This window comes from Tenrec ecaudatus, chromosome 1, assembly GCF_050624435.1.
Source record: "Tenrec ecaudatus isolate mTenEca1 chromosome 1, mTenEca1.hap1, whole genome shotgun sequence".
Taxonomy (NCBI): domain Eukaryota; kingdom Metazoa; phylum Chordata; class Mammalia; order Afrosoricida; family Tenrecidae; genus Tenrec; species Tenrec ecaudatus.
The window spans coordinates 285,761,806-285,905,984 of NC_134530.1; positions in this window are offsets into that span (position 1 = coordinate 285,761,806).

A 144,179-nucleotide genomic window follows, 5' to 3' on the forward strand; every position below is an offset into this window, starting at 1 on the left:
TAACCTAGATAGTCCAAGTGTCTGCTAGTTAACCTAGATAGTCCAAGTGCCAGCTAATTAACCTAGATTTTCCAAGTGCCCGTTAGGTAACCTAGATAGTCCAAGTGCCCGCTAGGTAACTTAGATAATCCAATTGCCCGTTAGCTAACCTAGATAGTCCAAGTGCCCGCTAGGCAACCTACATTGTCCAAGTTCCCGTTCGTTAACATAGAAGTCCAAGTGCCCGCTAGGTAACCTAGACTGTCCAAGTGCCCACAAGGTTACCTGCATAGTCCAAGTGACCATAGGTAACCTAGATAGTCCAAGTGCCCACTATCTAACCTACATAGTCCAACTACCCGCTAGGTAACCTAGATACTCCAAGTGCCCGTTAGGTAACCTAGATAGTCCTAGTGCCCGCTAGGTAATCTACATAGTCCAAGTGCCCGCTAGGTAACCTAGACAGTCCAAGTGCCCGCTAGGTTACCTGCATAGTCCAAGTGCCCGTTAGGTAACCTAGATAGTCCAAGTGCCCGCTAGGTAACCTACATAGTCCAAGTGCCCGCTATGTAACCTAGATAGTCCAAGTACCCGTTAGCTAACCTAGATAGTCCAAGTGCCCGCTAGGTAACCTCCATAGTCCAAGTGCCCGCTAGGTAACCTTCATATTTCAAGTGCCCGTTCGTTAACCTAGATAGTCAAAGTTCCTGTTAGCTAACCTACATAGTCCAAGTGCCCGTTCGTTAACCTAGAGAGTTCAAGTGCCCGCTAGGTAACCTAGACAGTCCAAGTGCCTGCTAGGTAACCTACATAGTCCAAGTGCCCGTTTGCTAACCTAGATCGTCAAAGGGCCCGCTAGTTAACCTACATCGTCCAAGTGCCCGCTAGTTAACCTAGATAGTCCAAGTACCATCTGGGTAACGTAGATAGTTCAAGTGCATGCTAGGTACCCTAGAGAGTCCAAGTGCCGGCTAGGGTACCTACATAGTCCAAGTACCCGCTAATTAACCTACATAGTTCAAGTGCCCGTTAGCTAACCTAGATAGTCTAAGGGCCCACTAGTTAACCTACATTGTTCAAGTGCCGGCTAGCTAACCTAGATAATCCAAGTGCCGGCTAGTTAACCTAGATCGTCCAAGTGTGCGCTAGTTATCCTACATAGTCCAAGGGCCCACTAGTTAATCTACATAGTGCAAGGGGCCGCTAGTTAACCTAGATCGTCCAAGTGTCCGCTAGTTAACCTACATAGTCCAAATGCCCACTACTTAACTTAACAAATCCAAGTGCCCGTTAGCTAACCTAGATAGACCAAGTGCCCGCTAGTTAACCTAGATAGTCCTAGTGCACGTTAGTTAACCTAGATAGTCCAAGTGCGCGCTAGGTAACCTGCATAGTCCAAGTGCCCGATAGGGAACCAACATAGTCCAAGTGCCTGCTAGGGAACCTACATAGTCCACGTGCCCTTTAGGGAACCTATATAGTCCAAGTGCCCGCTAGGGAACTTAAATAGTCCAAGTGCCCGCTACGTAACCTACAAGTCCAAGTGCCCGCTAGGTAATCTATATAGTCCAAATGCCCACTAGGGCACCTACATAATCCAAGTGCCCGCTAGGTAACCTACATAGTCCAACTCCCGCTAGGTACCCTAGATACTCCAAGTGCCGTTAGCTAAGCTATATAGTCCAAGTGCCCGCTAGGTAACCTAGATAGTCCAAGTTCCTGATAGCTAACCTAGATAGTCCAAATGCCCGCTAGGTAACCTACATAGTCCAATGGCCCGCTCGTTAACCTAGTTTGTCCAAGTGTCCGCTAGTTATCCTACATAGTCAAAGTGCTCGCTAGGTAACCAAGATAGTCAAATTGCCCGCTAGGTAACCTACATTGTCCAAGTTCCCACTAAGTACCCTAGATAGTCCAAGTGCCCGTTACCTAACCTAGATAGTCCAAGTGCCCGTTGGTAACCTACATAGTCCTAGTACCCTCTAGGGTGTGTATATAGTCCAAGTGCCCGCTAGGTAACCTAGATCGTCCAAGTGCCCGCTAGGTAACCTACATAGTCCAAGGGCCCGCTAGTTAACCTACATAGTCCAAGTGCCCGATAGGGAACCAACTTAGTCCAAGTGTCCGCTAAGGGACGTACATAGTACAAGTGCCCGCTAGGCAACCTACATAGTCCAAGTGTCCATTAGGGAACCTAGATAGTCCAAGTGCCCGCTAGGGAACCTGCATCGTCCAAGTGTTCGCTAGTTAACCTAGATAGTCCAAGTGTCTGCTAGTTAACCTAGATAGTCCAAGTGCCAGCTAATTAACCTAGATTTTCCAAGTGCCCGTTAGGTAACCTAGATAGTCCAAGTGCCCGCTAGGTAACTTAGATAATCCAATTGCCCGTTAGCTAACCTAGATAGTCCAAGTGCCCGCTAGGCAACCTACATTGTCCAAGTTCCCGTTCGTTAACATAGAAGTCCAAGTGCCCGCTAGGTAACCTAGACTGTCCAAGTGCCCACAAGGTTACCTGCATAGTCCAAGTGACCATAGGTAACCTAGATAGTCCAAGTGCCCACTATCTAACCTACATAGTCCAACTACCCGCTAGGTAACCTAGATACTCCAAGTGGCCGTTAGGTAACCTAGATAGTCCTAGTGCCCGCTAGGTAATCTACATAGTCAAAGTGCCCGCTAGGTAACCTAGATAGTCCAAGTACCTGTTAGCTAACCTACATAGCCCAAGGGCCCACTCATTAACCTAGTTCATCCAAGTGTCCGCTAGTTAACCTACATAGTCCAAGTGCTCGCTAGGTAACCAAGATAGTCAAAGTGCCCGCTCGTTAACCTAGTTCGTCCAAGTGTCCGCTAGTTAACCTACATAGTCCAAGTGCCTGATACGGAACCTACATAGTCCAAGTGCCCGCTAGTTAACCTAGATAGTCCAAGTACCCGCTAGGTAACGTAGATAGTTCAAGTGCACGCTAGGTAACCTAGATAATCCAAGTGCCCGCTAGGGCACCTACATATTCCAAGTACCCGCTAATTAACCTTCATAGTCCAAGTGCCCGTTAGCTTACCTAGATAATCTAAGGGCCCACTAGTTAACCTACCTAGTTCAAGTGCCCGCTAGTTAACCTAGATTGTCCAATTGCGCGCTAGTTAACCTACATAGTCCAAGGGCCCGCTAGTTAACTTACATAATCCAAGTGCCCGTTAGCTAACCTAGATATTCCAAGGGACCGCTATTTGACCTACATAGTCCAAGTGCCCGCCAAGTAACCTAGATAGTCCAAGTGCCCGCTAGTTAACCTAGATAGTCCTAGTGCCCGTTAGTTAACCTACATAGTCAAAGTGCCTGATAGGGAGCCTAGATAGTCCAAGTGCCTGCTAGGGAACCTGAATCGTCCACGTGCCCGCTAGGTAACCTAGATAGTCCAAGTGCCTGCTAGTTAATCTAGATAGTCCAAGTACCCGCTAGTTAAACTACATAGTCCAAGGTCCCGCTAGTTAACCTACATAGTCCAAGAACCCGCTAGTTAACCTAGATTGTCTAAGTGCCCGCTAGTTAACCTACATAATCCAAGGGGCCCCTAGTTAACCTAGATTTTCCAAGTGCCCGATAGTTAACCTAGATCGTCCAAGTGTCCGCTAGTTAACCTACGTAGTCCAAGTGCCCGTTAGGTAGCCCAGATACTCCAAGTGACCGCTAGGTAACCTACATAGTCCCAGTGCCCGCTAGGTAACCTAGATAGTCCATGTTCCTATTAGCTAAACAAGATAGCCAAAGTGCCCGCTAGTTAACCTACATAGTCCAAGGCCCCCTAGTTAACCTAGATATTCCAAGTGCACGCAAGTTAACCTAGATCGTCCAAGTGTCCCCTAGTTAACCTACATAGTCCAAGTGCCCGTAAGGTAGCCTAGATAGTCCAAGTGACCGCTAGGAAACCTACATAGTCCTAGTGCCCGCTAGGTAACCTAGATAGTCCAAGTTCCTGTTAGCTTACCTAGATAGTCCAAGTGCCCGCTAGATAACCTAGATAGTCCAAGTGTCCGTTACCTAACATAGATCGTCCAAGTGCCCGCTAGGCAACCTACATAGTACAAGTGCCCGTTCGTTAACCTAGAAGTCCAAGTGCCCGCTAGGTAACCTAGTCAGTCCAAGTGCCCGCCAGGTTACCTGCATAGTCAAAGTGCCCGTTAGGTAACCTAGATAATCCAAGTTCCTGTTAACTAACCTAGATAGTCCAAGAGCCCGCTAGGTAACCTACATAGTCCAAAAGCCCGCTCGTTAACCTAGTTCGTCCAAGTGTCTGCTAGTTAACCTACATAGTAAAAGTGCCGGTAGTTAACCTAGATAGTCCAGGTGCCCCTTAGCTAACCTAGATAGTCCAAGTGCCCGCTAGTTAACCTACATAGGCCAAGTGCCCGTTAGTTAACCTAGATAGTCCAAGTGCCCGCTAGGTAACTTAGACAGACCAAGTTCCCGCTAGGTTACCTACATAATCCAAGTGACCGCTAGTAAACCTACATAGTCCAAGGGCCCGCTATGTAACCTAGATAGTTCAAGTGCCCGCTAGTAAACCTAGATTGTCCAAGTGTCCGCTAGTTAACCTAAATAGTCCAAGAGCCCTCTAGGTAACTTATATAGTCCAAGTGCCCGTTAGGTAATCTAGATAGTCCAAGTGCCCGCTAGGTAACCCACATAGTCTAATTGCCCGATAGGGAACCTACATAGACCATGTGCATGCTAGTTAACATAGATAGTCCAAGTGCCCGCTAGGAAACGTACATAGTCCATGTGCCCGCTAGGTAACCTAGATAGTCCAAGTGCCTGCTAGTTAACCTACATAGTCCAAGTGCCCGCTAGGTAACCTAGATAGTCCAAGTGCCCGCTAGTTAACCTACATAGTCCAAGTGCCCGCTAGGTAACCTACATAGTCCAAGTGCAAGAAGGGAACCTACATAATCCAAGTGCCCGCTAGGGAACCTACATAGTCGAAATGCCCGTTAGGCAACCTACATAGTCCAAATGCCCACTAGGGTACCCACATAGTCCAATTGCCCGCTAGTTAAACTAGATAGTCCAAGTTCCTGTTAGCTAACCTACATAGTACAAGTGCCCGTTCGTTAACCTTGATAGTCCAAGTGCCCGCTAGGTATCCTTCATAGTGTAAGGGCCTGTTCGTTAACCTAGATAGTCCAAGTGCCCGCTAGGTAACCTAGACAGTCCAAGTGCCTGCTAGGTAACCTACATAGTCCAATTGCCCGTTTGCTAACCTAGATCGTCAAAGGGCCCGCTAGTTAACCTACATCGTCCAAGTGCCCGCTAGTTAACCTAGATAGTCCAAGTACCATCTAGGTAACGTAGATAGTTCAAGTGCATGCTAGGTACCCTAGAGAGTCCAAGTGCCGGCTAGGGTACCTACATAGTCCAAGTACCCGCTAATTAACCTACATAGTCCAAGTGCCCGTTAGCTAACCTAGATAGTCTAAGGGCCCACTAGTTAACCTACATTGTTCAAGTGCCGGCTAGCTAACCTAGATAATCCAAGTGCCGGCTAGTTAACCTAGATCGTCCAAGTGTGCGCTAGTTATCCTACATAGTCCAAGGGCCCACTAGTTAATCTACATAGTGCAAGGGGCCGCTAGTTAATCTAGATCGTCCAAGTGTCCGCTAGTTAACCTACATAGTCCAAATGCCCACTACTTAACTTAAATAATCCAAGTGCCCGTTAGCTAACCTAGATAGACCAAGTGCCCGCTAGTTAACCTAGATTGTCCTAGTGCACGTTAGTTAACCTAGATAGTCCAAGTGCGCGCTAGGTAACCTGCATAGTCCAAGTACCCGATAGGGAACCAACATAGTCCAAGTGCCTGCTAGGGAACCTACATAGTCCAAGTGCCCTTTAGGGAACCTATATAGTCCAAGTGCCCGCTAGGGAACTTAAATAGTCCAAGTGCCCGCTACGTAACCTACAAGTCCAAGTGCCCGCTAGGTAATCTATATAGTCCAAATGCCCACTAGGGCACCTACATAATTCAAGTGCCCGCTAGGTAACCTACATAGTCCAACTCCCGCTAGGTACCCTAGATACTCCAAGTGCCGTTAGCTAAGCTATATAGTCCAAGTGCCCGCTAGGTAACCTAGATAGTCCAAGTTCCTGTTAGCTAACCTAGATAGTCCAAATGCCCGCTAGGTAACCTACATAGTCCAATGGCCCATCGTTAACCTAGTTTGTCCAAGTGTCCGCTAGTTATCCTACATAGTCAAAGTGCTCGCTAGGTAACCAAGATAGTCAAATTGCCCGCTAGGTAACCTACATTGTCCAAGTTCCCACTAAGTACCCTAGATAGTCCAAGTGCCCGTTACCTAACCTAGATAGTCCAAGTGCCCGTTGGTAACCTACATAGTCCTAGTACCCTCTAGGGTGTGTATATAGTCCAAGTGCCCGCTAGGTAACCTAGATCGTCCAAGTGCCCGCTAGGTAACCTACATAGTACAAGTGCCCGCTAGGCAACCTACATAGTCCAAGTGCCCATTAGGGAACCTAGATAGTCCAAGTGCCCGCTAGGGAACCTGCATCGTCCAAGTGTTCGCTAGTTAACCTAGATAGTCCAAGTGTCTGCTAGTTAACCTAGATAGTCCAAGTGCCAGCTAATTAACCTAGATTTTCCAAGTGCCCGTTAGGTAACCTAGATAGTCCAAGTGCCCGCTAGGTAACTTAGATAATCCAATTGCCCGTTAGCTAACCTAGATAGTCCAAGTGCCCGCTAGGCAACCTACATTGTCCAAGTTCCCGTTCGTTAACATAGAAGTCCAAGTGCCCGCTAGGTAACCTAGACTGTCCAAGTGCCCACAAGGTTACCTGCATAGTCCAAGTGACCATAGGTAACCTAGATAGTCCAAGTGCCCACTATCTAACCTACATAGTCCAACTACCCGCTAGGTAACCTAGATACTCCAAGTGCCCGTTAGGTAACCTAGATAGTCCTAGTGCCCGCTAGGTAATCTACATAGTCCAAGTGCCCGCTAGGTAACCTAGACAGTCCAAGTGCCCGCTAGGTTACCTGCATAGTCCAAGTGCCCGTTAGGTAACCTAGATAGTCCAAGTGCCCGCTAGGTAACCTACATAGTCCAAGTGCCCGCTATGTAACCTAGATAGTCCAAGTACCCGTTAGCTAACCTAGATAGTCCAAGTGCCCGCTAGGTAACCTCCATAGTCCAAGTGCCCGCTAGGTAACCTTCATATTTCAAGTGCCCGTTCGTTAACCTAGATAGTCAAAGTTCCTGTTAGCTAACCTACATAGTCCAAGTGCCCGTTCGTTAACCTAGAGAGTTCAAGTGCCCGCTAGGTAACCTAGACAGTCCAAGTGCCTGCTAGGTAACCTACATAGTCCAAGTGCCCGTTTGCTAACCTAGATCGTCAAAGGGCCCGCTAGTTAACCTACATCGTCCAAGTGCCCGCTAGTTAACCTAGATAGTCCAAGTACCATCTGGGTAACGTAGATAGTTCAAGTGCATGCTAGGTACCCTAGAGAGTCCAAGTGCCGGCTAGGGTACCTACATAGTCCAAGTACCCGCTAATTAACCTACATAGTCCAAGTGCCCGTTAGCTAACCTAGATAGTCTAAGGGCCCACTAGTTAACCTACATTGTTCAAGTGCCGGCTAGCTAACCTAGATAATCCAAGTGCCGGCTAGTTAACCTAGATCGTCCAAGTGTGCGCTAGTTATCCTACATAGTCCAAGGGCCCACTAGTTAATCTACATAGTGCAAGGGGCCGCTAGTTAACCTAGATCGTCCAAGTGTCCGCTAGTTAACCTACATAGTCCAAATGCCCACTACTTAACTTAACAAATCCAAGTGCCCGTTAGCTAACCTAGATAGACCAAGTGCCCGCTAGTTAACCTAGATAGTCCTAGTGCACGTTAGTTAACCTAGATAGTCCAAGTGCGCGCTAGGTAACCTGCATAGTCCAAGTGCCCGATAGGGAACCAACATAGTCCAAGTGCCTGCTAGGGAACCTACATAGTCCACGTGCCCTTTAGGGAACCTATATAGTCCAAGTGCCCGCTAGGGAACTTAAATAGTCCAAGTGCCCGCTACGTAACCTACAAGTCCAAGTGCCCGCTAGGTAATCTATATAGTCCAAATGCCCACTAGGGCACCTACATAATCCAAGTGCCCGCTAGGTAACCTATATAGTCCAACTCCCGCTAGGTACCCTAGATACTCCAAGTGCCGTTAGCTAAGCTATATAGTCCAAGTGCCCGCTAGGTAACCTAGATAGTCCAAGTTCCTGATAGCTAACCTAGATAGTCCAAATGCCCGCTAGGTAACCTACATAGTCCAATGGCCCGCTCGTTAACCTAGTTTGTCCAAGTGTCCGCTAGTTATCCTACATAGTCAAAGTGCTCGCTAGGTAACCAAGATAGTCAAATTGCCCGCTAGGTAACCTACATTGTCCAAGTTCCCACTAAGTACCCTAGATAGTCCAAGTGCCCGTTACCTAACCTAGATAGTCCAAGTGCCCGTTGGTAACCTACATAGTCCTAGTACCCTCTAGGGTGTGTATATAGTCCAAGTGCCCGCTAGGTAACCTAGATCGTCCAAGTGCCCGCTAGGTAACCTACATAGTCCAAGGGCCCGCTAGTTAACCTACATAGTCCAAGTGCCCGATAGGGAACCAACTTAGTCCAAGTGTCCGCTAAGGGACGTACATAGTACAAGTGCCCGCTAGGCAACCTACATAGTCCAAGTGCCCATTAGGGAACCTAGATAGTCCAAGTGCCCGCTAGGGAACCTGCATCGTCCAAGTGTTCGCTAGTTAACCTAGATAGTCCAAGTGTCTGCTAGTTAACCTAGATAGTCCAAGTGCCAGCTAATTAACCTAGATTTTCCAAGTGCCCGTTAGGTAACCTAGATAGTCCAAGTGCCCGCTAGGTAACTTAGATAATCCAATTGCCCGTTAGCTAACCTAGATAGTCCAAGTGCCCGCTAGGCAACCTACATTGTCCAAGTTCCCGTTCGTTAACATAGAAGTCCAAGTGCCCGCTAGGTAACCTAGACTGTCCAAGTGCCCACAAGGTTACCTGCATAGTCCAAGTGACCATAGGTAACCTAGATAGTCCAAGTGCCCACTATCTAACCTACATAGTCCAACTACCCGCTAGGTAACCTAGATACTCCAAGTGGCCGTTAGGTAACCTAGATAGTCCTAGTGCCCGCTAGGTAATCTACATAGTCAAAGTGCCCGCTAGGTAACCTAGATAGTCCAAGTACCTGTTAGCTAACCTACATAGCCCAAGGGCCCACTCATTAACCTAGTTCATCCAAGTGTCCGCTAGTTAACCTACATAGTCCAAGTGCTCGCTAGGTAACCAAGATAGTCAAAGTGCCCGCTCGTTAACCTAGTTCGTCCAAGTGTCCGCTAGTTAACCTACATAGTCCAAGTGCCTGATACGGAACCTACATAGTCCAAGTGCCCGCTAGTTAACCTAGATAGTCCAAGTACCCGCTAGGTAACGTAGATAGTTCAAGTGCACGCTAGGTAACCTAGATAATCCAAGTGCCCGCTAGGGCACCTACATATTCCAAGTACCCGCTAATTAACCTTCATAGTCCAAGTGCCCGTTAGCTTACCTAGATAATCTAAGGGCCCACTAGTTAACCTACCTAGTTCAAGTGCCCGCTAGTTAACCTAGATTGTCCAATTGCGCGCTAGTTAACCTACATAGTCCAAGGGCCCGCTAGTTAACTTACATAATCCAAGTGCCCGTTAGCTAACCTAGATATTCCAAGGGACCGCTATTTGACCTACATAGTCCAAGTGCCCGCCAAGTAACCTAGATAGTCCAAGTGCCCGCTAGTTAACCTAGATAGTCCTAGTGCCCGTTAGTTAACCTACATAGTCAAAGTGCCTGATAGGGAGCCTAGATAGTCCAAGTGCCTGCTAGGGAACCTGAATCGTCCACGTGCCCGCTAGGTAACCTAGATAGTCCAAGTGCCTGCTAGTTAATCTAGATAGTCCAAGTACCCGCTAGTTAAACTACATAGTCCAAGGTCCCGCTAGTTAACCTACATAGTCCAAGAACCCGCTAGTTAACCTAGATTGTCTAAGTGCCCGCTAGTTAACCTACATAATCCAAGGGGCCCCTAGTTAACCTAGATTTTCCAAGTGCCCGATAGTTAACCTAGATCGTCCAAGTGTCCGCTAGTTAACCTACGTAGTCCAAGTGCCCGTTAGGTAGCCCAGATACTCCAAGTGACCGCTAGGTAACCTACATAGTCCCAGTGCCCGCTAGGTAACCTAGATAGTCCATGTTCCTATTAGCTAAACAAGATAGCCAAAGTGCCCGCTAGTTAACCTACATAGTCCAAGGCCCCCTAGTTAACCTAGATATTCCAAGTGCACGCAAGTTAACCTAGATCGTCCAAGTGTCCCCTAGTTAACCTACATAGTCCAAGTGCCCGTAAGGTAGCCTAGATAGTCCAAGTGACCGCTAGGAAACCTACATAGTCCTAGTGCCCGCTAGGTAACCTAGATAGTCCAAGTTCCTGTTAGCTTACCTAGATAGTCCAAGTGCCCGCTAGATAACCTAGATAGTCCAAGTGTCCGTTACCTAACATAGATCGTCCAAGTGCCCGCTAGGCAACCTACATAGTACAAGTGCCCGTTCGTTAACCTAGAAGTCCAAGTGCCCGCTAGGTAACCTAGTCAGTCCAAGTGCCCGCCAGGTTACCTGCATAGTCAAAGTGCCCGTTAGGTAACCTAGATAATCCAAGTTCCTGTTAACTAACCTAGATAGTCCAAGAGCCCGCTAGGTAACCTACATAGTCCAAAAGCCCGCTCGTTAACCTAGTTCGTCCAAGTGTCTGCTAGTTAACCTACATAGTAAAAGTGCCGGTAGTTAACCTAGATAGTCCAGGTGCCCCTTAGCTAACCTAGATAGTCCAAGTGCCCGCTAGTTAACCTACATAGGCCAAGTGCCCGTTAGTTAACCTAGATAGTCCAAGTGCCCGCTAGGTAACTTAGACAGACCAAGTTCCCGCTAGGTTACCTACATAATCCAAGTGACCGCTAGTAAACCTACATAGTCCAAGGGCCCGCTATGTAACCTAGATAGTTCAAGTGCCCGCTAGTAAACCTAGATTGTCCAAGTGTCCGCTAGTTAACCTAAATAGTCCAAGAGCCCTCTAGGTAACTTATATAGTCCAAGTGCCCGTTAGGTAATCTAGATAGTCCAAGTGCCAGCTAGGTAACCCACATAGTCTAATTGCCCGATAGGGAACCTACATAGACCATGTGCACGCTAGTTAACATAGATAGTTCAAGTGCCCGCTAGGAAACGTACATAGTCCATGTGCCCGCTAGGTAACCTAGATAGTCCAAGTGCCTGTTAGCTAACCTACATAGCCCAAGGGCCCACTCATTAACCTAGTTCATCCAAGTGTCCGCTAGTTAACCTACATAGTCCAAGTGCTCGCTAGGTAACCAAGATAGTCAAAGTGCCCGCTCGTTAACCTAGTTCGTCCAAGTGTCCGCTAGTTAACCTACATAGTCCAAGTGCCTGATACGGAACCTACATAGTCCAAGTGCCCGCTAGTTAACCTAGATAGTCCAAGTACCCGCTAGGTAACGTAGATAGTTCAAGTGCACGCTAGGTAACCTAGATAATCCAAGTGCCCGCTAGGGCACCTACATATTCCAAGTACCCGCTAATTAACCTTCATAGTCCAAGTGCCCGTTAGCTTACCTAGATAATCTAAGGGCCCACTAGTTAACCTACCTAGTTCAAGTGCCCGCTAGTTAACCTAGATTGTCCAATTGCGCGCTAGTTAACCTACATAGTCCAAGGGCCCGCTAGTTAACTTACATAATCCAAGTGCCCGTTAGCTAACCTAGATATTCCAAGGGACCGCTATTTGACCTACATAGTCCAAGTGCCCGCCAAGTAACCTAGATAGTCCAAGTGCCCGCTAGTTAACCTAGATAGTCCTAGTGCCCGTTAGTTAACCTACATAGTCAAAGTGCCTGATAGGGAGCCTAGATAGTCCAAGTGCCTGCTAGGGAACCTGAATCGTCCACGTGCCCGCTAGGTAACCTAGATAGTCCAAGTGCCTGCTAGTTAATCTAGATAGTCCAAGTACCCGCTAGTTAAACTACATAGTCCAAGGTCCCGCTAGTTAACCTACATAGTCCAAGAACCCGCTAGTTAACCTAGATTGTCTAAGTGCCCGCTAGTTAACCTACATAATCCAAGGGGCCCCTAGTTAACCTAGATTTTCCAAGTGCCCGATAGTTAACCTAGATCGTCCAAGTGTCCGCTAGTTAACCTACATAGTCCAAGTGCCCGTTAGGTAGCCCAGATACTCCAAGTGACCGCTAGGTAACCTACATAGTCCCAGTGCCCGCTAGGTAACCTAGATAGTCCATGTTCCTATTAGCTAAACAAGATAGCCAAAGTGCCCGCTAGTTAACCTACATAGTCCAAGGCCCCCTAGTTAACCTAGATATTCCAAGTGCACGCAAGTTAACCTAGATCGTCCAAGTGTCCCCTAGTTAACCTACATAGTCCAAGTGCCCGTAAGGTAGCCTAGATAGTCCAAGTGACCGCTAGGAAACCTACATAGTCCTAGTGCCCGCTAGGTAACCTAGATAGTCCAAGTTCCTGTTAGCTTACCTAGATAGTCCAAGTGCCCGCTAGATAACCTAGATAGTCCAAGTGTCCGTTACCTAACATAGATCGTCCAAGTGCCCGCTAGGCAACCTACATAGTACAAGTGCCCGTTCGTTAACCTAGAAGTCCAAGTGCCCGCTAGGTAACCTAGTCAGTCCAAGTGCCCGCCAGGTTACCTGCATAGTCAAAGTGCCCGTTAGGTAACCTAGATAATCCAAGTTCCTGTTAACTAACCTAGATAGTCCAAGAGCCCGCTAGGTAACCTACATAGTCCAAAAGCCCGCTCGTTACCCTAGTTCGTCCAAGTGTCTGCTAGTTAACCTACATAGTAAAAGTGCCGGTAGTTAACCTAGATAGTCCAGGTGCCCCTTAGCTAACCTAGATAGTCCAAGTGCCCGCTAGTTAACCTACATAGGCCAAGTGCCCGTTAGTTAACCTAGATAGTCCAAGTGCCCGCTAGGTAACTTAGACAGACCAAGTTCCCGCTAGGTTACCTACATAATCCAAGTGACCGCTAGTAAACCTACATAGTCCAAGGGCCCGCTATGTAACCTAGATAGTTCAAGTGCCCGCTAGTAAACCTAGATTGTCCAAGTGTCCGCTAGTTAACCTAAATAGTCCAAGAGCCCTCTAGGTAACTTATATAGTCCAAGTGCCCGTTAGGTAATCTAGATAGTCCAAGTGCCCGCTAGGTAACCCACATAGTCTAATTGCCCGATAGGGAACCTACATAGACCATGTGCACGCTAGTTAACATAGATAGTCCAAGTGCCCGCTAGGAAACGTACATAGTCCATGTGCCCGCTAGGTAACCTAGATAGTCCAAGTGCCTGCTAGTTAACCTACATAGTCCAAGTGCCCGCTAGGTAACCTAGATAGTCCAAGTGCCCGCTAGTTAACCTACATAGTCCAAGTGCCCGCTAGGTAACCTACATAGTCCAAGTGCAAGAAGGGAACCTACATAATCCAAGTGCCCGCTAGGGAACCTACATAGTCGAAATGCCCGTTAGGCAACCTACATAGTCCAAATGCCCACTAGGGTACCCACATAGTCCAATTGCCCGCTAGTTAAACTAGATAGTCCAAGTTCCTGTTAGCTAACCTACATAGTACAAGTGCCCGTTCGTTAACCTTGATAGTCCAAGTGCCCGCTAGGTATCCTTCATAGTGTAAGGGCCTGTTCGTTAACCTAGATAGTCCAAGTGCCCGCTAGGTAACCTAGACAGTCCAAGTGCCTGGTAGGTAACCTACATAGTCCAAGTGCCCGTTTGCTAACCTAGATCGTCAAAGTGCCCGCTAGTTAACCTACATAGTCCAAGGGCCCGCTAGTTAACCTAGATAGTCCAAGTGCCCGCTAGTTAACCTACATTGTCCAAGTCCCTGATAGGGCACTTACAAGTCCAAGTATTTGCTAGGTAACCTACATAGTCCAAATGCCTGCTAGTAACGTACATAGTCCAAGTGCCCGCTAGGTAACCTAGATAGTCCAAGTGCCCGTTAGTTAACCTAGACCGTCCAAGTGCCCGCTAGGGAACCTACATAGTCCAAGTGCCCATTAGGTAACCTAGATAGTCCAAGTGCCCACTAGGTAAACTACATAGTCCACGTGCCCGCTAGGTAACCTAGATAGTCTAAGTGCCCGCTAGGGACCCTACATAATCCAAATGCCCGCTAGGTAACCTAAATAGTCCAAGTGCCCGTTAGCTAACCTAGATAGTCCAAGTGCCTGCTAGATTACTTACATAGTCCAAGTACCCGTTCGTTAACCTAGATAATCCAATTGCCCGCTAGGTAACCTACATAGTCCAAGGGCCCGCTTGTTAACCTACATAGTCCAAGTGCCTGATAGGGAACCTACATAGTCCAAGTGCCCGTTAGGGAACCTAGATAATCCAAGTGCCCCCTAGGGAACCTGCATCGTCCAAGTGCCCGCTAGTTAACCTAGATTGTCCAAGTGCCCGCTAGTTAACCTACATAGTCCAAGGGCCCGCAAGTTGACCTACATAGTCCAAGGGCCCTCTAGTTAACCTAGATCGTCCAAGTGCCCACTAGGGGACGTACACAGTCCAACTGCCCACTAGGTAACCTAGATAGTCCAAGTGTCCGCTAGTTAACCTACATAGTCCAAGTGCCCGCTAGGTAACCTAGATAGTGCAAGGGCCCGCTAGGTAACCTACATAGTCCAAGTGCCCAATAGGGAACCTACAAAGTCCAAGTGCCCGCAGAGGAACCTACATATTCCAAGTGCCCGATAGGGAACCTATATATTCCAAGTGCCCCTTAGGGAACCTAGATAGTCCAAGTTCCCGTAGGGAACCTATATATTCCAAGTGCCCGCTAGGAACCTACATAGTCAATGTGCCCGCTAGGGAACCTGCATTTTCCAAGTGCCCGCTAGTTACCTAGATAGTACAAGTGCCCGCTAGTTATCCTAGATTGTCCAAGTGCCAGCTAGTTAACCTTGATGGTCCAAGTGCCCTCTAGTTAACCTACATAGTCCAAGGGCCCGCAAGTTAACCTAGATATTCCAAGTGCCCGCTAGTTAACCAGGATCGTCCAAGAGTCCGCTAGTTAACCTACATAGTCCAAGTTCCCGTTAGGTATCCTAGATACTCCAAGTGCCCGCTAGGTAACCTACATACTCCAAGTGCCCACTAGGTAATCTAGATATTCCAAGTTCCTGTTAGCTAACCTAGAGAGTCCAAGTGCCCGCGAGGCAACCTACATAGTCCAAGTGACCATTCGTTAACCTAGATTGTCCAAGTGTCCGTTAGGTAACCTAGACTGTCCAAGTGCCCGCTTGGTTACCGACATAGTCCAAGTGCCCGTTCGTTAACCTAGATAGTCCAAGTGCCCGCTAGTTAACCTACATAGTCCAAGTTCCCGTTAGGTAAACTAGATAGTCCAAGTGCCCGCTAGGTAACCTACATAGTCCAAGTAACCATTAGGTAACCAAGATATTCCAAGTTCCTTTTAGCTAACATAGATAGTCCAAGTGCCCGCTAGGTAACCTACATAGTCCAAGTGCCCATTCGTTAACCTAGATAGTCCAAGTGCCCGCTAGTTAACCTAGACTGTCCAAGTGCCCGCTAGGTTACCTTAATAGATCAAGTACCCGTTCGTTAACCTAGATAATCCAATTGCCCGCTAGGTAAACTACATAGTTCCAGCGCCCGCTAGGTAACCTAGATAGTCCAAGTGCCCGTTAGGTAACCTAGATAGTCCAAGTGCCCGCTAGGTAACCTACATAGTCCAAGTGCCTGCTAGGTAACCTAGATATTCCAAGTGCCCGGTAGGTAACCAACAAAGTCCAAGTGCCTGCTAAGTAATCTATATAGTCCAAATGCCCGCTAGGGCACCCATATAGTCCAAGTGCCCGCTAATTTACCTAAAAATTCAAAGTGCCCGTTAGTTAACCTAGATAGTCCAAGGGTCATCTAGTTAACCTACATAGTTCAAGGGCCCGCTAGGTAACCTAGCTAATTCAAGTGCCCGCTAGTTAACCTGTATCGTCCAAGTGACCGCTAGTTAACCTAGATGGTCCAAGTGCCCGATAGTTAACCTACATAGTGCAAGGGCCCACTAGTTAACCTAGATCGTCCAAGTGTCCGCTAGTTAACCTACATAGTCCAAGTCGCCGCTAGGTAACCTAGATAGTCCAAGTGCCCGCTAGGTAACCTACATAGTCCAAGTAACCACTAGGTAACCTAGATATTCCAAGTTCCTTTTAGCTAACCTAGATAGTCCAAGTGCCCGCTAGGTAACCTACATAGTCCAAGTGCCCATTCGTTAACCTAGATAGTCCAAGTGCCCGCTTGTTAACCTAGACTGTCCAAGTGCCCGCTAGGTTACCTTAATAGTCCAAGTATCCGTTCGTTAACCTAGATAATCCAATTGCCCGCTAGGTAACCTACATAGTTCCAGCGCCCGCTAGGTAACCTAGATAGTCCAAGTGCCCGTTAGGTAACCTAGATAGTCCAAGTGCCTGCTAGATTACCTACATAGTCCAAGTACCCGTTCGTTAACCTAGATAATCCAATTGCCCGCTAGGTAACCTACATAGTCCAAGGGCCCGATTGTTAACCTACATTGTCCAAAGTCCGCTACTTAACCTAGATAGTCCAAGTGCCCGCTAGTTAACCTACATAGTCCAAGGGCCCTCTAGTTAACCTAGATAGTCCAAGTGCCCGATAGGGGACGTACATAGTCCAAGTGCCCGCTATATAACCTAGATAGTCCAGTGCCGGCTAGGGTATGTACATAGTCCAGGTGTCCGCTAGGTAACCTAGATAGTCTAAATGCCCGCTACTTAACCTACATAGTCCAAGGTCCCGCTCGTTAACCTACATAGTCCAAGTGCCTGATAGGGAACCTACATAGTCCAAGTGCCCGTTAGGGAACCTAGATAGTCCAAGTGCCCGCTAGGGAACCTGCATCGTCCAAGTGCCCGCTAGTTAACCTAGATTGTCCAAGTGCCCGCTAGTTAACCTACATTGTCCAAGGGCCCGCAAGTTGACCTACATAGTCCAAGGGCCCTCTAGTTAACCTAGATCGTCCAAGTGCCCACTAGGGGACGTACACAGTCCAACTGCCCACTAGGTAACCTAGATAGTCCAAGGGCCCGCTAGGAAACCAACATAGTCCAAGTGCCCAATAGGGAACCTACAAAGTCCAAGTGCCCGCTGAGGAACCTACATATGCCAAGTGCCCGATAGGGAACCTATATATTCCAAGTGCCCGTTAGGGAACCTAGATAGTCCAAGTGCCCGTAGGGAACCTATATATTCCAAGTGCCCGCTAGGAACCTACATACTCAATGTGCCCGCTAGGGAACCTGCATTTTACAAGTGCCCGCTAGTTACCTAGATTGTCCATGTGCCCGCTAGTTAACCTAGATTGTCCAAGTGCCAGCTAGTTAACCTTGATGGTCCAAGTGCCCTCTAGTTAACCTACATAGTCCAAGGGCCCGCAAGTTAACCTAGATATTCCAAGTGCCCGCTAGTGAACCAGGATCGTCCAAGTGTCCGCTAGTTAACCTACATAGTCCAAGTTCCCGTTAGGTATCCTAGATAGTCCAAGTGCCCGCTAGGTAACCTACATACTCCAAGTGCCTGCTAGGTAATCTAGATATTCCAAGTTCCTGTTAGCTAACCTAGAGAGTCCAAGTGCCCGCGAGGCAACCTACATAGTCCAAGTGACCATTCGTTAACCTAGATTGTCCAAGTGCCCGCTAGGTAACCTAGACTGTCCAAGTGCCCCCTTGGTTACCGACATAGTCCAAGTGCCCGTTCGTTAACCTAGATAGTCCAAGTGCCCGCTAGTTAACCTACATAGTCCAAGTTCCCGTTAGGTAAACTAGATAGTCCAAGTGTCCGCTAGGTAACCTACATAGTCCAAGTAACCACTAGGTATCCTAGATATTCCAAGTTCCTTTTAGCTAACCTAGATAGTCCAAGTGCCCGCTAGGTAACCTACATAGTCCAAGTGCCCATTCGTTAACCTAGATAGTCCAAGTGCTCGCTAGTTAACCTAGACTGTCCAAGTGCCCGCTAGGTTACCTTAATAGTCCAAGTACCCGTTCGTTAACCTAGATAATCCAATTGCCCGCTATGTAACCTACATAGTTCCAGCGCCCGCTAGGTAACCTAGATAGTCCAAGTGCCCGTTAGGTAACCTAGATAGTCGAAGTGCCCATTAGGTAACCTACATAGTCCAAGTGCCCGCTAGGTAACCTAGATAGTCCCAGTGCCCGGTAGGTAACCTACAAAGTCCAAGTGCCTGCTAGGTAATCTATATAGTCCAAATGCCCGCTAGGGCACCCATATAGTCCAAATGCCCGCTAATTTACCTAAAAATTCAAAGTGCCCGTTAGTTAACCTAGATAGTCCAAGGGTCATCTAGTTAACCTACATAGTTCAAGGGCCCGCTAGGTAACCTAGCTAATTCAAGTGCCCGCTAGTTAACCTATATCGTCCAAGTGCCCGCTAGTTAACCTAGATGGTCCAAGTGCCCGATAATTAACTTACATAGTGCAAGGGCCCGCTGGTTAACCTAGATCGTCCAAGTGTCCGCTAGTTAACCTACATAGTCCAAGGCGCCGCTAGTTGACCTAGATAGACCAAGTGCCCGCTAGTTAACCTAGATAGTCCTAGTGCCCGTTAGTTATCGTAGATAGTCCAAGTGCCCACTAGGGGACGTACATAGTCCTAGTGCACGCTAGGGTATGTACATAGTCCAAGTGCCCGCTAGGTAACTTAGATAGTCTAAGTGCCCGCTAGTTAACCTACATAGTCCAAGTGCCCGCTAGTTAACCTACATAGTCCAAGTCGCCGCTAGGTAACCTAGATAGTCCAAGTGCCCGCTAGGTAACCTACATAGTCCAAGTAACCACTAGGTAACCTAGATATTCCAAGTTCCTTTTAGCTAACCTAGATAGTCCAAGTGCCCGCTAGGTAACCTACATAGTCCAAGTGCCCATTCGTTAACCTAGATAGTCCAAGTGCTCGCTAGTTAACCTAGACTGTCCAAGTGCCCGCTAGGTTACCTTAATAGTCCAAGTACCCGTTCGTTAACCTAGATAATCCAATTGCCCGCTATGTAACCTACATAGTTCCAGCGCCCGCTAGGTAACCTAGATAGTCCAAGTGCCCGTTAGGTAACCTAGATAGTCCAAGTGCCCATTAGGTAACCTACATAGTCCAAGTGCCCGCTAGGTAACCTAGATAGTCCCAGTGCCCGGTAGGTAACCTACAAAGTCCAAGTGCCTGCTAGGTAATCTATATAGTCCAAATGCCCGCTAGGGCACCCATATAGTCCAAATGCCCGCTAATTTACCTAAAAATTCAAAGTGCCCGTTAGTTAACCTAGATAGTCCAAGGGTCATCTAGTTAACCTACATAGTTCAAGGGCCCGCTAGGTAACCTAGCTAATTCAAGTGCCCGCTAGTTAACCTATATCGTCCAAGTGCCCGCTAGTTAACCTAGATGGTCCAAGTGCCCGATAATTAACTTACATAGTGCAAGGGCCCGCTGGTTAACCTAGATCGTCCAAGTGTCCGCTAGTTAACCTACATAGTCCAAGGCGCCGCTAGTTGACCTAGATAGACCAAGTGCCCGCTAGTTAACCTAGATAGTCCTAGTGCCCGTTAGTTATCGTAGATAGTCCAAGTGCCCACTAGGGGACGTACATAGTCCTAGTGCACGCTAGGGTATGTACATAGTCCAAGTGCCCGCTAGGTAACTTAGATAGTCTAAGTGCCCGCTAGTTAACCTACATAGTCCAAGTGCCCGCTAGTTAACCTACATAGTCCAAGTCGCCGCTAGGTAACCTAGATAGTCCAAGTGCCCGCTAGGTAACCTACATAGTCCAAGTAACCACTAGGTAACCTAGATATTCCAAGTTCCTTTTAGCTAACCTAGATAGTCCAAGTGCCCGCTAGGTAACCTACATAGTCCAAGTGCCCATTCGTTAACCTAGATAGTCCAAGTGCCCGCTTGTTAACCTAGACTGTCCAAGTGCCCGCTAGGTTACCTTAATAGTCCAAGTATCCGTTCGTTAACCTAGATAATCCAATTGCCCGCTAGGTAACCTACATAGTTCCAGCGCCCGCTAGGTAACCTAGATAGTCCAAGTGCCCGTTAGGTAACCTAGATAGTCCAAGTGCCTGCTAGATTACCTACATAGTCCAAGTACCCGTTCGTTAACCTAGATAATCCAATTGCCCGCTAGGTAACCTACATAGTCCAAGGGCCCGATTGTTAACCTACATTGTCCAAAGTCCGCTACTTAACCTAGATAGTCCAAGTGCCCGCTAGTTAACCTACATAGTCCAAGGGCCCTCTAGTTAACCTAGATAGTCCAAGTGCCCGATAGGGGACGTACATAGTCCAAGTGCCCGCTATATAACCTAGATAGTCCAGTGCCGGCTAGGGTATGTACATAGTCCAGGTGTCCGCTAGGTAACCTAGATAGTCTAAATGCCCGCTACTTAACCTACATAGTCCAAGGTCCCGCTCGTTAACCTACATAGTCCAAGTGCCTGATAGGGAACCTACATAGTCCAAGTGCCCGTTAGGGAACCTAGATAGTCCAAGTGCCCGCTAGGGAACCTGCATCGTCCAAGTGCCCGCTAGTTAACCTAGATTGTCCAAGTGCCCGCTAGTTAACCTACATAGTCCAAGGGTCCGCAAGTTGACCTACATAGTCCAAGGGCCCTCTAGTTAACCTAGATCATCCAAGTGCCCACTAGGGGACGTACACAGTCCAACTGCCCACTAGGTAACCTAGATAGTCCAAGTGTACGCTAGTTAACCTACATAGTCCAAGTGCCCGCTAGGTAACCTAGATAGTCCAAGGGCCCGCTAGGAAACCAACATAGTCCAAGTGCCCAATAGGGAACCTACAAAGTCCAAGTGCCCGCTGAGGAACCTACATATGCCAAGTGCCCGATAGGGAACCTATATATTCCAAGTGCCCGTTAGGGAACCTAGATAGTCCAAGTGCCCGTAGGGAACCTATATATTCCAAGTGCCCGCTAGGAACCTACATACTCAATGTGCCCGCTAGGGAACCTGCATTTTACAAGTGCCCGCTAGTTACCTAGATTGTCCATGTGCCCGCTAGTTAACCTAGATTGTCCAAGTGCCAGCTAGTTAACCTTGATGGTCCAAGTGCCCTCTAGTTAACCTACATAGTCCAAGGGCCCGCAAGTTAACCTAGATATTCCAAGTGCCCGCTAGTGAACCAGGATCGTCCAAGTGTCCGCTAGTTAACCTACATAGTCCAAGTTCCCGTTTGGTATCCTAGATAGTCCAAGTGCCCGCTAGGTAACCTACATACTCCAAGTGCCTGCTAGGTAATCTAGATATTCCAAGTTCCTGTTAGCTAACCTAGAGAGTCCAAGTGCCCGCGAGGCAACCTACATAGTCCAAGTGACCATTCGTTAACCTAGATTGTCCAAGTGCCCGCTAGGTAACCTAGACTGTCCAAGTGCCCCCTTGGTTACCGACATAGTCCAAGTGCCCGTTCGTTAACCTAGATAGTCCAAGTGCCCGCTAGTTAACCTACATAGTCCAAGTTCCCGTTAGGTAAACTAGATAGTCCAAGTGTCCGCTAGGTAACCTACATAGTCCAAGTAACCACTAGGTATCCTAGATATTCCAAGTTCCTTTTAGCTAACCTAGATAGTCCAAGTGCCCGCTAGGTAACCTACATAGTCCAAGTGCCCATTCGTTAACCTAGATAGTCCAAGTGCTCGCTAGTTAACCTAGACTGTCCAAGTGCCCGCTAGGTTACCTTAATAGTCCAAGTACCCGTTCGTTAACCTAGATAATCCAATTGCCCGCTATGTAACCTACATAGTTCCAGCGCCCGCTAGGTAACCTAGATAGTCCAAGTGCCCGTTAGGTAACCTAGATAGTCGAAGTGCCCATTAGGTAACCTACATAGTCCAAGTGCCCGCTAGGTAACCTAGATAGTCCCAGTGCCCGGTAGGTAACCTACAAAGTCCAAGTGCCTGCTAGGTAATCTATATAGTCCAAATGCCCGCTAGGGCACACATATAGTCCAAATGCCCGCTAATTTACCTAAAAATTCAAAGTGCCCGTTAGTTAACCTAGATAGTCCAAGGGTCATCTAGTTAACCTACATAGTTCAAGGGCCCGCTAGGTAACCTAGCTAATTCAAGTGCCCGCTAGTTAACCTATATCGTCCAAGTGCCCGCTAGTTAACCTAGATGGTCCAAGTGCCCGATAATTAACCTACATAGTGCAAGGGCCCGCTGGTTAACCTAGATCGTCCAAGTGTCCGCTAGTTAACCTACATAGTCCAAGGCGCCGCTAGTTGACCTAGATAGACCAAGTGCCCGCTAGTTAACCTAGATAGTCCTAGTGCCCGTTAGTTATCGTAGATAGTCCAAGTGCCCACTAGGGAACGTACATAGTCCTAGTGCACGCTAGGGTATGTACATAGTCCAAGTGCCCGCTAGGTAACTTAGATAGTCTAAGTGCCCGCTAGTTAACCTACATAGTCCAAGTGCCCGCTAGTTAACCTACATAGTCCACGTGCGCGATAGGGAACCAACATTGTCCAAGTGCCCGCTAAGGGACGTACATAGTCCAAGTGCCCGCTAGGGAACCTACATAGTCCAAGTGCCCGTTACGGAACCAGGATAGTCCAAGTGCCCCCTAGTTAACCTAGATAGTACAAGTGCCCGCTAGTAACCTAGATCGTCCAAGTGCCCGCTAGTTAACCTACATAGTCCAAGGGCCCGCTAGTTAACCTACATAGTTCAAGGTCCTCTACTTAACCTAGATAGTCCAAGTGCCCGCTAGTTAACCTACATAGTCCAAAGGGTCCTCTAGTTAACCTAGATAGTCCAAGTGCCCGCTAGGGAACGTACATAGTCTAAGTGCCCGCTAGGTAACCTAGATAGACCAAGTGCCCGTTAGCTAACCTAGATTGTCCATGTGCCCGCTAGGTAACCTAGGCAGTCCAAGTTCCCGCTAGGTTACCTACATAGTCCAAGTGACCGCTAGTTAACCTGATAGTTCAAGTGCCTGCTAGTTAACCTACATAGTCCAAGTGCCCGCCAGTTAACCTACATAGCCCAGGGCCCGCTAGTTAAACTAGATAGTCCTTTTGCCCGTTAGTTAACCTAGATAGTCCAAGTGCCCACTAGGGGACATACATAGTCCAAATGGCCGCTAGGTAACCTAGATAGTCCAGTGCCCGCTAAGGTATGTACATAGTCCAAGTGCCCGCTAGGTAACCTAGATAGTCTAAGTGCCCTCTAGTTGACCTACATAGTCCAAGTGCCCGCTAGTTAACCTAGATAGTCCAAGTGCCCACTAGTTAACCTAGATACTCCAAGTACCCGCTAGTTAACCTAGATCGTCCAAGTGCCCACTAGTTAACCTACATAGTCCAAGGGCCCACTAGTTAACCTACATAGTCCAAGGGCCCTCTAGTTAACCTAGATAGTCCACGTGCCTCTTGGGTATGTACATAGTTCAATTGCCCGCTAGGTAACCTAGATAGTCAAAGTGTCTGCTAATTAACCTACATAGTCCAAGTGCCCACTAGGTAACCTAGATAGTCGAAGGTCCCACTAGTTAAGCTACATAGTCCAAGTGCCCGATAGGGAACCTACATCGTCCAAGTGCCCGATAGGGAGCCTACAAAATCCAAGTGCCCCCTGAGGAACCTACATAGTCCAAGTGCCAGATAGGGAACGTACATATTCCAAGTGCCCGTTAGGGAACCTAGATAGTCCAAGTGCCCGCAGTGAACCTATATAATCCAAGTGCCCGCTAGGGACCTGCATTGTCCAAGTGCCCGCTAGTTAACCTAGATAGTCCAAGTGCCCGTTAGTTAACCTAGATAGTCCAAGTGCCCGCTAGTTAACCTAGATAGGCGAAGTGCCCGCTAGTTAACCTTGATCGTCCAAGTGCCTGCTAGTTAACCTACATAGTCCAAGGGCCCGCAAGGTAACCTAGATAATCCAATTTCCTGTTAGCTAACCTAGATAGTCCAAGTGCCCGCTAGGTAACCCACATAGTCTAATTGCCCGATAGGGAACCTACATAGACCATGTGCACGCTAGTTAACATAGATAGTCCAAGTGCCCGCTAGTAACGTACATAGTCCAAGTGCCCGCTAGGTAAACTAGATAGTCCAAGTGCCCGTTAGTTAACCTAGACCGTCCAAGTGCCCGCTAGGGAACCTACATAGTCCACGTGTCCGCTAGGTAACTTAGATAGTCTAAGTGCCCGCTAGGTACCCTACATAATCCAAATGCCCGCTAGGTAACTTAGATAGTCCAAGTGCCTGCTAGATTACCTACATAGTCCAAGTACCCGTTCGTTAACCTAGATAATCCAATTGCCCGCTAGGTAACCTACATAGTCCAAGGGCCCGCTTGTTAACCTACATAGTCCAAAGTCCGCTACTTAACCTAGATAGTCCAAAGGCCCTCTAGTTAACCTAGATAGTTCAAGTGCCCGATAGGGGACGTACATAGTCCAAGTGCTCGCTATATAACCTAGATAGTCCAGTGCCGGCTTGGGTATGTACATAGTCCAGGTGTCCGCTAGGTAACCTAGATAGTCTAAGTGCCCACTACTTAACCTACATAGTCCAAGGTCCCACTCGTTAACCTACATAGTCCAAGTGCCTGATAGGGAACCTACATAGTCCAAGTGCCCGTTAGGGAACCTAGATAATGCCCGCTAGGGAACCTGCATCGTCCAAGTGCCCGCTAGTTAACCTAGATCGTCCAAGTGCCCGCTAATTTACCTATATAGTCCAAGTGCCCGTTAGTTAACCTACATAGTGCAAGGGCCCGCTAGTTAACCTACATAGTTCAAGGGCCCGCTAGGTAACCTAGCTAATCCAAGTGGCCGCTAGTTAACCTATATCGTCCAAGTGCCCGCTAGTTAACCTAGATGGTCCAAGTGCCCGATAGTTAACCTACATAGTCCAAGGGCCCGCTAGTTAACCTAGATCGTCCAAGTGTCCGCTAGTTAACCTACATAGTCCAAGGCGCCGCTAGTTGACCTAGACAGACCAAGTGCCCGCTAGTTAACCTAGATAGTCCTAGTGCCCGTTAGTTATCATAGATAGTCCAAGTACCAACTAGGGGATGTACATAGTCCAAGTGCCCGCTAGGTAACCTAGATAGACCAAGTGCCCGCTAGTTAACCTAGATAGTCCTAGTGCCCGTTAGTTATCCTAGATAGTCCAAGTGCCCACTAGGGGACGTACATAGTCCTAGTGCACGCTAGGGTATGTACATAGTCCAAGTGCCCGCTAGGTAACTTAGATAGTCTAAGTGCCCGCTAGTTAACCTACATAGTCCAAGTGCCCGCTAGTTAACCTACATAGTCCACTTGCGCGATAGGGAACCAACATTGTCCAAGTGCCCGCTAAGGGACGTACATAGTCCAAGTGCCCGCTAGGGAACCTACATAGTCCAAGTGCCCGTTAGGGAACCAGGATAGTCCAAGTGCCCCCTAGTTAACCTAGATAGTACAAGTGCCCGCTAGTAACCTAGATCGTCCAAGTGCCCGCTAGTTAACCTACATAGTCCAAGGGCCCGCTATTTAACCTAGATAGTCCACGTGCCCGCTTGGGTATGTACATAGTTCAATTGCCCGCTAGGTAACCTAGATAGTCCAAGTATCTGCTAATTAACCTACATAGTCCAAGTGCCCACTAGGTAACCTAGATAGTCGAAGGTCCCACTAGTTAAGCTACATAGTCCAAGTGCCCGATAGGGAACCTACATCGTCCAAGTGCCCGATAGGGAACCTACAAAATCCAAGTGCCCCCTGAGGAACCTACATAGTCCAAGTGCCCGATAGGGAATGTACATATTCCAAGTGCCCGTTAGGGAACCTAGATAGTCCAAGTGCCCGCAGTAAACCTATATAATCCAAGTGCCCGCTAGGGACCTGCATTGTCCAAGTGCCCGCTAGTTAACCTAGATAGTCCAAGTGCCCGCTAGTTAACCTAGATAGGCGAAGTGCCCGCTAGTTAACCTTGATCGTCCAAGTGCCTGCTAGTTAACCTACATAGTCCAAGGGCCCGCAAGGTAACCTAGATAATCCAATTTCCTGTTAGCTAACCTAGATAGTCCAAGTGCCCGCTAGGTAACCCACATAGTCTAATTGCCCGATAGGGAACCTACATAGACCATGTGCACGCTAGTTAACATAGATAGTCCAAGTGCCCGCTAGTAACGTACATAGTCCAAGTGCCCGCTAGGTAACCTAGATAGTCCAAGTGCCCGTTAGTTAACCTACACCGTCCAAGTGCCCGCTAAGGAACCTACATAGTCCACGTGCCCGCTAGGTAACTTAGATAGTCCAAGTGCCTGCTAGATTACCTACATAGTCCAAGTACCCGTTCGTTAACCTAGATAATCCAATTGCCCGCTAGGTAACCTACATAGTCCAAGGGCCCGCTTGTTAACCTACATAGTCCAAAGTCCGCTACTTAACCTAGATAGTCCAAAGGCCCTCTAGTTAACCTAGATAGTTCAAGTGCCCGATAGGGGACGTACATAGTCCAAGTGCCCGCTATATAACCTAGATAGTCCAGTTCCGGCTAGGGTATGTACATAGTCCAGGTGTCCGCTAGGTAACCTAGATAGTCTAAGTGCCCACTACTTAACCTACATAGTCCAAGGTCCCGCTCGTTAACCTACATAGTCCAAGTGCCTGATAGGGAACCTACATAGTCCAAGTGCCCGTTAGGGAACCTAGATAATGCCCGCTAGGGAACCTGCATCGTCCAAGTGCCCGCTAGTTAACCTAGATCGTCCAAGTGCCCGCTAATTTACCTATATAGTCCAAGTGCCCGTTAGTTAACCTACATAGTGCAAGGGCCCGCTAGTTAACCTACATAGTTCAAGGCCCCGCTAGGTAACCTAGCTAATCCAAGTGGCCGCTAGTTAACCTATATCGTCCAAGTGCCCGCTAGTTAACCTAGATGGTCCAACTGCCCGATAGTTAACCTACATAGTGCAAGGGCCCGCTAGTTAACCTAGATCGCCCAAGTGTCCGCTAGTTAACCTACATAGTCCAAGGCGCCGCTAGTTGACCCAAATAGACCAAGTGCCCGCTAGTTAACCTAGATAGTCCTAGTGCCCGTTAGTTATCATAGATAGTCCAAGTACCAACTAGGGGATGTACATAGACCAAGTGCCCGCTAGGTAACCTAGATAGACCAAGTGCCCGCTAGTTAACCTAGATAGTCCTAGTGCCCATTAGTTATCCTAGATAGTCCAAGTGCCCACTAGGGGACGTACATAGTCCTAGTGCACGCTAGGGTATGTACATAGTCCAAGTGCCCGCTAGGTAACTTAGATAGTCTAAGTGCCCGCTAGTTAACCTACATAGTCCAAGTGCCCGCTAGTTAACCTACATAGTCCACGTGCGCGATAGGTAACCAACATTGTCCAAGTGCCCGCTAAGGGACGTACATAGTCCAAGTGCCCGCTAGGGAACCTACATAGTCCAAGTGCCCGTTAGGGAACCAGGATAGTCCAAGTGCCCCCTAGTTAACCTAGATAGTACAAGTGCCCGCTAGTAACCTAGATCGTCCAAGTGCCCGCTAGTTAACCTACATAGTCCAAGGGCCCGCTTGTTAACCTACATAGTCCAAGGTCCTCTACTTAACCTAGATAGTCCAAGTGCCCGCTAGTTAACCTACATAGTCCAAGGGCCCGCTAGTTAACCTAGATAGTCCAAGTGCCCGCTAGGGGACGTACATAGTCCCAAGTGCCCGCTAGGTAAGCTAGATAGTCCAAGTGCCCGTTAGCTAACCTAGATAGTCCAAGTGCCCGCTAGGTAACCTAGGCAGTCCAAGTTCCCGCTAGGTTACCTACATAGTTCAAGTGACCGCTAGTTAACCTAATAGTTCAAGTGCCTGCTAGTTAACCTACATAGTCCAAGTGCCCGCCAGTTAACCTACATAGCCCAGGGCCCGCTAGTTAAACTAGATAGTCCTATTGCCCGTTAGTTAACCTAGATAGTCCAAGTGCCCACTAGGGGACATACATAGTCCAAATGGCCGCTAGGTAACCTAGATAGTCCAGTGCCCGCTAAGGTATGTACAGAGTCCAAGTGCCCGCTAGGTAACCTAGATAGTCTAAGTGTCCGCTAGTTAACCTACATAGTCCAAGTGCCCACTAGTTAACCTAGATAGTCCAAGTGCCCGCTAGTTAACCTAGATACTCCAAGTACCCGCTAGTTAACCTAGATCGTCCATGTGCCCACTAGTTACCTACATAATCCAAGGGCCTGCTAGTTAACCTACATAGTCCAAGGGCCCTCTAGTTAACCTAGATAGTCCACGTGCCCGCTAGGGTATGTACATAGTTCAATTGCCCACTAGGTAACCTCGATAGTCCAAGTGTCTGCTAATTAACCTACATATTCCAAGTGCCCGCTAGGTAACCTAGATAGTCCAAGGACCCACTAGTTAACCTACATAGTCCAAGTGCCCGATAGGGAACCTACATAGTCCAAGTGCCTGATAGGGAACATACATAGTCCAAGTGCCCCCTGAGGAACCTACATAGTCCAAGTACCCGATAGGGAACGTACATATTCCAAGTGCCCGTTAGGGAACCTAGATAGTCCAAGTGCCCGTAGTGAACCTATATAATCCAAGTGCCCGCTAGGGAACCTGCATTGTCTAAGTGCCCGGTAGTTAACCTAGATAGTCCAAGTGCCCGCTAGTTAACCTAGATAGGCCAAGTGCCCGCTAGTTAACCTTGATCGTCCAAGTGCCTGCTAGTTAACCTACATAGTCCAAGGGCCCCCAAGGTAACCTAGATAATCCAATTTCCTGTTAGCTAACCTAGATAGTCCAAGTGCCCGCTAGGTAACCCACATAGTCTAATTGCCCGATAGGGAACCTACATAGACCATGTGCACGCTAGTTAACATACATAGTCCAAGTGCCCGCTAGTAACGTACATAGTCCAAGTGCCCGCTAGGTAACCTAGATAGTCCAAGTGCCCGTTAGTTAACCTAGACCGTCCAAGTGCCCGCTAAGGAACCTACATAGTCCACGTGCCCGCTAGGTAACTTAGATAGTCCAAGTGCCTGCTAGATTACCTACATAGTCCAAGTACCCGTTCGTTAACCTAGATAATCCAATTGCCCGCTAGGTAACCTACATAGTCCAAGGGCCCGCTTGTTAACCTACATAGTCCAAAGTCCGCTACTTAACCTAGATAGTCCAAAGGCCCTCTAGTTAACCTAGATAGTTCAAGTGCCCGATAGGGGACGTACATAGTCCAAGTGCCCGCTATATAACCTAGATAGTCCAGTTCCGGCTAGGGTATGTACATAGTCCAGGTGTCCGCTAGGTAACCTAGATAGTCTAAGTGCCCACTACTTAACCTACATAGTCCAAGGTCCCGCTCGTTAACCTACATAGTCCAAGTGCCTGATAGGGAACCTACATAGTCCAAGTGCCCGTTAGGGAACCTAGATAATGCCCGCTAGGGAACCTGCATCGTCCAAGTGCCCGCTAGTTAACCTAGATCGTCCAAGTGCCCGCTAATTTACCTATATAGTCCAAGTGCCCGTTAGTTAACCTACATAGTGCAAGGGCCCGCTAGTTAACCTACATAGTTCAAGGGCCCGCTAGGTAACCTAGCTAATCCAAGTGGCCGCTAGTTAACCTATATCGTCCAAGTGCCCGCTAGTTAACCTAGATGGTCCAACTGCCCGATAGTTAACCTACATAGTGCAAGGGCCCGCTAGTTAACCTAGATCGCCCAAGTGTCCGCTAGTTAACCTACATAGTCCAAGGCGCCGCTAGTTGACCCAAATAGACCAAGTGCCCGCTAGTTAACCTAGATAGTCCTAGTGCCCGTTAGTTATCATAGATAGTCCAAGTACCAACTAGGGGATGTACATAGACCAAGTGCCCGCTAGGTAACCTAGATAGACCAAGTGCCCGCTAGTTAACCTAGATAGTCCTAGTGCCCATTAGTTATCCTAGATAGTCCAAGTGCCCACTAGGGGACGTACATAGTCCTAGTGCACGCTAGGGTATGTACATAGTCCAAGTGCCCGCTAGGTAACTTAGATAGTCTAAGTGCCCGCTAGTTAACCTACATAGTCCAAGTGCCCGCTAGTTAACCTACATAGTCCACGTGCGCGATAGGTAACCAACATTGTCCAAGTGCCCGCTAAGGGACGTACATAGTCCAAGTGCCCGCTAGGGAACCTACATAGTCCAAGTGCCCGTTAGGGAACCAGGATAGTCCAAGTGCCCCCTAGTTAACCTAGATAGTACAAGTGCCCGCTAGTAACCTAGATCGTCCAAGTGCCCGCTAGTTAACCTACATAGTCCAAGGGCCCGCTTGTTAACCTACATAGTCCAAGGTCCTCTACTTAACCTAGATAGTCCAAGTGCCCGCTAGTTAACCTACATAGTCCAAGGGCCCGCTAGTTAACCTAGATAGTCCAAGTGCCCGCTAGGGGACGTACATAGTCCCAAGTGCCCGCTAGGTAAGCTAGATAGTCCAAGTGCCCGTTAGCTAACCTAGATAGTCCAAGTGCCCGCTAGGTAACCTAGGCAGTCCAAGTTCCCGCTAGGTTACCTACATAGTTCAAGTGACCGCTAGTTAACCTAATAGTTCAAGTGCCTGCTAGTTAACCTACATAGTCCAAGTGCCCGCCAGTTAACCTACATAGCCCAGGGCCCGCTAGTTAAACTAGATAGTCCTATTGCCCGTTAGTTAACCTAGATAGTCCAAGTGCCCACTAGGGGACATACATAGTCCAAATGGCCGCTAGGTAACCTAGATAGTCCAGTGCCCGCTAAGGTATGTACAGAGTCCAAGTGCCCGCTAGGTAACCTAGATAGTCTAAGTGTCCGCTAGTTAACCTACATAGTCCAAGTGCCCACTAGTTAACCTAGATAGTCCAAGTGCCCGCTAGTTAACCTAGATACTCCAAGTACCCGCTAGTTAACCTAGATCGTCCATGTGCCCACTAGTTACCTACATAATCCAAGGGCCTGCTAGTTAACCTACATAGTCCAAGGGCCCTCTAGTTAACCTAGATAGTCCACGTGCCCGCTAGGGTATGTACATAGTTCAATTGCCCACTAGGTAACCTCGATAGTCCAAGTGTCTGCTAATTAACCTACATATTCCAAGTGCCCGCTAGGTAACCTAGATAGTCCAAGGACCCACTAGTTAACCTACATAGTCCAAGTGCCCGATAGGGAACCTACATAGTCCAAGTGCCTGATAGGGAACATACATAGTCCAAGTGCCCCCTGAGGAACCTACATAGTCCAAGTACCCGATAGGGAACGTACATATTCCAAGTGCCCGTTAGGGAACCTAGATAGTCCAAGTGCCCGTAGTGAACCTATATAATCCAAGTGCCCGCTAGGGAACCTGCATTGTCTAAGTGCCCGGTAGTTAACCTAGATAGTCCAAGTGCCCGCTAGTTAACCTAGATAGGCCAAGTGCCCGCTAGTTAACCTTGATCGTCCAAGTGCCTGCTAGTTAACCTACATAGTCCAAGGGCCCCCAAGGTAACCTAGATAATCCAATTTCCTGTTAGCTAACCTAGATAGTCCAGTTGCCCGCTAGGTAACCCACATAGTCTAATTGCCCGATAGGGAACCTACATAGACCATGTTCACGCTAGTTAACATAGATAGTCCAAGTGCCTGCTAGTTAACCTACATAGTCCATGTGCCCGCTAGGTAACCTAGATAGTCCAAGTGCCCGTTAGTTAACCTAGACCGTCCAAGTGCCCGCTAGGTAACCTACATTGTCCAAGTGCCCGCTAGGTAACCTACATAGTCCAAATGCCCGCTAGTAACCTACATCCTCCAAGTGCAAGAAGGGAACCTACATAATCCAAGTGCCCGCTAGGGAACCTACATAGTCGAAATGCCCGTTAGGCAACCTAGATAGTCCAAATGCCCGCTAGGGTACCCAAAAAGTCCAATTGCCCGCTAGTTAACCTAGATAGTCCACGTTCCTGTTAGCTAACCTACATAGTACAAGTGCCCGTTCGTTAACCTAGATAGTCAAGTGCCCGCTAGGTATCCTTCATAGTCTAAGAGCCCGTTCGTTAACCTAGATAGTCCAAGTGCCCGCTAGGTAACCTAGACAGTCCAAGTGCCTGCTAGGTAACCTACATAGTCCAAGTGCCCGTTTGCTAACCTAGATCGTCAAAGTGCCCGCTAGTTAACCTACATAGTCCAAGGGCCCGCTAGTTAACCTAGATAGTCCAAGTGCCCGCTAGTTAACCTACATTGTCCAAGTCCCTGATAGGGCACCTACATAATCCAAGTATCTGCTAGGTAACCTACATAGTCCAAATGCCCCTTAGTTAACTTAGACCGTCCAAGTGCCCGCTAGGGAACCTACATAGTCCAAGTGCCCATTAGGTAACCTAGATAGTTCAAGTGCCCGCTAGGTAACCTAGATAGTCCAAGTGCCCGCTAGGTAACCTACATAGTCTAAGTGCCCGCTAGGTACCCTATATAATCCAAGTGCCCGCTAGGTAACCTAGATAGTCCAAGTGCCCGTTAGCTAACCTAGATAGTCCAAGTGCCTGCTAGATTACCTACATAGTCCAAGTACCCGTTCGTTAACCTAGATTATCCAATTGCCCGCTAGGTCACCTACAAAGTCCAAGGGCCCGCTTGTTAACCTACATAGTCCAAAGTCCGCTACTTAACCTAGATATTCCAAGGGCCCTCTAGTTAACCTAGATAGTTCAAGTGCCTGATAGGGGACGTACATAGTCCAAGTGCCCGCTATATAACCTAGATAGTCCAGTGCCGGCTAGGGTATGTACATAGTCCAGGTGTCCGCTAGGTAACCTAGATAGTCTAAGTGCCCGCTACTTAACCTACATAGTCCAAGGTCCCGCTCGTTAACCTACATAGTCCAAGTGCCCGATAGGGAACCTACATAATCCAAGTGCCCGCTAGGCAACCTACATAGTCCAAGTGCCCGTTAGTTAACGTAGAGAGTCAAAGTGCCTGCTAGGTAACCTAGATAGTCCAAGTGCCCGCTAGGTAACCTACATAGGCCAAGTGCCCGCTAGTTAACCTATATACCAAGTGCCCGCTACGTAACCTAGATGAACCAAGGGCACGCTAGTTAACCTACATAGTACAAGTGCCCGCTAGGGAACCTAGATAGTCCAAGTTCCCGCTCTGGAACATACATAGGCCAAGTGCCCGCTAGGTAACCTAAATAGTCCAAATGCATGCTAGGGAAACTACATAGTCCAAGTGCCCGCTAGTTAACCTAGATAGTCCAAGTGCCTGCTAGTAAACCTAAATAATCCATGGGTCCGCTAGTTAACCTACATATTGCAAGGGCCCGCTAGTTAACCTAGATCGTCCAAGTGTCCACTAGTTAACCTACACAGTCCAAGTGCCCGCTAGTTAACCTATATACCAAGTGCCCGCTAAGTAACCTAGATGAACCAAGGGCACGCTAGTTAACCTATATAGTACAAGTGCCAGCAAGGGAACCTAGATAGTCCAAGTTCCCGCTCTGGAACATACATAGTCCAAGTGCCCGATAGGGAATCTACGTAGTCCAAGGGCCCGCTAGGGAATCTACATAGTACAACAGCCCGCTAGTTAACGTAGATAGTCCAAGTACACGCTAGTCAACCTAGATTGTCCAAGTGCCCGCTAGTTAACCTACATAGTAGAAGGGCCTGCTAGTTAACCTACATAGTCCAAGGGCCCGCTAGTTAACCTAGATAGTCCAAGTGCCCGCTAGTTAACCTACATAGTCCAAGTGCCCGCTAGGTAAACTAGACAGTTCAAGTGACCACTAGGTTACCTACACAGTCCAAGCGCCTCTTCGTTAACTTCATAGTCCAAGTGCCCGCTAGGGACCCTAATAGTCCAAGTGCCTGCTAGTTAACCTAGATAGTCCAAGTGCTCACTAGTTATCCTAGATAGTCCAAGTGCCCGCTAGTTAACCTACATAGTCCGAGTGCCCGCTAGGTAACCTAGACAGTTCAAGTGACCACTAGGTTACCTACATAGTCCAAGTGCCTGTTCGTTAACCTCATAGTCCAAGTGCCCGCTAGGTAACCTATATAGTCCAAAGCCCGCTAGGGACCCTATTAATCCAAATGCCCGCTACTTAACCTAGATAGTCCAAGTGCTCGCTAGTTAACCTAGATAGTCCAAGTGCCCACTAGTTAACCTAGATAGACCAAGTGCCCGCTAGGGAACCCACCTAGTCCAAGTGCCCGATAGGGAACCTACATAGTCCAAGTGCCCTCTAGTTAACATAGATAGTCCAAGTACCCGCTAGGATACGTACATAGACCAAGTGCCCGCTAGTTAACGTACATATTCCAAATGCCCGCTAGGTAACGTACATTGTCAAAATGCCCGCTAGGTAACGTACATAGTCCAAGTGCCCACTAGGTAACCTACATAGTCCAAGTGCCCGCTAGGTAACTAGATAGTCCAAGGGCCCGCTAGTTAACCTACATAGTCCAAGGGCTCACTTGTTAACTTTGATAGTCCAAGTGCCCGCTAGTTAACCTAGATCATCCATGTGCCCGCTAGTTAACCTAGATTGTCCAAGTGCCTGCTAGTTAACATACATAGTCCAAGGGCCCATTAGTTAACCTAGATAGTCCAAGTGTCCTTTAGTTAACCTACATAGTCCAAGTGCCCACTAGTTAACCTATGTAACAAGTGCCCGCTACATAATCTAGTTAGTCCAAGGGCACGCTAGTTAAACTACATAGTCCAAGTGCCCACTAGGCAACCTAGATAGTCCAAGTGCCCGCTAAGGAACCTACATAGTCCAAGTGCACGCTAGTTAACCTAGATAGTCCAAGTGCCCGCTAGTTAACCTAGATAGTCCAAGTGCCTTCTAGGAAACCTACATAGTGCAAATGTTTGCTAGTTAACCTACATATTTAAAGTGCCCACTAGTTAACATAGATAGTCCAAGTGCCATCTAGGGAACGTACATAGTCCAAGTGCCCGCTAGGTAACCTAGATAGTGCAAGTGCCCGCTTGTTAACCTAGATAGTTCAAGTACCCGCTAGTTAACCTAGGTGGTACAAGGGCCCCCTAGTTAGCCTACATAGTCCAATTGCCCGCTAGGTAACCTAGATAGTCCAAGTGCCCGTTCGGTAACCTAGATAGTCCAGTGCCCTTTAGGGAAACTAGATAGTCCAAGGGCCCGCTAGTAAACCTCCATAGTACATGGACCCGCAAGTTAACCTACGTAGTGCAAGTGTCCGCTAGTTAACCTACATATTCCAAGTGCCCGCTAGTTAACCTACATATTCTAAGTGCCCGTTAGCTAACCTAGATAGTCCAAGGGCCCACTAGTTGACCTACATAGTCCAAGTGCCAGCTAGGTAACCTAGATAGTACAAGTGCCCGATAGGGAACCTAGATAGTACAAGTGCCTGTTCGTTAACCTAGATAGTCCAAGTGCCCACTAGGTAACCTAGACTGTCCAAGGGGCCGCTACGTTACCTACATAGTCCAAGTGCCCGTTCTTTAACCTAGATAGTCCAAGTGCCCGCTAGGAAACCTACATAGTCTAAGGGCCCGCTAGGTAACCTAGATAGTCCAAGTGCCCGCTAGGTAACCTAGAGTCCAAGTGCTCGCTAGTTAACCTACATAGTCCATGTGCCCGCTATGTAACCTAGATAGTCAAAGTGCCCGTTAGGTAACCTAGATAGTCCAAGTGCCCGTTACTAACCTAGATAGTCCAAGTCCCGCTAGGCAACCTACATAGTGCAAGAGCCCGTTCGTTAACCTAGAAGTCCAAGTGCCCGCTAGGTAACCTGGACAGTCCAAGTGCCGATAGGTTACCTGCATATTCCAAGTGCCCGTTCGTTAACCTAGATAGTCCAAGTGCCCACTAGGTAACCTACATAGTCCAAGTGATCGCTAGGTAACCTAGATAGTCCAAGGGCCCGCTAGTTAACCTACATAGTCCAAGGGCTCACTTGTTAACTTTGATAGTCCAAGTGCCCGCTAGTTAACCTAGATCGTCCAAGTGCCCGCTAGTTACCCTAGATTGTCCAAGTGCCTGGTAGTTAACCTACATAGTCCAAGGGCCCACTAGTTAACCGAGATAGTCCAAGTGTCCTCTAGTTAACCTACATTGTCCAAGTGCCCGCTAGTTAACCTATATACCAAGTGCCCGCTATGTAACCTAGATAGTCCAAGGGCACGCTAGTTAACCTACATAGTCCAAGTGCCCTCTAGGCAACCTAGATATTCCAAGTGCCCGCTAAGGAACCTACATAGTCCAAGTGCACGCTAGTTATCCTAGATAGTCCAAGTGCCCGCTAGTTAACCTACATAGTCCAAGTGCCTGCTAGGTAACCTCCATAGTGCAAGTGTCCGCTAGTTAACCTACATATTCCAAGTGCCCGCTAGTAAACCTACATAGTCCATGGGCCCACTAGTTAACCTACATAGTGCAAGTGCCCGCTAGTTAACCTACATAATCTAAGTGCCCGTTAGCTAACCTAGATAGTCCAAGGGCCCGCTAGTTGACCTACATATTCCAAGTGCCAGCTAGTTAACCTAGATAGTACAAGTGCCTGCTAGGGAACCAAGATAGTCCAAGTGCCTGTTAGCTAAACTAGATAGTGCAAGTGGCGGATAGGTAACCTACATTGTCCAAGTGGCCATTCCTTAGCCTAGATATCCAAGTGCCCGCTAGTTAACCTAGACAGTCCATGTGCCCGCTATTAACCTACATAGTCCAAGTGCCCGATAGGGAATCTACATAGTCCAAGGGCCCGCTAGGGAATCTACATAGTCCAACAGCCCGCTAGTTAACGTAGATAGTCCAAGTGCCACTAGTTAATCTACATAGTCCAAGGGCCCGCTAGTTAACCTACATAGTCCAAGTACACGCTAGTCAACCTAGATCGTCCAAGTGCCCGCTAGTTAACCTACATAGTAGAAGGGCCTGCTAGTTAACCTACATAGTCCAAGGGCCCGCTAGTTAACCTAGATAGTCCAAGTGCCCGCTAGTTAACCTACATAGTCCAAGTGCCCGCTAGGTAACCTAGACAGTTCAAGTGACCACTAGGTTACCTACACAGTCCAAGCGCCTCGTCGTTAACCTCATAGCCCAAGTGCCCCTAGGGACCTTAATAGTCCAAGTGCCCGCTAGTTAACCTAGATAGTTCAAGTGCTCACTAGTTATCCTAGATAGTCCAAGGGCCCGCTAGTTAACCTACATAGTCCGAGTGCCCGCTAGTTAACCTATATAGTCCAAATGCCCGCTAGGGACCCTAATAGTCCAAGTGCTCACTAGATAACCTAGATAGTCCATGTGCTCGCTAGTTAACCTAGAGAGACCAAGTGCCCGCTAGGGAACATACCTAGTCCAAGTGCCCGATAGGGAACCTACATAGTCCAAGTGCCCGCTAGTTAACATAGATAGTCCAAGTACCCGCTAGGAAACGTACATAGACCAAGTGCCCGCTAGTTAACCTACATAGTCCAAGTGCCCGATAGGGAACCTACATAATCCAAGTGCCCGCTAGGCAACCTACATAGTCCAAGTGCCCGCTAGTTAACCTAGATAGTCCAAGTGCCTGCTAGTAAACCTACATAATCCATGGGCCCGCTAGTTAACCTACATATTGCAAGGGCCCGCTAGTTAACCTATATACCAAGTGCCCGCTACGTAACCTAGATGGTCCAAGGGCACGCTAGTTAACCTACATAGTACAAGTGCCCGCTAGGGAACCTAGATAGTCCAAGTTCCCGCTCTGGAACATACATAGTCCAAGTGCCCGCTAGGGAATCTACATACTCCAAGGGCCCGCTAGTTAACGTAGATAGTCCAAGTGCCGCTAGTTAATCTACATAGTCCAAGGGCCCGCTAGTTAACCTACATAGTCCAAGTACACGCTAGTTAACCTAGATCGTCCAAGTGCCATCTAGTTAACCTACATAGTAGAAGGGCCCGCTAGTTAACCTACATAGTCCAAGGGCCCGCTAGTTAACCTACATCGTCCAAGTGCCCGCTAGGTAACCTAGACAGTTCAAGTGACCACTAGGTTACCTATATAGTCCAAGTGCCTCTTCGTTAACATCATAGTCCAAGTGCCCGCTAGGTAACCTATATAGTACAAATGCCCGCTAGTTAACCTAGATAGACCAAGTGCCCGCTAGGGAACCTACCTAGTCCAAGTGCCCGATAGGGAACCTACATCTTCCAAGTGCCCGCTAGTTAACATAGATAGTCCAAGTACCCGCTAGGAAACGTACATAGTCCAAATGCCCGCTAGGTAACGTACATAGTCTAAGTGCCCGCTAGGGAACGTACATAGTCCAAGTGCCCGCTAGGTAACCTATATAGTCCAAGTGCCCGCTAGTTAACCTACATAGTCCAAGTGCCTGCTAGGTAACCTAGATAGTCCAACTGCCCATTAGTTAACCTACATAGTCCAAGGTCCCCCTAGGTAACCTAGATAGTCCAAAGGCCCGCTAGGTAACCTACATTGTCCTAGTGCCCCCTAGTTAACCTACATTCTCCAAGTGCCCGATAGGGAACCTACATAGTCCAAGGACCCGCTAGGGAACTTACATAGTCCAAGGGCCCGCTAGGGAACCTACATAGTCCAAGTGCCCTTTAGTTAACCTAGATAGTCCAAGTGCCCTCTAGGTAACCTAGATTGTCCAACAGCCCGGTAGGTAACCTACATACTCCAAGTCCCCGCTAGGTAACGTAGATAGTTCAAGTGCCTGCTAGGTAACCTAGATAGTCCAAGTGCCCGCTAGGTAACCTACAAAGTCTAAGTGCCCGCTAGGTAATCTATATAGTCCAAATGCCCGATAGGGAGCCTACATAATCCAAATGCCCGCTAGGTAACCTAGATATTCAAGGGCCCGCTAGGTAACCTACATAGTCCTAGTGCCCCCTAGTTAACCTACATTCTCCAAGTGCCCGATAGGGATCCTACATAGTCCAAGTGCCAGCTAGGTAACCTACATAGTCCAAATGCCATCTAGTTAACCAACGTAGTCCAAGTTCCCGCTAGGGAACTTACATAGTCCAAGGGACCGCTAGGGAACCTGCATAGTCCAAATGCCCGTTAGTTAACCTACATAGTCCAAGAGCCCGCTATGTAACCTAGATTGTCCAACTGCCCGCTAGGTAACCTACATACTCCATGAACCCGCTAGGCAACATAGATAGTTCATGTGCCAGCTAGGTAACCTAGATAGTCCAAGTGCCCGCTAGGTAACCTACAAAGTCTAAGTGCCCGCTAGGTTATCTATATAGTCCAAATGCCCGCTAGGGAACCTACATAGTCCAAGTGCCCGCTAGATAACATAGATAGTCCAAGTGCCCTCTAGTTAACCTAGATCGTCCAACTGCCCGCTAGTTAACCTACATAGTCCAAAGGCCGCTAGTTAACCGACATAGACCATGGTCCGCTAGTTAACCTAGATAGTCCAAGTGCTCGCTAGTTAACTTACATAGTACAAGGGCCCGCTAGTTGACCTAGATAGTCCAAGTGCCCGCTAGTTAACCTAAATAGTCCAAGTGCCCGCTAGGTAACCTAAGTAGTCCAAATGTCCGATAGGGATCCTACATAGTACAAGTGCCAGCTAGGTAACCTATATAGTCCAAGTGCCCGTTCGTTAACCTAGATAGTCCAAGTGCCTGCTAGGTAACCTAGACTGTCCAAGTGCCCGCTAGGTTACCTACATAGTCCAAGTGCCCGTTCGTTAAACTAGATAGTCCAAGTGCCCGCTAGGAAACCTACATAGTCCAAGGGCCCGCTAGGTAACCTAGATAGTAAGAGCCCACTAGGTAACCTACATAGTCCAAGTGCCCACTATGTAACCTATATAGTCCAAGTGCCCGCTAGGTAACCTAGATAGTCCAAGGACCCGCTAGTTAACCTACATAGTCCAAGGGCTCACTTGTTAACTTTGATATTCCAGGTGCCCGCTAGTTAACCTAGATCGTCCAAGTGCCCGCTAGTTAAACTAGATTGTCCAAGTGCCTGGTAGTTAACCTACATAGTCCAAGGGCCCACTAGTTAACCTAGATAGTCCAAGTGTCCTCTAGTTAACTTAGATCATCCAAGTGCCCGCTTCTTAACCTATATTGTGCAAGTGCCTGCTAGTTAACCTACATAGTCCAAGTGCCCACTAGTTAACCTATATACCAAGTGCCCGCTACGTGACCTAGATAGTCCAAGGGCACGCCAGTTAACCTACTTAGTGCAAGTGACCGCTAGGCAACCTAGATAGTCCAATGCCCGCTAAGGAACCTACATAGTCCAAGTGCATGCTAGTTAACATATATAGTCCAAGTGCCTGCTAGGTAACCTACATAGTGCAAGTGTCCGCTAGTTAACCTACATATTCCAAGTGCCTGCTAGTTAACATAGATAGTCCAAGTGCCCGCTAGGTAACATAGATAGTTCAAATACCCGCTAGTTAACCTAGATCGTCCAAGGGCCCCCTAGTTAGCCTACATAGTCCAAGTGCCCGCTAGGTAACCTACATAGTCCAAGTGCCCGTTCGGTAACCTAGATAGTCCAAGTGCCCTTTAGGGAACCTGGATAGTCCATAGGCCCGCTAGTAAACCTACATAGTCCATGGGCCCGCTAGTTAACCTACATAGTGCAAGTGTCCGCTAGTTAACCTAGATCGTCCCAGTGCCCGCTAGTTTACCTACATAGTCCAAGTGCCCTCTAGTTAACCTAGATAGTCCAAGTGCCCACTAGGTAATCTACATAGTCCAAGTGCCCGCTAGGTAACCTATATAGTCCAAGTTCCCGCTAGGTAACCTACATAGTCCAAGGGCCCAATAGTTAACCTACATAGTCCAAGGGCTCACTTGTTAACTTTGATAGTCCAAGGGCCCGCTAGTTAACCTAGATCATCCAAGTGCCCGCTACTTAACCTAGATTGTGCAATGCCTGCTAGTTAAACTACATAGTCCAAGTGCCCACTAGTTAACCTATATACCAAGTGCCCGCTACGTAACCTAGATAGTCCAAGGGCACGCCAGTTAACCTACATAGTCCAAGTGACCGCTAGGCAACCTAGATAGTCCAAGTGCCCGCTAAGGAACCTACACAATCCAAGTGCACACTAGTTAACCTAGATAGCCCAAGTGCCCGCTAGTTTACCTACATAATCCAAGGGTCCGCTAGGTAACCTAGATAGTCCAAGTGCCCGCTAGGTAACCTAGAGTCCAAGGACTCGCTAGTTAACCTACATAGTCCAAGTGCCCGCTATGTAACCTAGATAGTCGAAGTGCCCGTTAGGTAACCTAGATAGTCCAAGTGCCCGCTAGGTAACTTACATTGTCCAAGTTCCCGCTAGGTAACCTAGATAGTCCAAGTGCCCGTTACCTAAACTAGATAGTACAAGTGCCCGCTAGGCAATCTACATCGTCCAAGAGCCCGGTAGTTAACCTAGAAGTCCAAGTGCCAACTAGGTAACTTACATAGTCCAAGTGCCCGCTAGGTAACCTAGATAGTCCAAGTGCCCGTTACCTAACCTAGATAGTCCAAGTGCCCGCTAGGTTACCTGCATATTCCAAGTGCCCGTTCGTTAACCTAGATAGTCCAAGTGCCCACTAGGTAATCTACATAGTCCAAGTGCCCGCTAGGTAACCTATATAGTCCAAGTGCCCGCTAGGTAACCTACATAGTCCAAGGGCACGCTAGTTAACCTACATAGTCCAAGGGCTCACTTGTTAACTTTGATAGTCCAAGTGCCCGCTAGTTAACCTAGATCGTCCAAGTGCCTGCTAGTTAACCTACATAGTCCAAGGGCCCACTAGTTAACTTAGATAGTCCAAGTGTCCTCTAGTTAACATACATAGTCCAAGTACCCGCTAGGTAACCTAGGTAGTCCAAGGGCCCGCTAGTTAACCTACATAGTCTAAGGGCTCACTTGTTAACTTTGATAGTCCAAGTGCCCGCTAGTTAACCTAGATCATCCAAGTGCCCGCTACTTAACCTAGATTGTGCAAGTGCCTGCTAATTAACCTACATAGTCCAAGGGCCCCCTAGGTAACCTACATAGTCCAAGTGCCCGTTCGGTAACATAGATAGTCCAAGTGCCCTTTAGGGAACCTGGATAGTCTAAGGGCCCACTAGTAAACCTACATAGTCCATGGGCCCGCTAGTTAACCTACATATTCCAAGTGCCCGCTAGTTAACGTAGATAGTCCAAGTGCCCGCTAGGGAACGTACAGAGTCCAAGTGCCCGCTAGGTAACCTAGATCATCCAAGTGCCTGCTGGTTAACCTAGATTGTCCAAGTGCCTGCTAGTTAACCTACATAGTCCAAGGGCCCACTAGTTAACTTAGATAGTCCAAGTGTCCTCTAGATAACCTACTTAGTCCATGTGCCCGCTAGTTAACCTATATACCAAGTACCCGCTACGTCACCTAGAAAGTCCAAGGGCATGCTAGTTAACCTACATAGTCCAAGTGCCCGCTAGGCAACCTAGATAGTCCAAGTGCCCGCTAAGGAACCTACATAGTCTAAGTGCCCGCTAGTTATCCTAGATTGTCCAAGTGCCTGCTAGTTAACCTACATAGTCCAAGGGCCCACTAGTTAACCTAGATAGGCCAAGTGTCCTCTAGTTAACCTAGATCGTCCAAGTGCCCGCTACTTAACCAAGATTGTGCAAGTGCCCGCTAGGTAACCTAGATAGTTCAAGTACCCGCTAGTTAACCTAGATCGTCCAAGGGTCCCCTAGTTAGCCTACATAGTCCAAGTGCCCGCTAGGTAACCTACATAGTCCAAGTGCCCGTTCGGTAACCTAGATAGTCCAAGTGCCCGCTAAGGAACCTGTATAGTCCAAGTGCATGCTTGTTAACCTAGATAGTCCAAGTGCCTGCTAGGTAACCTACATAGTACAAGTCCCCGCTAGTTAACCTACATATTCCAAGTGCCTGCTAGTTAACATAGATAGTCCAAGTGCCCGCTAGGTAACCTAGATAGTGCAAGTGCCCGCTAGTTAACCTAGATAGTTCAAGTACCCGCTAGTTAACCTAGATCATCCAAGGGCCCCCTGGTTAGCCTACATTGTCAAAGTGCCCCCTAGGTAACCTACATAGTCCAAGTGCCCGTTCGGTAACCTAGATAGTCCAAGTGCCCTTTAGGGAACCTGGATAGTCCAAGGGCCCGCTAGTAAACCTACATAGTCCATGGGCCCGCTAGTTAACCTACATAGTGCAAGTGTCCGCTAGATAACCTACATATTCCAAGTGCCCGCTAGTTAACCTACATAATCTAAGTGCCCCTTAGCTAACCTAGATAGTCCAAGGGCCCGCTAGTTGACCTACATAGTCCAAGGGCCAGCTAGGTAACCTAGATAGTACAAGTGCCTGCTAGGTAACCTAGATAGTCCAAGTGCCCTCTAGTTAACCTAGATCGTCCCAGTGCCCGCTAGTTAACCTACATAGTCCAAGTGCCCTCTAGTTAACCTAGATGGTCCAAGTTCCCGCTAGGTAACCTAAATAGTCCAAATGCCCGCTAGGGAAACTACATAGTCCAAGTGCCTGCTAGTTAACCTAGATAGTCCAAGTGCCTGCTAGGTAACCTAGATAGTCCAAGTGCCCGTTTGGTAACCTAGATAGTCCACGTGCCCTTTGGGAACCTAGATAATCCAAGGGCCCGCTAGTAAACCTACATAGTCCTCGGGCCTGCTAGTTAACCTACATAGTGCAAGTGTCCGCTAGTTAACCTACATATTCCAAGTGCCCCCTAGTTAACCTACATAATCTAAGTTCCTGTTAGCTAACCTAGGTAGTCCAAGGGCCCGCTAGTTGACCTACATAGTCCAAGTGCCCCTCTAGTTAACCTAGATAGTCCAAGTGCCTGCTAGGTAACCTACATAGTGCAAGTGTCTGCTAGTTAACCTACATAGTCCAAGTGCCCGTTCGTTAACCTAGATAATCCAAGTGCCCGCTAGATAACCTAGACAGTCCAAGTGTCCGCTAGTTACCCACATAGTCCAAGTTCCCGCTAGGAAACCTACATAGTCCAAGTGCCCGCTAGGCAACCTACATAGTCCAAGTGCCCGTTAGTTAACCTAGATAGTCAAAGTGCCTGCTAGGTAACCTAGATAGTCCAAGTGCCCACTAGGTAACCTACATAGTCCAAGTTCCCGCTTGGTAACCTAAATAGTCCAAATGCCCATTAGGAAAACTACATAATCCAAGTGGCCGCTAGTTGACCTTGATAGTCCAAGTGCCTGCTAGTAAATCTACATAATCCATGGCCCCGCTAGTTAACCTACATAGTGCAAGGGCCCGCTAGTTAATCTAGATCGTGCAAGTGTCCGCTAGTTAACCTACATAGTTCAAGTGCCCGCTAGTTAACCTAGATAGTCCAAGTGCCCGCTAGGGATCTTCCATAAACGAAGTGCCTGCTAAGTAACCTAGATAGTCCAAGTGCCCACTAGCTTACCTAGATAGTCCTTGTGCCTGTTAGTTAACCTAGATAGTCCAAGTGCCCACTAGGGGACGTACATAGTCCAAGTGCCCGCTAGGTAACCTAGATAGTCCAAGTGCGCGCTAGGGTATGTACATAGTCCAAGTGCCTGCAAGGAAACCTACATAGTCCATGGGCCCGCTAGTTAACCTACATATTCCAAGTGCCCGCTAGTTAACGTAGATAGTCCAAGTGCCCGCTAGGGAACGTACAGAGTCCAAGTGCCCGCTAGGTAACCTAGATCGTCCAAGTGCCTGCTGGTTAACCTAGATTGTCCAAGTGCCTGCTAGTTAACCTACATAGTCCAAGTGCCCGTTCGGTAACCTAGATAGTCCAAGTGCCCTTTAGGGAACCTGGATAGTCCAAGGGCCCGCTAGTAAACCTACATAGTCCATGGGCCCGCTAGTTAACCTACATAGTGCAAGTGTCCGCTAGATAACCTATATATTCCAAGTGCCCGCTAGTTAACCTACATAATCTAAGTGCCCCTTAGCTAACCTAGATAGTCCAAGGGCCCGCTAGTTGACCTACATAGTCCAAGGGCCAGCTAGGTAACCTAGATAGTACAAGTGCCTGCTAGGTAACCTAGATAGTCCAAGTGCCCTCTAGTTAACCTAGATCGTCCCAGTGCCCGCTAGTTAACCTACATAGTCCAAGTGCCCTCTAGTTAACCTAGATGGTCCAAGTTCCCGCTAGGTAACCTAAATAGTCCAAATGCCCGCTAGGGAAACTACATAGTCCAAGTGCCTGCTAGTTAACCTAGATAGTCCAAGTGCCTGCTAGGTAACCTAGATAGTCCAAGTGCCCGTTTGGTAACCTAGATAGTCCACGTGCCCTTTAGGGAACCTAGATAATCCAAGGGCCCGCTAGTAAACCTACATAGTCCTCGGGCCTGCTAGTTAACCTACATAGTGCAAGTGTCCGCTAGTTAACCTACATATTCCAAGTGCCCCCTAGTTAACCTACATAATCTAAGTTCCTGTTAGCTAACCTAGGTAGTCCAAGGGCCCGCTAGTTGACCTACATAGTCCAAGTGCCCCTCTAGTTAACCTAGATAGTCCAAGTGCCTGCTAGGTAACCTACATAGTGCAAGTGTCTGCTAGTTAACCTACATAGTCCAAGTGCCCGTTCGTTAACCTAGATAATCCAAGTGCCCGCTAGATAACCTAGACAGTCCAAGTGTCCGCTAGTTACCCACATAGTCCAAGTTCCCGCTAGGAAACCTACATAGTCCAAGTGCCCGCTAGGCAACCTACATAGTCCAAGTGCCCGTTAGTTAACCTAGATAGTCAAAGTGCCTGCTAGGTAACCTAGATAGTCCAAGTGCCCACTAGGTAACCTACATAGTCCAAGTTCCCGCTTGGTAACCTAAATAGTCCAAATGCCCATTAGGAAAACTACATAATCCAAGTGGCCGCTAGTTGACCTTGATAGTCCAAGTGCCTGCTAGTAAATCTACATAATCCATGGCCCCGCTAGTTAACCTACATAGTGCAAGGGCCCGCTAGTTAATCTAGATCGTGCAAGTGTCCGCTAGTTAACCTACATAGTTCAAGTGCCCGCTAGTTAACCTAGATAGTCCAAGTGCCCGCTAGGGATCTTCCATAAACGAAGTGCCTGCTAAGTAACCTAGATAGTCCAAGTGCCCACTAGCTTACCTAGATAGTCCTTGTGCCTGTTAGTTAACCTAGATAGTCCAAGTGCCCACTAGGGGACGTACATAGTCCAAGTGCCCACTAGGTAACCTAGATAGTCCAAGTGCGCGCTAGGGTATGTACATAGTCCAAGTGCCTGCAAGGAAACCTACATGGTCCATGGGCCCGCTAGTTAACCTACATATTCCAAGTGCCCGCTAGTTAACGTAGATAGTCCAAGTGCCCGCTAGGGAACGTACAGAGTCCAAGTGCCCGCTAGGTAACCTAGATCGTCCAAGTGCCTGCTGGTTAACCTAGATTGTCCAAGTGCCTGCTAGTTAACCTACATAGTCCAAGGGCCCACTAGTTAACTTAGATAGTCCAAGTGTCCTCTAGTTAACCTACTTAGTCCATGTGCCAGCTAGTTAACCTATATACCAAGTACCCGCTACGTCACCTAGAAAGTCCAAGGGCACGCTAGTTAACCTACATAGTCCAAGTGCCCGCTAGGCAACCTAGATAGTCCAAGTGCCCGCTAAGGAACCTACATAGTCTAAGTGCCCGCTAGTTATCCTAGATTGTCCAAGTGCCTGCTAGTTAACCTACATAGTCCAAGGGTCCACTAGTTAACCTAGATAGGCCAATTGTCCTCTAGTTAACCTAGATCGTCCAAGTGCCCGCTACTTAACCTAGATTGTGCAAGTGCCCGCTAGGTAACCTAGATAGTTCAAGTACCCGCTAGTTAACCTAGATCGTCCAAGGGTCCCCTAGTTAGCCTACATAGTCCAAGTGCCCGCTAGGTAACCTACATAGTCCAAGTGCCCGTTCGGTAACCTAGATAGTCCAAGTGCCCGCTAAGGAACCTATATAGTCCAAGTGCATGCTTGTTAACCTAGATAGTCCAAGTGCCTGCTAGGTAACCTACATAGTACAAGTCTCCGCTAGTTAACCTACATATTCCAAGTGCCTGCTAGTTAACATAGATAGTCCAAGTGCCCGCTAGGTAACCTAGATAGTGCAAGTGCCCGCTAGTTAACCTAGATAGTTCAAGTACCCGCTAGTTAACCTAGATCGTCCAAGGGCCCCCTGGTTAGCCTACATTGTCAAAGTGCCCCCTAGGTAACCTACATAGTCCAAGTGCCCGTTCGGTAACCTAGATAGTCCAAGTGCCCTTTAGGGAACCTGGATAGTCCAAGGGCCCGCTAGTAAACCTACATAGTCCACGGGCCCGCTAGTTAACCTACATAGTGCAAGTGTCCGCTAGATAACCTACATATTCCAAGTGCCCGCTAGTTAACCTACATAATCTAAGTGCCCCTTAGCTAACCTAGATAGTCCAAGGGCCCGCTAGTTGACCTACATAGTCCAAGGGCCAGCTAGGTAACCTAGATAGTACAAGTGCCTGCTAGGTAACCTAGATAGTCCAAGTGCCCTCTAGTTAACCTAGATCGTCCCAGTGCCCGCTAGTTAACCTACATAGTCCAAGTGCCCTCTAGTTAACCTAGATGGTCCAAGTTCCCGCTAGGTAACCTAAATAGTCCAAATGCCCGCTAGGGAAACTACATAGTCCAAGTGCCTGCTAGTTAACCTAGATAGTCCAAGTGCCTGCTAGGTAACCTAGATAGTCCAAGTGCCCGTTTGGTAACCTAGATAGTCCACGTGCCCTTTAGGGAACCTAGATAATCCAAGGGCCCGCTAGTAAACCTACATAGTCCTCGGGCCTGCTAGTTAACCTACATAGTGCAAGTGTCCGCTAGTTAACCTACATATTCCAAGTGCCCCCTAGTTAACCTACATAATCTAAGTTCCTGTTAGCTAACCTAGGTAGTCCAAGGGCCCGCTAGTTGACCTACATAGTCCAAGTGCCCCTCTAGTTAACCTAGATAGTCCAAGTGCCTGCTAGGTAACCTACATAGTGCAAGTGTCTGCTAGTTAACCTACATAGTCCAAGTGCCCGTTCGTTAACCTAGATAATCCAAGTGCCCGCTAGATAACCTAGACAGTCCAAGTGTCCGCTAGTTACCCACATAGTCCAAGTTCCCGCTAGGAAACCTACATAGTCCAAGTGCCCGCTAGGCAACCTACATAGTCCAAGTGCCCGTTAGTTAACCTAGATAGTCAAAGTGCCTGCTAGGTAACCTACATAGTCCAAGTGCCCACTAGGTAACCTACATAGTCCAAGTTCCCGCTTGGTAACCTTAATAGTCCAAATGCCCATTAGGAAAACTACATAATCCAAGTGGCCGCTAGTTGACCTAGATAGTCCAAGTGCCTGCTAGTAAACCTACATAATCCATGGCCCCGCTAGTTAACCTACATAGTGCAAGGGCCCGCTAGTTAACCTACATAGTTCAAGTGCCCGCTAGTTAACCTAGATAGTCCAAGTGCCCGCTAGGGATCTTCCATAAACGAAGTGCCTGCTAAGTAACCTAGATAGTCCAAGTGCCCACTAGCTTACCTAGATAGTCCTTGTGCCCGTTAGTTAACCTAGATAGTCCAAGTGCCCACTAGGGGACGTACATAGTCCAAGTGCCCGCTAGGTAACCAAGATAGTCCAAGTGCGCGCTAGGGTATGTACATAGTCCAAGTGCCTGCAAGGAAACCTACATAGTCCAAGTGCCCGCTAGTTAACCTACATAGTCCAAGATCTGCTAGTTAACCAAGATAGTCAAAGTGCCCGCTTGGTAACCTAGACAGTCCAAGTGCCCTCTAGGTTACCTACATAGTCCAAGTGCCCGTTCGTTAACCTAGATAGTCCAAGTGCCCGCTAGGTAACCTACATAGTCCAAGGGCCCGCTTGGTAACCTAGATAGTCCAAGTGCCCGCTAGGTAACCTAGATAGTCCAAGTGCCCGCTAGTTAACCTACATAGTCCAAGTGCCCGCTAGGAAACGTATATAGTCAAAGTGCCCGTTAGGTTACCTAGATAGTCCAAGTGCCTGCTAGGTAACCTACATTGTCCAAGTTCCCGCTAGGTAACCTAGATAGTCCAAGTGTCCATTACCTAACCTACATAGTCCCAGTACCCGCTAGGCAACATACATAGTCCAAGTGCCCGTTCATTAACCTAGAAGTCCAAGTGCCCGCTATTTAACCTAGACATTCCAAGTGCCCGCTAGGTTACCTGTATAGTCCAGGTGCCCGTTCGTTAACCTAGATAGTCCAAGTGCCCGCTAGGGAACCTACATAGTCCAATTGCCCGCTCTGGAACATACATATTCCAAGAGCCCGTTAGTTAACCAGAATTATCAAAGTGCCATCTAGTTAACTTACATAGTCCAAAGGCCTGCTAGTTAACCTACATAGACCAAGGGCCCGCTAGTTAACCTAGATAGTCCAAGTGCCCGCTAGTTAACCTACATAGTCCAAGTTTCTGCTAGGTAACCTAGATAGTCCAAGTGACCACTAGGTTACCTACATAGTCCAAATGCCCATTCGTTAACCTACATAGTCCAAGTGCCCGTTAGGTAACGTAGATAGCCCAAGTGCCCGCTAGGGAACGTACATACTCCAAGTGCCCATAGGTAACCTAGATAGTCCAAGTGCCCGCTAGTTAACCTACATAGTCCAAGTGCGTGCTAGGTAAACTACATAGTCCAAGTGCCCGTTCGTTAACCTACATAGTCCAAGTGCCCGCTAGGTAACGTAGATAGCCCAAGTGCCCGCTAGGGAATGTACATAGTCCAAGTGCCCACTAAGTAACCTAGACAGTCCAATTGCCCGCTAGTTAACCTAGACAGTCCAAGTACCCGATAGGGAACCTACATAGTCCAAGTGCCCTCTAGGGAACCTACATAGTCCAAGTGCCCGCTAGTTAACCTACATAGTCCAAGTGCCTGCTAGGTAAACTACATAGTCCAAGTGCCCGTTCGTTAACCTAGATAGTCCAAGTGCCCGCTAGGGAACCTACATAGTCCAAGTGCTATCTAGGTAACCTAGATAGTCCAAGGGCCCGCTAGTTAACCTAGATAGTCCAAGGGCTCGCTTGTTAACATTGATAGTCCAAGTGCCCGTTAGTTAACCTAAATCGTCCAAGTGCCCGCCAGTTAACCTAGATTGTCCATGTGTCCTCTAGTTAACCTACATAGTCCAAGTGCCCGTTAGTTAACCTAAATCGTCCAAGTGACCTCTAGTTAACCTAGATCGTCCATGTGTCCTCTAGTTAACTTACATAGTCCAAGCGCCCGCTAGTTAACAGAGATCGTCCAAGTGCCCGCTAGGGAATGTACATAGTCCAAGTGCCCGCTAGGTAACCTAGAGAGTGCAAGTGCCCGCTAGTTAACCTACATAGTCCAAGTGCCTGCTAGGTAACTTAGATAGTCCAAGGGCCTGCTAGTTAACCTACATAGTCCAAGTGCCCGCTATGTAAACTACAGAGTGCAAGTGTCCCCTAGTTAACCTACATAGTCAAAGTGCACGCTACTTAACCTACATAGTCCAAGTGCTAGCTAGGCAACCTACATAGTCCAAGTGCCCGTTAGTTAACCTAGATAGTCAAAGTGCCTGCTAGGTAACCTAAATAGTCCAAGTGCCCGCTAGGGAACCTACATAGTCCAAGTGCCCGCTAGGTAACCTAGATAGTCAAAGTGCCTGCTAGGTAACCTAAATAATCCAAGTGCCCGCTAGGTAACCTAGATAGTCCTAGTACCCGTTAGTTAACCTAGATAGTCCAAGTGACCACTAGGGGACGTACATAGTCCAAGTGCCCGCTAGGGTATTTACATAGACCAAGTGCCCGCTAGGTAACCTAGATAGTCCAAGTGCCCGCTAGTTAACCTACATAGTTCAAGTGCCCGATAGGGAGCCTAGATAGTCCAAGTGCCCGCGAGGGAACCTGCATCGTCCAAGTGCCCGATAGGTAACCTAGATAGTCCAAGTGTCCGCTAGTTAACCTATGTAGTCCAAGTGCCCATTAGGTAGCCTAGATAGTCCAAGTGACCGCTAGGTAACCTACATAGTCCTAGTACCCGCTAAGTAACGTAGATAGTCCAAGTTCCTGTTAGCTAACCTAGATAGTCCAAGTGCCGGCTAGGTAACCTACATAGTCAAAGTGCCCGTTAGGTAACCTAGATAGTCTAAGTGCCCGCTAGGTAACCTACATAGTCCAAGTTCTCGCTAGGTAACCTGAATAGTCCAAGTGCCCGTTACCTAATATAGATCGTCCAAGTGCCCGCTAGGCAACCTATATACTCCAAGTGCCCGTTCGTTAACTTAGATGTCCAAGTGACCGCTAGGTAACCAAGTCAGTCCAAGTGCCCGCTAGGTTACCTGCATAGTCCAAGGGCCCGTTAGGTAACCTAGATAGTCCAAGTGCCCGCTAGGTAATCTCCATAGTCCAAGTTCCCGCTAGGTAACCTAGATAGTCCAAGTTCCTGTTAGCTAACCTAGATAGTCTAAGTGCCCGCTAGGTAACCTACATAGTCCAAAAGCCCGCTCGTTAACCTAGTTCGTCCAAGTGTCCGCTAGTTAACCTACATAGTCAAAGTGCCCGCTAGTTAACCTAGATATTCCAGGTGCCCGTTAGCTAACCTAGATAGTCCAAGTGCCCGCTAGGTAACCTAGACAGACCAAGTTCCCGCTAGGTTACCTACATAGTCCAAGTGACCGCTAGTTAACCTGATAGTCAAAGTCCTTTCTAGTTAACCTACATAGTCCAAGGGCCCTCTAGTTAACGTACATAGTCCAAGGTCCCGCTAGGTAACCTAGATCGTCCAAGTGTCCGCTAGTTAACCTAGATAGTCCAAGTGCCCGCTAGGTAACCTACATAGTCCAAGTGCCCGCTAGGAAACCTACATAGTCTAAGTGCCCGATAGGGAACCTACATAGTACATGTGCCCGCTAGTTAACATAGATATTCCAAGTGCCCGCTAGGAAACGTACAATGTCCAATTGCCCGCTAGGTGACCTAGATAGTCCAAGTGCCTGCTAGTTAACCTACATAGTCCAAGGGCCCGCTCGTTAACTTAGTTCGTCCAAGTGTCCCCTAGTTAAACTAGATAGTTCAAGTGCCTGCTAGTATACCTACATAGCCCAAGTGCCCGCTAGGTAACCTACATAGTCCTAGCGCCCACTAGTTAACCTACATTGTCCAAGTGCCCGATAGGGACCCTACATAGTCCAAATGCCCGCTAGTAACCTGCATAGTCCAAGTGCAAGAAGGGAACCTACATAATCCAAGTGCCCACTAGGGAACCTACATATTCAAAGTACCCGCTAGGGAACCTGCATCGTCCAAGTGCCCGCTAGTTAACCTAGATAGTCCAAGTGCCTGCTAGGTAACCTACATAGTCCAAGGGCCCGCTAGTTAACCTAGATAGTCCAAGGGCCCGCTAGTTGACCTACATAGTCCAAGTGCCTGCTTGGTAACCTAGATAGTCCAAATGCCCGCTAGTAACGTACATAGTCCAAGGGCCTGTTAGGTAACCTAGATAGTCCAAATGCCCGCTAGGGAACCCACATAGTCCAAGTGCCCGTTAGAGAACTTACATAGTCAAAGGCCTGCTAGGGAACCTACATAGTCCAAGTGCCCGCTAGGGAACCTATATAGTCCAAGTGCCCACTAGGGAACCTAGATAGTCTAAGTGCCCGCTAGGTAACCTAGATAGTCCAAGTGCCCACTAGGTAACCTACAAAGTCCAAGTGCGCGCTTGGTAATCTATATAGTCCAAATGCCCGCTAGGGCACCTACATAGTCCTAGCGCCTGCTAGTTAACCTACATTGTCCAAGTGCCCGATAGGGAACCTACATAGTCCAAGTGCCCGCTAGGTAACCTACATAGTCCAAATGCCCGCTAGTAACCTACATAATCCAAGTGCAAGAAGGGAACATACATAATCCAAGTGCCCGCTAGGGAACCTACATAGTCCAAATGCCCGTTAGGTAACCTAGATAGTCCAAATACACGCTAGGGTACCCACATAGTCCAAGTGCCCGCTAGGGAACCTATATAGTCCAAGTGCCCGCTAGGGAACCTTCATAGTCCGAGTGCCTGCTAGGGAACCTATATAGTCCAAGTGCCCTTTAGGGAACCTATGTAGTCCAAGTGCCCGCTAGGGAACCTGGATAGTCCAAGTGCCCGCTAGGTAACCTAGATAGTCCAAGTGCCCACTAGGTATTCTATATAGTCCAAATACCCGCTAGGGCACCTACATAGTCCAAGTGCACGCTAAGTAACCTACATAGTCCAAGTGCCCGTTAGCTAACCTAGATAGTCCTAGGGCCAACTAGTTAACCTACATGGTTCAAGTGCCCACTAGGTAACCTAGCTCATCCAAGCGTACGCTAGTTAACCTATATCGTCCAAGTGCCCGCTACTTAACCTACATGGTCCAAGTGCCCGCTAGTTAACCTACATAGTCCAAGGGCCCGCCAGGTAACCTAGATCGTCCAAGTGTCCGCTAGTTAACCTACATAGTCCCAGTTCCCTCTAGTTAACCTAGATAGTCCAAGGGCCCGCTAGTTGACCTACATAGTCCAAGTGCCCTCTTGGTAACCTAGAAAGTCCACGTGCCCGCTACTTAACCTAGAGAGTCCTATTGCCCGTTAGTTAACCTAGATAGTCCAAGTGCCCAATAGGGAACCAACATAGTCCAAGTGCCCGCTAAGGGACTTATATAGTCCAAGTTCCCCCTAGGGAACCTACACAGTACTATTGCCCGTTAGTGAACCTAGATAGTCCAAGAGCCCACTAGGGGACGTACATAGTCCAAGTGCCCGCTAGGTAAACTAGATAGTCCAAGTGCCCGCTAGGGTATATACATAGTCCAAGTGCCCGCTAGGTAACCTAGATAGTCTAAGTGCCCGCTACTTAACCTACATAGTCCAAGGGCCCGCTAGTTAACCTACATAGTCCAAGTGCCCGATAGGGAACCAACATAGTCCAAGTGCCCGTTAGTAAACCTAGATAGTCCAAGTGCGCGCTAGGTAACCTGCATAGTCCAAGTACCCGATAGGGAACCAACATAGTCCAAGTGCCTGCTAGGGAACCTACATAGTCCAAGTGCCCTTTAGGGAACCTATATAGTCCCAGTGCCCGCTAGGGAACTTAAATAGTCCAAGTGCCCGCTACGTAACCTACAAGTCCAAGTGCCCGCTAGGTAATCTATATAGTCCAAATGCCCACTAGGGCACCTACATAATTCAAGTGCCCGCTAGGTAACCTACATAGTCCAACTCCCGCTAGGTACCCTAGATACTCCAAGTGCCGTTAGCTAAGCTATATAGTCCAAGTGCCCGCTAGGTAACCTAGATAGTCCAAGTTCCTGTTAGCTAACCTAGATAGTCCAAATGCCCGCTAGGTAACCTACATAGTCCAATGGCCCATCGTTAACCTAGTTTGTCCAAGTGTCCGCTAGTTATCCTACATAGTCAAAGTGCTCGCTAGGTAACCAAGATAGTCAAATTGCCCGCTAGGTAACCTACATTGTCCAAGTTCCCACTAAGTACCCTAGATAGTCCAAGTGCCCGTTACCTAACCTAGATAGTCCAAGTGCCCGTTGGTAACCTACATAGTCCTAGTACCCTCTAGGGTGTGTATATAGTCCAAGTGCCCGCTAGGTAACCTAGATCGTCCAAGTGCCCGCTAGGTAACCTACATAGTACAAGTGCCCGCTAGGCAACCTACATAGTCCAAGTGCCCATTAGGGAACCTAGATAGTCCAAGTGCCCGCTAGGGAACCTGCATCGTCCAAGTGTTCGCTAGTTAACCTAGATAGTCCAAGTGTCTGCTAGTTAACCTAGATAGTCCAAGTGCCAGCTAATTAACCTAGATTTTCCAAGTGCCCGTTAGGTAACCTAGATAGTCCAAGTGCCCGCTAGGTAACTTAGATAATCCAATTGCCCGTTAGCTAACCTAGATAGTCCAAGTGCCCGCTAGGCAACCTACATTGTCCAAGTTCCCGTTCGTTAACATAGAAGTCCAAGTGCCCGCTAGGTAACCTAGACTGTCCAAGTGCCCACAAGGTTACCTGCATAGTCCAAGTGACCATAGGTAACCTAGATAGTCCAAGTGCCCACTATCTAACCTACATAGTCCAACTACCCGCTAGGTAACCTAGATACTCCAAGTGCCCGTTAGGTAACCTAGATAGTCCTAGTGCCCGCTAGGTAATCTACATAGTCCAAGTGCCCGCTAGGTAACCTAGACAGTCCAAGTGCCCGCTAGGTTACCTGCATAGTCCAAGTGCCCGTTAGGTAACCTAGATAGTCCAAGTGCCCGCTAGGTAACCTACATAGTCCAAGTGCCCGCTATGTAACCTAGATAGTCCAAGTACCCGTTAGCTAACCTAGATAGTCCAAGTGCCCGCTAGGTAACCTCCATAGTCCAAGTGCCCGCTAGGTAACCTTCATATTTCAAGTGCCCGTTCGTTAACCTAGATAGTCAAAGTTCCTGTTAGCTAACCTACATAGTCCAAGTGCCCGTTCGTTAACCTAGAGAGTTCAAGTGCCCGCTAGGTAACCTAGACAGTCCAAGTGCCTGCTAGGTAACCTACATAGTCCAAGTGCCCGTTTGCTAACCTAGATCGTCAAAGGGCCCGCTAGTTAACCTACATCGTCCAAGTGCCCGCTAGTTAACCTAGATAGTCCAAGTACCATCTGGGTAACGTAGATAGTTCAAGTGCATGCTAGGTACCCTAGAGAGTCCAAGTGCCGGCTAGGGTACCTACATAGTCCAAGTACCCGCTAATTAACCTACATAGTCCAAGTGCCCGTTAGCTAACCTAGATAGTCTAAGGGCCCACTAGTTAACCTACATTGTTCAAGTGCCGGCTAGCTAACCTAGATAATCCAAGTGCCGGCTAGTTAACCTAGATCGTCCAAGTGTGCGCTAGTTATCCTACATAGTCCAAGGGCCCACTAGTTAATCTACATAGTGCAAGGGGCCGCTAGTTAACCTAGATCGTCCAAGTGTCCGCTAGTTAACCTACATAGTCCAAATGCCCACTACTTAACTTAACAAATCCAAGTGCCCGTTAGCTAACCTAGATAGACCAAGTGCCCGCTAGTTAACCTAGATAGTCCTAGTGCACGTTAGTTAACCTAGATAGTCCAAGTGCGCGCTAGGTAACCTGCATAGTCCAAGTGCCCGATAGGGAACCAACATAGTCCAAGTGCCTGCTAGGGAACCTACATAGTCCACGTGCCCTTTAGGGAACCTATATAGTCCAAGTGCCCGCTAGGGAACTTAAATAGTCCAAGTGCCCGCTACGTAACCTACAAGTCCAAGTGCCCGCTAGGTAATCTATATAGTCCAAATGCCCACTAGGGCACCTACATAATCCAAGTGCCCGCTAGGTAACCTACATAGTCCAACTCCCGCTAGGTACCCTAGATACTCCAAGTGCCGTTAGCTAAGCTATATAGTCCAAGTGCCCGCTAGGTAACCTAGATAGTCCAAGTTCCTGATAGCTAACCTAGATAGTCCAAATGCCCGCTAGGTAACCTACATAGTCCAATGGCCCGCTCGTTAACCTAGTTTGTCCAAGTGTCCGCTAGTTATCCTACATAGTCAAAGTGCTCGCTAGGTAACCAAGATAGTCAAATTGCCCGCTAGGTAACCTACATTGTCCAAGTTCCCACTAAGTACCCTAGATAGTCCAAGTGCCCGTTACCTAACCTAGATAGTCCAAGTGCCCGTTGGTAACCTACATAGTCCTAGTACCCTCTAGGGTGTGTATATAGTCCAAGTGCCCGCTAGGTAACCTAGATCGTCCAAGTGCCCGCTAGGTAACCTACATAGTCCAAGGGCCCGCTAGTTAACCTACATAGTCCAAGTGCCCGATAGGGAACCAACTTAGTCCAAGTGTCCGCTAAGGGACGTACATAGTACAAGTGCCCGCTAGGCAACCTACATAGTCCAAGTGCCCATTAGGGAACCTAGATAGTCCAAGTGCCCGCTAGGGAACCTGCATCGTCCAAGTGTTCGCTAGTTAACCTAGATAGTCCAAGTGTCTGCTAGTTAACCTAGATAGTCCAAGTGCCAGCTAATTAACCTAGATTTTCCAAGTGCCCGTTAGGTAACCTAGATAGTCCAAGTGCCCGCTAGGTAACTTAGATAATCCAATTGCCCGTTAGCTAACCTAGATAGTCCAAGTGCCCGCTAGGCAACCTACATTGTCCAAGTTCCCGTTCGTTAACATAGAAGTCCAAGTGCCCGCTAGGTAACCTAGACTGTCCAAGTGCCCACAAGGTTACCTGCATAGTCCAAGTGACCATAGGTAACCTAGATAGTCCAAGTGCCCACTATCTAACCTACATAGTCCAACTACCCGCTAGGTAACCTAGATACTCCAAGTGCCCGTTAGGTAACCTAGATAGTCCTAGTGCCCGCTAGGTAATCTACATAGTCAAAGTGCCCGCTAGGTAACCTAGATAGTCCAAGTACCTGTTAGCTAACCTACATAGCCCAAGGGCCCACTCATTAACCTAGTTCATCCAAGTGTCCGCTAGTTAACCTACATAGTCCAAGTGCTCGCTAGGTAACCAAGATAGTCAAAGTGCCCGCTCGTTAACCTAGTTCGTCCAAGTGTCCGCTAGTTAACCTACATAGTCCAAGTGCCTGATACGGAACCTACATAGTCCAAGTGCCCGCTAGTTAACCTAGATAGTCCAAGTACCCGCTAGGTAACGTAGATAGTTCAAGTGCACGCTAGGTAACCTAGATAATCCAAGTGCCCGCTAGGGCACCTACATATTCCAAGTACCCGCTAATTAACCTTCATAGTCCAAGTGCCCGTTAGCTTACCTAGATAATCTAAGGGCCCACTAGTTAACCTACCTAGTTCAAGTGCCCGCTAGTTAACCTAGATTGTCCAATTGCGCGCTAGTTAACCTACATAGTCCAAGGGCCCGCTAGTTAACTTACATAATCCAAGTGCCCGTTAGCTAACCTAGATATTCCAAGGGACCGCTATTTGACCTACATAGTCCAAGTGCCCGCCAAGTAACCTAGATAGTCCAAGTGCCCGCTAGTTAACCTAGATAGTCCTAGTGCCCGTTAGTTAACCTACATAGTCAAAGTGCCTGATAGGGAGCCTAGATAGTCCAAGTGCCTGCTAGGGAACCTGAATCGTCCACGTGCCCGCTAGGTAACCTAGATAGTCCAAGTGCCTGCTAGTTAATCTAGATAGTCCAAGTACCCGCTAGTTAAACTACATAGTCCAAGGTCCCGCTAGTTAACCTACATAGTCCAAGAACCCGCTAGTTAACCTAGATTGTCTAAGTGCCCGCTAGTTAACCTACATAATCCAAGGGGCCCCTAGTTAACCTAGATTTTCCAAGTGCCCGATAGTTAACCTAGATCGTCCAAGTGTCCGCTAGTTAACCTACGTAGTCCAAGTGCCCGTTAGGTAGCCCAGATACTCCAAGTGACCGCTAGGTAACCTACATAGTCCCAGTGCCCGCTAGGTAACCTAGATAGTCCATGTTCCTATTAGCTAAACAAGATAGCCAAAGTGCCCGCTAGTTAACCTACATAGTCCAAGGCCCCCTAGTTAACCTAGATATTCCAAGTGCACGCAAGTTAACCTAGATCGTCCAAGTGTCCCCTAGTTAACCTACATAGTCCAAGTGCCCGTAAGGTAGCCTAGATAGTCCAAGTGACCGCTAGGAAACCTACATAGTCCTAGTGCCCGCTAGGTAACCTAGATAGTCCAAGTTCCTGTTAGCTTACCTAGATAGTCCAAGTGCCCGCTAGATAACCTAGATAGTCCAAGTGTCCGTTACCTAACATAGATCGTCCAAGTGCCCGCTAGGCAACCTACATAGTACAAGTGCCCGTTCGTTAACCTAGAAGTCCAAGTGCCCGCTAGGTAACCTAGTCAGTCCAAGTGCCCGCCAGGTTACCTGCATAGTCAAAGTGCCCGTTAGGTAACCTAGATAATCCAAGTTCCTGTTAACTAACCTAGATAGTCCAAGAGCCCGCTAGGTAACCTACATAGTCCAAAAGCCCGCTCGTTAACCTAGTTCGTCCAAGTGTCTGCTAGTTAACCTACATAGTAAAAGTGCCGGTAGTTAACCTAGATAGTCCAGGTGCCCCTTAGCTAACCTAGATAGTCCAAGTGCCCGCTAGTTAACCTACATAGGCCAAGTGCCCGTTAGTTAACCTAGATAGTCCAAGTGCCCGCTAGGTAACTTAGACAGACCAAGTTCCCGCTAGGTTACCTACATAATCCAAGTGACCGCTAGTAAACCTACATAGTCCAAGGGCCCGCTATGTAACCTAGATAGTTCAAGTGCCCGCTAGTAAACCTAGATTGTCCAAGTGTCCGCTAGTTAACCTAAATAGTCCAAGAGCCCTCTAGGTAACTTATATAGTCCAAGTGCCCGTTAGGTAATCTAGATAGTCCAAGTGCCAGCTAGGTAACCCACATAGTCTAATTGCCCGATAGGGAACCTACATAGACCATGTGCACGCTAGTTAACATAGATAGTCCAAGTGCCCGCTAGGAAACGTACATAGTCCATGTGCCCGCTAGGTAACCTAGATAGTCCAAGTGCCTGTTAGCTAACCTACATAGCCCAAGGGCCCACTCATTAACCTAGTTCATCCAAGTGTCCGCTAGTTAACCTACATAGTCCAAGTGCTCGCTAGGTAACCAAGATAGTCAAAGTGCCCGCTCGTTAACCTAGTTCGTCCAAGTGTCCGCTAGTTAACCTACATAGTCCAAGTGCCTGATACGGAACCTACATAGTCCAAGTGCCCGCTAGTTAACCTAGATAGTCCAAGTACCCGCTAGGTAACGTAGATAGTTCAAGTGCACGCTAGGTAACCTAGATAATCCAAGTGCCCGCTAGGGCACCTACATATTCCAAGTACCCGCTAATTAACCTTCATAGTCCAAGTGCCCGTTAGCTTACCTAGATAATCTAAGGGCCCACTAGTTAACCTACCTAGTTCAAGTGCCCGCTAGTTAACCTAGATTGTCCAATTGCGCGCTAGTTAACCTACATAGTCCAAGGGCCCGCTAGTTAACTTACATAATCCAAGTGCCCGTTAGCTAACCTAGATATTCCAAGGGACCGCTATTTGACCTACATAGTCCAAGTGCCCGCCAAGTAACCTAGATAGTCCAAGTGCCCGCTAGTTAACCTAGATTGTCCAAGTGCCCGCTAGTTAACCTACATAGTCCAAGGGCCCGCAAGTTGACCTACATAGTCCAAGGGCCCTCTAGTTAACCTAGATCGTCCAAGTGCCCACTAGGGGACGTACACAGTCCAACTGCCCACTAGGTAACCTAGATAGTCCAAGTGTCCGCTAGTTAACCTACATAGTCCAAGTGCCCGCTAGGTAACCTAGATAGTGCAAGGGCCCGCTAGGTAACCAACATAGTCCAAGTGCCCAATAGGGAACCTACAAAGTCCAAGTGCCCGCAGAGGAACCTACATATTCCAAGTGCCCGATAGGGAACCTATATATTCCAAGTGCCCCTTAGGGAACCTAGATAGTCCAAGTTCCCGTAGGGAACCTATATATTGCAAGTGCCCGCTAGGAACCTACATAGTCAATGTGCCCGCTAGGGAACCTGCATTTTCCAAGTGCCCGCTAGTTACCTAGATAGTACAAGTGCCCGCTAGTTATCCTAGATTGTCCAAGTGCCAGCTAGTTAACCTTGATGGTCCAAGTGCCCTCTAGTTAACCTACATAGTCCAAGGGCCCGCAAGTTAACCTAGATATTCCAAGTGCCCGCTAGTTAACCAGGATCGTCCAAGAGTCCGCTAGTTAACCTACATAGTCCAAGTTCCCGTTAGGTATCCTAGATACTCCAAGTGCCCGCTAGGTAACCTACATACTCCAAGTGCCCACTAGGTAATCTAGATATTCCAAGTTCCTGTTAGCTAACCTAGAGAGTCCAAGTGCCCGCGAGGCAACCTACATAGTCCAAGTGACCATTCGTTAACCTAGATTGTCCAAGTGTCCGTTAGGTAACCTAGACTGTCCAAGTGCCCGCTTGGTTACCGACATAGTCCAAGTGCCCGTTCGTTAACCTAGATAGTCCAAGTGCCCGCTAGTTAACCTACATAGTCCAAGTTCCCGTTAGGTAAACTAGATAGTCCAAGTGCCCGCTAGGTAACCTACATAGTCCAAGTAACCATTAGGTAACCAAGATATTCCAAGTTCCTTTTAGCTAACATAGATAGTCCAAGTGCCCGCTAGGTAACCTACATAGTCCAAGTGCCCATTCGTTAACCTAGATAGTCCAAGTGCCCGCTAGTTAACCTAGACTGTCCAAGTGCCCGCTAGGTTACCTTAATAGATCAAGTACCCGTTCGTTAACCTAGATAATCCAATTGCCCGCTAGGTAAACTACATAGTTCCAGCGCCCGCTAGGTAACCTAGATAGTCCAAGTGCCCGTTAGGTAACCTAGATAGTCCAAGTGCCCGCTAGGTAACCTACATAGTCCAAGTGCCTGCTAGGTAACCTAGATATTCCAAGTGCCCGGTAGGTAACCAACAAAGTCCAAGTGCCTGCTAAGTAATCTATATAGTCCAAATGCCCGCTAGGGCACCCATATAGTCCAAGTGCCCGCTAATTTACCTAAAAATTCAAAGTGCCCGTTAGTTAACCTAGATAGTCCAAGGGTCATCTAGTTAACCTACATAGTTCAAGGGCCCGCTAGGTAACCTAGCTAATTCAAGTGCCCGCTAGTTAACCTGTATCGTCCAAGTGACCGCTAGTTAACCTAGATGGTCCAAGTGCCCGATAGTTAACCTACATAGTGCAAGGGCCCACTAGTTAACCTAGATCGTCCAAGTGTCCGCTAGTTAACCTACATAGTCCAAGTCGCCGCTAGGTAACCTAGATAGTCCAAGTGCCCGCTAGGTAACCTACATAGTCCAAGTAACCACTAGGTAACCTAGATATTCCAAGTTCCTTTTAGCTAACCTAGATAGTCCAAGTGCCCGCTAGGTAACCTACATAGTCCAAGTGCCCATTCGTTAACCTAGATAGTCCAAGGGCCCGCTTGTTAACCTAGACTGTCCAAGTGCCCGCTAGGTTACCTTAATAGTCCAAGTATCCGTTCGTTAACCTAGATAATCCAATTGCCCGCTAGGTAACCTACATAGTTCCAGCGCCCGCTAGGTAACCTAGATAGTCCAAGTGCCCGTTAGGTAACCTAGATAGTCCAAGTGCCTGCTAGATTACCTACATAGTCCAAGTACCCGTTCGTTAACCTAGATAATCCAATTGCCCGCTAGGTAACCTACATAGTCCAAGGGCCCGATTGTTAACCTACATTGTCCAAAGTCCGCTACTTAACCTAGATAGTCAAAGTGCCCGCTAGTTAACCTACATAGTCCAAGGGCCCGCTAGTTAACTTACATAATCCAAGTGCCCGTTAGCTAACCTAGATATTCCAAGGGACCGCTATTTGACCTACATAGTCCAAGTGCCCGCCAAGTAACCTAGATAGTCCAAGTGCCCGCTAGTTAACCTAGATAGTCCTAGTGCCCGTTAGTTAACCTACATAGTCAAAGTGCCTGATAGGGAGCCTAGATAGTCCAAGTGCCTGCTAGGGAACCTGAATCGTCCACGTGCCCGCTAGGTAACCTAGATAGTCCAAGTGCCTGCTAGTTAATCTAGATAGTCCAAGTACCCGCTAGTTAAACTACATAGTCCAAGGTCCCGCTAGTTAACCTACATAGTCCAAGAACCCGCTAGTTAACCTAGATTGTCTAAGTGCCCGCTAGTTAACCTACATAATCCAAGGGGCCCCTAGTTAACCTAGATTTTCCAAGTGCCCGATAGTTAACCTAGATCGTCCAAGTGTCCGCTAGTTAACCTACGTAGTCCAAGTGCCCGTTAGGTAGCCCAGATACTCCAAGTGACCGCTAGGTAACCTACATAGTCCCAGTGCCCGCTAGGTAACCTAGATAGTCCATGTTCCTATTAGCTAAACAAGATAGCCAAAGTGCCCGCTAGTTAACCTACATAGTCCAAGGCCCCCTAGTTAACCTAGATATTCCAAGTGCACGCAAGTTAACCTAGATCGTCCAAGTGTCCCCTAGTTAACCTACATAGTCCAAGTGCCCGTAAGGTAGCCTAGATAGTCCAAGTGACCGCTAGGAAACCTACATAGTCCTAGTGCCCGCTAGGTAACCTAGATAGTCCAAGTTCCTGTTAGCTTACCTAGATAGTCCAAGTGCCCGCTAGATAACCTAGATAGTCCAAGTGTCCGTTACCTAACATAGATCGTCCAAGTGCCCGCTAGGCAACCTACATAGTACAAGTGCCCGTTCGTTAACCTAGAAGTCCAAGTGCCCGCTAGGTAACCTAGTCAGTCCAAGTGCCCGCCAGGTTACCTGCATAGTCAAAGTGCCCGTTAGGTAACCTAGATAATCCAAGTTCCTGTTAACTAACCTAGATAGTCCAAGAGCCCGCTAGGTAACCTACATAGTCCAAAAGCCCGCTCGTTAACCTAGTTCGTCCAAGTGTCTGCTAGTTAACCTACATAGTAAAAGTGCCGGTAGTTAACCTAGATAGTCCAGGTGCCCCTTAGCTAACCTAGATAGTCCAAGTGCCCGCTAGTTAACCTACATAGGCCAAGTGCCCGTTAGTTAACCTAGATAGTCCAAGTGCCCGCTAGGTAACTTAGACAGACCAAGTTCCCGCTAGGTTACCTACATAATCCAAGTGACCGCTAGTAAACCTACATAGTCCAAGGGCCCGCTATGTAACCTAGATAGTTCAAGTGCCCGCTAGTAAACCTAGATTGTCCAAGTGTCCGCTAGTTAACCTAAATAGTCCAAGAGCCCTCTAGGTAACTTATATAGTCCAAGTGCCCGTTAGGTAATCTAGATAGTCCAAGTGCCCGCTAGGTAACCCACATAGTCTAATTGCCCGATAGGGAACCTACATAGACCATGTGCACGCTAGTTAACATAGATAGTCCAAGTGCCCGCTAGGAAACGTACATAGTCCATGTGCCCGCTAGGTAACCTAGATAGTCCAAGTGCCTGCTAGTTAACCTACATAGTCCAAGTGCCCGCTAGGTAACCTAGATAGTCCAAGTGCCCGCTAGTTAACCTACATAGTCCAAGTGCCCGCTAGGTAACCTACATAGTCCAAGTGCAAGAAGGGAACCTACATAATCCAAGTGCCCGCTAGGGAACCTACATAGTCGAAATGCCCGTTACGCAACCTACATAGTCCAAATGCCCACTAGGGTACCCACATAGTCCAATTGCCCGCTAGTTAAACTAGATAGTCCAAGTTCCTGTTAGCTAACCTACATAGTACAAGTGCCCGTTCGTTAACCTTGATAGTCCAAGTGCCCGCTAGGTATCCTTCATAGTGTAAGGGCCTGTTCGTTAACCTAGATAGTCCAAGTGCCCGCTAGGTAACCTAGACAGTCCAAGTGCCTGGTAGGTAACCTACATAGTCCAAGTGCCCGTTTGCTAACCTAGATCGTCAAAGTGCCCGCTAGTTAACCTACATAGTCCAAGGGCCCGCTAGTTAACCTAGATAGTCCAAGTGCCCGCTAGTTAACCTACATTGTCCAAGTCCCTGATAGGGCACTTACAAGTCCAAGTATTTGCTAGGTAACCTACATAGTCCAAATGCCTGCTAGTAACGTACATAGTCCAAGTGCCCGCTAGGTAACCTAGATAGTCCAAGTGCCCGTTAGTTAACCTAGACCGTCCAAGTGCCCGCTAGGGAACCTACATAGTCCAAGTGCCCATTAGGTAACCTAGATAGTCCAAGTGTCCACTAGGTAAACTACATAGTCCACGTGCCCGCTAGGTAACCTAGATAGTCTAAGTGCCCGCTAGGGACCCTACATAATCCAAATGCCCGCTAGGTAACCTAAATAGTCCAAGTGCCCGTTAGCTAACCTAGATAGTCCAAGTGCCTGCTAGATTACTTACATAGTCCAAGTACCCGTTCGTTAACCTAGATAATCCAATTGCCCACTAGGTAACCTACATAGTCCAAGGGCCCGCTTGTTAACCTACATAGTCCAAGTGCCTGATAGGGAACCTACATAGTCCAAGTGCCCGTTAGGGAACCTAGATAATCCAAGTGCCCCCTAGGGAACCTGCATCGTCCAAGTGCCCGCTAGTTAACCTAGATTGTCCAAGTGCCCGCTAGTTAACCTACATAGTCCAAGGGCCCGCAAGTTGACCTACATAGTCCAAGGGCCCTCTAGTTAACCTAGATCGTCCAAGTGCCCACTAGGGGACGTACACAGTCCAACTGCCCACTAGGTAACCTAGATAGTCCAAGTGTCCGCTAGTTAACCTACATAGTCCAAGTGCCCGCTAGGTAACCTAGATAGTGCAAGGGCCCGCTAGGTAACCAACATAGTCCAAGTGCCCAATAGGGAACCTACAAAGTCCAAGTGCCCGCAGAGGAACCTACATATTCCAAGTGCCCGATAGGGAACCTATATATTCCAAGTGCCCCTTAGGGAACCTAGATAGTCCAAGTTCCCGTAGGGAACCTATATATTGCAAGTGCCCGCTAGGAACCTACATAGTCAATGTGCCCGCTAGGGAACCTGCATTTTCCAAGTGCCCGCTAGTTACCTAGATAGTACAAGTGCCCGCTAGTTATCCTAGATTGTCCAAGTGCCAGCTAGTTAACCTTGATGGTCCAAGTGCCCTCTAGTTAACCTACATAGTCCAAGGGCCCGCAAGTTAACCTAGATATTCCAAGTGCCCGCTAGTTAACCAGGATCGTCCAAGAGTCCGCTAGTTAACCTACATAGTCCAAGTTCCCGTTAGGTATCCTAGATACTCCAAGTGCCCGCTAGGTAACCTACATACTCCAAGTGCCCACTAGGTAATCTAGATATTCCAAGTTCCTGTTAGCTAACCTAGAGAGTCCAAGTGCCCGCGAGGCAACCTACATAGTCCAAGTGACCATTCGTTAACCTAGATTGTCCAAGTGTCCGTTAGGTAACCTAGACTGTCCAAGTGCCCGCTTGGTTACCGACATAGTCCAAGTGCCCGTTCGTTAACCTAGATAGTCCAAGTGCCCGCTAGTTAACCTACATAGTCCAAGTTCCCGTTAGGTAAACTAGATAGTCCAAGTGCCCGCTAGGTAACCTACATAGTCCAAGTAACCATTAGGTAACCAAGATATTCCAAGTTCCTTTTAGCTAACATAGATAGTCCAAGTGCCCGCTAGGTAACCTACATAGTCCAAGTGCCCATTCGTTAACCTAGATAGTCCAAGTGCCCGCTAGTTAACCTAGACTGTCCAAGTGCCCGCTAGGTTACCTTAATAGATCAAGTACCCGTTCGTTAACCTAGATAATCCAATTGCCCGCTAGGTAAACTACATAGTTCCAGCGCCCGCTAGGTAACCTAGATAGTCCAAGTGCCCGTTAGGTAACCTAGATAGTCCAAGTGCCCGCTAGGTAACCTACATAGTCCAAGTGCCTGCTAGGTAACCTAGATATTCCAAGTGCCCGGTAGGTAACCAACAAAGTCCAAGTGCCTGCTAAGTAATCTATATAGTCCAAATGCCCGCTAGGGCACCCATATAGTCCAAGTGCCCGCTAATTTACCTAAAAATTCAAAGTGCCCGTTAGTTAACCTAGATAGTCCAAGGGTCATCTAGTTAACCTACATAGTTCAAGGGCCCGCTAGGTAACCTAGCTAATTCAAGTGCCCGCTAGTTAACCTGTATCGTCCAAGTGACCGCTAGTTAACCTAGATGGTCCAAGTGCCCGATAGTTAACCTACATAGTGCAAGGGCCCACTAGTTAACCTAGATCGTCCAAGTGTCCGCTAGTTAACCTACATAGTCCAAGTCGCCGCTAGGTAACCTAGATAGTCCAAGTGCCCGCTAGGTAACCTACATAGTCCAAGTAACCACTAGGTAACCTAGATATTCCAAGTTCCTTTTAGCTAACCTAGATAGTCCAAGTGCCCGCTAGGTAACCTACATAGTCCAAGTGCCCATTCGTTAACCTAGATAGTCCAAGGGCCCGCTTGTTAACCTAGACTGTCCAAGTGCCCGCTAGGTTACCTTAATAGTCCAAGTATCCGTTCGTTAACCTAGATAATCCAATTGCCCGCTAGGTAACCTACATAGTTCCAGCGCCCGCTAGGTAACCTAGATAGTCCAAGTGCCCGTTAGGTAACCTAGATAGTCCAAGTGCCTGCTAGATTACCTACATAGTCCAAGTACCCGTTCGTTAACCTAGATAATCCAATTGCCCGCTAGGTAACCTACATAGTCCAAGGGCCCGATTGTTAACCTACATTGTCCAAAGTCCGCTACTTAACCTAGATAGTCAAAGTGCCCGCTAGTTAACCTACATAGTCCAAGGGCCCTCTAGTTAACCTAGATAGTCCAAGTGCCCGATAGGGGACGTACATAGTCCAAGTGCCCGCTATATAACCTAGATAGTGCAGTGCCGGCTAGGGTATGTACATAGTCCAGGTGTCCGCTAGGTAACCTAGATAGTCTAAATGCCCGCTACTTAACCTACATAGCCCAAGGTCCCGCTCGTTAACCTACATAGTCCAAGTGCCTGATAGGGAACCTACATAGTCCAAGTGCCCGTTAGGGAACCTAGATAGTCCAAGTGCCCGCTAGGGAACCTGCATCGTCCAAGTGCCCGCTAGTTAACCTAGATTGTCCAAGTGCCCGCTAGTTAACCTACATAGTCCAAGGGCCCGCAAGTTGACCTACATAGTCCAAGGGCCCTCTAGTTAACCTAGATCGTCCAAGTGCCCACTAGGGGACGTACACAGTCCAACTGCCCACTAGGTAACCTAGATAGTCCAAGTGTCCGCTAGTTAACCTACATAGTCCAAGTGCCCGCTAGGTAACCTAGATAGTCCAAGGGCCCGCTAGGAAACCAACATAGTCCAAGTGCCCAATAGGGAACCTACAAAGTCCAAGTGCCCGCTGAGGAACCTACATATGCCAAGTGCCCGATAGGGAACCTATATATTCCAAGTGCCCGTTAGGGAACCTAGATAGTCCAAGTGCCCGTAGGGAACCTATATATTCCAAGTGCCCGCTAGGAACCTACATACTCAATGTGCCCGCTAGGGAACCTGCATTTTACAAGTGCCCGCTAGTTACCTAGATTGTCCATGTGCCCGCTAGTTAACCTAGATTGTCCAAGTGCCAGCTAGTTAACCTTGATGGTCCAAGTGCCCTCTAGTTAACCTACATAGTCCAAGGGCCCGCAAGTTAACCTAGATATTCCAAGTGCCCGCTAGTGAACCAGGATCGTCCAAGTGTCCGCTAGTTAACCTACATAGTCCAAGTTCCCGTTAGGTATCCTAGATAGTCCAAGTGCCCGCTAGGTAACCTACATACTCCAAGTGCCTGCTAGGTAATCTAGATATTCCAAGTTCCTGTTAGCTAACCTAGAGAGTCCAAGTGCCCGCGAGGCAACCTACATAGTCCAAGTGACCATTCGTTAACCTAGATTGTCCAAGTGCCCGCTAGGTAACCTAGACTGTCCAAGTGCCCCCTTGGTTACCGACATAGTCCAAGTGCCCGTTCGTTAACCTAGATAGTCCAAGTGCCCGCTAGTTAACCTACATAGTCCAAGTTCCCGTTAGGTAAACTAGATAGTCCAAGTGTCCGCTAGGTAACCTACATAGTCCAAGTAACCACTAGGTATCCTAGATATTCCAAGTTCCTTTTAGCTAACCTAGATAGTCCAAGTGCCCGCTAGGTAACCTACATAGTCCAAGTGCCCATTCGTTAACCTAGATAGTCCAAGTGCTCGCTAGTTAACCTAGACTGTCCAAGTGCCCGCTAGGTTACCTTAATAGTCCAAGTACCCGTTCGTTAACCTAGATAATCCAATTGCCCGCTATGTAACCTACATAGTTCCAGCGCCCGCTAGGTAACCTAGATAGTCCAAGTGCCCGTTAGGTAACCTAGATAGTCCAAGTGCCCATTAGGTAACCTACATAGTCCAAGTGCCCGCTAGGTAACCTAGATAGTCCCAGTGCCCGGTAGGTAACCTACAAAGTCCAAGTGCCTGCTAGGTAATCTATATAGTCCAAATGCCCGCTAGGGCACCCATATAGTCCAAATGCCCGCTAATTTACCTAAAAATTCAAAGTGCCCGTTAGTTAACCTAGATAGTCCAAGGGTCATCTAGTTAACCTACATAGTTCAAGGGCCCGCTAGGTAACCTAGCTAATTCAAGTGCCCGCTAGTTAACCTATATCGTCCAAGTGCCCGCTAGTTAACCTAGATGGTCCAAGTGCCCGATAATTAACCTACATAGTGCAAGGGCCCGCTGGTTAACCTAGATCGTCCAAGTGTCCGCTAGTTAACCTACATAGTCCAAGGCGCCGCTAGTTGACCTAGATAGACCAAGTGCCCGCTAGTTAACCTAGATAGTCCTAGTGCCCGTTAGTTATCGTAGATAGTCCAAGTGCCCACTAGGGGACGTACATAGTCCTAGTGCACGCTAGGGTATGTACATAGTCCAAGTGCCCGCTAGGTAACTTAGATAGTCTAAGTGCCCGCTAGTTAACCTACATAGTCCAAGTGCCCGCTAGTTAACCTACATAGTCCACGTGCGCGATAGGGAACCAACATTGTCCAAGTGCCCGCTAAGGGACGTACATAGTCCAAGTGCCCGCTAGGGAACCTACATAGTCCAAGTGCCCGTTACGGAACCAGGATAGTCCAAGTGCCCCCTAGTTAACCTAGATAGTACAAGTGCCCGCTAGTAACCTAGATCGTCCAAGTGCCCGCTAGTTAACCTACATAGTCCAAGGGCCCGCTAGTTAACCTACATAGTTCAAGGTCCTCTACTTAACCTAGATAGTCCAAGTGCCCGCTAGTTAACCTACATAGTCCAAAGGGTCCTCTAGTTAACCTAGATAGTCCAAGTGCCCGCTAGGGGACGTACATAGTCTAAGTGCCCGCTAGGTAACCTAGATAGACCAAGTGCCCGTTAGCTAACCTAGATTGTCCATGTGCCCGCTAGGTAACCTAGGCAGTCCAAGTTCCCGCTAGGTTACCTACATAGTCCAAGTGACCGCTAGTTAACCTGATAGTTCAAGTGCCTGCTAGTTAACCTACATAGTCCAAGTGCCCGCCAGTTAACCTACATAGCCCAGGGCCCGCTAGTTAAACTAGATAGTCCTTTTGCCCGTTAGTTAACCTAGATAGTCCAAGTGCCCACTAGGGGACATACATAGTCCAAATGGCCGCTAGGTAACCTAGATAGTCCAGTGCCCGCTAAGGTATGTACATAGTCCAAGTGCCCGCTAGGTAACCTAGATAGTCTAAGTGCCCTCTAGTTGACCTACATAGTCCAAGTGCCCGCTAGTTAACCTAGATAGTCCAAGTGCCCACTAGTTAACCTAGATACTCCAAGTACCCGCTAGTTAACCTAGATCGTCCAAGTGCCCACTAGTTAACCTACATAGTCCAAGGGCCCGCTAGTTAACCTACATAGTCCAAGGGCCCTCTAGTTAACCTAGATAGTCCACGTGCCTCTTGGGTATGTACATAGTTCAATTGCCCGCTAGGTAACCTAGATAGTCCAAGTGTCTGCTAATTAACCTACATAGTCCAAGTGCCCGATAGGGAGCTTACAAAATCCAAGTGCCCCCTGAGGAACCTACATAGTCCAAGTGCCAGATAGGGAACGTACATATTCCAAGTGCCCGTTAGGGAACCTAGATAGTCCAAGTGCCCGCAGTGAACCTATATAATCCAAGTGCCCGCTAGGGACCTGCATTGTCCAAGTGCCCGCTAGTTAACCTAGATAGTCCAAGTGCCCACTAGTTAACCTAGATAGTCCAAGTGCCCGCTAGTTAACCTAGATAGGCGAAGTGCCCGCTAGTTAACCTTGATCGTCCAAGTGCCTGCTAGTTAACCTACATAGTCCAAGGGCCCGCAAGGTAACCTAGATAATCCAATTTCCTGTTAGCTAACCTAGATAGTCCAAGTGCCCGCTAGGTAACCCACATAGTCTAATTGCCCGATAGGGAACCTACATAGACCATGTGCACGCTAGTTAACATAGATAGTCCAAGTGCCCGCTAGTAACGTACATAGTCCAAGTGCCCGCTAGGTAACCTAGATAGTCCAAGTGCCCGTTAGTTAACCTAGACCGTCCAAGTGCCCGCTAGGGTACCTACATAGTCCACGTGTCCGCTAGGTAACTTAGATAGTCTAAGTGCCCGCTAGGTACCCTACATAATCCAAATGCCCGCTAGGTAACTTAGATAGTCCAAGTGCCTGCTAGATTACCTACATAGTCCAAGTACCCGTTCGTTAACCTAGATAATCCAATTGCCCGCTAGGTAACCTACATAGTCCAAGGGCCCGCTTGTTAACCTACATAGTCCAAAGTCCGCTACTTAACCTAGATAGTCCAAAGGCCCTCTAGTTAACCTAGATAGTTCAAGTGCCCGATAGGGGACGTACATAGTCCAAGTGCTCGCTATATAACCTAGATAGTCCAGTGCCGGCTTGGGTATGTACATAGTCCAGGTGTCCGCTAGGTAACCTTGATAGTCTAAGTGCCCACTACTTAACCTACATAGTCCAAGGTCCCACTCGTTAACCTACATAGTCCAAGTGCCTGATAGGGAACCTACATAGTCCAAGTGCCCGTTAGGGAACCTAGATAATGCCCGCTAGGGAACCTGCATCGTCCAAGTGCCCGCTAGTTAACCTAGATCGTCCAAGTGCCCGCTAATTTACCTATATAGTCCAAGTGCCCGTTAGTTAACCTACATAGTGCAAGGGCCCGCTAGTTAACCTACATAGTTCAAGGGCCCGCTAGGTAACCTAGCTAATCCAAGTGGCCGCTAGTTAACCTATATCGTCCAAGTGCCCGCTAGTTAACCTAGATGGTCCAAGTGCCCGATAGTTAACCTACATAGTCCAAGGGCCCGCTAGTTAACCTAGATCGTCCAAGTGTCCGCTAGTTAACCTACATAGTCCAAGGCGCCGCTAGTTGACCTAGACAGACCAAGTGCCCGCTAGTTAACCTAGATAGTCCTAGTGCCCGTTAGTTATCATAGATAGTCCAAGTACCAACTAGGGGATGTACATAGTCCAAGTGCCCGCTAGGTAACCTAGATAGACCAAGTGCCCGCTAGTTAACCTAGATAGTCCTAGTGCCCGTTAGTTATCCTAGATAGTCCAAGTGCCCACTAGGGGACGTACATAGTCCTAGTGCACGCTAGGGTATGTACATAGTCCAAGTGCCCGCTAGGTAACTTAGATAGTCTAAGTGCCCGCTAGTTAACCTACATAGTCCAAGTGCCCGCTAGTTAACCTACATAGTCCACTTGCGCGATAGGGAACCAACATTGTCCAAGTGCCCGCTAAGGGACGTACATAGTCCAAGTGCCCGCTAGGGAACCTACATAGTCCAAGTGCCCGTTAGGGAACCAGGATAGTCCAAGTGCCCCCTAGTTAACCTAGATAGTACAAGTGCCCGCTAGTAACCTAGATCGTCCAAGTGCCCGCTAGTTAACCTACATAGTCCAAGGGCCCGCTATTTAACCTAGATAGTCCACGTGCCCGCTTGGGTATGTACATAGTTCAATTGCCCGCTAGGTAACCTAGATAGTCCAAGTGTCTGCTAATTAACCTACATAGTCCAAGTGCCCACTAGGTAACCTAGATAGTCGAAGGTCCCACTAGTTAAGCTACATAGTCCAAGTGCCCGATAGGGAACCTACATCGTCCAAGTGCCCGATAGGGAACCTACAAAATCCAAGTGCCCCCTGAGGAACCTACATAGTCCAAGTGCCCGATAGGGAACGTACATATTCCAAGTGCCCGTTAGGGAACCTAGATAGTCCATGTGCCCGCAGTGAACCTATATAATCCAAGTGCCCGCTAGGGACCTGCATTGTCCAAGTGCCCGCTAGTTAACCTAGATAGTCCAAGTGCCCGCTAGTTAACCTAGATAGGCGAAGTGCCCGCTAGTTAACCTTGATCGTCCAAGTGCCTGCTAGTTAACCTACATAGTCCAAGGGCCCCCAAGGTAACCTAGATAATCCAATTTCCTGTTAGCTAACCTAGATAGTCCAAGTGCCCGCTAGGTAACCCACATAGTCTAATTGCCCGATAGGGAACCTACATAGACCATGTGCACGCTAGTTAACATAGATAGTCCAAGTGCCCGCTAGTAACGTACATAGTCCAAGTGCCCGCTAGGTAACCTAGATAGTCCAAGTGCCCGTTAGTTAACCTAGACCGTCCAAGTGCCCGCTAAGGAACCTACATAGTCCACGTGCCCGCTAGGTAACTTAGATAGTCCAAGTGCCTGCTAGATTACCTACATAGTCCAAGTACTCGTTCGTTAACCTAGATAATCCAATTGCCCGCTAGGTAACCTACATAGTCCAAGGGCCCGCTTGTTAACCTACATAGTCCAAAGTCCGCTACTTAACCTAGATAGTCCAAAGGCCCTCTAGTTAACCTAGATAGTTCAAGTGCCCGATAGGGGACGTACATAGTCCAAGTGCCCGCTATATAACCTAGATAGTCCAGTTCCGGCTAGGGTATGTACATAGTCCAGGTGTCCGCTAGGTAACCTAGATAGTCTAAGTGCCCACTACTTAACCTACATAGTCCAAGGTCCCGCTCGTTAACCTACATAGTCCAAGTGCCTGATAGGGAACCTACATAGTCCAAGTGCCCGTTAGGGAACCTAGATAATGCCCGCTAGGGAACCTGCATCGTCCAAGTGCCCGCTAGTTAACCTAGATCGTCCAAGTGCCCGCTAATTTACCTATATAGTCCAAGTGCCCGTTAGTTAACCTACATAGTGCAAAGGCCCGCTAGTTAACCTACATAGTTCAAGGGCCCGCTAGGTAACCTAGCTAATCCAAGTGGCCGCTAGTTAACCTATATCGTCCAAGTGCCCGCTAGTTAACCTAGATGGTCCAAGTGCCCGATAGTTAACCTACATAGTGCAAGGGCCCGCTAGTTAACCTAGATCGCCCAAGTGTCCGCTAGTTAACCTACATAGTCCAAGGCGCCGCTAGTTGACCCAAATAGACCAAGTGCCCGCTAGTTAACCTAGATAGTCCTAGTGCCCGTTAGTTATCATAGATAGTCCAAGTACCAACTAGGGGATGTACATAGACCAAGTGCCCGCTAGGTAACCTAGATAGACCAAGTGCCCGCTAGTTAACCTAGATAGTCCTAGTGCCCATTAGTTATCCTAGATAGTCCAAGTGCCCACTAGGGGACGTACATAGTCCTAGTGCACGCTAGGGTATGTACATAGTCCAAGTGCCCGCTAGGTAACTTATATAGTCTAAGTGCCCGCTAGTTAACCTACATAGTCCAAGTGCCCGCTAGTTAACCTACATAGTCCACGTGCGCGATAGGTAACCAACATTGTCCAAGTGCCCGCTAAGGGACGTACATAGTCCAAGTGCCCGCTAGGGAACCTACATAGTCCAAGTGCCCGTTAGGGAACCAGGATAGTCCAAGTGCCCCCTAGTTAACCTAGATAGTACAAGTGCCCGCTAGTAACCTAGATCGTCCAAGTGCCCGCTAGTTAACCTACATAGTCCAAGGGCCCGCTTGTTAACCTACATAGTCCAAGGTCCTCTACTTAACCTAGATAGTCCAAGTGCCCGCTAGTTAACCTACATAGTCCAAGGGCCCGCTAGTTAACCTAGATAGTCCAAGTGCCCGCTAGGGTACGTACATAGTCCCAAGTGCCCGCTAGGTAAGCTAGATAGTCCAAGTGCCCGTTAGCTAACCTAGATAGTCCAAGTGCCCGCTAGGTAACCTAGGCAGTCCAAGTTCCCGCTAGGTTACCTACATAGTTCAAGTGACCGCTAGTTAACCTGATAGTTCAAGTGCCTGCTAGTTAACCTACATAGTCCAAGTGCCCGCCAGTTAACCTACATAGCCCAGGGCCCGCTAGTTAAACTAGATAGTCCTATTGCCCGTTAGTTAACCTAGATAGTCCAAGTGCCCACTAGGGGACATACATAGTCCAAATGGCCGCTAGGTAACCTAGATAGTCCAGTGCCCGCTAAGGTATGTACAGAGTCCAAGTGCCCGCTAGGTAACCTAGATAGTCTAAGTGTCCGCTAGTTAACCTACATAGTCCAAGTGCCCACTAGTTAACCTAGATAGTCCAAGTGCCCGCTAGTTAACCTAGATACTCCAAGTACCCGCTAGTTAACCTAGATCGTCCATGTGCCCACTAGTTACCTACATAATCCAAGGGCCTGCTAGTTAACCTACATAGTCCAAGGGCCCTCTAGTTAACCTAGATAGTCCACGTGCCCGCTAGGGTATGTACATAGTTCAATTGCCCACTAGGTAACCTCGATAGTCCAAGTGTCTGCTAATTAACCTACATATTCCAAGTGCCCGCTAGGTAACCTAGATAGTCCAAGGACCCACTAGTTAACCTACATAGTCCAAGTGCCCGATAGGGAACCTACATAGTCCAAGTGCCCGATAGGGAACATACATAGTCCAAGTGCCCCCTGAGGAACCTACATAGTCCAAGTACCCGATAGGGAACGTACATATTCCAAGTGCCCGTTAGGGAACCTAGATAGTCCAAGTGCCCGTAGTGAACCTATATAATCCAAGTGCCCGCTAGGGAACCTGCATTGTCTAAGTGCCCGGTAGTTAACCTAGATAGTCCAAGTGCCCGCTAGTTAACCTAGATAGGCCAAGTGCCCGCTAGTTAACCTTGATCGTCCAAGTGCCTGCTAGTTAACCTACATAGTCCAAGGGCCCCCAAGGTAACCTAGATAATCCAATTTCCTGTTAGCTAACCTAGATAGTCCAAGTGCCCGCTAGGTAACCCACATAGTCTAATTGCCCGATAGGGAACCTACATAGACCATGTTCACGCTAGTTAACATAGATAGTCCAAGTGCCTGCTAGTTAACCTACATAGTCCATGTGCCCGCTAGGTAACCTAGATAGTCCAAGTGCCCGTTAGTTAACCTAGACCGTCCAAGTGCCCGCTAGGTAACCTACATTGTCCAAGTGCCCGCTAGGTAACCTACATAGTCCAAATGCCCGCTAGTAACCTACATCCTCCAAGTGCAAGAAGGGAACCTACATAATCCAAGTGCCCGCTAGGGAACCTACATAGTCGAAATGCCCGTTAGGCAACCTAGATAGTCCAAATGCCCGCTAGGGTACCCAAAAAGTCCAATTGCCCGCTAGTTAACCTAGATAGTCCACGTTCCTGTTAGCTAACCTACATAGTACAAGTGCCCGTTCGTTAACCTAGATAGTCAAGTGCCCGCTAGGTATCCTTCATAGTCTAAGAGCCCGTTCGTTAACCTAGATAGTCCAAGTGCCCGCTAGGTAACCTAGACAGTCCAAGTGCCTGCTAGGTAACCTACATAGTCCAAGTGCCCGTTTGCTAACCTAGATCGTCAAAGTGCCCGCTAGTTAACCTACATAGTCCAAGGGCCCGCTAGTTAACCTAGATAGTCCAAGTGCCCGCTAGTTAACCTACATTGTCCAAGTCCCTGATAGGGCACCTACATAATCCAAGTATCTGCTAGGTAACCTACATAGTCCAAATGCCCCTTAGTTAACTTAGACCGTCCAAGTGCCCGCTAGGGAACCTACATAGTCCAAGTGCCCATTAGGTAACCTAGATAGTTCAAGTGCCCGCTAGGTAACCTAGATAGTCCAAGTGCCCGCTAGGTAACCTACATAGTCTAAGTGCCCGCTAGGTACCCTATATAATCCAAGTGCCCGCTAGGTAACCTAGATAGTCCAAGTGCCCGTTAGCTAACCTAGATAGTCCAAGTGCCTGCTAGATTACCTACATAGTCCAAGTACCCGTTCGTTAACCTAGATTATCCAATTGCCCGCTAGGTAACCTACAAAGTCCAAGGGCCCGCTTGTTAACCTACATAGTCCAAAGTCCGCTACTTAACCTAGATATTCCAAGGGCCCTCTAGTTAACCTAGATAGTTCAAGTGCCTGATAGGGGACGTACATAGTCCAAGTGCCCGCTATATAACCTAGATAGTCCAGTGCCGGCTAGGGTATGTACATAGTCCAGGTGTCCGCTAGGTAACCTAGATAGTCTAAGTGCCCGCTACTTAACCTACATAGTCCAAGGTCCCGCTCGTTAACCTACATAGTCCAAGTGCCCGATAGGGAACCTACATAATCCAAGTGCCCGCTAGGCAACCTACATAGTCCAAGTGCCCGTTAGTTAACGTAGAGAGTCAAAGTGCCTGCTAGGTAACCTAGATAGTCCAAGTGCCCGCTAGGTAACCTACATAGGCCAAGTGCCCGCTAGTTAACCTATATACCAAGTGCCCGCTACGTAACCTAGATGAACCAAGGGCACGCTAGTTAACCTACATAGTACAAGTGCCCGCTAGGGAACCTAGATAGTCCAAGTTCCCGCTCTGGAACATACATAGGCCAAGTGCCCGCTAGGTAACCTAAATAGTCCAAATGCATGCTAGGGAAACTACATAGTCCAAGTGCCCGCTAGTTAACCTAGATAGTCCAAGTGCCTGCTAGTAAACCTAAATAATCCATGGGTCCGCTAGTTAACCTACATATTGCAAGGGCCCGCTAGTTAACCTAGATCGTCCAAGTGTCCACTAGTTAACCTACATAGTCCAAGTGCCCGCTAGTTAACCTATATACCAAGTGCCCGCTAAGTAACCTAGATGAACCAAGGGCACGCTAGTTAACCTATATAGTACAAGTGCCAGCAAGGGAACCTAGATAGTCCAAGTTCCCGCTCTGGAACATACATAGTCCAAGTGCCCGATAGGGAATCTACGTAGTCCAAGGGCCCGCTAGGGAATCTACATAGTACAACAGCCCGCTAGTTAACGTAGATAGTCCAAGTACACGCTAGTCAACATAGATTGTCCAAGTGCCCGCTAGTTAACCTACATAGTAGAAGGGCCTGCTAGTTAACCTACATAGTCCAAGGGCCCGCTAGTTAACCTAGATAGTCCAAGTGCCCGCTAGTTAACCTACATAGTCCAAGTGCCCGCTAGGTAAAATAGACAGTTCAAGTGACCACTAGGTTACCTACACAGTCCAAGCGCCTCTTCGTTAACTTCATAGTCCAAGTGCCCGCTAGGGACCCTAATAGTCCAAGTGCCCGCTAGTTAACCTAGATAGTCCAAGTGCTCACTAGTTATCCTAGATAGTCCAAGTGCCCGCTAGTTAACCTACATAGTCGGAGTGCCCGCTAGGTAACCTAGACAGTTCAAGTGACCACTAGGTTACCTACATAGTCCAAGTGCCTGTTCGTTAACCTCATAGTCCAAGTGCCCGCTAGGTAACCTATATAGTCCAAAGCCCGCTAGGGACCCTATTAATCCAAATGCCCGCTACTTAACCTAGATAGTCCAAGTGCTCGCTAGTTAACCTAGATAGTCCAAGTGCCCACTAGTTAACCTAGATAGACCAAGTGCCCGCTAGGGAACCCACCTAGTCCAAGTGCCCGATAGGGAACCTACATAGTCCAAGTGCCCGCTAGTTAACATAGATAGTCCAAGTACCCGCTAGGATACGTACATAGACCAAGTGCCCGCTAGTTAACGTACATATTCCAAATGCCCGCTAGGTAACGTACATTGTCAAAATGCCCGCTAGGTAACGTACATAGTCCAAGTGCCCACTAGGTAACCTACATAGTCCAAGTGCCCGCTAGGTAACTAGATAGTCCAAGGGCCCGCTAGTTAACCTACATAGTCCAAGGGCTCACTTGTTAACTTTGATAGTCCAAGTGCCCGCTAGTTAACCTAGATCATCCATGTGCCCGCTAGTTAACCTAGATTGTCCAAGTGCCTGCTAGTTAACATACATAGTCCAAGGGCCCATTAGTTAACCTACATAGTCCAAGTGCCCACTAGTTAACCTATGTAACAAGTGCCCGCTACATAATCTAGATAGTCCAAGGGCACGCTAGTTAAACTACATAGTCCAAGTGCCCACTAGGCAACCTAGATAGTCCAAGTGCCCGCTAAGGAACCTACATAGTCCAAGTGCACGCTAGTTAACCTAGATAGTCCAAGTGCCCGCTAGTTAACCTAGATAGTCCAAGTGCCTTCTAGGAAACCTACATAGTGCAAATGTTTGCTAGTTAACCTACATATTTAAAGTGCCCACTAGTTAACATAGATAGTCCAAGTGCCATCTAGGGAACGTACATAGTCCAAGTGCCCGCTAGGTAACCTAGATAGTGCAAGTGCCCGCTTGTTAACCTAGATAGTTCAAGTACCCGCTAGTTAACCTAGGTGGTACAAGGGCCCCCTAGTTAGCCTACATAGTCCAATTGCCCGCTAGGTAACCTAGATAGTCCAAGTGCCCGTTCGGTAACCTAGATAGTCCAGTGCCCTTTAGGGAAACTAGATAGTCCAAGGGCCCGCTAGTAAACCTCCATAGTACATGGGCCCGCAAGTTAACCTACGTAGTGCAAGTGTCCGCTAGTTAACCTACATATTCCAAGTGCCCGCTAGTTAACCTACATATTCTAAGTGCCCGTTAGCTAACCTAGATAGTCCAAGGGCCCACTAGTTGACCTACATAGTCCAAGTGCCAGCTAGGTAACCTAGATAGTACAAGTGCCCGATAGGGAACCTAGATAGTACAAGTGCCTGTTCGTTAACCTAGATAGTCCAAGTGCCCACTAGGTAACCTAGACTGTCCAAGGGGCCGCTACGTTACCTACATAGTCCAAGTGCCCGTTCTTTAACCTAGATAGTCCAAGTGCCCGCTAGGAAACCTACATAGTCTAAGGGCCCGCTAGGTAACCTAGATAGTCCAAGTGCCCGCTAGGTAACCTAGAGTCCAAGTGCTCGCTAGTTAACCTACATAGTCCATGTGCCCGCTATGTAACCTAGATAGTCAAAGTGCCCGTTAGGTAACCTAGATAGTCCAAGTGCCCGTTACTAACCTAGATAGTCCAAGTCCCGCTAGGCAACCTACATAGTGCAAGAGCCCGTTCGTTAACCTAGAAGTCCAAGTGCCCGCTAGGTAACCTGGACAGTCCAAGTGCCGATAGGTTACCTGCATATTCCAAGTGCCCGTTCGTTAACCTAGATAGTCCAAGTGCCCACTAGGTAACCTACATAGTCCAAGTGATCGCTAGGTAACCTAGATAGTCCAAGGGCCCGCTAGTTAACCTACATAGTCCAAGGGCTCACTTGTTAACTTTGATAGTCCAAGTGCCCGCTAGTTAACCTAGATCGTCCAAGTGCCCGCTAGTTACCCTAGATTGTCCAAGTGCCTGGTAGTTAACCTACATAGTCCAAGGGCCCACTAGTTAACCGAGATAGTCCAAGTGTCCTCTAGTTAACCTACATTGTCCAAGTGCCCGCTAGTTAACCTATATACCAAGTGCCCGCTATGTAACCTAGATAGTCCAAGGGCACGCTAGTTAACCTACATAGTCCAAGTGCCCTCTAGGCAACCTAGATATTCCAAGTGCCCGCTAAGGAACCTACATAGTCCAAGTGCACGCTAGTTATCCTAGATAGTCCAAGTGCCCGCTAGTTAACCTAGATAGTCCAAGTGCCTGCTAGGTAACCTCCATAGTGCAAGTGTCCGCTAGTTAACCTACATATTCCAAGTGCCCGCTAGTAAACCTACATAGTCCATGGGCCCACTAGTTAACCTACATAGTGCAAGTGCCCGCTAGTTAACCTACATAATCTAAGTGCCCGTTAGCTAACCTAGATAGTCCAAGGGCCCGCTAGTTGACCTACATATTCCAAGTGCCAGCTAGTTAACCTAGATAGTACAAGTGCCTGCTAGGGAACCAAGATAGTCCAAGTGCCTGTTAGCTAACCTAGATAGTGCAAGTGGCGGATAGGTAACCTACATTGTCCAAGTGGCCATTCGTTAGCCTAGATATCCAAGTGCCCGCTAGTTAACCTAGACAGTCCATGTGCCCGCTATTAACCTACATAGTCCAAGTGCCCGATAGGGAATCTACATAGTCCAAGGGCCCGCTAGGGAATCTACATAGTCCAACAGCCCGCTAGTTAACGTAGATAGTCCAAGTGCCACTAGTTAATCTACATAGTCCAAGGGCCCGCTAGTTAACCTACATAGTCCAAGTACACGCTAGTCAACCTAGATCGTCCAAGTGCCCGCTAGTTAACCTACATAGTAGAAGGGCCTGCTAGTTAACCTACATAGTCCAAGGGCCCGCTAGTTAACCTAGATAGTCCAAGTGCCCGCTAGTTAACCTACATAGTCCAAGTGCCCGCTAGGTAACCTAGACAGTTCAAGTGACCACTAGGTTACCTACACAGTCCAAGCGCCTCGTCGTTAACCTCATAGCCCAAGTGCCCCTAGGGACCTTAATAGTCCAAGTGCCCGCTAGTTAACCTAGATAGTTCAAGTGCTCACTAGTTATCCTAGATAGTCCAAGGGCCCGCTAGTTAACCTACATAGTCCGAGTGCCCGCTAGTTAACCTATATAGTCCAAATGCCCGCTAGGGACCCTAATAGTCCAAGTGCTCACTAGATAACCTAGATAGTCCATGTGCTCGCTAGTTAACCTAGAGAGACCAAGTGCCCGCTAGGGAACATACCTAGTCCAAGTGCCCGATAGGGAACCTACATAGTCCAAGTGCCCGCTAGTTAACATAGATAGTCCAAGTACCCGCTAGGAAACGTACATAGACCAAGTGCCCGCTAGTTAACCTACATAGTCCAAGTGCCCGATAGGGAACCTACATAATCCAAGTGCCCGCTAGGCAACCTACATAGTCCAAGTGCCCGCTAGTTAACCTAGATAGTCCAAGTGCCTGCTAGTAAACCTACATAATCCATGGGCCCGCTAGTTAACCTACATATTGCAAGGGCCCGCTAGTTAACCTATATACCAAGTGCCCGCTACGTAACCTAGATGGTCCAAGGGCACGCTAGTTAACCTACATAGTACAAGTGCCCGCTAGGGAACCTAGATAGTCCAAGTTCCCGCTCTGGAACATACATAGTCCAAGTGCCCGCTAGGGAATCTACATACTCCAAGGGCCCGCTAGTTAACGTAGATAGTCCAAGTGCCGCTAGTTAATCTACATAGTCCAAGGGCCCGCTAGTTAACCTACATAGTCCAAGTACACGCTAGTTAACCTAGATCGTCCAAGTGCCATCTAGTTAACCTACATAGTAGAAGGGCCCGCTAGTTAACCTACATAGTCCAAGGGCCCGCTAGTTAACCTACATCGTCCAAGTGCCCGCTAGGTAACCTAGACAGTTCAAGTGACCACTACGTTACCTATATAGTCCAAGTGCCTCTTCGTTAACATCATAGTCCAAGTGCCCGCTAGGTAACCTATATAGTACAAATGCCCACTAGTTAACCTAGATAGACCAAGTGCCCGCTAGGGAACCTACCTAGTCCAAGTGCCCGATAGGGAACCTACATCTTCCAAGTGCCCGCTAGTTAACATAGATAGTCCAAGTACCCGCTAGGAAACGTACATAGTCCAAATGCCCGCTAGGTAACGTACATAGTCTAAGTGCCCGCTAGGGAACGTACATAGTCCAAGTGCCCGCTAGGTAACCTATATAGTCCAAGTGCCCGCTAGTTAACCTACATAGTCCAAGTGCCTGCTAGGTAACCTAGATAGTCCAACTGCCCATTAGTTAACCTACATAGTCCAAGGTCCCCCTAGGTAACCTAGATAGTCCAAAGGCCCGCTAGGTAACCTACATTGTCCTAGTGCCCCCTAGTTAACCTACATTCTCCAAGTGCCCGATAGGGAACCTACATAGTCCAAGGACCCGCTAGGGAACTTACATAGTCCAAGGGCCCGCTAGGGAACCTACATAGTCCAAGTGCCCTTTAGTTAACCTAGATAGTCCAAGTGCCCTCTAGGTAACCTAGATTGTCCAACAGCCCGGTAGGTAACCTACATACTCCAAGTCCCCGCTAGGTAACGTAGATAGTTCAAGTGCCTGCTAGGTAACCTAGATAGTCCAAGTGCCCGCTAGGTAACCTACAAAGTCTAAGTGCCCGCTAGGTAATCTATATAGTCCAAATGCCCGATAGGGAGCCTACATAATCCAAATGCCCGCTAGGTAACCTAGATATTCAAGGGCCCGCTAGGTAACCTACATAGTCCTAGTGCCCCCTAGTTAACCTACATTCTCCAAGTGCCCGATAGGGATCCTACATAGTCCAAGTGCCAGCTAGGTAACCTACATAGTCCAAATGCCATCTAGTTAACCAACGTAGTCCAAGTTCCCGCTAGGGAACTTACATAGTCCAAGGGACCGCTAGGGAACCTGCATAGTCCAAGTGCCCGTTAGTTAACCTACATAGTCCAAGTGCCCGCTATGTAACCTAGATTGTCCAACTGCCCGCTAGGTAACCTACATACTCCATGAACCCGCTAGGCAACATAGATAGTTCATGTGCCAGCTAGGTAACCTAGATAGTCCAAGTGCCCGCTAGGTAACCTACAAAGTCTAAGTGCCCGCTAGGTTATCTATATAGTCCAAATGCCCGCTAGGGAACCTACATAGTCCAAGTGCCCGCTAGGTAACATAGATAGTCCAAGTGCCCTCTAGTTAACCTAGATCGTCCAACTGCCCGCTAGTTAACCTACATAGTCCAAAGGCCGCTAGTTAACCGACATAGACCATGGTCCGCTAGTTAACCTAGATAGTCCAAGTGCTCGCTAGTTAACTTACATAGTACAAGGGCCCGCTAGTTGACCTAGATAGTCCAAGTGCCCGCTAGTTAACCTAAATAGTCCAAGTGCCCGCTAGGTAACCTAAGTAGTCCAAATGTCCGATAGGGATCCTACATAGTACAAGTGCCAGCTAGGTAACCTATATAGTCCAAGTGCCCGTTCGTTAACCTAGATAGTCCAAGTGCCTGCTAGGTAACCTAGACTGTCCAAGTGCCCGCTAGGTTACCTACATAGTCCAAGTGCCCGTTCGTTAAACTAGATAGTCCAAGTGCCCGCTAGGAAACCTACATAGTCCAAGGGCCCGCTAGGTAACCTAGATAGTAAGAGCCCACTAGGTAACCTACATAGTCCAAGTGCCCACTATGTAACCTATATAGTCCAAGTGCCCGCTAGGTAACCTAGATAGTCCAAGGACCCGCTAGTTAACCTACATAGTCCAAGGGCTCACTTGTTAACTTTGATATTCCAGGTGCCCGCTAGTTAACCTAGATCGTCCAAGTGCCCGCTAGTTAAACTAGATTGTCCAAGTGCCTGGTAGTTAACCTACATAGTCCAAGGGCCCACTAGTTAACCTAGATAGTCCAAGTGTCCTCTAGTTAACTTAGATCATCCAAGTGCCCGCTTCTTAACCTATATTGTGCAAGTGCCTGCTAGTTAACCTACATAGTCCAAGTGCCCACTAGTTAACCTATATACCAAGTGCCCGCTACGTGACCTAGATAGTCCAAGGGCACGCCAGTTAACCTACTTAGTGCAAGTGACCGCTAGGCAACCTAGATAGTCCAATGCCCGCTAAGGAACCTACATAGTCCAAGTGCATGCTAGTTAACATATATAGTCCAAGTGCCTGCTAGGTAACCTACATAGTGCAAGTGTCCGCTAGTTAACCTACATATTCCAAGTGCCTGCTAGTTAACATAGATAGTCCAAGTGCCCGCTAGGTAACATAGATAGTTCAAATACCCGCTAGTTAACCTAGATCGTCCAAGGGCCCCCTAGTTAGCCTACATAGTCCAAGTGCCCGCTAGGTAACCTACATAGTCCAAGTGCCCGTTCGGTAACCTAGATAGTCCAAGTGCCCTTTAGGGAACCTGGATAGTCCATAGGCCCGCTAGTAAACCTACATAGTCCATGGGCCCGCTAATTAACCTACATAGTGCAAGTGTCCGCTAGTTAACCTAGATCGTCCCAGTGCCCGCTAGTTTACCTACATAGTCCAAGTGCCCTCTAGTTAACCTAGATAGTCCAAGTGCCCACTAGGTAATCTACATAGTCCAAGTGCCCGCTAGGTAACCTATATAGTCCAAGTTCCCGCTAGGTAACCTACATAGTCCAAGGGCCCAATAGTTAACCTACATAGTCCAAGGGCTCACTTGTTAACTTTGATAGTCCAAGGGCCCGCTAGTTAACCTAGATCATCCAAGTGCCCGCTACTTAACCTAGATTGTGCAATGCCTGCTAGTTAAACTACATAGTCCAAGTGCCCACTAGTTAACCTATATACCAAGTGCCCGCTACGTAACCTAGATAGTCCAAGGGCACGCCAGTTAACCTACATAGTCCAAGTGACCGCTAGGCAACCTAGATAGTCCAAGTGCCCGCTAAGGAACCTACACAATCCAAGTGCACGCTAGTTAACCTAGATAGCCCAAGTGCCCGCTAGTTTACCTACATAATCCAAGGGTCCGCTAGGTAACCTAGATAGTCCAAGTGCCCGCTAGGTAACCTAGAGTCCAAGGACTCGCTAGTTAACCTACATAGTCCAAGTGCCCGCTATGTAACCTAGATAGTCGAAGTGCCCGTTAGGTAACCTAGATAGTCCAAGTGCCCGCTAGGTAACTTACATTGTCCAAGTTCCCGCTAGGTAACCTAGATAGTCCAAGTGCCCGTTACCTAAACTAGATAGTACAAGTGCCCGCTAGGCAATCTACATCGTCCAAGAGCCCGGTAGTTAACCTAGAAGTCCAAGTGCCAACTAGGTAACTTACATAGTCCAAGTGCCCGCTAGGTAACCTAGATAGTCCAAGTGCCCGTTACCTAACCTAGATAGTCCAAGTGCCCGCTAGGTTACCTGCATATTCCAAGTGCCCGTTCGTTAACCTAGATAGTCCAAGTGCCCACTAGGTAATCTACATAGTCCAAGTGCCCGCTAGGTAACCTATATAGTCCAAGTGCCCGCTAGGTAACCTACATAGTCCAAGGGCACGCTAGTTAACCTACATAGTCCAAGGGCTCACTTGTTTACTTTGATAGTCCAAGTGCCCGCTAGTTAACCTAGATCGTCCAAGTGCCTGCTAGTTAACCTACATAGTCCAAGGGCCCACTAGTTAACTTAGATAGTCCAAGTGTCCTCTAGTTAACATACATAGTCCAAGTACCCGCTAGGTAACCTAGGTAGTCCAAGGGCCCGCTAGTTAACCTACATAGTCTAAGGGCTCACTTGTTAACTTTGATAGTCCAAGTGCCCGCTAGTTAACCTAGATCATCCAAGTGCCCGCTACTTAACCTAGATTGTGCAAGTGCCTGCTAATTAACCTACATAGTCCAAGGGCCCCCTAGGTAACCTACATAGTCCAAGTGCCCGTTCGGTAACATAGATAGTCCAAGTGCCCTTTAGGGAACCTGGATAGTCTAAGGGCCCACTAGTAAACCTACATAGTCCATGGGCCCGCTAGTTAACCTACATATTCCAAGTGCCCGCTAGTTAACGTAGATAGTCCAAGTGCCCGCAAGGGAACGTACAGAGTCCAAGTGCCCGCTAGGTAACCTAGATCATCCAAGTGCCTGCTGGTTAACCTAGATTGTCCAAGTGCCTGCTAGTTAACCTACATAGTCCAAGGGCCCACTAGTTAACTTAGATAGTCCAAGTGTCCTCTAGATAACCTACTTAGTCCATGTGCCCGCTAGTTAACCTATATACCAAGTACCCGCTACGTCACCTAGAAAGTCCAAGGGCACGCTAGTTAACCTACATAGTCCAAGTGCCCGCTAGGCAACCTAGATAGTCCAAGTGCCCGCTAAGGAACCTACATAGTCTAAGTGCCCGCTAGTTATCCTAGATTGTCCAAGTGCCTGCTAGTTAACCTACATAGTCCAAGGGCCCACTAGTTAACCTAGATAGGCCAAGTGTCCTCTAGTTAACCTAGATCGTCCAAGTGCCCGCTACTTAACAAAGATTGTGCAAGTGCCCGCTAGGTAACCTAGATAGTTCAAGTACCCGCTAGTTAACCTAGATCGTCTAAGGGTCCCCTAGTTAGCCTACATAATCCAAGTGCCCACTAGGTAACCTACATAGTCCAAGTGCCCGTTCGGTAACCTAGATAGTCCAAGTGCCCGCTAAGGAACCTATATAGTCAAAGTGCATGCTTGTTAACCTAGATAGTCCAAGTGCCTGCTAGGTAACCTACATAGTACAAGTCCCCGCTAGTTAACCTACATATTCCAAGTGCCTGCTAGTTAACATAGATAGTCCAAGTGCCCGCTAGGTAACCTAGATAGTGCAAGTGCCCGCTAGTTAACCTAGATAGTTCAAGTACCCGCTAGTTAACCTAGATCATCCAAGGGCCCCCTGGTTAGCCTACATTGTCAAAGTGCCCCCTAGGTAACCTACATAGTCCAAGTGCCCTTTAGGGAACCTGGATAGTCCAAGGGCCCGCTAGTAAACCTACATAGTCCATGGGCCCGCTAGTTAACCTACATAGTGCAAGTGTCCGCTAGATAACCTACATATTCCAAGTGCCCGCTAGTTAACCTACATAATCTAAGTGCCCCTTAGCTAACCTAGATAGTCCAAGGGCCCGCTAGTTGACCTACATAGTCCAAGGGCCAGCTAGGTAACCTAGATAGTACAAGTGCCTGCTAGGTAACCTAGATAGTCCAAGTGCCCTCTAGTTAACCTAGATCGTCCCAGTGCCCGCTAGTTAACCTACATAGTCCAAGTGCCCTCTAGTTAACCTAGATGGTCCAAGTTCCCGCTAGGTAACCTAAATAGTCCAAATGCCCGCTAGGGAAACTACATAGTCCAAGTGCCTGCTAGTTAACCTAGATAGTCCAAGTGCCTGCTAGGTAACCTAGATAGTCCAAGTGCCCGTTTGGTAACCTAGATAGTCCACGTGCCCTTTAGGGAACCTAGATAATCCAAGGGCCCGCTAGTAAACCTACATAGTCCTCGGGCCTGCTAGTTAACCTACATAGTGCAAGTGTCCGCTAGTTAACCTACATATTCCAAGTGCCCCCTAGTTAACCTACATAATCTAAGTTCCTGTTAGCTAACCTAGGTAGTCCAAGGGCCCGCTAGTTGACCTACATAGTCCAAGTGCCCCTCTAGTTAACCTAGATAGTCCAAGTGCCTGCTAGGTAACCTACATAGTGCAAGTGTCTGCTAGTTAACCTACATAGTCCAAGTGCCCGTTCGTTAACCTAGATAATCCAAGTGCCCGCTAGATAACCTAGACAGTCCAAGTGTCCGCTAGTTACCCACATAGTCCAAGTTCCCGCTAGGAAACCTACATAGTCCAAGTGCCCGCTAGGCAACCTACATAGTCCAAGTGCCCGTTAGTTAACCTAGATAGTCAAAGTGCCTGCTAGGTAACCTAGATAGTCCAAGTGCCCACTAGGTAACCTACATAGTCCAAGTTCCCACTTGGTAACCTAAATAGTCCAAATGCCCATTAGGAAAACTACATAATCCAAGTAGCCACTAGTTGACCTTGATAGTCCAAGTGCCTGCTAGTAAATCTACATAATCCATGGCCCCGCTAGTTAACCTACATAGTGCAAGGGCCCGCTAGTTAATCTAGATCGTGCAAGTGTCCGCTAGTTAACCTACATAGTTCAAGTGCCCGCTAGTTAACCTAGATAGTCCAAGTGCCCGCTAGGGATCTTCCATAAACGAAGTGCCTGCTAAGTAACCTAGATAGTCCAAGTGCCCACTAGCTTACCTAGATAGTCCTTGTGCCTGTTAGTTAACCTAGATAGTCCAAGTGCCCACTAGGGGACGTACATAGTCCAAGTGCCCGCTAGGTAACCTAGATAGTCCAAGTGCGCGCTAGGGTATGTACATAGTCCAAGTGCCTGCAAGGAAACCTACATAGTCCATGGGCCCGCTAGTTAACCTACATATTCCAAGTGCCCGCTAGTTAACGTAGATAGTCCAAGTGCCCGCTAGGGAACGTACAGAGTCCAAGTGCCCGCTAGGTAACCTAGATCGTCCAAGTGCCTGCTGGTTAACCTAGATTGTCCAAGTGCCTGCTAGTTAACCTACATAGTCCAAGGGCCCACTAGTTAACTTAGATAGTCCAAGTGTCCTCTAGTTAACCTACTTAGTCCATGTGCCCGCTAGTTAACCTATATACCAAGTACCCGCTACGTCACCTAGAAAGTCCAAGGGCACGCTAGTTAACCTACATAGTCCAAGTGCCCGCTAGGCAACCTAGATAGTCCAAGTGCCCGCTAAGGAACCTACATAGTCTAAGTGCCCGCTAGTTATCCTAGATTGTCCAAGTGCCTGCTAGTTAACCTACATAGTCCAAGGGTCCACTAGTTAACCTAGATAGGCCAAGTGTCCTCTAGTTAACCTAGATCGTCCAAGTGCCCGCTACTTAACCTAGATTGTGCAAGTGCCCGCTAGGTAACCTAGATAGTTCAAGTACCCGCTAGTTAACCTAGATCGTCCAAGGGTCCCCTAGTTAGCCTACATAGTCCAAGTGCCCGCTAGGTAACCTACATAGTCCAAGTGCCCGTTCGGTAACCTAGATAGTCCAAGTGCCCGCTAAGGAACCTATATAGTCCAAGTGCATGCTTGTTAACCTAGATAGTCCAAGTGCCTGCTAGGTAACCTACATAGTACAAGTCTCCGCTAGTTAACCTACATATTCCAAGTGCCTGCTAGTTAACATAGATAGTCCAAGTGCCCGCTAGGTAACCTAGATAGTGCAAGTGCCCGCTAGTTAACCTAGATAGTTCAAGTACCCGCTAGTTAACCTAGATCGTCCAAGGGCCCCCTGGTTAGCCTACATTGTCAAAGTGCCCCCTAGGTAACCTACATAGTCCAAGTGCCCGTTCGGTAACCTAGATAGTCCAAGTGCCCTTTAGGGAACCTGGATAGTCCAAGGGCCCGCTAGTAAACCTACATAGTCCACGGGCCCGCTAGTTAACCTACATAGTGCAAGTGTCCGCTAGATAACCTACATATTCCAAGTGCCCGCTAGTTAACCTACATAATCTAAGTGCCCCTTAGCTAACCTAGATAGTCCAAGGGCCCGCTAGTTGACCTACATAGTCCAAGGGCCAGCTAGGTAACCTAGATAGTACAAGTGCCTGCTAGGTAACCTAGATAGTCCAAGTGCCCTCTAGTTAACCTAGATCGTCCCAGTGCCCGCTAGTTAACCTACATAGTCCAAGTGCCCTCTAGTTAACCTAGATGGTCCAAGTTCCCGCTAGGTAACCTAAATAGTCCAAATGCCCGCTAGGGAAACTACATAGTCCAAGTGCCTGCTAGTTAACCTAGATAGTCCAAGTGCCCGTTTGGTAACCTAAATAGTCCACGTGCCCTTTAGGGAACCTAGATAATCCAAGGGCCCGCTAGTAAACCTACATAGTCCTCGGGCCTGCTAGTTAACCTACATAGTGCAAGTGTCCGCTAGTTAACCTACATATTCCAAGTGCCCCCTAGTTAACCTACATAATCTAAGTTCCTGTTAGCTAACCTAGGTAGTCCAAGGGCCCGCTAGTTGACCTACATAGTCCAAGTGCCCCTCTAGTTAACCTAGATAGTACAAGTGCCTGCTAGGTAACCTACATAGTGCAAGTGTCTGCTAGTTAACCTACATAGTCTAAGTGCCCGTTCGTTAACCTAGATAATCCAAGTGCCCGCTAGATAACCTAGACAGTCCAAGTGTCCGCTAGTTACCCACATAGTCCAAGTTCCCGCTAGGAAACCTACATAGTCCAAGTGCCCGCTAGGCAACCTACATAGTCCAAGTGCCCGTTAGTTAACCTAGATAGTCAAAGTGCCTGCTAGGTAACCTAGATAGTCCAAGTGCCCACTAGGTAACCTACATAGTCCAAGTTCCCGCTTGGTAACCTAAATAGTCCAAATGCCCATTAGGAAAACTACATAATCCAAGTGGCTGCTAGTTGACCTAGATAGTCCAAGTGCCTGCTAGTAAACCTACATAATCCATGGCCCCGCTAGTTAACCTACATAGTGCAAGGGCCCGCTAGTTAATCTAGATCGTGCAAGTGTCCGCTAGTTAACCTACATAGTTCAAGTGCCCGCTAGTTAACCTAGATAGTCCAAGTGCCCGCTAGGGATCTTCCATAAACGAAGTGCCTGCTAAGTAACCTAGATAGTCCAAGTGCCCACTAGCTTACCTAGATAGTCCTTGTGCCTGTTAGTTAACCTAGATAGTCCAAGTGCCCACTAGGGGACGTACATAGTCCAAGTGCCCGCTAGGTAACCTAGATAGTCCAAGTGCGCGCTAGGGTATGTACATAGTCCAAGTGCCTGCAAGGAAACCTACATAGTCCATGGGCCCGCTAGTTAACCTACATATTCCAAGTGCCCGCTAGTTAACGTAGATAGTCCAAGTGCCCGCTAGGGAACGTACAGAGTCCAAGTGCCCGCTAGGTAACCTAGATCGTCCAAGTGCCTGCTGGTTAACCTAGATTGTCCAAGTGCCTGCTAGTTAACCTACATAGTCCAAGGGCCCACTAGTTAACTTAGATAGTCCAAGTGTCCTCTAGTTAACCTACTTAGCCATGTGCCCCCTAGTTAACCTATATACCAAGTACCCGCTACGTCACCTAGAAAGTCCAAGGGCACGCTAGTTAACCTACATAGTCCAAGTGCCCGCTAGGCAACCTAGATAGTCCAAGTGCCCGCTAAGGAACCTACATAGTCTAAGTGCCCGCTAGTTATCCTAGATTGTCCAAGTGCCTGCTAGTTAACCTACATAGTCCAAGGGCCCACTAGTTAACCTAGATAGGCCAAGTGTCCTCTAGTTAACCTAGATCGTCCAAGTGCCCGCTACTTAACCAAGATTGTGCAAGTGCCCGCTAGGTAACCTAGATAGTTCAAGTACCCGCTAGTTAACCTAGATCGTCCAAGGGTCCCCTAGTTAGCCTACATAGTCCAAGTGCCCGCTAGGTAACCTACATAGTCCAAGTGCCCGTTCGGTAACCTAGATAGTCCAAGTGCCCGCTAAGGAACCTATATAGTCCAAGTGCATGCTTGTTAACCTAGATAGTCCAAGTGCCTGCTAGGTAACCTACATAGTACAAGTCTCCGCTAGTTAACCTACATATTCCAAGTGCCTGCTAGTTAACATAGATAGTCCAAGTGCCCGCTAGGTAACCTAGATAGTGCAAGTGCCCGCTAGTTAACCTAGATAGTTCAAGTACCCGCTAGTTAACCTAGATCGTCCAAGGGCCCCCTGGTTAGCCTACATTGTCAAAGTGCCCCCTAGGTAACCTACATAGTCCAAGTGCCCGTTCGGTAACCTAGATAGTCCAAGTGCCCTTTAGGGAACCTGGATAGTCCAAGGGCCCGCTAGTAAACCTACATATTCCATGGGCCCGCTAGTTAACCTACATAGTGCAAGTGTCCGCTAGATAACCTACATATTCCAAGTGCCCGCTAGTTAACCTACATAATCTAAGTGCCCCTTAGCTAACCTAGATAGTCCAAGGGCCCGCTAGTTGACCTACATAGTCCAAGGGCCAGCTAGGTAACCTAGATAGTACAAGTGCCTGCTAGGTAACCTAGATAGTCCAAGTGCCCTCTAGTTAACCTAGATCGTCCCAGTGCCCGCTAGTTAACCTACATAGTCCAAGTGCCCTCTAGTTAACCTAGATGGTCCAAGTTCCCGCTAGGTAACCTAAATAGTCCAAATGCCCGCTAGGGAAACTACATAGTCCAAGTGCCTGCTAGTTAACCTAGATAGTCCAAGTGCCTGCTAGGTAACCTAGATAGTCCAAGTGCCCGTTTGGTAACCTAGATAGTCCACGTGCCCTTTAGGGAACCTAGATAATCCAAGGGCCCGCTAGTAAACCTACATTGTCCTCGGGCCTGCTAGTTAACCTACATAGTGCAAGTGTCCGCTAGTTAACCTACATATTCCAAGTGCCCCCTAGTTAACCTACATAATCTAAGTTCCTGTTAGCTAACCTAGGTATTCCAAGGGCCCGCTAGTTGACCTACATAGTCCAAGTGCCCCTCTAGTTAACCTAGATAGTCCAAGTGCCTGCTAGGTAACCTACATAGTGCAAGTGTCTGCTAGTTAACCTACATAGTCCAAGTGCCCATTCGTTAACCTAGATAATCCAAGTGCCCGCTAGATAACCTAGACAGTCCAAGTGTCCGCTAGTTACCCACATAGTCCAAGTTCCCGCTAGGAAACCTACATAGTCCAAGTGCCCGCTAGGCAACCTACATAGTCCAAGTGCCCGTTAGTTAACCTAGATAGTCAAAGTGCCTGCTAGGTAACCTAGATAGTCCAAGTGCCCACTAGGTAACCTACATAGTCTAAGTTCCCGCTTGGTAACCTTAATAGTCCAAATGCCCATTAGGAAAACTACATAATCCAAGTGGCCGCTAGTTGACCTAGATAGTCCAAGTGCCTGCTAGTAAACCTACATAATCCATGGCCCCGCTAGTTAACCTACATAGTGCAAGGGCCCGCTAGTTAACCTACATAGTTCAAGTGCCCGCTAGTTAACCTAGATAGTCCAAGTGCCCGCTAGGGATCTTCCATAAACGAAGTGCCTGCTAAGTAACCTAGATAGTCCAAGTGCCCACTAGCTTACCTAGATAGTCCTTGTGCCCGTTAGTTAACCTAGATAGTCCAAGTGCCCACTAGGGGACGTACATAGTCCAAGTGCCCGCTAGGTAACCAAGATAGTCCAAGTGCGCGCTAGGGTATGTACATAGTCCAAGTGCCTGCAAGGAAACCTACATAGTCCAAGTGCCCGCTAGTTAACCTACATAGTCCAAGATCTGCTAGTTAACCAAGATAGTCAAAGTGCCCGCTTGGTAACCTAGACAGTCCAAGTGCCCTCTAGGTTACCTACATAGTCCAAGTGCCCGTTCGTTAACCTAGATAGTCCAAGTGCCCGCTAGGTAACCTACATAGTCCAAGGGCCCGCTTGGTAACCTAGATAGTCCAAGTGCCCGCTAGGTAACCTAGATAGTCCAAGTGCCCGCTAGTTAACCTACATAGTCCAAGTGCCCGCTAGGAAACGTATATAGTCAAAGTGCCCGTTAGGTTACCTAGATAGTCCAAGTGCCTGCTAGGTAACCTACATTGTCCAAGTTCCCGCTAGGTAACCTAGATAGTCCAAGTGTCCATTACCTAACCTACATAGTCCCAGTACCCGCTAGGCAACATACATAGTCCAAGTGCCCGTTCATTAACCTAGAAGTCCAAGTGCCCGCTATTTAACCTAGACATTCCAAGTGCCCGCTAGGTTACCTGTATAGTCCAGGTGCCCGTTCGTTAACCTAGATAGTCCAAGTGCCCGCTAGGGAACCTACATAGTCCAATTGCCCGCTCTGGAACATACATATTCCAAGAGCCCGTTAGTTAACCAGAATTATCAAAGTGCCATCTAGTTAACTTACATAGTCCAAAGGCCTGCTAGTTAACCTACATAGACCAAGGGCCCGCTAGTTAACCTAGATAGTCCAAGTGCCCGCTAGTTAACCTACATAGTCCAAGTTTCTGCTAGGTAACCTAGATAGTCCAAGTGACCACTAGGTTACCTACATAGTCCAAATGCCCATTCGTTAACCTACATAGTCCAAGTGCCCGTTAGGTAACGTAGATAGCCCAAGTGCCCGCTAGGGAACGTACATACTCCAAGTGCCCATAGGTAACCTAGATAGTCCAAGTGCCCGCTAGTTAACCTACATAGTCCAAGTGCGTGCTAGGTAAACTACATAGTCCAAGTGCCCGTTCGTTAACCTACATAGTCCAAGTGCCCGCTAGGTAACGTAGATAGCCCAAGTGCCCGCTAGGGAATGTACATAGTCCAAGTGCCCACTAAGTAACCTAGACAGTCCAATTGCCCGCTAGTTAACCTAGACAGTCCAAGTACCCGATAGGGAACCTACATAGTCCAAGTGCCCTCTAGGGAACCTACATAGTCCAAGTGCCCGCTAGTTAACCTACATAGTCCAAGTGCCTGCTAGGTAAACTACATAGTCCAAGTTCCCGTTCGTTAACCTAGATAGTCCAAGTGCCCGCTAGGGAACCTACATAGTCCAAGTGCTATCTAGGTAACCTAGATAGTCCAAGGGCCCGCTAGTTAACCTAGATAGTCCAAGGGCTCGCTTGTTAACATTGATAGTCCAAGTGCCCGTTAGTTAACCTAAATCGTCCAAGTGCCCGCCAGTTAACCTAGATTGTCCATGTGTCCTCTAGTTAACCTACATAGTCCAAGTGCCCATTAGTTAACCTAAATCGTCCAAGTGACCTCTAGTTAACCTAGATCGTCCATGTGTCCTCTAGTTAACTTACATAGTCCAAGCGCCCGCTAGTTAACAGAGATCGTCCAAGTGCCCGCTAGGGAATGTACATAGTCCAAGTGCCCGCTAGGTAACCTAGAGAGTGCAAGTGCCCGCTAGTTAACCTACATAGTCCAAGTGCCTGCTAGGTAACCTAGATAGTCCAAGGGCCTGCTAGTTAACCTACATAGTCCAAGTGCCCGCTATGTAAACTACATAGTGCAAGTGTCCCCTAGTTAACCTACATAGTCAAAGTGCACGCTACTTAACCTACATAGTCCAATTGCTAGCTAGGCAACCTACATAGTCCAAGTGCCCGTTAGTTAACCTAGATAGTCAAAGTGCCTGCTAGGTAACCTAAATAGTCCAAGTGCCCGCTAGGGAACCTACATAGTCCAAGTGCCCGCTAGGTAACCTAGATAGTCAAAGTGCCTGCTAGGTAACCTAAATAATCCAAGTGCCCGCTAGGTAACCTAGATAGTCCTAGTACCCGTTAGTTAACCTAGATAGTCCAAGTGACCACTAGGGGACGTACATAGTCCAAGTGCCCGCTAGGGTATTTACATAGACCAAGTGCCCGCTAGGTAACCTAGATAGTCCAAGTGCCCGCTAGTTAACCTACATAGTTCAAGTGCCCGATAGGGAGCCTAGATAGTCCAAGTGCCCGCGAGGGAACCTGCATCGTCCAAGTGCCCGATAGGTAACCTAGATAGTCCAAGTGTCCGCTAGTTAACCTATGTAGTCCAAGTGCCCATTAGGTAGCCTAGATAGTCCAAGTGACCGCTAGGTAACCTACATAGTCCTAGTACCCGCTAAGTAACGTAGATAGTCCAAGTTCCTGTTAGCTAACCTAGATAGTCCAAGTGCCGGCTAGGTAACCTACATAGTCAAAGTGCCCGTTAGGTAACCTAGATAGTCTAAGTGCCCGCTAGGTAACCTACATAGTCCAAGTTCTCGCTAGGTAACCTGAATAGTCCAAGTGCCCGTTACCTAATATAGATCGTCCAAGTGCCCGCTAGGCAACCTATATACTCCAAGTGCCCGTTCGTTAACTTAGATGTCCAAGTGACCGCTAGGTAACCAAGTCAGTCCAAGTGCCCGCTAGGTTACCTGCATAGTCCAAGGGCCCGTTAGGTAACCTAGATAGTCCAAGTGCCCGCTAGGTAATCTCCATAGTCCAAGTTCCCGCTAGGTAACCTAGATAGTCCAAGTTCCTGTTAGCTAACCTAGATAGTCTAAGTGCCCGCTAGGTAACCTACATAGTCCAAAAGCCCACTCGTTAACCTAGTTCGTCCAAGTGTCCGCTAGTTAACCTACATAGTCAAAGTGCCCGCTAGTTAACCTAGATATTCCAGGTGCCCGTTAGCTAACCTAGATAGTCCAAGTGCCCGCTAGGTAACCTAGACAGACCAAGTTCCCGCTAGGTTACCTACATAGTCCAAGTGACCGCTAGTTAACCTGATAGTCAAAGTCCTTTCTAGTTAACCTACATAGTCCAAGGGCCCTCTAGTTAACGTACATAGTCCAAGGTCCCGCTAGGTAACCTAGATCGTCCAAGTGTCCGCTAGTTAACCTAGATAGTCCAAGTGCCCGCTAGGTAACCTACATAGTCCAAGTGCCCGCTAGGAAACCTACATAGTCTAAGTGCCCGATAGGGAACCTACATAGTACATGTGCCCGCTAGTTAACATAGATATTCCAAGTGCCCGCTAGGAAACGTACAATGTCCAATTGCCCGCTAGGTGACCTAGATAGTCCAAGTGCCTGCTAGTTAACCTACATAGTCCAAGGGCCCGCTCGTTAACTTAGTTCGTCCAAGTGTCCCCTAGTTAAACTAGATAGTTCAAGTGCCTGCTAGTATACCTACATAGCCCAAGTGCCCGCTAGGTAACCTACATAGTCCTAGCGCCCACTAGTTAACCTACATTGTCCAAGTGCCCGATAGGGACCCTACATAGTCCAAATGCCCGCTAGTAACCTGCATAGTCCAAGTGCAAGAAGGGAACCTACATAATCCAAGTGCCCACTAGGGAACCTACATATTCAAAGTACCCGCTAGGGAACCTGCATCGTCCAAGTGCCCGCTAGTTAACCTAGATAGTCCAAGTGCCTGCTAGGTAACCTACATAGTCCAAGGGCCCGCTAGTTAACCTAGATAGTCCAAGGGCCCGCTAGTTGACCTACATAGTCCAAGTGCCTGCTTGGTAACCTAGATAGTCCAAATGCCCGCTAGTAACGTACATAGTCCAAGGGCCTGTTAGGTAACCTAGATAGTCCAAATGCCCGCTAGGGAACGCACATAGTCCAAGTGCCCGTTAGAGAACTTACATAGTCAAAGGCCTGCTAGGGAACCTACATAGTCCAAGTGCCCGCTAGGGAACCTATATAGTCCAAGTGCCCACTAGGGAACCTAGATAGTCTAAGTGCCCGCTAGGTAACCTAGATAGTCCAAGTGCCCACTAGGTAACCTACAAAGTCCAAGTGCGCGCTTGGTAATCTATATAGTCCAAATGCCCGCTAGGGCACCTACATAGTCCTAGCGCCTGCTAGTTAACCTACATTGTCCAAGTGCCCGATAGGGAACCTACATAGTCCAAGTGCCCGCTAGGTAACCTACATAGTCCAAATGCCCGCTAGTAACCTACATAATCCAAGTGCAAGAAGGGAACATACATAATCCAAGTGCCCGCTAGGGAACCTACATAGTCCAAATGCCCGTTAGGTAACCTAGATAGTCCAAATACACGCTAGGGTACCCACATAGTCCGAGTGCCTGCTAGGGAACCTATATAGTCCAAGTGCCCTTTAGGGAACCTATGTAGTCCAAGTGCCCGCTAGGGAACCTGGATAGTCCAAGTGCCCGCTAGGTAACCTAGATAGTCCAAGTGCCCACTAGGTATTCTATATAGTCCAAATACCCGCTAGGGCACCTACATAGTCCAAGTGCACGCTAAGTAACCTACATAGTCCAAGTGCCCGTTAGCTAACCTAGATAGTCCTAGGGCCAACTAGTTAACCTACATGGTTCAAGTGCCCACTAGGTAACCTAGCTCATCCAAGCGTACGCTAGTTAACCTATATCGTCCAAGTGCCCGCTACTTAACCTACATGGTCCAAGTGCCCGCTAGTTAACCTACATAGTCCAAGGGCCCGCCAGGTAACCTAGATCGTCCAAGTGTCCGCTAGTTAACCTACATAGTCCCAGTTCCCTCTAGTTAACCTAGATAGTCCAAGGGCCCGCTAGTTGACCTACATAGTCCAAGTGCCCTCTTGGTAACCTAGAAAGTCCACGTGCCCGCTACTTAACCTAGAGAGTCCTATTGCCCGTTAGTTAACCTAGATAGTCCAAGTGCCCAATAGGGAACCAACATAGTCCAAGTGCCCGCTAAGGGACTTATATAGTCCAAGTTCCCCCTAGGGAACCTACACAGTACTATTGCCCGTTAGTGAACCTAGATAGTCCAAGAGCCCACTAGGGGACGTACATAGTCCAAGTGCCCGCTAGGTAAACTAGATAGTCCAAGTGCCCGCTAGGGTATATACATAGTCCAAGTGCCCGCTAGGTAACCTAGATAGTCTAAGTGCCCGCTACTTAACCTACATAGTCCAAGGGCCCGCTAGTTAACCTACATAGTCCAAGTGCCCGATAGGGAACCAACATAGTCCAAGTGCCCGTTAGTAAACCTAGATAGTCCAAGTGCCCGCTAGGGAACCTGCATTTGCCAAGTGCCCGCTAGTTTACCTAGATAATCCAAGTGCCCGCTAGTTACCCTACATAGTCCAAGTGCCCGCTAGTTAACCTATATCGTCCAAGTGCCCGTTAGGTAACCTAGATAGTCCAAGTGCCCGCTAGGTTACCTACATAGTCCAAGATCCCGTTAGCTAACCTAGATAGTCCTAGTGCCCGTTACCTAACCTAGATCGTCCAAGTGCCCACTAGGCAACCTACATAGTTCAAGTGCCCGTTCGTTAACCTAGAAGTCCAAGTGCCCGCTAGGTAAGCTACATAGTCGAAGGGCCCGTTAGGTAACCTAGATAGTCCAAGTGCCCGTTAGCTAACCTAGATAGTCCAAGTACCCGCTAGTTAACCTACATAGTCCAAGGGCCCGCTAGGTAACCAAGATAGTCAAAGTGCCCGCTAGGTAACCTACATAGTCCAAATTCCCACTAGGTAACCTAGATAGTCCAAGTGCCCGTTACCTAACCTACATAGTCCAAGTGCCCGCTAGGTAACCTACATAGACCTAGTGCCCGCTAGGTCTCCAACATTGTCTAAGTGCCCGATACGGAACCCTCATAGACCAAGTGCGCGTTAGGTAACCTACAGAGTCCACATGCCCGCTATTAACCTACATAGTCCATGTGCCTGATAGGGAACCTACATAATCCAATTGCCCGCTAGTTAAACTAGATAGTCCAAGTTCCTGTTAGCTAACCTACGTAGTCCAAGTGCCCGTTCGTTAACCTAGATAGTCCAAGTGCCCTCTAGTTAACCTAGATAGTCCAAGTACCCGCTAGGTAACGTAGATAGTTCAAGTGCACGCTAGGTAACCTAGATAGCCCAAGTGCCCGCTAGGTAACCTACAAAGTCCTAGTGCCCGCTAGGTAACCTATATATAGTCCAAATGCCCGCTAGGGCACCTACATAGTCCAAATACCCGCTAATTAACCTACATAGTCTTAGTGCCCGTTAGCTAACCTAGATAGTCTAAGGGCCCACTAGTTAACCTACATAGTTCAAGTGCCCGCTAGCTAACCTAGATAATCCAAGTGCCCGCTAGTTAACCTACATCGTCCAAGTGCTCGCTAGTTAACCTAGATCGTCCAAGTGACCGCTAGTTAACCTACATAGTCTAAGTGCACGCTAGGTAACCTAGATAGTCCAAGTGCCCGCTAGTTAACCTACATAGTCCAAGTGCCCGCTAGGTAACCTTCATAGTCCAAGGGCCCGCTTGGTAACCTAGATAGTCCAAGTGCCCGCTAGGTAACCTAGATAGTCCAAGTGCCCGCTAGTTAACCTACATAGTCCAAGTGCCCGCTAGGAAACGTAGATAGTCAAAGTGCCCGTTAGGTTACCTAGATAGTCCAAGTGCCTGCTAGGTAACCTACATTGTCCAAGTTCCCGCTAGGTAACCTAGATAGTCCAAGTGTCCATTACCTAACCTACATAGTCCCAGTACCCGCTAAGCAACATACATAGTCCAAGTGCCCGTTCATTAACCTAGAAGTCCAAGTGCCCGCTATTTAACCTAGACATTCCAAGTGCCCGCTAGGTTACCTGTATAGTCCAGGTGCCCGTTCGTTAACCTAGATAGTCCAAGTGCCCGCTAGGGAACCTACATAGTCCAATTGCCCGCTCTGGAACATACATATTCCAAGAGCCCGTTAGTTAACCAGAATTATCAAAGTGCCATCTAGTTAACTTACATAGTCCAAAGGCCTGCTAGTTAACCTACATAGACCAAGGGCCCGCTAGTTAACCTAGATAGTCCAAGTGCCCGCTAGTTAACCTACATAGTCCAAGTTTCTGCTAGGTAACCTAGATAGTCCAAGTGACCACTAGGTTACCGACATAGTCCAAATGCCCATTCGTTAACCTACATAGTCCAAGTGCCCGCTAGGTAACGTAGATAGCCCAAGTGCCCGCTAGTTAACCTACATAGTCCAAGTGCGTGCTAGGTAAACTACATAGTCCAAGTGCCCGTTCGTTAACCTACATAGTCCAAGTGCCCGCTAGGTAACGGAGATAGCCCAAGTGCCCGCTAGGGAATGTACATAGTCCAAGTGCCCACTAAGTAACCTAGACAGTCCAATTGCCCGCTAGTTAACCTAGACAGTCCAAGTACCCGATAGGGAACCTACATAGTCCAAGTGCCCCCTAGGGAACCTACATAGTCCAAGTGCCCGCTAGTTAACCTACATAGTCCAAGTGCCTGCTAGGTAAACTACATAGTCCAAGTGCCCGTTCGTTAACCTAGATAGTCCAAGTGCCCGCTAGGGAACCTACATAGTCCAAGTGCTATCTAGGTAACCTAGATAGTCCAAGGGCCCGCTAGTTAACCTAGATAGTCCAAGGGCTCGCTTGTTAACATTGATAGTCCAAGTGCCCGTTAGTTAACCTAAATCGTCCAAGTGCCCGCCAGTTAACCTAGATTGTCCATGTGTCCTCTAGTTAACCTACATAGTCCAAGTGCCCATTAGTTAACCTAAATCGTCCAAGTGACCTCTAGTTAACCTAGATCGTCCATGTGTCCTCTAGTTAACTTACATAGTCCAAGCGCCCGCTAGTTAACAGAGATCGTCCAAGTGCCCGCTAGGGAATGTACATAGTCCAAGTGCCCGCTAGGTAACCTAGAGAGTGCAAGTGCCCGCTAGTTAACCTACATAGTCCAAGTGCCTGCTAGGTAACCTAGATAGTCCAAGGGCCTGCTAGTTAACCTACATAGTCCAAGTGCCCGCTATGTAAACTACATAGTGCAAGTGTCCCCTAGTTAACCTACATAGTCAAAGTGCACGCTACTTAACCTACATAGTCCAAGTGCTAGCTAGGCAACCTACATAGTCCAAGTGCCCGTTAGTTAACCTAGATAGTCAAAGTGCCTGCTAGGTAACCTAAATAGTCCAAGTGCCCGCTAGGGAACCTACATAGTCCAAGTGCCCGCTAGGTAACCTAGATAGTCAAAGTGCCTGCTAGGTAACCTAAATAGTCCAAGTGCCCGCTAGGTAACCTAGATAGTCCTAGTACCCGTTAGTTAACCTAGATAGTCCAAGTGACCACTAGGGGACGTACATAGTCCAAGTGCCCGCTAGGGTATTTACATAGACCAAGTGCCCGCTAGGTAACCTAGATAGTCCAAGTGCCCGCTAGTTAACCTACATAGTTCAAGTGCCCGATAGGGAGCCTAGATAGTCCAAGTGCCCGCGAGGGAACCTGCATCGTCCAAGTGCCCGATAGGTAACCTAGATAGTCCAAGTGCCCGCTAGTTAACCTAAATAGTCCAAGAACCTGCTAGTTAACCTAGATCGTTCAAGTGTCCGCTAGTTAACCTATGTAGTCCAAGTGCCCATTAGGTAGCCTAGATAGTCCAAGTGACCGCTAGGTAACCTACATAGTCCTAGTACCCGCTAAGTAACGTAGATAGTCCAAGTTCCTGTTAGCTAACCTAGATAGTCCAAGTGCCCGCTAGGTAACCTACATAGTCAAAGTGCCCGTTAGGTAACCTAGATAGTCTAAGTGCCCGCTAGGTAACCTACATAGTCCAAGTTCTCGCTAGGTAACCTGAATAGTCCAAGTGCCCGTTACCTAATATAGATCGTCCAAGTGCCCGCTAGGCAACCTATATACTCCAAGTGCCCGTTCGTTAACTTAGATGTCCAAGTGACCGCTAGGTAACCAAGTCAGTCCAAGTGCCCGCTAGGTTACCTGCATAGTCCAAGGGCCCGTTAGGTAACCTAGATAGTCCAAGTGCCCGCTAGGTAATCTCCATAGTCCAAGTTCCTGCTAGGTAACCTAGATAGTCCAAGTTCCTGTTAGCTAACCTAGATAGTCTAAGTGCCCGCTAGGTAACCTACATAGTCCAAAAGCCCGCTCGTTAACCTAGTTCGTCCAAGTGTCCGCTAGTTAACCTACATAGTCAAAGTGCCCGCTAGTTAACCTAGATATTCCAGGTGCCCGTTAGCTAACCTAGATAGTCCAAGTGCCCGCTAGGTAACCTAGACAGACCAAGTTCCCGCTAGGTTACCTACATAGTCCAAGTGACCGCTAGTTAACCTGATAGTCAAAGTCCTTTCTAGTTAACCTACATAGTCCAAGGGTCCTCTAGTTAACATACATAGTCCAAGGTCCCGCTAGGTAACCTAGATCGTCCAAGTGTCCGCTAGTTAACCTAGATAGTCCAAGTGCCCGCTAGGTAACCTACATAGTCCTAGTGCCCGCTAGGAAACCTACATAGTCTAAGTGCCCGATAGGGAACCTACATAGTACATGTGCCCGCTAGTTAACATAGATATTCCAAGTGCCCGCTAGGAAACGTACAATGTCCAATTGCCCGCTAGGTGACCTAGATAGTCCAAGTGCCTGCTAGTTAACCTACATAGTCCAAGGGCCCGCTCGTTAACTTAGTTCGTCCAAGTGTCCCCTAGTTAAACTAGATAGTTCAAGTGCCTGCTAGTATACCTACATAGCCCAAGTGCCCGCTAGGTAACCTACATAGTCCTAGCGCCCACTAGTTAACCTACATTGTCCAAGTGCCCGATAGGGACCCTACATAGTCCAAATGCCCGCTAGTAACCTGCATAGTCCAAGTGCAAGAAGGGAACCTACATAATCCAAGTGCCCACTAGGGAACCTACATATTCAAAGTACCCGCTAGGGAACCTGCATCGTCCAAGTGCCCGCTAGTTAACCTAGATAGTCCAAGTGCCTGCTAGGTAACCTACATAGTCCAAGGGCCCGCTAGTTAACCTAGATAGTCCAAGGGCCCGCTAGTTGACCTACATAGTCCAAGTGCCTGCTTGGTAACCTAGATAGTCCAAATGCCCGCTAGTAACGTACATAGTCCAAGGGCCTGTTAGGTAACCTAGATAGTCCAAATGCCCGCTAGGGAACCCACATAGTCCAAGTGCCCGTTAGAGAACTTACATAGCCAAAGGCCTGCTAGGGAACCTACATAGTCCAAGTGCCCGCTAGGGAACCTATATAGTCCAAGTGCCCACTAGGGAACCTAGATAGTCTAAGTGCCCGCTAGGTAACCTAGATAGTCCAAGTGCCCACTAGGTAACCTACAAAGTCCAAGTGCGCGCTTGGTAATCTATATAGTCCAAATGCCCGCTAGGGCACCTACATAGTCCTAGCGCCTGCTAGTTAACCTACATTGTCCAAGTGCCCGATAGGGAACCTACATAATCCAAGTGCCCGCTAGGTAACCTACATAGTCCAAATGCCCACTAGTAACCTACATAATCCAAGTGCAAGAAGGGAACATACATAATTCAAGTGCCCGCTAGGGAACCTACATAGTCCAAATGCCCATTAGGTAACCTAGATAGTCCAAATACACGCTAGGGTACCCACATAGTCCAAGTGCCCGCTAGGGAACCTATATAGTCCAAGTGCCCGCTAGGGAACCTTCATAGTCCGAGTGCCTGCTAGGGAACCTATATAGTCCAAGTGCCCTTTAGGGAACCTATGTAGTCCAAGTGCCCGCTAGGGAACCTGGATAGTCCAAGTGCCCGCTAGGTAACCTAGATAGTCCAAGTGCCCACTAGGTATTCTATATAGTCCAAATACCCGCTAGGGCACCTACATAGTCCAAGTGCACGCTAAGTAACCTACATAGTCCAAGTGCCCGTTAGCTAACCTAGATAGTCCTAGGGCCAACTAGTTAACCTACATGGTTCAAGTGCCCACTAGGTAACCTAGCTCATCCAAGCGTACGCTAGTTAACCTATATCGTCCAAGTGCCCGCTACTTAACCTACATGGTCCAAGTGCCCGCTAGTTAACCTACATAGTCCAAGGGCCCGCCAGGTAACCTAGATCGTCCAAGTGTCCGCTAGTTAACCTACATAGTCCCAGTTCCCTCTAGTTAACCTAGATAGTCCAAGGGCCCGCTAGTTGACCTACATAGTCCAAGTGCCCTCTTGGTAACCTAGAAAGTCCACGTGCCCGCTACTTAACCTAGAGAGTCCTATTGCCCGTTAGTTAACCTAGATAGTCCAAGTGCCCAATAGGGAACCAACATAGTCCAAGTGCCCGCTAAGGGACTTATATAGTCCAAGTTCCCCCTAGGGAACCTACACAGTACTATTGCCCGTTAGTGAACCTAGATAGTCCAAGAGCCCACTAGGGGACGTACATAGTCCAAGTGCCCGCTAGGTAAACTAGATAGTCCAAGTGCCCGCTAGGGTATATACATAGTCCAAGTGCCCGCTAGGTAACCTAGATAGTCTAAGTGCCCGCTACTTAACCTACATAGTCCAAGGGCCCGCTAGTTAACCTACATAGTCCAAGTGCCCGATAGGGAACCAACATAGTCCAAGTGCCCGTTAGTAAACCTAGATAGTCCAAGTGCCCGCTAGGGAACCTGCATTTGCCAAGTGCCCGCTAGTTTACCTAGATAATCCAAGTGCCCGCTAGTTACCCTACATAGTCCAAGTGCCCGCTAGTTAACCTATATCGTCCAAGTGCCCGTTAGGTAACCTAGATAGTCCAAGTGCCCGCTAGGTTACCTACATAGTCCAAGATCCCGTTAGCTAACCTAGATAGTCCTAGTGCCCGTTACCTAACCTAGATCGTCCAAGTGCCCACTAGGCAACCTACATAGTTCAAGTGCCCGTTCGTTAACCTAGAAGTCCAAGTGCCCGCTAGGTAAGCTACATAGTCGAAGGGCCCGTTAGGTAACCTAGATAGTCCAAGTGCCCGTTAGCTAACCTAGATAGTCCAAGTACCCGCTAGTTAACCTACATAGTCCAAGGGCCCGCTAGGTAACCAAGATAGTCAAAGTGCCCGCTAGGTAACCTACATAGTCCAAATTCCCACTAGGTAACCTAGATAGTCCAAGTGCCCGTTACCTAACCTAGATAGTCCAAGTGCCCGCTAGGTAACCTACATAGACCTAGTGCCCGCTAGGTCTCCAACATTGTCTAAGTGCCCGATACGGAACCCTCATAGACCAAGTGCGCGTTAGGTAACCTACAGAGTCCACATGCCCGCTATTAACCTACATAGTCCATGTGCCTGATAGGGAACCTACATAATCCAATTGCCCGCTAGTTAAACTAGATAGTCCAAGTTCCTGTTAGCTAACCTACGTAGTCCAAGTGCCCGTTCGTTAACCTAGATAGTCCAAGTGCCCGCTAGTTAACCTAGATAGTCCAAGTACCCGCTAGGTAACGTAGATAGTTCAAGTGCACGCTAGGTAACCTAGATAGCCCAAGTGCCCGCTAGGTAACCTACAAAGTCCTAGTGCCCGCTAGGTAACCTATATATAGTCCAAATGCCCGCTAGGGCACCTACATAGTCCAAATACCCGCTAATTAACCTACATAGTCCTAGTGCCCGTTAGCTAACCTAGATAGTCTAAGGGCCCACTAGTTAACCTACATAGTTCAAGTGCCCGCTAGCTAACCTAGATAATCCAAGTGCCCGCTAGTTAACCTACATCGTCCAAGTGCTCGCTAGTTAACCTAGATCGTCCAAGTGACTGCTAGTTAACCTACATAGTCTAAGTGCACGCTAGGTAACCTAGATAGTCCAAGTGCCCGCTAGTTAACCTACATAGTCCAAGTGCCCGCTAGGTAACCTACATAGTCCAAGTGCAAGACGGGAACCTACATAATCCAAGTGCACGCTAGGGAACCTACATAGTCCAAATGCCCGTTAGGTAACCTAGATAGTCCAAATGCCCGCTAGGGTACCCATATAGTCCAAGTGCCCGCTAGGTAACCTAGATAGTCCAAGTGCCCGCTAGTTAACCTACATAGTTCAAGTGCCCGATAGGGAGCCTAGATAGTCCAAGTGCCCGCGAGGGAACCTGCATCGTCCAAGTGCCCGATAGGTAACCTAGATAGTCCAAGTGTCCGCTAGTTAACCTATGTAGTCCAAGTGCCCATTAGGTAGCCTAGATAGTCCAAGTGACCGCTAGGTAACCTACATAGTCCTAGTACCCGCTAAGTAACGTAGATAGTCCAAGTTCCTGTTAGCTAACCTAGATAGTCCAAGTGCCCGCTAGGTAACCTACATAGTCAAAGTGCCCGTTAGGTAACCTAGATAGTCTAAGTGCCCGCTAGGTAACCTACATAGTCCAAGTTCTCGCTAGGTAACCTGAATAGTCCAAGTGCCCGTTACCTAATATAGATCGTCCAAGTGCCCGCTAGGCAACCTATATACTCCAAGTGCCCGTTCGTTAACTTAGATGTCCAAGTGACCGCTAGGTAACCAAGTCAGTCCAAGTGCCCGCTAGGTTACCTGCATAGTCCAAGGGCCCGTTAGGTAACCTAGATAGTCCAAGTGCCCGCTAGGTAATCTCCATAGTCCAAGTTCCTGCTAGGTAACCTAGATAGTCCAAGTTCCTGTTAGCTAACCTAGATAGTCTAAGTGCCCGCTAGGTAACCTACATAGTCCAAAAGCCCGCTCGTTAACCTAGTTCGTCCAAGTGTCCGCTAGTTAACCTACATAGTCAAAGTGCCCGCTAGTTAACCTAGATATTCCAGGTGCCCGTTAGCTAACCTAGATAGTCCAAGTGCCCGCTAGGTAACCTAGACAGACCAAGTTCCCGCTAGGTTACCTACATAGTCCAAGTGACCGCTAGTTAACCTGATAGTCAAAGTCCTTTCTAGTTAACCTACATAGTCCAAGGGTCCTCTAGTTAACATACATAGTCCAAGGTCCCGCTAGGTAACCTAGATCGTCCAAGTGTCCGCTAGTTAACCTAGATAGTCCAAGTGCCCGCTAGGTAACCTACATAGTCCTAGTGCCCGCTAGGAAACCTACATAGTCTAAGTGCCCGATAGGGAACCTACATAGTACATGTGCCCGCTAGTTAACATAGATATTCCAAGTGCCCGCTAGGAAACGTACAATGTCCAATTGCCCGCTAGGTGACCTAGATAGTCCAAGTGCCTGCTAGTTAACCTACATAGTCCAAGGGCCCGCTCGTTAACTTAGTTCGTCCAAGTGTCCCCTAGTTAAACTAGATAGTTCAAGTGCCTGCTAGTATACCTACATAGCCCAAGTGCCCGCTAGGTAACCTACATAGTCCTAGCGCCCACTAGTTAACCTACATTGTCCAAGTGCCCGATAGGGACCCTACATAGTCCAAATGCCCGCTAGTAACCTGCATAGTCCAAGTGCAAGAAGGGAACCTACATAATCCAAGTGCCCACTAGGGAACCTACATATTCAAAGTACCCGCTAGGGAACCTGCATCGTCCAAGTGCCCGCTAGTTAACCTAGATAGTCCAAGTGCCTGCTAGGTAACCTACATAGTCCAAGGGCCCGCTAGTTAACCTAGATAGTCCAAGGGCCCGCTAGTTGACCTACATAGTCCAAGTGCCTGCTTGGTAACCTAGATAGTCCAAATGCCCGCTAGTAACGTACATAGTCCAAGGGCCTGTTAGGTAACCTAGATAGTCCAAATGCCCGCTAGGGAACCCACATAGTCCAAGTGCCCGTTAGAGAACTTACATAGCCAAAGGCCTGCTAGGGAACCTACATAGTCCAAGTGCCCGCTAGGGAACCTATATAGTCCAAGTGCCCACTAGGGAACCTAGATAGTCTAAGTGCCCGCTAGGTAACCTAGATAGTCCAAGTGCCCACTAGGTAACCTACAAAGTCCAAGTGCGCGCTTGGTAATCTATATAGTCCAAATGCCCGCTAGGGCACCTACATAGTCCTAGCGCCTGCTAGTTAACCTACATTGTCCAAGTGCCCGATAGGGAACCTACATAATCCAAGTGCCCGCTAGGTAACCTACATAGTCCAAATGCCCACTAGTAACCTACATAATCCAAGTGCAAGAAGGGAACATACATAATTCAAGTGCCCGCTAGGGAACCTACATAGTCCAAATGCCCATTAGGTAACCTAGATAGTCCAAATACACGCTAGGGTACCCACATAGTCCAAGTGCCCGCTAGGGAACCTATATAGTCCAAGTGCCCGCTAGGGAACCTTCATAGTCCGAGTGCCTGCTAGGGAACCTATATAGTCCAAGTGCCCTTTAGGGAACCTATGTAGTCCAAGTGCCCGCTAGGGAACCTGGATAGTCCAAGTGCCCGCTAGGTAACCTAGATAGTCCAAGTGCCCACTAGGTATTCTATATAGTCCAAATACCCGCTAGGGCACCTACATAGTCCAAGTGCACGCTAAGTAACCTACATAGTCCAAGTGCCCGTTAGCTAACCTAGATAGTCCTAGGGCCAACTAGTTAACCTACATGGTTCAAGTGCCCACTAGGTAACCTAGCTCATCCAAGCGTACGCTAGTTAACCTATATCGTCCAAGTGCCCGCTACTTAACCTACATGGTCCAAGTGCCCGCTAGTTAACCTACATAGTCCAAGGGCCCGCCAGGTAACCTAGATCGTCCAAGTGTCCGCTAGTTAACCTACATAGTCCCAGTTCCCTCTAGTTAACCTAGATAGTCCAAGGGCCCGCTAGTTGACCTACATAGTCCAAGTGCCCTCTTGGTAACCTAGAAAGTCCACGTGCCCGCTACTTAACCTAGAGAGTCCTATTGCCCGTTAGTTAACCTAGATAGTCCAAGTGCCCAATAGGGAACCAACATAGTCCAAGTGCCCGCTAAGGGACTTATATAGTCCAAGTTCCCCCTAGGGAACCTACACAGTACTATTGCCCGTTAGTGAACCTAGATAGTCCAAGAGCCCACTAGGGGACGTACATAGTCCAAGTGCCCGCTAGGTAAACTAGATAGTCCAAGTGCCCGCTAGGGTATATACATAGTCCAAGTGCCCGCTAGGTAACCTAGATAGTCTAAGTGCCCGCTACTTAACCTACATAGTCCAAGGGCCCGCTAGTTAACCTACATAGTCCAAGTGCCCGATAGGGAACCAACATAGTCCAAGTGCCCGTTAGTAAACCTAGATAGTCCAAGTGCCCGCTAGGGAACCTGCATTTGCCAAGTGCCCGCTAGTTTACCTAGATAATCCAAGTGCCCGCTAGTTACCCTACATAGTCCAAGTGCCCGCTAGTTAACCTATATCGTCCAAGTGCCCGTTAGGTAACCTAGATAGTCCAAGTGCCCGCTAGGTTACCTACATAGTCCAAGATCCCGTTAGCTAACCTAGATAGTCCTAGTGCCCGTTACCTAACCTAGATCGTCCAAGTGCCCACTAGGCAACCTACATAGTTCAAGTGCCCGTTCGTTAACCTAGAAGTCCAAGTGCCCGCTAGGTAAGCTACATAGTCGAAGGGCCCGTTAGGTAACCTAGATAGTCCAAGTGCCCGTTAGCTAACCTAGATAGTCCAAGTACCCGCTAGTTAACCTACATAGTCCAAGGGCCCGCTAGGTAACCAAGATAGTCAAAGTGCCCGCTAGGTAACCTACATAGTCCAAATTCCCACTAGGTAACCTAGATAGTCCAAGTGCCCGTTACCTAACCTAGATAGTCCAAGTGCCCGCTAGGTAACCTACATAGACCTAGTGCCCGCTAGGTCTCCAACATTGTCTAAGTGCCCGATACGGAACCCTCATAGACCAAGTGCGCGTTAGGTAACCTACAGAGTCCACATGCCCGCTATTAACCTACATAGTCCATGTGCCTGATAGGGAACCTACATAATCCAATTGCCCGCTAGTTAAACTAGATAGTCCAAGTTCCTGTTAGCTAACCTACGTAGTCCAAGTGCCCGTTCGTTAACCTAGATAGTCCAAGTGCCCGCTAGTTAACCTAGATAGTCCAAGTACCCGCTAGGTAACGTAGATAGTTCAAGTGCACGCTAGGTAACCTAGATAGCCCAAGTGCCCGCTAGGTAACCTACAAAGTCCTAGTGCCCGCTAGGTAACCTATATATAGTCCAAATGCCCGCTAGGGCACCTACATAGTCCAAATACCCGCTAATTAACCTACATAGTCCTAGTGCCCGTTAGCTAACCTAGATAGTCTAAGGGCCCACTAGTTAACCTACATAGTTCAAGTGCCCGCTAGCTAACCTAGATAATCCAAGTGCCCGCTAGTTAACCTACATCGTCCAAGTGCTCGCTAGTTAACCTAGATCGTCCAAGTGACTGCTAGTTAACCTACATAGTCTAAGTGCACGCTAGGTAACCTAGATAGTCCAAGTGCCCGCTAGTTAACCTACATAGTCCAAGTGCCCGCTAGGTAACCTACATAGTCCAAGTGCAAGACGGGAACCTACATAATCCAAGTGCACGCTAGGGAACCTACATAGTCCAAATGCCCGTTAGGTAACCTAGATAGTCCAAATGCCCGCTAGGGTACCCATATAGTCCAAGTGCCCGCTAGGGAACATACATAGTCAAAGTGCCCGCTAGGGAACCTGCATCGTCCAAGTCCCCGCTAGTTAACCTAGATAGTCCAAGTTTCTGTTAGCTAACCTACATAGTCCAAGTGCCCGTTCGTTAACCTAGATTGTCCAAGTGCCCGCTAGGTAACCTACATAGTCCAAGTGCCAGCTAGGTAACTTAGATAGTCCAAGTGCCCGTTAGCTAACAGAGATAGTCCAAGTGCCCGCTAGGTAACCACATAGTACAAGTGCCCGTTCGTTAACCTAGATAGTCCAAGTGCCCGCTAGGTAACCTAGACAGTCCAAGTGCCTGCTAGGTATCCTACATATTCCAAGGGCCCGCTAGGTAACTTAGATAGTCCAAGCGCCCGTTAGCTAACATAGATAGTCCAAGTGCCCGCTAGGCAACCACATAGTCCAAGTGCCCGTTCGCTAACCTAGATAGTCCAAGTGCCCGCTAGGTAACCTAGACAGTCCAAGTGCCTGCTAGATAACCTACATATTCAAAGTGCCCGTTTGCTAACCTAGATCGTCAAAGTGCCCGCTAGTTAACCTACATAGTCCAAGGGCCCGCTAGTTAACCTAGATAGTCCAAGTGCCCGCTAGCTAACCTAGATAGTCTAAGGGCCCACTAGTTAACCTACATAGTTCAAGAACCTGCTAGTTAACCTAGATCGTTCAAGTGTCCGCTAGTTAACCTATGTAGTCCAAGTGCCCATTAGGTAGCCTAGACAGTCCAAGTGACCGCTAGGTAACCTACATAGTCCTAGTACCCGCTAAGTAACGTAGATATTCCAAGTTCCTGTTAGCTAACCTAGATAGTCCAAGTGCCCGCTAGGTAACCTACATAGTCAAAGTGCCCGTTAGGTAACCTAGATAGTCTAAGTGCCCGCTAGGTAACCTACATAGTCCAAGTTCTCGCTAGGTAACCTGAATAGTCCAAGTGCCCGTTACCTAATATAGATCGTCCAAGTGCCCGCTAGGCAACCTATATACTCCAAGTGCCCGTTCGTTAACTTAGATGTCCAAGTGACCGCTAGGTAACCAAGTCAGTCCAAGTGCCCGCTAGGTTACCTGCATAGTCCAAGGGCCCGTTAGGTAACCTAGATAGTCCAAGTGCCCGCTAGGTAATCTCCATAGTCCAAGTTCCCGCTAGGTAACCTAGATAGTCCAAGTTCCTGTTAGCTAACCTAGATAGTCTAAGTGCCCGCTAGGTAACCTACATAGTCCAAAAGCCCGCTCGTTAACCTAGTTCGTCCAAGTGTCCGCTAGTTAACCTACATAGTCAAAGAGCCCGCTAGTTAACCTAGATATTCCAGGTGCCCGTTAGCTAACCTAGATAGTCCAAGTGCCCGCTAGGTAACCTAGACAGACCAAGTTCCCGCTAGGTTACCTACATAGTCCAAGTGACCGCTATTTAACCTGATAGTCAAAGTCCTTTCTAGTTAACCTACATAGTCCAAGGGCCCTCTAGTTAACGTACATAGTCCAAGGTCCCGCTAGGTAACCTAGATCGTCCAAGTGTCCGCTAGTTAACCTAGATAGTCCAAGTGCCCGCTAGGTAACCTACATAGTCCAAGTGCCCGCTAGGAAACCTACATAGTCTAAGTGCCCGATAGGGAACCTACATAGTACATGTGCCCGCTAGTTAACATAGATATTCCAAGTGCCCGCTAGGAAATGTACAATGTCCAATTGCCCGCTAGGTGACCTAGATAGTCCAAGTGCCTGCTAGTTAACCTACATAGTCCAAGGGCCCGCTCGTTAACTTAGTTCGTCCAAGTGTCCCCTAGTTAAACTAGATAGTTCAAGTGCCTGCTAGTATACCTACATAGTCCAAGTGCCCGCTAGGTAACCTACATAGTCCTAGCACCCACTAGTTAACCTACATTGTCCAAGTGCCCGATAGGGACCCTACATAGTCCAAATGCCCGCTAGTAACCTGCATAGTCCAAGTGCAAGAAGGGAACCTACATAATCCAAGTGCCCACTAGGGAACCTACATATTCAAAGTACCCGCTAGGGAACCTGCATCGTCCAAGTGCCCGCTAGTTAACCTAGATAGTCCAAGTGCCTGCTAGGTAACCTACATAGTCCAAGGGCCCGCTAGTTAACCTAGATAGTCCAAGGGCCCGCTAGTTGACCTACATAGTCCAAGTGCCTGCTTGGTAACCTAGATAGTCCAAATGCCCGCTAGTAACGTACATAGTCCAAGTGCCTGTTAGGTAACCTAGATAGTCCAAATGCCCGCTAGGGAACCCACATAGTCCAAGTGCCCGTTAGAGAACTTACATAGCCAAAGGCCTGCTAGGGAACCTACATAGTCCAAGTGCCCGCTAGGGAACCTATATAGTCCAAGTGCCCACTAGGGAACCTAGATAGTCTAAGTGCCCGCTAGGTAACCTAGATAGTCCAAGTGCCCACTAGGTAACCTACAAAGTCCAAGTGCGCGCTTGGTAATCTATATAGTCCAAATGCCCGCTAGGGCACCTACATAGTCCTAGCGCCTGCTAGTTAACCTACATTGTCCAAGTGCCCGATAGGGAACCTACATAATCCAAGTGCCCGCTAGGTAACCTACATAGTCCAAATGCCCACTAGTAACCTACATAATCCAAGTGCAAGAAGGGAACATACATAATTCAAGTGCCCGCTAGGGAACCTACATAGTCCAAATGCCCATTAGGTAACCTAGATAGTCCAAATACACGCTAGGGTACCCACATAGTCCAAGTGCCCGCTAGGGAACCTATATAGTCCAAGTGCCCGCTAGGGAACCTTCATAGTCCGAGTGCCTGCTAGGGAACCTATATAGTCCAAGTGCCCTTTAGGGAACCTATGTAGTCCAAGTGCCCGCTAGGGAACCTGGATAGTCCAAGTGCCCGCTAGGTAACCTAGATAGTCCAAGTGCCCACTAGGTATTCTATATAGTCCAAATACCCGCTAGGGCACCTACATAGTCCAAGTGCACGCTAAGTAACCTACATAGTCCAAGTGCCCGTTAGCTAACCTAGATAGTCCTAGGGCCAACTAGTTAACCTACATGGTTCAAGTGCCCACTAGGTAACCTAGCTCATCCAAGCGTACGCTAGTTAACCTATATCGTCCAAGTGCCCGCTACTTAACCTACATGGTCCAAGTGCCCGCTAGTTAACCTACATAGTCCAAGGGCCCGCCAGGTAACCTAGATCGTCCAAGTGTCCGCTAGTTAACCTACATAGTCCCAGTTCCCTCTAGTTAACCTAGATAGTCCAAGGGCCCGCTAGTTGACCTACATAGTCCAAGTGCCCTCTTGGTAACCTAGAAAGTCCACGTGCCCGCTACTTAACCTAGAGAGTCCTATTGCCCGTTAGTTAACCTAGATAGTCCAAGTGCCCAATAGGGAACCAACATAGTCCAAGTGCCCGCTAAGGGACTTATATAGTCCAAGTTCCCCCTAGGGAACCTACACAGTACTATTGCCCGTTAGTGAACCTAGATAGTCCAAGAGCCCACTAGGGGACGTACATAGTCCAAGTGCCCGCTAGGTAAACTAGATAGTCCAAGTGCCCGCTAGGGTATATACATAGTCCAAGTGCCCGCTAGGTAACCTAGATAGTCTAAGTGCCCGCTACTTAACCTACATAGTCCAAGGGCCCGCTAGTTAACCTACATAGTCCAAGTGCCCGATAGGGAACCAACATAGTCCAAGTGCCCGTTAGTAAACCTAGATAGTCCAAGTGCCCGCTAGGGAACCTGCATTTGCCAAGTGCCCGCTAGTTTACCTAGATAATCCAAGTGCCCGCTAGTTACCCTACATAGTCCAAGTGCCCGCTAGTTAACCTATATCGTCCAAGTGCCCGTTAGGTAACCTAGATAGTCCAAGTGCCCGCTAGGTTACCTACATAGTCCAAGATCCCGTTAGCTAACCTAGATAGTCCTAGTGCCCGTTACCTAACCTAGATCGTCCAAGTGCCCACTAGGCAACCTACATAGTTCAAGTGCCCGTTCGTTAACCTAGAAGTCAAAGTGCCCGCTAGGTAAGCTACATAGTCGAAGGGCCCGTTAGGTAACCTAGATAGTCCAAGTGCCCGTTAGCTAACCTAGATAGTCCAAGTACCCGCTAGTTAACCTACATAGTCCAAGGGCCCGCTAGGTAACCAAGATAGTCAAAGTGCCCGCTAGGTAACCTACATAGTCCAAATTCCCACTAGGTAACCTAGATAGTCCAAGTGCCCGTTACCTAACCTAGATAGTCCAAGTGCCCGCTAGGTAACCTACATAGACCTAGTGCCCGCTAGGTCTCCAACATTGTCTAAGTGCCCGATACGGAACCCTCATAGACCAAGTGCGCGTTAGGTAACCTACAGAGTCCACATGCCCGCTATTAACCTACATAGTCCATGTGCCTGATAGGGAACCTACATAATCCAATTGCCCGCTAGTTAAACTAGATAGTCCAAGTTCCTGTTAGCTAACCTACGTAGTCCAAGTGCCCGTTCGTTAACCTAGATAGTCCAAGTGCCCGCTAGTTAACCTAGATAGTCCAAGTACCCGCTAGGTAACGTAGATAGTTCAAGTGCACGCTAGGTAACCTAGATAGCCCAAGTGCCCGCTAGGTAACCTACAAAGTCCTAGTGCCCGCTAGGTAACCTATATATAGTCCAAATGCCCGCTAGGGCACCTACATAGTCCAAATACCCGCTAATTAACCTACATAGTCCTAGTGCCCGTTAGCTAACCTAGATAGTCTAAGGGCCCACTAGTTAACCTACATAGTTCAAGTGCCCGCTAGCTAACCTAGATAATCCAAGTGCCCGCTAGTTAACCTACATCGTCCAAGTGCTTGCTAGTTAACCTAGATCGTCCAAGTGACTGCTAGTTAACCTACATAGTCTAAGTGCACGCTAGGTAACCTAGAAAGTCCAAGTGCCCGCTAGTTAACCTACATAGTCCAAGTGCCCGCTAGGTAACCTACATAGTCCAAGTGCAAGACGGGAACCTACATAATCCAAGTGCACGCTAGGGAACCTACATAGTCCAAATGCCCGTTAGGTAACCTAGATAGTCCAAATGCCCGCTAGGGTACCCATATAGTCCAAGTGCCCGCTAGGGAACATACATAGTCAAAGTGCCCGCTAGGGAACCTGCATCGTCCAAGTCCCCGCTAGTTAACCTAGATAGTCCAAGTTTCTGTTAGCTAACCTACATAGTCCAAGTGCCCGTTCGTTAACCTAGATTGTCCAAGTGCCCGCTAGGTAACCTACATAGTCCAAGTGCCAGCTAGGTAACTTAGTTAGTCCAAGTGCCCGTTAGCTAACAGAGATAGTCCAAGTGCCCGCTAGGTAACCATATAGTACAAGTGCCCGTTCGTTTACCTAGATAGTCCAAGTGCCCGCTAGGTAACCTAGACAGTCCAAGTGCCTGCTAGGTATCCTACATATTCCAAGTGCCCGCTAGGTAACTTAGATAGTCCAAGTGCCCGTTAGCTAACATAGATAGTCCAAGTGCCCGCTAGGCAACCACATAGTCCAAGTGCCCGTTCGCTAACCTAGATAGTCCAAGTGCCCGCTAGGTAACCTAGACAGTCCAAGTGCCTGCTAGATAACCTACATATTCAAAGTGCCCGTTTGCTAACCTAGATCGTCAAAGTGCCCGCTAGTTAACCTACATAGTCCAAGGGCCCGCTAGTTAACCTAGATAGTCCAAGTGCCCGCTAGCTAACCTAGATAGTCTAAGGGCCCACTAGTTAACCTACATAGTTCAAGAACCTGCTAGTTAACCTAGATCGTTCAAGTGTCCGCTAGTTAACCTATGTAGTCCAAGTGCCCATTAGGTAGCCTAGACAGTCCAAGTGACCGCTAGGTAACCTACATAGTCCTAGTACCCGCTAAGTAACGTAGATAGTCCAAGTTCCTGTTAGCTAACCTAGATAGTCCAAGTGCCCGCTAGGTAACCTACATAGTCAAAGTGCCCGTTAGGTAACCTAGATAGTCTAAGTGCCCGCTAGGTAACCTACATAGTCCAAGTTCTCGCTAGGTAACCTGAATAGTCCAAGTGCCCGTTACCTAATATAGATCGTCCAAGTGCCCGCTAGGCAACCTATATACTCCAAGTGCCCGTTCGTTAACTTAGATGTCCAAGTGACCCCTAGGTAACCAAGTCAGTCCAAGTGCCCGCTAGGTTACCTGCATAGTCCAAGGGCCCGTTAGGTAACCTAGATAGTCCAAGTGCCCGCTAGGTAATCTCCATAGTCCAAGTTCCCGCTAGGTAACCTAGATAGTCCAAGTTCCTGTTAGCTAACCTAGATAGTCTAAGTGCCCGCTAGGTAACCTACATAGTCCAAAAGCCCGCTCGTTAACCTAGTTCGTCCAAGTGTCCGCTAGTTAACCTACATAGTCAAAGAGCCCGCTAGTTAACCTAGATATTCCAGGTGCCCGTTAGCTAACCTAGATAGTCCAAGTGCCCGCTAGGTAACCTAGACAGACCAAGTTCCCGCTAGGTTACCTACATAGTCCAAGTGACCGCTAGTTAACCTGATAGTCAAAGTCCTTTCTAGTTAACCTACATAGTCCAAGGGCCCTCTAGTTAACGTACATAGTCCAAGGTCCCGCTAGGTAACCTAGATCGTCCAAGTGTCCGCTAGTTAACCTAGATAGTCCAAGTGCCCGCTAGGTAACCTACATAGTCCAAGTGCCCGCTAGGAAACCTACATAGTCTAAGTCCCCGATAGGGATCCTACATAGTACATGTGCCCGCTAGTTAACATAGATATTCCAAGTGCCCGCTAGGAAACGTACAATGTCCAATTGCCCGCTAGGTGACCTAGATAGTCCAAGTGCCTGCTAGTTAACCTACATAGTCCAAGGGCCCGCTCGTTAACTTAGTTCGTCCAAGTGTCCCCTAGTTAAACTAGATAGTTCAAGTGCCTGCTAGTATACCTACATAGTCCAAGTGCCCGCTAGGTAACCTACATAGTCCTAGCACCCACTAGTTAACCTACATTGTCCAAGTGCCCGATAGGGACCCTACATAGTCCAAATGCCCGCTAGTAACCTGCATAGTCCAAGTGCAAGAAGGGAACCTACATAATCCAAGTGCCCACTAGGGAACCTACATATTCAAAGTACCCGCTAGGGAACCTGCATCGTCCAAGTGCCCGCTAGTTAACCTAGATAGTCCAAGTGCCTGCTAGGTAACCTACATAGTCCAAGGGCCCGCTAGTTAACCTAGATAGTCCAAGGGCCCGCTAGTTGACCTACATAGTCCAAGTGCCTGCTTGGTAACCTAGATAGTCCAAATGCCCGCTAGTAACGTACATAGTCCAAGTGCCTGTTAGGTAACCTAGATAGTCCAAATGCCCGCTAGGGAACCCACATAGTCCAAGTGCCCGTTAGAGAACTTACATAGCCAAAGGCCTGCTAGGGAACCTACATAGTCCAAGTGCCCGCTAGGGAACCTATATAGTCCAAGTGCCCACTAGGGAACCTAGATAGTCTAAGTGCCCGCTAGGTAACCTAGATAGTCCAAGTGCCCACTAGGTAACCTACAAAGTCCAAGTGCGCGCTTGGTAATCTATATAGTCCAAATGCCCGCTAGGGCACCTACATAGTCCTAGCGCCTGCTAGTTAACCTACATTGTCCAAGTGCCCGATAGGGAACCTACATAATCCAAGTGCCCGCTAGGTAACCTACATAGTCCAAATGCCCACTAGTAACCTACATAATCCAAGTGCAAGAAGGGAACATACATAATTCAAGTGCCCGCTAGGGAACCTACATAGTCCAAATGCCCATTAGGTAACCTAGATAGTCCAAATACACGCTAGGGTACCCACATAGTCCAAGTGCCCGCTAGGGAACCTATATAGTCCAAGTGCCCGCTAGGGAACCTTCATAGTCCGAGTGCCTGCTAGGGAACCTATATAGTCCAAGTGCCCTTTAGGGAACCTATGTAGTCCAAGTGCCCGCTAGGGAACCTGGATAGTCCAAGTGCCCGCTAGGTAACCTAGATAGTCCAAGTGCCCACTAGGTATTCTATATAGTCCAAATACCCGCTAGGGCACCTACATAGTCCAAGTGCACGCTAAGTAACCTACATAGTCCAAGTGCCCGTTAGCTAACCTAGATAGTCCTAGGGCCAACTAGTTGACCTACATGGTTCAAGTGCCCACTAGGTAACCTAGCTAATCCAAGCGTACGCTAGTTAACCTATATCGTCCAAGTGCCCGCTACTTAACCTACATGGTCCAAGTGCCCGCTAGTTAACCTACATAGTCCAAGGGCCCGCCAGGTAACCTAGATCGTCCAAGTGTCCGCTAGTTAACCTACATAGTCCCAGTTCCCTCTAGTTAACCTAGATAGTCCAAGGGCCCGCTAGTTGACCTACATAGTCCAAGTGCCCTCTTGGTAACCTAGAAAGTCCACGTGCCCGCTACTTAACCTAGAGAGTCCTATTGCCCGTTAGTTAACCTAGATAGTCCAAGTGCCCAATAGGGAACCAACATAGTCCAAGTGCCCGCTAAGGGACTTATATAGTCCAAGTTCCCCCTAGGGAACCTACACAGTACTATTGCCCGTTAGTGAACCTAGATAGTCCAAGAGCCCACTAGGGGACGTACATAGTCCAAGTGCCCGCTAGGTAAACTAGATAGTCCAAGTGCCCGCTAGGGTATATACATAGTCCAAGTGCCCGCTAGGTAACCTAGATAGTCTAAGTGCCCGCTACTTAACCTACATAGTCCAAGGGCCCGCTAGTTAACCTACATAGTCCAAGTGCCCGATAGGGAACCAACATAGTCCAAGTGCCCGTTAGTGAACCTAGATAGTACAAGTGCCCGCTAGGGAACCTGCATTTGCCAAGTGCCCGCTAGTTTACCTAGATAATCCAAGTACCCGCTAGTTACCCTACATAGTCCAAGTGCCCGCTAGTTAACCTATATCGTCCTAGTGCCCGCTAGGTTACCTACATAGTCCAAGATCCCGTTAGCTAACCTAGATAGTCCTAGTGCCCGTTACCTAACCTAGATCGTCCAAGTGCCCACTAGGCAACCTACATAGTTCAAGTGCCCGTTCGTTAACCTAGAAGTCCAAGTGCCCGCTAGGTAAGCTACATAGTCGAAGGGCCCGTTAGGTAACCTAGATAGTCCAAGTGCCCGTTAGCTAACCTAGATAGTCCAAGTGCCCGCTAGTTAACCTACATAGTCCAAGGGCCCGCTAGGTAACCAAGATAGTCAAAGTGCCCGCTAGGTAACCTACATAGTCCAAGTTCCCACTAGGTAACCTAGATAGTCCAAGTGCCCGTTACCTAACCTAGATAGTCCAAGTGCCCGCTAGGTAACCTACATAGACCTAGTGCCCGCTAGGTCTCCAACATTGTCTAAGTGCCCGATACGGAACCCTCATAGACCAAGTGCGCGTTAGGTAACCTACAGAGTCCACATGCCCGCTATTAACCTACATAGTCCATGTGCCTGATAGGGAACCTACATAATCCAATTGCCCGCTAGTTAAACTAGATAGTCCAAGTTCCTGTTAGCTAACCTACGTAGTCCAAGTGCCCGTTCGTTAACCTAGATAGTCCAAGTGCCCGCTAGGTAATCTCCATAGTCCAAGTTCCCGCTAGGTAACCTAGATAGTCCAAGTTCCTGTTAGCTAACCTAGATAGTCTAAGTGCCCGCTAGGTAACCTACATAGTCCAAAAGCCCGCTCGTTAACCTAGTTCGTCCAAGTGTCCGCTAGTTAACCTACATAGTCAAAGAGCCCGCTAGTTAACCTAGATATTCCAGGTGCCCGTTAGCTAACCTAGATAGTCCAAGTGCCCGCTAGGTAACCTAGACAGACCAAGTTCCCGCTAGGTTACCTACATAGTCCAAGTGACCGCTATTTAACCTGATAGTCAAAGTCCTTTCTAGTTAACCTACATAGTCCAAGGGCCCTCTAGTTAACGTACATAGTCCAAGGTCCCGCTAGGTAACCTAGATCGTCCAAGTGTCCGCTAGTTAACCTAGATAGTCCAAGTGCCCGCTAGGTAACCTACATAGTCCAAGTGCCCGCTAGGAAACCTACATAGTCTAAGTGCCCGATAGGGAACCTACATAGTACATGTGCCCGCTAGTTAACATAGATATTCCAAGTGCCCGCTAGGAAATGTACAATGTCCAATTGCCCGCTAGGTGACCTAGATAGTCCAAGTGCCTGCTAGTTAACCTACATAGTCCAAGGGCCCGCTCGTTAACTTAGTTCGTCCAAGTGTCCCCTAGTTAAACTAGATAGTTCAAGTGCCTGCTAGTATACCTACATAGTCCAAGTGCCCGCTAGGTAACCTACATAGTCCTAGCACCCACTAGTTAACCTACATTGTCCAAGTGCCCGATAGGGACCCTACATAGTCCAAATGCCCGCTAGTAACCTGCATAGTCCAAGTGCAAGAAGGGAACCTACATAATCCAAGTGCCCACTAGGGAACCTACATATTCAAAGTACCCGCTAGGGAACCTGCATCGTCCAAGTGCCCGCTAGTTAACCTAGATAGTCCAAGTGCCTGCTAGGTAACCTACATAGTCCAAGGGCCCGCTAGTTAACCTAGATAGTCCAAGGGCCCGCTAGTTGACCTACATAGTCCAAGTGCCTGCTTGGTAACCTAGATAGTCCAAATGCCCGCTAGTAACGTACATAGTCCAAGTGCCTGTTAGGTAACCTAGATAGTCCAAATGCCCGCTAGGGAACCCACATAGTCCAAGTGCCCGTTAGAGAACTTACATAGCCAAAGGCCTGCTAGGGAACCTACATAGTCCAAGTGCCCGCTAGGGAACCTATATAGTCCAAGTGCCCACTAGGGAACCTAGATAGTCTAAGTGCCCGCTAGGTAACCTAGATAGTCCAAGTGCCCACTAGGTAACCTACAAAGTCCAAGTGCGCGCTTGGTAATCTATATAGTCCAAATGCCCGCTAGGGCACCTACATAGTCCTAGCGCCTGCTAGTTAACCTACATTGTCCAAGTGCCCGATAGGGAACCTACATAATCCAAGTGCCCGCTAGGTAACCTACATAGTCCAAATGCCCACTAGTAACCTACATAATCCAAGTGCAAGAAGGGAACATACATAATTCAAGTGCCCGCTAGGGAACCTACATAGTCCAAATGCCCATTAGGTAACCTAGATAGTCCAAATACACGCTAGGGTACCCACATAGTCCAAGTGCCCGCTAGGGAACCTATATAGTCCAAGTGCCCGCTAGGGAACCTTCATAGTCCGAGTGCCTGCTAGGGAACCTATATAGTCCAAGTGCCCTTTAGGGAACCTATGTAGTCCAAGTGCCCGCTAGGGAACCTGGATAGTCCAAGTGCCCGCTAGGTAACCTAGATAGTCCAAGTGCCCACTAGGTATTCTATATAGTCCAAATACCCGCTAGGGCACCTACATAGTCCAAGTGCACGCTAAGTAACCTACATAGTCCAAGTGCCCGTTAGCTAACCTAGATAGTCCTAGGGCCAACTAGTTAACCTACATGGTTCAAGTGCCCACTAGGTAACCTAGCTCATCCAAGCGTACGCTAGTTAACCTATATCGTCCAAGTGCCCGCTACTTAACCTACATGGTCCAAGTGCCCGCTAGTTAACCTACATAGTCCAAGGGCCCGCCAGGTAACCTAGATCGTCCAAGTGTCCGCTAGTTAACCTACATAGTCCCAGTTCCCTCTAGTTAACCTAGATAGTCCAAGGGCCCGCTAGTTGACCTACATAGTCCAAGTGCCCTCTTGGTAACCTAGAAAGTCCACGTGCCCGCTACTTAACCTAGAGAGTCCTATTGCCCGTTAGTTAACCTAGATAGTCCAAGTGCCCAATAGGGAACCAACATAGTCCAAGTGCCCGCTAAGGGACTTATATAGTCCAAGTTCCCCCTAGGGAACCTACACAGTACTATTGCCCGTTAGTGAACCTAGATAGTCCAAGAGCCCACTAGGGGACGTACATAGTCCAAGTGCCCGCTAGGTAAACTAGATAGTCCAAGTGCCCGCTAGGGTATATACATAGTCCAAGTGCCCGCTAGGTAACCTAGATAGTCTAAGTGCCCGCTACTTAACCTACATAGTCCAAGGGCCCGCTAGTTAACCTACATAGTCCAAGTGCCCGATAGGGAACCAACATAGTCCAAGTGCCCGTTAGTAAACCTAGATAGTCCAAGTGCCCGCTAGGGAACCTGCATTTGCCAAGTGCCCGCTAGTTTACCTAGATAATCCAAGTGCCCGCTAGTTACCCTACATAGTCCAAGTGCCCGCTAGTTAACCTATATCGTCCAAGTGCCCGTTAGGTAACCTAGATAGTCCAAGTGCCCGCTAGGTTACCTACATAGTCCAAGATCCCGTTAGCTAACCTAGATAGTCCTAGTGCCCGTTACCTAACCTAGATCGTCCAAGTGCCCACTAGGCAACCTACATAGTTCAAGTGCCCGTTCGTTAACCTAGAAGTCCAAGTGCCCGCTAGGTAAGCTACATAGTCGAAGGGCCCGTTAGGTAACCTAGATAGTCCAAGTGCCCGTTAGCTAACCTAGATAGTCCAAGTACCCGCTAGTTAACCTACATAGTCCAAGGGCCCGCTAGGTAACCAAGATAGTCAAAGTGCCCGCTAGGTAACCTACATAGTCCAAATTCCCACTAGGTAACCTAGATAGTCCAAGTGCCCGTTACCTAACCTAGATAGTCCAAGTGCCCGCTAGGTAACCTACATAGACCTAGTGCCCGCTAGGTCTCCAACATTGTCTAAGTGCCCGATACGGAACCCTCATAGACCAAGTGCGCGTTAGGTAACCTACAGAGTCCACATGCCCGCTATTAACCTACATAGTCCATGTGCCTGATAGGGAACCTACATAATCCAATTGCCCGCTAGTTAAACTAGATAGTCCAAGTTCCTGTTAGCTAACCTACGTAGTCCAAGTGCCCGTTCGTTAACCTAGATAGTCCAAGTGCCCGCTAGTTAACCTAGATAGTCCAAGTACCCGCTAGGTAACGTAGATAGTTCAAGTGCACGCTAGGTAACCTAGATAGCCCAAGTGCCCGCTAGGTAACCTACAAAGTCCTAGTGCCCGCTAGGTAACCTATATATAGTCCAAATGCCCGCTAGGGCACCTACATAGTCCAAATACCCGCTAATTAACCTACATAGTCCTAGTGCCCGTTAGCTAACCTAGATAGTCTAAGGGCCCACTAGTTAACCTACATAGTTCAAGTGCCCGCTAGCTAACCTAGATAATCCAAGTGCCCGCTAGTTAACCTACATCGTCCAAGTGCTCGCTAGTTAACCTAGATCGTCCAAGTGACTGCTAGTTAACCTACATAGTCTAAGTGCACGCTAGGTAACCTAGATAGTCCAAGTGCCCGCTAGTTAACCTACATAGTCCAAGTGCCCGCTAGGTAACCTACATAGTCCAAGTGCAAGACGGGAACCTACATAATCCAAGTGCACGCTAGGGAACCTACATAGTCCAAATGCCCGTTAGGTAACCTAGATAGTCCAAATGCCCGCTAGGGTACCCATATAGTCCAAGTGCCCGCTAGGGAACATACATAGTCAAAGTGCCCGCTAGGGAACCTGCATCGTCCAAGTCCCCGCTAGTTAACCTAGATAGTCCAAGTTTCTGTTAGCTAACCTACATAGTCCAAGTTCCCGTTCGTTAACCTAGATTGTCCAAGTGCCCGCTAGGTAACCTACATAGTCCAAGTGCCAGCTAGGTAACTTAGTTAGTCCAAGTGCCCGTTAGCTAACAGAGATAGTCCAAGTGCCCGCTAGGTAACCATATAGTACAAGTGCCCGTTCGTTTACCTAGATAGTCCAAGTGCCCGCTAGGTAACCTAGACAGTCCAAGTGCCTGCTAGGTATCCTACATATTCCAAGTGCCCGCTAGGTAACTTAGATAGTCCAAGTGCCCGTTAGCTAACATAGATAGTCCAAGTGCCCGCTAGGCAACCACATAGTCCAAGTGCCCGTTCGCTAACCTAGATAGTCCAAGTGCCCGCTAGGTAACCTAGACAGTCCAAGTGCCTGCTAGATAACCTACATATTCAAAGTGCCCGTTTGCTAACCTAGATCGTCAAAGTGCCCGCTAGTTAACCTACATAGTCCAAGGGCCCGCTAGTTAACCTAGATAGTCCAAGTGCCCGCTAGCTAACCTAGATAGTCTAAGGGCCCACTAGTTAACCTACATAGTTCAAGAACCTGCTAGTTAACCTAGATCGTTCAAGTGTCCGCTAGTTAACCTATGTAGTCCAAGTGCCCATTAGGTAGCCTAGACAGTCCAAGTGACCGCTAGGTAACCTACATAGTCCTAGTACCCGCTAAGTAACGTAGATAGTCCAAGTTCCTGTTAGCTAACCTAGATAGTCCAAGTGCCCGCTAGGTAACCTACATAGTCAAAGTGCCCGTTAGGTAACCTAGATAGTCTAAGTGCCCGCTAGGTAACCTACATAGTCCAAGTTCTCGCTAGGTAACCTGAATAGTCCAAGTGCCCGTTACCTAATATAGATCGTCCAAGTGCCCGCTAGGCAACCTATATACTCCAAGTGCCCGTTCGTTAACTTAGATGTCCAAGTGACCCCTAGGTAACCAAGTCAGTCCAAGTGCCCGCTAGGTTACCTGCATAGTCCAAGGGCCCGTTAGGTAACCTAGATAGTCCAAGTGCCCGCTAGGTAATCTCCATAGTCCAAGTTCCCGCTAGGTAACCTAGATAGTCCAAGTTCCTGTTAGCTAACCTAGATAGTCTAAGTGCCCGCTAGGTAACCTACATAGTCCAAAAGCCCGCTCGTTAACCTAGTTCGTCCAAGTGTCCGCTAGTTAACCTACATAGTCAAAGAGCCCGCTAGTTAACCTAGATATTCCAGGTGCCCGTTAGCTAACCTAGATAGTCCAAGTGCACGCTAGGTAACCTAGACAGACCAAGTTCCCGCTAGGTTACCTACATAGTCCAAGTGACCGCTAGTTAACCTGATAGTCAAAGTCCTTTCTAGTTAACCTACATAGTCCAAGGGCCCTCTAGTTAACGTACATAGTCCAAGGTCCCGCTAGGTAACCTAGATCGTCCAAGTGTCCGCTAGTTAACCTAGATAGTCCAAGTGCCCGCTAGGTAACCTACATAGTCCAAGTGCCCGCTAGGAAACCTACATAGTCTAAGTCCCCGATAGGGAACCTACATAGTACATGTGCCCGCTAGTTAACATAGATATTCCAAGTGCCCGCTAGGAAACGTACAATGTCCAATTGCCCGCTAGGTGACCTAGATAGTCCAAGTGCCTGCTAGTTAACCTACATAGTCCAAGGGCCCGCTCGTTAACTTAGTTCGTCCAAGTGTCCCCTAGTTAAACTAGATAGTTCAAGTGCCTGCTAGTATACCTACATAGTCCAAGTGCCCGCTAGGTAACCTACATAGTCCTAGCACCCACTAGTTAACCTACATTGTCCAAGTGCCCGATAGGGACCCTACATAGTCCAAATGCCCGCTAGTAACCTGCATAGTCCAAGTGCAAGAAGGGAACCTACATAATCCAAGTGCCCACTAGGGAACCTACATATTCAAAGTACCCGCTAGGGAACCTGCATCGTCCAAGTGCCCGCTAGTTAACCTAGATAGTCCAAGTGCCTGCTAGGTAACCTACATAGTCCAAGGGCCCGCTAGTTAACCTAGATAGTCCAAGGGCCCGCTAGTTGACCTACATAGTCCAAGTGCCTGCTTGGTAACCTAGATAGTCCAAATGCCCGCTAGTAACGTACATAGTCCAAGTGCCTGTTAGGTAACCTAGATAGTCCAAATGCCCGCTAGGGAACCCACATAGTCCAAGTGCCCGTTAGAGAACTTACATAGCCAAAGGCCTGCTAGGGAACCTACATAGTCCAAGTGCCCGCTAGGGAACCTATATAGTCCAAGTGCCCACTAGGGAACCTAGATAGTCTAAGTGCCCGCTAGGTAACCTAGATAGTCCAAGTGCCCACTAGGTAACCTACAAAGTCCAAGTGCGCGCTTGGTAATCTATATAGTCCAAATGCCCGCTAGGGCACCTACATAGTCCTAGCGCCTGCTAGTTAACCTACATTGTCCAAGTGCCCGATATGGAACCTACATAATCCAAGTGCCCGCTAGGTAACCTACATAGTCCAAATGCCCACTAGTAACCTACATAATCCAAGTGCAAGAAGGGAACATACATAATTCAAGTGCCCGCTAGGGAACCTACATAGTCCAAATGCCCATTAGGTAACCTAGATAGTCCAAATACACGCTAGGGTACCCACATAGTCCAAGTGCCCGCTAGGGAACCTATATAGTCCAAGTGCCCGCTAGGGAACCTTCATAGTCCGAGTGCCTGCTAGGGAACCTATATAGTCCAAGTGCCCTTTAGGGAACCTATGTAGTCCAAGTGCCCGCTAGGGAACCTGGATAGTCCAAGTGCCCGCCAGGTAACCTAGATAGTCCAAGTGCCCACTAGGTATTCTATATAGTCCAAATACCCGCTAGGGCACCTACATAGTCCAAGTGCACGCTAAGTAACCTACATAGTCCAAGTGCCCGTTAGCTAACCTAGATAGTCCTAGGGCCAACTAGTTGACCTACATGGTTCAAGTGCCCACTAGGTAACCTAGCTAATCCAAGCGTACGCTAGTTAACCTATATCGTCCAAGTGCCCGCTACTTAACCTACATGGTCCAAGTGCCCGCTAGTTAACCTACATAGTCCAAGGGCCCGCCAGGTAACCTAGATCGTCCAAGTGTCCGCTAGTTAACCTACATAGTCCCAGTTCCCTCTAGTTAACCTAGATAGTCCAAGGGCCCGCTAGTTGACCTACATAGTCCAAGTGCCCTCTTGGTAACCTAGAAAGTCCACGTGCCCGCTACTTAACCTAGAGAGTCCTATTGCCCGTTAGTTAACCTAGATAGTCCAAGTGCCCAATAGGGAACCAACATAGTCCAAGTGCCCGCTAAGGGACTTATATAGTCCAAGTTCCCCCTAGGGAACCTACACAGTACTATTGCCCGTTAGTGAACCTAGATAGTCCAAGAGCCCACTAGGGGACGTACATAGTCCAAGTGCCCGCTAGGTAAACTAGATAGTCCAAGTGCCCGCTAGGGTATATACATAGTCCAAGTGCCCGCTAGGTAACCTAGATAGTCTAAGTGCCCGCTACTTAACCTACATAGTCCAAGGGCCCGCTAGTTAACCTACATAGTCCAAGTGCCCGATAGGGAACCAACATAGTCCAAGTGCCCGTTAGTGAACCTAGATAGTACAAGTGCCCGCTAGGGAACCTGCATTTGCCAAGTGCCCGCTAGTTTACCTAGATAATCCAAGTACCCGCTAGTTACCCTACATAGTCCAAGTGCCCGCTAGTTAACCTATATCGTCCTAGTGCCCGCTAGGTTACCTACATAGTCCAAGATCCCGTTAGCTAACCTAGATAGTCCTAGTGCCCGTTACCTAACCTAGATCGTCCAAGTGCCCACTAGGCAACCTACATAGTTCAAGTGCCCGTTCGTTAACCTAGAAGTCCAAGTGCCCGCTAGGTAAGCTACATAGTCGAAGGGCCCGTTAGGTAACCTAGATAGTCCAAGTGCCCGTTAGCTAACCTAGATAGTCCAAGTGCCCGCTAGTTAACCTACATAGTCCAAGGGCCCGCTAGGTAACCAAGATAGTCAAAGTGCCCGCTAGGTAACCTACATAGTCCAAGTTCCCACTAGGTAACCTAGATAGTCCAAGTGCCCGTTACCTAACCTAGATAGTCCAAGTGCCCGCTAGGTAACCTACATAGACCTAGTGCCCGCTAGGTCTCCAACATTGTCTAAGTGCCCGATACGGAACCCTCATAGACCAAGTGCGCGTTAGGTAACCTACAGAGTCCACATGCCCGCTATTAACCTACATAGTCCATGTGCCTGATAGGGAACCTACATAATCCAATTGCCCGCTAGTTAAACTAGATAGTCCAAGTTCCTGTTAGCTAACCTACGTAGTCCAAGTGCCCGTTCGTTAACCTAGATAGTCCAAGTGCCCGCTAGTTAACCTAGATAGTCCAAGTACCCGCTAGGTAACGTAGATAGTTCAAGTGCACGCTAGGTAACCTAGATAGCCCAAGTGCCCGCTAGGTAACCTACAAAGTCCTAGTGCCCGCTAGGTAACCTATATATAGTCCAAATGCCCGCTAGGGCACCTACATAGTCCAAATACCCGCTAATTAACCTACATAGTCCTAGTGCCCGTTAGCTAACCTAGATAGTCTAAGGGCCCACTAGTTAACCTACATAGTTCAAGTGCCCGCTAGCTAACCTAGATAATCCAAGTGCCCGCTAGTTAACCTACATCGTCCAAGTGCTCGCTAGTTAACCTAGATCGTCCAAGTGACCGCTAGTTAACCTACATAGTCTAAGTGCACGCTAGGTAACCTAGATAGTCCAAGTGCCCGCTAGTTAACCTACATAGTCCAAGTGCCCGCTAGGTAACCTACATAGTCCAAGTGCAAGACGGGAACCTACATAATCCAAGTGCACGCTAGGGAACCTACATAGTCCAAATGCCCGTTAGGTAACCTAGATAGTCCAAATGCCCGCTAGGGTACCCATATAGTCCAAGTGCCCGCTAGGGAACATACATAGTCAAAGTGCCCGCTAGGGAACCTGCATCGTCCAAGTCCCCGCTAGTTAACCTAGATAGTCCAAGTTTCTGTTAGCTAACCTACATAGTCCAAGTGCCCGTTCGTTAACCTAGATTGTCCAAGTGCCCGCTAGGTAACCTACATAGTCCAAGTGCCAGCTAGGTAACTTAGATAGTCCAAGTGCCCGTTAGCTAACAGAGATAGTCCAAGTGCCCGCTAGGTAACCACATAGTACAAGTGCCCGTTCGTTAACCTAGATAGTCCAAGTGCCCGCTAGGTAACCTAGACAGTCCAAGTGCCTGCTAGGTATCCTACATATTCCAAGGGCCCGCTAGGTAACTTAGATAGTCCAAGCGCCCGTTAGCTAACATAGATAGTCCAAGTGCCCGCTAGGCAACCACATAGTCCAAGTGCCCGTTCGCTAACCTAGATAGTCCAAGTGCCCGCTAGGTAACCTAGACAGTCCAAGTGCCTGCTAGATAACCTACATATTCAAAGTGCCCGTTTGCTAACCTAGATCGTCAAAGTGCCCGCTAGTTAACCTACATAGTCCAAGGGCCCGCTAGTTAACCTAGATAGTCCAAGTGCCCGCTAGCTAACCTAGATAGTCTAAGGGCCCACTAGTTAACCTACATAGTTCAAGTGCCCGCTAGCTAACTTACATAGTCCAAGTGCCCGCTAGTTAACCTACATAGTCCAAAGGCCCGCTAGTTAACCTAAATAGTGAAAGGGCCCGCTAGTTAACCTAGATCGTCCAAGTGTCCGCTAGTTAACCTACATTGTCCAAGTGCGCGCTAGTTAACCTACATAATCCAAGTGCCCCTTAGCTAACCTAGATAGTCCAATGGCCCGCTAGTTGACCTACATAGTCCAAGTACCCGCTAATTAACCTACATAGTTCAAGTGCCTGCTAGCTAACCTAGATAGTCCAAGGGCCCGCTAGTTGACCTACATAGTCCAAGTGCCCGCCAGGTTGCCTAGATAGACCAAGTGCTCGCTAGTTAACCTAGATAGTTCTAGTGCCCGTTAGTTAACCTACATAGTCCAAGTGCCCACTAGGGGACGTACATAGTCCAAATGCCCGCTAGGTAACCTATATAGTCCAAGTGCCCGCTAGGGTATGTACATAGACCAAGTGCCCGCTAGGTAACCTAGATAGTCCAAGTGCCCAGTAGTTAACCTACATAGTCCCAATGCCCGATACAAACCTACATAGTCCAAGTGCCCAATAGGGAACCTATATAGTCCAAGTGCCCCCTATGGAACCTACATAGTCCAAGTGCCCGTTAGGGAACCTAGACAGTCCAAGTGCCCACTAGGGAACCTGCATCATCCAAGTGCTCGCCAGGTAACCTAGATAGTGCAAGGGCCTGCTAGATAACCTACATAGTCCAAGTGCCCGATAGGGAACCTAGAGAGTCCAATTGCCCATAGGGCACCTATATAGTCCAAGTTCCCGCTAGGGAACCTACATAGGCAAAGTGCACGTTAGGGAACCTGCATCGTCCAAGTGCCCGCTAGTTAACCTAGATCATCCAAGTGCCCGCTTGTTAACCTACATAGTCCAAGGGCTCGCTAGTTAACCTACATAGTCCAAGAACCCGCTAGTTAACCTAGATAGTCCAATTGCCCGCTAGTTAACCTAGATATTCCAAGTGCCCGCTAGGAAACGTACAATGTCCAATTGCCCGCTAGGTGACCTAGATAGTCCAAGTGCCTGCTAGTTAACCTACATAGTCCAAGTGCCCGCTAGGTAACCTACATAGTCCAAGGGCCCGCTCGTTAACTTAGTTCGCCAAGTGTCCGCTAGTTAACCTAGATAGTCCAAGTGCCCGCTAGTATACCTACATAGTCCAAGTGCCCGCTAGGTAACCTACATAGTCCTAGCGCCCACTAGTTAACCTACATTGTCTAAGTGCCCGATAGGGACCCTACATAGTCCAAATGCCCGCTAGTAACCTACATAGTCCAAGTGCAAGAAGGGAACCTACATAATCCAAGTGCACACTAGGGAACCTACATAGTCAAAGTACCCGCTAGGGAACCTGCATCGTCCAAGTGCCCGCTAGTTAACCTAGATAGTCCAAGTTCCTGTTAGCTATCCTACATAGTCCAAGTGCCCGTTCGTTAACCTAGATAGTCCAAGTGCCTGCTAGGTAACCTACATAGTCCAAGGGCCCGCTAGTTAACCTAGATAGTCCAAGGGCCCGCTAGTTGACCTACATAGTCCAAGTGCCTGCTTGGTAACCTAGATAGTCCAAATGCCCGCTAGTAACGTACATAGTCCAAGTGCCTGTTAGGTAACCTAGATAGTCCAAATGCCCGCTAGGGAACCCACATAGTCCAAGTGCCCGTTAGAGAACTTACATAGTCAAAGGCCTGCTAGGGAACCTACATAGTCCAAGTGCCCGCTAGGGAACCTATATAGTCCAAGTGCCCGCTAGGGAACCTAGATAGTCTAAGTGCCCGCTAGGTAACCTAGATAGTCCAAGTGCCCACTAGGTAACCTACAAAGTCCAAGTGCGCGCTTGGTAATCTATATAGTCCAAATGCCCGCTAGGGCACTTACATAGTCCTAGCGCCTGCTAGTTAATCTACATTGTCCAAGTGCCCGATAGGGAACCTACATAGTCCAAGTGCCCGCTAGGTAACCTACATAGTCCAAATGCCCGCTAGTAACCTACATAATCCAAGTGCAAGAAGGGAACATACATAATCCAAGTGCCCGCTAGGGAGCCTACATTGTCCAAATGCCCGTAAGGTAACCTAGATAGTCCAAATACACGCTAGGGTACCCACATAGTCCAAGTGCCCGCTAGGGAACCTATATAGTCCAAGTGCCCGCTAGGGAACCTTCATAGTCCGAGTGCCTGCAAGGGAACCTATATAGTCCAAGTGCCCTTTAGGGAACCTATTTAGTCCAAGTGCCCGCTAGGCAACCTGGATAGTCCAAGTGCCTGCTAGGTAACCTAGATAGTCCAAGTGCCCACTAGGTAATCTATATAGTCCAAATACCCGCTAGGGCACCTACATAGTCCAAGTGCACGCTAAGTAACCTACATAGTCCAAGTGCCCGTTAGCTAACCTAGATAGTCCAAGGGCCAACTAGTTAACCTACATGGTTCAAGTGCCCACTAGGTAACCTAGCTAATCCAAGGGTACGCTAGTTAACCTATATCGTCCAAGTGCCTGCTAGTTAACCTAGATGGTACAAGTGCCCGCTAGTTAACCTACATAGTCCAAGGGCCCGCTAGGTAACCTAGATCGTCCAAGTGTCCGCTAGTTAACTTACATAGTCCCAGTGCCCTCTAGTTAACCTAGATAGTCCCAGGGCCCGCTAGTTGACCTACATAGTCCAAGTGCCCTCTTGGTAACCTAGAAAGTCCACGTGCCCGCTACTTAACCTAGAGAGTCCTATTGCCCGTTAGTTAACCTAGATAGTCCAAGGGCCCAATAGGGAACCAACATAGTCTAAGTGCCTGCTAAGGGACTTATATAGTCCAAGTTCCCCCTAGGGAACCTACATAGTACTATTGCCCGTTAGTGAACCTAGATAGTCCAAGTGCCCGCTAGGGTATATACATAGTCCAAGTGCCCGCTAGGTAACCTAGATAGTCTAAGTGCCCGCTACTTAACTTACATAGTCCAAGGGCCCGCTAGTTAACCTACATAGTCCAAGTGCCCGACAGGGAACCAACATAGTCCAAGTGCCCGTTAGTGAACCTAGATAATCCAAGTGCCCGCTAGGGAACCTGCATTGTCCAAGTGCCCGCTAGTTTCCCTAGATAATCCAAGTGCCCGCTAGTTACCCTACATAGTCCAAGTGCCTGCTAATTAACTTAGATCGTCAAAGTGCCCGTTAGGTAACCTAGATAGTCCAAGTGCCCGCTAGGTTACCTACATAGTCCAAGATCCCGTTAGCTAACCTAGATAGTCCTTGTGCCCGTTACCTAACCTAGATCGTCCAAGTGCCCGCTAGGCAACCTACATAGTTCAAGTTCCCGTTCGTTAACCTAGAAGTCCAAGTGCCCGCTAGGTAAGCTACATAGTCGAAGGGCCCGTTAGGTAACCTAGATAGTCCAAGTGCCCGTTAGCTAACCTAGATAGTTCAAGTGCCCGCTAGGTAACCTACATAGTCCAAGGGCCCGCTAGGTAACCAAGATAGTCAAAGTGCCCGCTAGGTAACCTACATAGTCCAAGTTCCCACTAGGTAACCTAGATAGTCCAAGTGCTCGTTACCTAACCTAGATAGTCCACGTGCCCGCTAGGTAACCTACATAGTCCTAGTGCCCGCTAGTTAACCAACATTGTCCAAGTGCCCGATACGGAACCCTCATAGACCAAGTGCCCGTTAGGTAACCTACAGAGTCCAAATGCCCGCTATTAACCTACATAGTCCATGTGCCTGATAGGGAACCTACATAATCCAATTGCCCGCTAGTTAAACTAGATAGTCCAAGTTCCTGTTAGCTAACCTACATAGTCCAAGTGCCCGTTCGTTAACCTAGATAGTCCAAGTGCCCGCTAGTTAACCTAGATAGTCCAAGTACCCGCTAGGTAACGTAGATAGTTCAAGTGCACGCTAGGTAACCTAGATAGCCCAAGTGCCCGCTAGGTAACCTACAAAGTCCTAGTGCCCGCTAGGTAACCTATATATAGTCCAAATGCCCGCTAGGGCACCTACATAGTCCAAATACCCGCTAATTAACCTACATAGTCCTAGTGCCCGTTAGCTAACCTAGATAGTCTAAGGGCCCACTAGTTAACCTACATAGTTCAAGTGCCCGCTAGCTAACCTAGATAATCCAAGTGCCCGCTAGTTAACCTACATCGTCCAAGTGCTCGCTAGTTAACCTAGATCGTCCAAGTGACCGCTAGTTAACCTACATAGTCTAAGTGCACGCTAGGTAACCTAGATAGTCCAAGTGCCCGCTAGTTAACCTACATAGTCCAAGTGCCCGCTAGGTAACCTACATAGTCCAAGTGCAAGACGGGAACCTACATAATCCAAGTGCACGCTAGGGAACCTACATAGTCCAAATGCCCGTTAGGTAACCTAGATAGTCCAAATGCCCGCTAGGGTACCCATATAGTCCAAGTGCCCGCTAGGGAACATACATAGTCAAAGTGCCCGCTAGGGAACCTGCATCGTCCAAGTCCCCGCTAGTTAACCTAGATAGTCCAAGTTTCTGTTAGCTAACCTACATAGTCCAAGTGCCCGTTCGTTAACCTAGATTGTCCAAGTGCCCGCTAGGTAACCTACATAGTCCAAGTGCCAGCTAGGTAACTTAGATAGTCCAAGTGCCCGTTAGCTAACAGAGATAGTCCAAGTGCCCGCTAGGTAACCACATAGTACAAGTGCCCGTTCGTTAACCTAGATAGTCCAAGTGCCCGCTAGGTAACCTAGACAGTCCAAGTGCCTGCTAGGTATCCTACATATTCCAAGGGCCCGCTAGGTAACTTAGATAGTCCAAGCGCCCGTTAGCTAACATAGATAGTCCAAGTGCCCGCTAGGCAACCACATAGTCCAAGTGCCCGTTCGCTAACCTAGATAGTCCAAGTGCCCGCTAGGTAACCTAGACAGTCCAAGTGCCTGCTAGATAACCTACATATTCAAAGTGCCCGTTTGCTAACCTAGATCGTCAAAGTGCCCGCTAGTTAACCTACATAGTCCAAGGGCCCGCTAGTTAACCTAGATAGTCCAAGTGCCCGCTAGCTAACCTAGATAGTCTAAGGGCCCACTAGTTAACCTACATAGTTCAAGTGCCCGCTAGCTAACTTACATAGTCCAAGTGCCCGCTAGTTAACCTACATAGTCCAAAGGCCCGCTAGTTAACCTAAATAGTGAAAGGGCCCGCTAGTTAACCTAGATCGTCCAAGTGTCCGCTAGTTAACCTACATTGTCCAAGTGCGCGCTAGTTAACCTACATAATCCAAGTGCCCCTTAGCTAACCTAGATAGTCCAATGGCCCGCTAGTTGACCTACATAGTCCAAGTACCCGCTAATTAACCTACATAGTTCAAGTGCCTGCTAGCTAACCTAGATAGTCCAAGGGCCCGCTAGTTGACCTACATAGTCCAAGTGCCCGCCAGGTTGCCTAGATAGACCAAGTGCTCGCTAGTTAACCTAGATAGTTCTAGTGCCCGTTAGTTAACCTACATAGTCCAAGTGCCCACTAGGGGACGTACATAGTCCAAATGCCCGCTAGGTAACCTATATAGTCCAAGTGCCCGCTAGGGTATGTACATAGACCAAGTGCCCGCTAGGTAACCTAGATAGTCCAAGTGCCCAGTAGTTAACCTACATAGTCCCAATGCCCGATACAAACCTACATAGTCCAAGTGCCCAATAGGGAACCTATATAGTCCAAGTGCCCCCTATGGAACCTACATAGTCCAAGTGCCCGTTAGGGAACCTAGACAGTCCAAGTGCCCACTAGGGAACCTGCATCATCCAAGTGCTCGCCAGGTAACCTAGATAGTGCAAGGGCCTGCTAGATAACCTACATAGTCCAAGTGCCCAATAGGGAACCTAGAGAGTCCAATTGCCCATAGGGCACCTATATAGTCCAAGTTCCCGCTAGGGAACCTACATAGGCAAAGTGCACGTTAGGGAACCTGCATCGTCCAAGTGCCCGCTAGTTAACCTAGATCATCCAAGTGCCCGCTTGTTAACCTACATAGTCCAAGGGCTCGCTAGTTAACCTACATAGTCCAAGAACCCGCTAGTTAACCTAGATAGTCCAATTGCCCGCTAGTTAACCTAGATATTCCAAGTGCCCGCTAGGAAACGTACAATGTCCAATTGCCCGCTAGGTGACCTAGATAGTCCAAGTGCCTGCTAGTTAACCTACATAGTCCAAGTGCCCGCTAGGTAACCTACATAGTCCAAGGGCCCGCTCGTTAACTTAGTTCGCCAAGTGTCCGCTAGTTAACCTAGATAGTCCAAGTGCCCGCTAGTATACCTACATAGTCCAAGTGCCCGCTAGGTAACCTACATAGTCCTAGCGCCCACTAGTTAACCTACATTGTCTAAGTGCCCGATAGGGACCCTACATAGTCCAAATGCCCGCTAGTAACCTACATAGTCCAAGTGCAAGAAGGGAACCTACATAATCCAAGTGCACACTAGGGAACCTACATAGTCAAAGTACCCGCTAGGGAACCTGCATCGTCCAAGTGCCCGCTAGTTAACCTAGATAGTCCAAGTTCCTGTTAGCTATCCTACATAGTCCAAGTGCCCGTTCGTTAACCTAGATAGTCCAAGTGCCTGCTAGGTAACCTACATAGTCCAAGGGCCCGCTAGTTAACCTAGATAGTCCAAGGGCCCGCTAGTTGACCTACATAGTCCAAGTGCCTGCTTGGTAACCTAGATAGTCCAAATGCCCGCTAGTAACGTACATAGTCCAAGTGCCTGTTAGGTAACCTAGATAGTCCAAATGCCCGCTAGGGAACCCACATAGTCCAAGTGCCCGTTAGAGAACTTACATAGTCAAAGGCCTGCTAGGGAACCTACATAGTCCAAGTGCCCGCTAGGGAACCTATATAGTCCAAGTGCCCGCTAGGGAACCTAGATAGTCTAAGTGCCCGCTAGGTAACCTAGATAGTCCAAGTGCCCACTAGGTAACCTACAAAGTCCAAGTGCGCGCTTGGTAATCTATATAGTCCAAATGCCCGCTAGGGCACTTACATAGTCCTAGCGCCTGCTAGTTAATCTACATTGTCCAAGTGCCCGATAGGGAACCTACATAGTCCAAGTGCCCGCTAGGTAACCTACATAGTCCAAATGCCCGCTAGTAACCTACATAATCCAAGTGCAAGAAGGGAACATACATAATCCAAGTGCCCGCTAGGGAGCCTACATTGTCCAAATGCCCGTAAGGTAACCTAGATAGTCCAAATACACGCTAGGGTACCCACATAGTCCAAGTGCCCGCTAGGGAACCTATATAGTCCAAGTGCCCGCTAGGGAACCTTCATAGTCCGAGTGCCTGCAAGGGAACCTATATAGTCCAAGTGCCCTTTAGGGAACCTATGTAGTCCAAGTGCCCGCTAGGCAACCTGGATAGTCCAAGTGCCTGCTAGGTAACCTAGATAGTCCAAGTGCCCACTAGGTAATCTATATAGTCCAAATACCCGCTAGGGCACCTACATAGTCCAAGTGCACGCTAAGTAACCTACATAGTCCAAGTGCCCGTTAGCTAACCTAGATAGTCCAAGGGCCAACTAGTTAACCTACATGGTTCAAGTGCCCACTAGGTAACCTAGCTAATCCAAGGGTACGCTAGTTAACCTATATCGTCCAAGTGCCTGCTAGTTAACCTAGATGGTACAAGTGCCCGCTAGTTAACCTACATAGTCCAAGGGCCCGCTAGGTAACCTAGATCGTCCAAGTGTCCGCTAGTTAACTTACATAGTCCCAGTGCCCTCTAGTTAACCTAGATAGTCCCAGGGCCCGCTAGTTGACCTACATAGTCCAAGTGCCCTCTTGGTAACCTAGAAAGTCCACGTGCCCGCTACTTAACCTAGAGAGTCCTATTGCCCGTTAGTTAACCTAGATAGTCCAAGGGCCCAATAGGGAACCAACATAGTCTAAGTGCCTGCTAAGGGACTTATATAGTCCAAGTTCCCCCTAGGGAACCTACATAGTACTATTGCCCGTTAGTGAACCTAGATAGTCCAAGTGCCCGCTAGGGTATATACATAGTCCAAGTGCCCGCTAGGTAACCTAGATAGTCTAAGTGCCCGCTACTTAACTTACATAGTCCAAGGGCCCGCTAGTTAACCTACATAGTCCAAGTGCCCGACAGGGAACCAACATAGTCCAAGTGCCCGTTAGTGAACCTAGATAATCCAAGTGCCCGCTAGGGAACCTGCATTGTCCAAGTGCCCGCTAGTTTCCCTAGATAATCCAAGTGCCCGCTAGTTACCCTACATAGTCCAAGTGCCTGCTAATTAACTTAGATCGTCAAAGTGCCCGTTAGGTAACCTAGATAGTCCAAGTGCCCGCTAGGTTACCTACATAGTCCAAGATCCCGTTAGCTAACCTAGATAGTCCTTGTGCCCGTTACCTAACCTAGATCGTCCAAGTGCCCGCTAGGCAACCTACATAGTTCAAGTTCCCGTTCGTTAACCTAGAAGTCCAAGTGCCCGCTAGGTAAGCTACATAGTCGAAGGGCCCGTTAGGTAACCTAGATAGTCCAAGTGCCCGTTAGCTAACCTAGATAGTTCAAGTGCCCGCTAGGTAACCTACATAGTCCAAGGGCCCGCTAGGTAACCAAGATAGTCAAAGTGCCCGCTAGGTAACCTACATAGTCCAAGTTCCCACTAGGTAACCTAGATAGTCCAAGTGCTCGTTACCTAACCTAGATAGTCCACGTGCCCGCTAGGTAACCTACATAGTCCTAGTGCCCGCTAGTTAACCAACATTGTCCAAGTGCCCGATACGGAACCCTCATAGACCAAGTGCCCGTTAGGTAACCTACAGAGTCCAAATGCCCGCTATTAACCTACATAGTCCATGTGCCTGATAGGGAACCTACATAATCCAATTGCCCGCTAGTTAAACTAGATAGTCCAAGTTCCTGTTAGCTAACCTACATAGTCCAAGTGCCCGTTCGTTAACCTAGATAGTCCAAGTGCCCGCTAGTTAACCTAGATAGTCCAAGTACCCGCTAGGTAACGTAGATAGTTCAAGTGCACGCTAGGTAACCTAGATAGTCCCAGTGCCCGCTAGGTAACCTACAAAGTCCTAGTGCCCGCTAAGTAACCTATATATAGAACAAATGCCCGCTGGGCACCTACATAGTCCAAATACCCGCTAATTAACCTACATAGTCCTAGTGCCCGTTAGCTAACCTAGATAGTCTAAGGGCCCACTAGTTAACCTACATAGTTCAAGTGCCCGCTAGCTAACCTAGATAATCCAAGTGCCCTCTAGTTAACCTACATCGTCCAAGTGCTCGCTAGTTAACCTAGATCGTCCAAGTGAACGCTAGTTAACCTACATAGTCTAAGTGCACGCTAGGTAACCTAGATAGTCCAAGTGCCCGCTAGTTAACCTACATAGTCCAAGTGCCCGCTAGGTAACCTACATAGTCCAAGTGCAAGACGGGAACCTACATAATCCAAGTGCACGCTAGGGAACCTACATAGTCCAAATGCCCGTTAGGTAACCTAGATAGTCCAAATGCCCGCTAGGGTACCCACATAGTCCAAGTGCCCGCTAGGGAACCTACATAGTCAAAGTGCCCGCTAGTGAACCTACATCGTCCAAGTGCCCACTAGTTAACCTAGATAGTCCAAGTTTCTGTTAGCTAACCTACATAGTCCAAGTGCCCATTCTTTAACCTAGATTGTGCAAGTGCCAGCTAGGTAACTTAGATAGTCCAAGTGCCCGTTAGCTAACAGAGATAGTCCAAGTGCCCGCTAGGTAACCAATAGTCCAAGTGCCCGTTCATTAACCTAGATAGTCCAAGTGCCCGCTAGGTAACCTAGACAGTCCAAGTGCCTGCTAGGTAACCTACATATTCCAAGTGCCCGCTAGGTAACTTAGATAGTCCAAGTGCCCGTTAGCTAACATAGATAATCCAAGTGCCCGCTAGGCAACCACATAGTCCAAGTGCCCGTTCGCTAACCTAGATAGTCCAAGTGCCCGCTAGGTAACCTAGACAGTCCAAGTGCCTGCTAGGTAACCTACATATTCAAAGTGCCCGTTTGCTAACCTAGATCGTCAAAGTGCCCGCTAGTTAACCTATATAGTCCAAGGGCCCGCTAGTTAACCGAGATAGTCCAAGTGCCCGCTAGTTAACCTACATAGTACAAGGACCCACTAGTTAACATACATAGTCCTAGTGCCCGCTTGTTAACCTACATTGTCCAAGTCCCTGATAGGGAAAATACATAGTCCAAGTATCCGCTAGGTAACCTACATAGTCCAAATGCCCCCTAGTAACCTACATAGTCCAAGTGCCTGCTAGGGAACCTACATAGTCCAAGTGCCCGTTAGGTAACCTAGATAGTCCAAATGTCCGCTAGGAAACCCACATAGTCCAAGTGCCCGTTAGAGAACTTACATAGTCAAAGGGCCTGCTATGGAACCTACATAGTCCAAGTGTCCGCTAGGGAACCTTCATAGTCCGAGTGCCTGCTAGGGAAACTACATAGTCCAAGTGCCCTTTAGTGAACCTATGTAGTCCAAATGCCCACTAGGGAACCTAGATAGTACAAGTGCCCGCTAGGTAACCTAGATAGTCCAAGTGCCCGCTAGATAACCCACAAAGTTCAAGTGCCCGCTAGGTAATCTATATAGTCCAAATGCCCGCTAGGGCAACTACATAGTCCAAGTGCACGCTAATTAACCTACATAGTCCAAGTGCCCGTTAGCTAACCTAGATAGTCCAAGGGCCAACTAGTTAACCTACATGGTTCAAGTGCCCGCTAGGTAACCTAGCTAATCCAAGTGTCTGCTAGTTATCCTATATCGTCCAAGTGCCCGCTAGTTAACCTAGATGGTCCAAGTGCCCCCTGGTTAACCTACATAGTCCAAGGACCCGCTAGTTAACCTACATAGTGCAAGGGCCCGCTAGTTAACCTAGTTCGTCCAAGTGTCCGCTAGTTAACCTACATATTTCCAGTGCCCTCTAGTTAACCTACATAGTCCAAGTGCCCGCTAAGTAGCTTAGATAGTCCAAGTGCCCACTAGGGGACGTACATAGTCCAAGTGCCCGCTAGGTAACTTAGATAGTCCAAGTGCCCGCTAGGGTATGTACATAATCCAAGTGCCCGCTAGGTAACCAAATAGTCGAAGTGCCCGCTAGTTAACCTACATAGTCCAAGGGCCCGCTAGTTAACCTACATAGTCCAAGGTCCGCTAGTTAACCTAGATAGTACAAGTGCCCGATACCTAACCTAGATCGTCCAAGTGCCCGCTAGGCAACCTACATAGTCCAAGTGCCCGTTCGTTAACCTAGAAATCCATGTGCCCGCTTGGTAACCTAGACAGTCCAAGTGCCCGCTAGGTAACCTAGATAGTCAAAGTGCCCGTTAGCTAACCTAGATAGTCCAAGTGCCCGCTAAGGGACGTACATAGTCCAAGTGCCCGTTAGGGAACCTAGATAGTAAAAGTGCCCGCTAGAGAACCTGCATCGCCCAAGTGCCCGCTAGTTAACCTAGATAGTCCAAGTGCCCGCTAGTTAACCTACATAGTCCAAGTGCCCGCTAGTTAACCTAAATAGTCCAAGTGCCCGTTACCTAACCAAGATAGTCCAAGTGCCCGCTAGGTAACCTACATAGTCCTAGTGCCCGCTAGTTAACCAACATTGTCCAAGTGCCCGATACGGAACCCTCATAGACCTAGTGCCCGTTAGGTAACCTACAGAGTCCAAATGCCCGCTATTAACCTACATAGTCCAGGTGCCTGATAGGGAACCTACATAATCCAAGTGCCCGCTAGTTAAACTAGATAGTCCAAGTTCCTGTTAGCTAACCTACGTAGTCCAAGTGCCCGTTCGTTAACCTAGATAGTCCAAGTGCCCGCTAGTTAACCTAGATAGTCCAAGTACCCGCTAGGCAACCTACAATGTCCTAGTGCCCGCTAGGTAACCTATATATAGTCCAAATGCCCGCTAGGGCACCTACATAGTCCAAATACCCGCTAATTAACCTACATAGTCCTAGTGCCCGTTAGCTAACCTAGATAGTCTAAGGGCCCACTAGTTAACCTACATAGTTCAAGTGCCCGCTAGCTAACCTAGATAATCCAAGTGCCCGCTAGTTAACCTACATCGTCCAAGTGCTCGCTAGTTAACCTAGATCGTCCAAGTGACCGCTAGTTAACCTACAGAGTCTAAGTGCACGCTAGGTAACCTAGATAGTCCAAGTGCCCGCTAGTTAACCTACATAGTCCAAGTGCCCGCTAGGTAACCTACATAGTCCAAGTGCAAGACGGGAACCTACATAATCCAATTGCACGCTAGGGAACCTACATAGTCCAAATGCCCGTTAGGTAACCTAGATAGTCCAAATGCCCGCTAGGGTACCCACATAGTCCAAGTGCCCGCTAGGGTACCTACAGAGTCAAAGTGCCCGCTAGGGAACCTGCATCGTCCAAGTGCCCGCTAGGTAACCTATATATAGTCCAAATGCCCGCTAGGGCACCTACATAGTCCAAATACCCGCTAATTAACCTACATAGTCCTAGTGCCCGTTAGCTAACCTAGATAGTCTAAGGGCCCACTAGTTAACCTACATAGTTCAAGTGCCCGCTAGCTAACCTAGATAATCCAAGTGCCCGCTAGTTAACCTACATCGTCCAAGTGCTCGCTAGTTAACCTAGATCGTCCAAGTGACCGCTAGTTAACCTACATAGTCTAAGTGCACGCTAGGTAACCTAGATAGTCCAAGTGCCCGCTAGTTAACCTACATAGTCCAAGTGCCCGCTAGGTAACCTACATAGTCCAAGTGCAAGACGGGAACCTACATAATCCAAGTGCACGCTAGGGAACCTACATAGTACAAATGCCCGTTAGGTAACCTAGATAGTCCAAATGCCCGCTAGGGTACCCACATAGTCCAAGTGCCCGCTAGGGTACCTACAGAGTCAAAGTGCCCGCTAGGGAACCTGCATCGTCCAAGTGCCCGCTAGTTAACCTAGATAGTCCAAGTGCCCGCTAGTTAACCTAGATGTCCAAGTGTCCGCTAGGTAACCTACATAGTCCAAGTGCTGCTAGGTAACCTAGATAGTCCAAGTGGACGCTAGGTAACCTATATAGTCCAAGTTCCCACTAGGTAACGTAGATAGTCCAAGTGCCCGTTACCTAACCTAGATAGTCCAAGTGCCCGCTAGGTAACTTACATAGTCCTAGTGCCCGCTAGTTAACCAATATTGTCCAAGTGCCCGATACGGAACCTACATAGTCCAAGTGCCCGTTAGGTAACCTACATAGTCCAAATGCCCGCTAGTAACCTACATAGTCCAAGTGCCCGATAGGGAACTTACATAATCCAAGTGCCCGCTAGGGAACCTATATAGTCCAAGTACCCGTTAGGTAACCTAGATAGTCCAAATGCCCGCTAGGATACCCACATAGTCCAAGTGCCCACTAGGGAACTTACATAGTCCAAGTGCCCGTTAGTTAACCTAGATAGTCCAAGTGCTAGCTAGTTAACCTAGA